Below are 105,265 nucleotides of genomic sequence, written 5' to 3' on the forward strand. Positions count from 1 at the left end.
CAGAGTGTTAATGCACATAAGGCTCAGACTCCCAACATCCCAACAATGGACTGTTCTATCTGTTGCGGTCAGGGAAGCGCTTCCGCTCCCTGAAGGCCAACACAGAGAGACTGAGGAGGAGCTTCTACCCGCAGGCGATAAAGTCTCTCAACAACACACAAACATAGAACTAATACAACCTGTTAACGTCAATGGACACTATGGACACTCTCATGCACATCTACACTCACATCTGAACTCACATGGTCATGTTTACATCTGGACCCTTGCACAAAGTCACTTTAATAAGGCATCTTAAGACACTTTTTTTCATGCATACTTGCACACCATACTTCCTCCACCTAATTTCAATTTGAAAGAAAATTTCTATTGTACAGTATATTTCTATTTTTATTTCTATTTTATGCACAGTACACTTCTATTTCTATTTTTACTTCTATTTTATGTACAGTATACTTCTATTTATATTTTTATTTCTATTTCTGTTCTAGTTAAGTTTTAATTTTTCTATCGTATTTCTTCTATTCATATTTATTTCTTACGACAAGCTTAATTCTCTTTTAGGTCACTGGCGGTCGTGTAAGCATTTCACTACATATCGTACTGTGTATGACTGTGTATGTGACAAATAAAATTTGAATTTGAATTTGACTCTGAGACATTCTGTCCCGGAACCACATTTGTTTTATGTAGGACAGACAACCAAAATCCGCGGTGGTCCAGGAAAATCCTGCACAGATGGCAACCCTTTTTGGCACTGTGGTGAACGTTGATGCAAAATGGCAAACACGCTGCAAAAGTCAAACACAACAACCACACAGTTGTCAGCGTTAACTCACAATGGCTTAAAATTATTCACACACAATATCACATAACATATAATACTAATATCATAGTCATTATTTCATTTCATATACAGTCTGCTGGGGTGCACGTATCTGCAAAGTAAAGGACTGAGAAATACCATTTTCTAGTCTTTTTCTGTCCACACATTGTCTACTTTATCAAACTATGAATGTACAGAGAATCTTTAAATTGGAGTCCATAGAAAGGCCTGATGAATACATATTCATGCATGAAGATGAAGGTGAAAATAAGAAGGAGAGATTGCAACGTAATTGGTCAATGTGCCTTTATGGAAGTTCCTGACCAGCTAAGAGTAGCTGGTTAGCTTATTTAAATTTAAAAGAATCCAACTAACCAGCTACAATAACAAAATACCTCCACATTGTTCTTTTTCCTCTTCTTTTCAGCGTTTTAGTCCCTGAATTCCAGACCCTTTAAACTGTTTAATTTTCTCGTCAATCTTGACAATTCATTGATTGAAAAATGATGCATTATCCTGATGTTTGATGGGCTCTGTGAGTGGCAGTCTCTTAAACTGATGCTGTTATTTCAAAAGGGTAAATAACTGTGATGTCAGAGAATGCAGCCACACGCGCTCTTTTGCACCCCCTAATCAAATGGTGCCCAGGGGATAAGCTATAAGGTGGGCTGGCCATGGGGCCATACAGCATTGAACATCGACTCATTTCTGGATGGTCTACACAATGTTTTGATTGAACATGAGTAGGAGACCCATGAGTAGGCAGAGCATTCTGTGTATGTTGTCATTTAGGACAATGTAAACTTTCTTTGTCCACTTGTGTTCCCTTGTCCACCACACCCTGTTATTCCCTTAATCCACTTCCCCTTTCACTCTGTTACACCCCAACCCTAGACTGGGGCTTGTAACATTCAGGACAATGTAGGCTTCCACCATAAGGCACGTATATGTAAGTGGTCTACAGCAATGATAACGAGCTTTTTATACATGTTTGCCTTCCACCATACTCTCCCTTCCTAAACCCCAGAGAAGATTTTTTTTCCCAGCATGCCGTGGAAAGTCTATGGCTGAAACCTCTGTACTCGGGAAGATTTACTACAGTCAATGGATTCGGTGATGCTGTAGGTGTGAAATCTAGTCAAGGCTGGATTTGGCACAACACAGGATTCTGATCCTAGGAAGGGAGAACATTGGCCATGACACAGATGAAATCCTGTAGCCAGACCCTGCCTAGAGTCGTGCTGCTCAGGCAGAATGAATGACATCGCAGTTAATGACTTTACAGTTGCACTGCTCTGTCAGTACAGTAATGTGCTTTTCCTTTAGATTACTAGATATTTTGCCATAACTACTGCAGACAGACATACATGCACATTACAGCAGGCTAATGTATTGCATATGTAACCCCTTCTGTGTCAGTATTGATTTGGAACGTTCACTGAAGCATGAATAATTAATTACATCGGAGCGCTGTTTACATAGAACTTACCGCTGGCTTAATCTCCAAAACTGTGGGAGAGCCAAGCCGTTCTACCTGTGATACCTCTAGAGGTCAGTATTTAACCACTATTCCTTTAGTAAATGCGAAAAGCTGGCTTACACAGGAGTGCAAGTGGAAATAACAAAACGTCCACTGTTACACATACAGTATGTAAACTGTCTTACTATGTTTTGAGTAGACATCGCTTAAATATGATGTAGTTTTTTTCTTTTGGCTGCTGGCTTCCAATTCTTTAAATACATATATTTGCTATATACTGTATGTAAAAATGCAAAATACTTTTTAAAATGAAAATGCACACCAGTAGTTTTCATTTTAGGTGTACTGTTTATTGTTCAGCTCAGTAACATTCACGTTTTTAGTGGCTTTATTACGTTCACATTGTTCCCCTGAGTTCATTTCAGGGTCCTCATGCAATCAAAATATCCATAAACAACAAACATATCTGAAACAATGAGACATGAAGATAAACACAAAGGCTGACACCTCTCGCTGTGGTTCCATGCATGTGGCCTTAAATTTGTGATGCATTGTCAAAGGCAGGGCAGTACAGCTACCAGGCAAATAATATTGTTCATTCTCCATTATTTATTTATGCTTTTTACATTGTTTTGCGCAGGTTGTAGGCAATACATGTTTAAGCTATTGAACATCATTTAGAACAATTTTTTATTATATCCTATAGACAGTATTTCCGACACATTTGCACAAGGTCTGCTGTCAAACACAGGATGTGGCGTGTGGTCTGTGATAAGCTGTTATATAACATTTGCAGGGCAACTGAACTCACTGTCTGTAGAACATGCATCACAAGTCTGCAAGTAAAAAAACCAGAATCCATCCGGTGAGTCTAGCATTTCACCAAGTTGTGAGCAATACTGGTGATCTTTCACCAAACTTAAATTTAATTTTCATACATGGTGTTCATGTCAGGCACGGGAATTTTCAGCTCATTTAAACAACCAATCTGTGTTTCCCTGCATCTCCTTGCAGTAGAATTGCCTCTAGGCCTCCTCACACATCCATTTTCCTTTCCAGAGTAGGTACAGAGCATTATACAAGATTTGTTAGGCATCTTTAAATGATTAAACAATTTTACTGGTTCCTTCTGAGAAACCCAATTCATGGGAAGGAAAATGGTGTGCATCCAGTCTCACTTAAACTTGGACTGAGCATAACTCATTCTCTCCACAGATTTAATGGAGTTTAGCAGGTGAATTTAAATTTCTTGAAAGCTAACATGTCAGCTCTCTACTTTCATCACTTTTGTAGTTCTTCTTATACTTCTTAGGTCTTACACTGGACATCCAGAGGTCATCTGACCTAGTGAGCATAAAACAACTTAAATGGAGAGAAGAAATCTGAAACTGACTCCTCTCTCTAATATGAAAAGGCTGTCTGTCTCTTCCTGTCTCTAATATAAACTGCTTTAACCAGCTTTTTTGCATGTTACTCAACTGTTAATCACAGGTCTAAGTTTGCCAAGGTGTGGTTAATATTCTGAATGTGCACAGGAGTCAATACACATGTGAGTTCTGCCTCTTTCCCACTCCTCAAACGCAAACTCAAATACTCTCAGGAGTATCCATGAGTATCACAAATGAGAAAAATTTAAGTTCTTCCTACACCGGTGCCAGTCAACCCATTAGGTGACGCAGGCTACCCTGGGGTGGGATTTGTAAATATTGCTTTAGTTTCTTCTGGTTAACTCAATTTTGTCATTTATATAAATAAATGATGTCATGAATATTTATTTTTTTCAATTAATGAGTAAATTAAATCCGTGTATAAGTTGCTTATACAATCATTTGTGAATATCCTGTAGTTTGTTTGCTAAATTATATGTATGTGTTTATAAAAAATAAGACTAAATCTTGGGACTTTCATGTAAAGTTTCAGCATTATGATTGATTTATTGTTTATTCTGGAGCAGACAGAAAGCAGAAAGAATAAGATGTCAAGGTCAGCACCCGTCTGCCCCAACCTTTTGTGTCTCTTCCCTTTTTGGCCAGCAGGTGTCGCTGGCCATCATGTCCTCCCAATGTCCTTGAAGCTCTTAGTGTGTTTCCCCAGTTCCTCATGTTGCCGCACAGCTCAATGAGCTGAGTGTGTGGCGCAGAGGCTTTACCTTGCAGTCTTGGGTTTGAAGCCAGACTTACCTGTCTTGATTGTTTATTGTTTTTTTCTGTTTTCCCTAGTGCTTATTTTCTATATTAGTTTCTTTCTCCTAGGTTTTGCCTGCTTGTGTTGTTTTATTCTTTTCTGGTTCTGTGTAATTATCATTGTGTTCTGTTTCTAGTTTGCTGTGTGCTATGTTTGCTTCCCTGCCTGTTCTCCATGTTACCATTTTCCCTTTGTAGAAAATTTTTTTCTGTTAGTTATATCATTCCCCTGTTTAGTTTTGACCCCCGTGGTCTGTTTTGTTTGTAGTGTTCCCAGTGTTTTCATTTTCTGTAATAAACAACCTGTTGTTTTGTGGATCCGCAAGTGGATTGTCACCTTCCTTTCCTGCCTCTACCATACCCCGAGTCTGTAAAACAAGGTTTCAAATATCAGTCAGAGTGTATTCACTTTATTAACGCTTTTGTACAAAGTCACAAGTTAGACAATTTGCACATTACAAAGATATGTCTGTCAAGGAGTTGACTTGGCATAAGTGCAGCTAGGCTGAGCTTCCAATGAATGCCCAATACAAATGCAAGTAATATGGTAGTAATATGTAATTAATATTGGAGAAAGATCTATACATATATCTTCCAAACAAAACAAGAACCTAATAAGACTATTAAAAATCAGCAAGCAAAGTAGAACAATAAGAGCATTTAGGGAACACAGATTGGTGTAGGCTAGTCGAGCTGTTCCTGGAACAGACGGGCGTTGATGGGTCAGAGTACCAAAGACCAAAACAATGTTTAATACATTATCTCTTCTCGTTATGTCAATTTTATTTATAGATCAAATTTAAAAGAACAGCAGTTGACCAACTGGAGTGTATGTGTGTATGCAAAACAGTATTTACATATTTACAGCTATTTATAGAAATGTTAATACCAATACTAAGTAACTATTACAAACTTACTTGATTTGTAGGTGGTACATTTCAATGATGAAACACAACATTAATATTACTGGACTATGGACCCAAATCTATTGAGCCTTTCCCTTGTTCCCTATTTCTCTTTGTCATCACAGACAGTGATGCCACAAGCAACAGGTCCTTGAAATGTAAATCCCACGTAAAATTCAACATTCTCGTTACCATCAGGTACTGAATCAGAGTTCAGGGCAAGCATCTTGATCTCCTTCCCTTTACAGCCTTTGATATAGACATTTCCATGTTCCGTCCAGCCTTGAACACGTTTCAGCATGTGCACAATCTCTGGCGTTTTCCAGATAAATCCATCAAACCACTTAATTCTTTTTTGTGAAGCTGTGAATGTTTTCAAGGCCTGTATCATACTTTTGTGGACAATCTTACTCAGGCCACTTCCTTTGCCAAGGTAGAAATGCGTGAAAACTCTCAGCTCTTTGTGAGGCACATTTTTCTGTTTAATTTTGAAGCTTCGTTTCAAAACATCCACAGCAGACATAAGGATTTCATATTTGTTATCTCTCTCCTGATTGGTGTCGTCATCCTCTGGCCAGAAAAGCAATGTGAGTAAGAACAGGGCATTGGGGTGACATCTGGCTCTGTCCTGAGGGAACTGATGGCTGCATGCTTGAAGCTCCTTGAGTTTAGAAGAAGTGGATGCACTTGAAACACACCCTAAGGCTATCTGAGATGCTATGTAGTTGGCCAGTTCCATTTGCTCAAGTTTCTTCAGCCCACCGTATACGGTAATGATGGATTCTAGTTGTGCGTGTTTCTTTTCAGACAAAAGAGAAAAGATGCTGGTAATATTATCACCTCCAAGAGAACAAATTTTCATGCGTGTTGATAATTGATTTTTATCTTTAGTGGGCAACTCTACATCTCTGAAAAATTTCCCATACCAGGTAGTTTTTGTCGCAAGCCATTTTATTGGATTCTTTATTCTCAGGTCAGAGTTGTATTTTTCATCACCATCTGAACTACTGTCAGTCTGAAAGTAGCTCAGATCTTCTGAAATCCTTGTGAGGGCATCATGCATGTCCTTGTGAATGAATTTCAGTTTACTGTGAAAACAGTTCCATGGCTCTTTCACTCCTTCCGGAATGTGATCTGACACTAAATACTGCATGCATTCATAGTGGCCCTTTTCTCCATATGGAAACACTTTCAAAATGAGATTCAAAAGATCACATTCTACTTCAATTTCTGAGAAGTAGCCTGAATCATTCAAGGAGTCCTGCTCCAAATTGGCTGCTTCCTCGCAAAATTTGAAGCATTCAATTGCCTTTAACGCTGTTGCAATTGCATCTGCTGTGGATTCTGGGCTCAAGTCACCTTTAAGATTTTTGCATTTGTTATTGAACCATCTTTTGAACACTTGGCCCTTTGTATCCAAGATATAGGAGTTGTACGGCATTTTTTGCTGGGATACATTTGCCCATTTTTCGGCTGCCTGAAACTTCTCATATGTGTAACACAACCGTGCAAGCTGCTGAGCAAAGAAGGGATCTTCATTAAACCGTGTGTAGGCCGCGTTCAGGATCTCAAAGGCCTTTTCCAGGTTTTCCTTCTTCAAAATGTGTTCAATGAGAGGAGAAAATGAAGTGTCAGATTTGTCTCCTTTACTGATCTTGTTGCGCCTCATGCAGAGATCACGCAGGAATCTGTGGTAATAATCTTTTCCAAAATTATTCTGAAAAAGCACATCTTCTTTCAGTAGTTTCATGGCTACGTCACTCTGCTGCTGGTCTTTGACCAAAAGTTGGCGAAGAACTTCTTCAGCAATCAAGGGATGAAGGATGCGTATGCTTTGAATATGAGTCTTCTCATCTCTCAGATGGATGAAGAGAACTTTGGCCTGCTCGTTTAATGATGATTCAAACAAGTGCCTTCGGAATCTCTCTGTGTGTTTTTGCTCTGTATTTGTCTGCATATTTGTCTGCATGGTTAGTAGTAGTAGAGCTTCACAGTGAGACTGAGAAAGATAGGAGTTTTGCACATAAGTATTGAGTAATGCCACATAATGAATGAGGCAAGTGACAACATCTGCATGGTTAATGTCATCAAGTAAATCTTTCACAAATTTGATGATGTATTGTTTGTTAAATTCCTCACTCATCAACACAAAGGTTATGATGTAATCGACTGAATAATGCTTTTCAACTTCAGTCTTTTTTCGTGCAAACTCTTTTTTCTCTTCTGCTGATAGTTTATGAGTCACGGAAAAATTCTGTGATGGCGACTCTTTGCACATTTTTTCTGGTTCACGTGATTGTCTGCAACTTAGTAAAATAAAACACAGTCTCCCTTGTTTGATCTTCCGAGTTCTTATGGCCAATTCAAGCTCTCTCCTTAGATCTTCGAGGTATTCTGTGTCAAAATCTTCAACCAGCAAAAGAACGGGAAGACATTTCTGTGTGTCGACTTCCTCATACTCTCGCAGCCTCACAGCGTGCTCAGCCACTTTTGAAGCAGAGAATGAGTGTCTTGCCACTGCACATCTGAAGTTTTTCCTGTTATTCCACAGCACTTGCCGTGCAACAGTGCTTCCACCACTACCTGGTTGGTGGTATATTCTAAGATCATAAACAGCTGGTTGTTTCATATTCCACTTGGGAAGGTCACTGATACGTTTGGAAATTTCTTTATATGTATCTCTCTGAATGAATTCCCCAACATGTTTCTGCTCTGACAACCAAAAATTCATCCAACTCACTTTACCCCCGCGATAAAAATTCTCTTCAATGTCTTTGATTTCATCCTCAGAATCAGTTTTGGTATCATCACACTGGTCAATGCTCAGAATTTCTATAGAAGACATTCTTTCTTCTTCAACCTTTTCAAGTTGGCAAACACCTTTACTGAAGACAGAAAGGTGCTTGGCGACCCTTGTTCTGGAGGGTTGAAGCTGCTGAATTGTAGCATCGACATGGCTCATTTTCATCCCTGAAATACTCTTAGACTGCACAGTCTCAGCAGTGCAAGACGACTGAGCAAAACCTTCCCATTTGCTGTAATTTTCCTCAGACTCTGAAATGCAAATGATATCATCATGTCCTTGCATTTCAGCAAAGAACTCATGGAAAGTGTGAACGATCGGTAGCTCCACTGGGGAGGTAAGAAAGAAAATCACAGAGAAAGTGCCATTTGGTAGGATTTGTTTACAGATCAGACACACTGCCTCCTTTAGAAATGACTTTCTAGTTTTAATCCATGTCATTTCATCACAGGGAGTCTCATTTCCACGGAAATCATTTCGTCCATTGCAAAAAATCCAGCTGACCTGTTCAAACAAACGCAATTCACCTTCAAAGTCTTTAATGCTCATTTGATCTGGCATTTTGTAGTTTTGTAAGAAATGTAAATTTGCTGCATGGTGCCCAAGGTATTTTTTGCATAATCCAGATGCTTTAGAGTTGGGGTCAAAGTCAAACACACATAAAATTTTCAGATCCAGTAAAAAGTCAATGCATTTCAAATGTTCTTCCTGAAATCTGTTTGTAACAACAATGTGCCACTTTTCCTTTTCGATTTTCCCTTTTCCATCAGTGATCAACATCGCCAGTTTTCTTCCAAGGTCAACACTCGCATCTGGAACAATGTGGTCCTTTTCAGCTTCTTTTCTAAGCTCATCTCGGTGTCTTAGACTAGAGTAAAACTCTTCCTGATTGCTGATTGGTTCTGTTTTGGAACCATTTCTACGGTACATCGTTTTCTTTTCATATTCCACCTTATTTGAATCCTCCCTGAAATTCGGCAGATGGACAGAAAACAGTTTGTTGCACACAATACTTATTTTTGGTACAATGTCAATTTCTACCACATAATATTTTTCTGTGCTGTCAATGTCTGAAACTTCAATAAACTCCGGTGGGCGAATACACTCTGCTGCGAGCTCACTGTCAGATTTAAAGCACTTATTCATGTAGTCTAATGCATCAACATACACATCTTTGTCTTTAATAGGAATACCTATTATCTCACCATGAACATAACCAGAGTCGCTCACACTGTCCATCACACCGAAGTGTATTGTGCCATTTGTTCGCATGTTCATACATCCACAGGCGAATTTGAACGTTTCTTTGGCAAGTTTGGCTTGTAACCTCTGATTGTCCAAGTCAGCAGCAATTTCAAATGACTTGTATTCATGACAAGGAGAAATCATATCAACAACACCCGATTCAGGCTTTAACACGTTGTGCTTTGCATATGGGAAGTTAATCCCCTCTTTGCCAAAAGGCCGAGGTTTGCAGTCTCTTTTCGCAGACAACCCTCTCTGAGAAGCTTTTTTTTTTTTGGTTTTTGACATTACTTTGCTTCCATTCCCACTTACAACACACTGCTCTTGCTGGTTTGATTGATTTTCACTTTTCCCTGCAGTGGCGTCTTGAGGCTTAGCAGCTGGAGAAGAATTGGTGAGCTCATCTCTTTTGGTCATCAGAAGATGGATAGGTCCAGATTTCATTCCAATCTTGTTTTTCAGATATTTTTCAGTTGCTTGTAAGAGGACCACCCCATTGACTTCTTCCTCTTGGAATTTCTGAACATACTTCTCATCAATTTTTATGGACCTCAACCAGGTGCTCACATCGGATTCTGTCCAGCTTTCAATTGGTCGTTTTTCACTTTCCTCAGCTTTACCAAGAAAAAAATATATAAAACATTATATTATATTATATAATTACATCTCCATCGATCTTCCAAACCTATGTGTAGGTACAGGGTCATGGTATATACACATACATGTAATTTTGAGGGATCAAACCAATCATAGGTCATATTAAAATTCACACATTTATATTAAAATATCAAAATATGCATGAAATCATCCATCCATCCATTCCCTGAAACCGCTTATCCTATTACATGAGATCAATACAAGCTATAATAAAAAGCAGTAGAATAAATATAATATATTAGGAGGAAATTAGCTAATTCAACATGAATTTCAACATCATCCATCCATCCATCCATTGTCTATACCCGCCTGTCTCATGTAGGGTCAGGGGCCTGGAGCCTTTCCCACAAGCTATCAGCATAAGGCAGGAAATAACCCAGGATGGGGCGGCAACCCATTGCAGAATTTTAACACCAGAATTTTACAATTTAAAATTATGTTAAAAAAAGGCAACTCTCTCTACAAAACTAGGGAAACTTACCCATTATGGACTTTTTTTTGCCTGAAGACCAGGGACACGCAGACTGTCGCAGGGTAGAGTGAGAGATTTCCCTGCAAAATAAGTAGAGATTAACATAATGTCAGTTAACATATTAGATTAAATTAGATTCAACATATCATAACATATCAGTATCGGCTTGATATATGTTAAAGAAAAATCTAAATATCGACATTGGTCCAATTTGTAAATATTGACCGATATTTAAACTTTATTAATATTCAAAGTAAGCAGCACCAGAGCTAAAGACATAACTACTAAAATGATAGAGCTCATTGCATTGGATGATTAACCAATTTCTGCAGTGGAGAATGAATTATGTCTTATTCAGAACCAATGAAACCCAGTCAGCACTGAGTGCTCAGAGGCACGTCAACTGAAGTGGAAACCGCCGACAGGCAGACAATCTGAAAACCTCAGTCCGTGCAGGTCGAGGTGTACCATGTGATCAGTGTTTAATTTCCTTAGCTCTACATGACAACTGTTTTCATTTATCGTTTTCTTATTGACACATCTTTTATTTTACTGATGCACCTTATTCCAGTTTAATTTTGGGGTGTTTTTGGACAATATGGCATTTAGAGGGAAGTACAGGACCAGGTAACTATGCCAAGAACAGACATAGTTCCTCAGACTTTGTTGTTCAGTATAACAGGAACTTGGCCAATCACTGCTATCCACAAGAACCTGCTTTACCACAAGCTCCAGTAATCATCGTCACGTAATCCTACCCTGCCCTCATCTAAAATGACTGGTTCAAGCCAGTTCTGCTTGGTTCCTTTTAGTTTATACAAATCCTACAAAATGAGATCAGACGGAAATATTTGGGTGTTTTACATGATTTGCTGGTGATAGATCAGGTTTTGCATAGAATACTTGTAGCTTGGAATAGATTATACAAGCATTTTTAAATTTGTGTCAATTTGCCTCTGTTTGTATTAATGAACAATAATAAGGAAACCAAATAGCCGAAACAATCCATTTTATTGATCTGATAAAATAAAAATGTGAAAATGTGAAAAGTGAACCGTGGGGAACCGAACCCTCTTGACTCTTTCCACACATACAGTTACAGGAAAGCTACCCGCAAAGCAAACAAATGTGTAGCTTATCTTTGTACAGACTGCCGATAGGATGTAATTTGTCAAAGCAAATGATATCGGTGACACGTGCGAGTAAAAAGTACATGAACGTAAAATGAATGCGTGTAAGTATGAATGTGCATTCAATACCCTAGATAATGGATGTTAATGGAAACTTACAATAACAGTGTTGTTTATGCAGTTTTATATTGGACTGTCCGAGTCCTAAACTCCGTTCCTTACCATCTTGCTAATTTTAGTTCTTTTCAATTGCTCTGACACATCCTGCAATATTGAAATCACTTTCTCAAAACTCTTCACACAGTTGCCATAACATTGGCTTATGTGGGCTAAACCGTGAACCATTTTTCATCGTTTTCGTACAAAATGCATTCAGTGACTAAATGCTTCAAAACTCACGGATTTCTTTCTCACTCAAAATCCATCACCATCAAAACTTTATGTTTTTAGAGACGATTTTACACATGCTTACATACTGTTAATCACATGCTAAAAACTGTTAATCACACATTCAAAACTGTATGGCTACTATTTGCTACTGTACTATATATTGTAAAACTGACATGATATAAAATAAATAAAATGAAAATGAGACCAAACACAGCTGGCATCCATCCCAGGTGATTCCCTAACCAAGTGTATTACTAAGAGGTGCTACCCCAGAAGAGGACATACCCTCACTAGAGAGGACAACAGATGTGATGTAGATGAGAAGTTGTGGCCAGATCCAGAGGAGTGGATGGATTAGCAGTACTGCTACTATAGTTGTGGATCAACTGCAAGCATGTGTTTATGTGTGTCTGTGTGCGTGGATTAAGTTTATATTACATTTTTCAGGTCCCCACAAAGACCTGTTAATGCAATCAAAAAACAAAAAATGCCAAACGTCTCATATTCTGTTTGGTTACTTATAGCTAAAGTTTGGGCTGGATAGGGGTTAAGGTCATTTTAATTTTGTCTGGGTAATGCTGCTTGCGGTTTCATTTAAAAATAATCAGACAAGTGCCCTTGTTCGACGCTTCCCCTTTCTCCTGAAGATGAGACGACCATCCCACACACAAATGAATGGTGTACAAAACATATTGGACCACCTTTTCTCTCAGGAAAACCCCTCAGAAAAACAAAGTAAGCGTCCTTGAACAGAATAAGTATCAGAGGACAAGAATTTTTAGGACAAGATAAGCATCTTGGCTCCTTTCATGAGAAACAAGTTATTAGTGAGAAACAAGTTATATAAGTGATCAGTGGAAAACACGTTTGTGCAGTTCAACCTTGGCACCACAATATTATGGGTGAATCACGGACGATGTGTTTTAATCTCAGGATGATTAATCCATACACGGTCAGAATCAATCCACATCTCAATCACCTCATACGTATGTCTGCTATAGCAGGTGGAGCTGGAGATACTCCGCCGAACCGTGAGTAGTGGAGCCGATCAGTTACAACTTACCAAATCATTACAGTAACAGGAAGCCAATGGTTAATTTCATGTTACGTAGGCGACGTACTCGTCCGCAATTTCGTCCTAATATAACGTGTTACTCTTGCATGTGTGGGGCAACTGAATGCACAAATGAGGGCATAAATCTGCATACCTATGCAAAATCAAAGGTTGTCTTCCAACCCTGACAGCGTTCAGTTCCAGTATGCAAAATATATGGGTGAAATGTATAAGTAAACATACTTTAACTTTTTACTGAAGGGTTCTACCTTCTGTTACCAACACGCAGTACCGATTACACCATGGGATACGAATTATTCCACTGGCAGTACTGTTTTTCGCTTTTATAAACTTATAAAATCTTTCTATTTTAGTAGAACAACCGATCCTTTGTCCCGCATGATGCAGTGAAACGCTACGACGTGTAAACAGCATTAAATCAATTTACTGTTTTTCACCGTTTTTGCCATTATCATCAAAAGGCACTGCAGTATCTATCTATCTATCTATCTATCTATAGTCTTGACGTATAGAATGTTACAGTGTATTAAACAGGTCATTTTTATTATTAGCTTACTAATCTCCACTTTTCCACATAATATTGCTCATTATGTTCCCTAATTGTAACTTTATGTTAGTAAAGCACAAAGTTTTACATAGCTTTTACGTAGTCTAATAGTCTGTGTTATTTTACTTCTCAGAACCAATTAATGTTGAAACGGAAAATGTCGAATTGTGTGCGCCACATGGCAAAACATTTCTTATATAGTTACAAATAAATAAATAAAAATACGAGGAATCTCTGCGGTTTTCATAGTGCACTTACCGTCACATCGAAAGTTTGCATTCGTTTTCTTTTTTTCTCTCGTTTCTTCGTACCAGAATCTCCATAGTACCTTAAGAAAACAAATGGTATGTGAAGTCGGTAAGATATTTAGGATTAAGCATTTCCTTCAAAAACATCATTGCCTAGAAACGCATCCATTAGATGTGAATGCCGCAGCGGATGAACTCAAAGCCGTGTCGGATTACCACACCCCTTAGCTCGGCGGAAACGCTCTTTTAGTTTCGATTCCTGCTCAGTACATTATCATTACAATGCAGAACGTAATGATCAATAAGTCATGCGAATAAGTATCATTTTTTGCAAAGCAAACCCTGTAAGATTTGTCAGCATATTAATGTAAAATCCTACAGTACAATACCACATCACAATAAAGTACGTTAGTTTTCACTGCCTTCTGAGTAATTTTGGTTGAGCGGGAATTTTCCGCGTTCCATTTTAACTCGTAACTCGGAGTTTCTATTCGGAAACTCAAAAGGCAGAGGAATCTACACAACCCCCGCCTCAGAACTCAAGATGACTGCGCCCTTTATTAATATATGTTAAATATATAGTTTTATACCGTTTATTAGCAGTTACGTATTATTTGTGGCTCATTGAATAGGTGGTAAACCCAGTGCTGTACAGCAGAGTTGCCAGCTTTGGTCAGCTGGCTGGCGTGAGATTTTCAATTCCAGACAAGTCTGCACACGCATTTATATGAATGTAAGAGTTTTATTAGGCTACCTGGTAAATAGTCTGTAGGGTTTGTGAACTATGTCAACACCTTTGATATAGCAAATTTTAGGTGTATAATGGAATAGCATAGGTTTACTGTAAGATTGTACGCATATGATCCAGTCTGTTGTCAGCAGAAAGTCCAAAAGCCAGTGTCTGTCACGGTCGGGGTTTTTTTCTGTTGGACTACTGTAGGCTCTACGCGATCACCAAGTTTAACCCCTGTCCCCTGCCACATATTGAAGAAATCTTCGACACCGTAGACAGCTAGAGGGGGTTCAGATTGCTGGACCTCTGTAGCAGCTGCTTGCAGGTGGAACTGACTCCCAAGGCCTGGGAGAAGATGGGCTTCACCCTGGGGTGTGGCCTGTAGCAGTTCTGGGTTGTCCACTTTGGTCTCTGCTATGCCCGCCTGACCTTCGAGAAGTCGATGCAGCAGGTTCTCGAGGGCATCCCGGAAAGCTGCTGCGTGTACTTAGGCGATCTACTGGTCCACGCCCACACCTTCGAAGATACAGCAGCCAACCTGCGCCTGTTGTTCAGGCCCATCCAGTGGGTGAATCTCTAGCTGAACCTGGTGAAGTGCAGCGTCCTGCAAAGGGCGGTCAAGTTCCTGGGTCATGTGGTCAGTCAGAAAAGCACTGAGACAGACCCAGAGAAGATGAATTTATTATTATTATAATTGTATATTTACAATTTTTGTATTTTTTCCCAGTTTCGCCTCTGCCATGGTGAGAATTTGCACACAATTTTTTCCACATACCTGATGTCTATGAAGTGTCGAGTGATATGATGTGACGGTATTATTGGAAGTAAAAAAAAAACTTTACTAAGCAGTAGTGATGTTTAAAGGTGCCAACAAAGGGGGGCATTTGCAAGGGGCACATGGAGAAATTTGGCTAATTTCCTGTCCACTAGTTGCGGTACGGAAAAGCTTGACAGGTTCAGGCCACATACTGTCTTTCAGGTCAATATAGCACTTTGGGACAGCGCCAGTCCCCTCCCCCAACTCCCCCTCCATCTCAGCTTTCATTTAATAACATGAGGAAGGATAAGTATAATGCACCTTTGTTCCATGTAATGAAATGTAGGCTGTTGGACTGGACTGACATGCAAATAATCAGGCTTTGATACATGAGAGATTGTTTGCACAGACCACTTATTGGACAGCTTCATAGTCTGTAAAAACCTCTAAGTTACCCAAAACAATTAAGTCACCTCTAAAGCAAACAATTCCAGCAATGAATTAGTCAAGGCCACCAAAATATCTTAAGAATATCAAGTATGTTTCATTTATTGTGCCAAAGCAATCAAGAAAAACTGTAACTGTTTTGGGTGAGATATGGCCTTTTGCAGCTAAACTATAGTGTTGTGCTATATGCATGCTGTTTTGAAAAATGCTCTTGGTCGGGAGCATGTTAAGTATGTTTTATTAAATATGCTGAAGTGATCCAGAAAAAACTGTATTCATGCCAAAGACACCAGTTTCAGCATCGCATTACAGTGACAACAAGACCATGAGACACATTCGTCTGACATGTATTTTTACATATAAAGTTGTTCCTCCAGATTTGTAAATTTAACATTAGCAGTTTCGGTTATTTGCGAGTTGGCCACGAACAATTAAATGGGAATATTTTTGGACTATGCGTAAGCCAAAAATATATAATCAATACTGAAACTAATTTGGATCACAAAAAAATCACATATTAGTATCAGTGTTATTTGAAATTTGTTAGTGTACGTGCATATGAGATCTTTAACATCAAAAATTATTTTTGGTTAACAAAAACAAAAGACCCTGCACATCTTAGCTTGGGTTTGCCACGCAACTGTGCTTACGGCACCCTGGTATGCGTAGGACCAGCTACCCAGCCCGGTAAGTGGGACCTGATTGTTGTTGTCTGTTGGGTCGTGTTCGTTGCTTCTCGACTTGGTGCTGCAGGGATTGCTGTATCTGCTGCCAGGCCCCACAGCTTTTTTGGTACCAATCCTCTACTCGAGGCACAGGTCCCTCCGGGGAGTCCCGTGGGAAGAGAGGAGGTTGATATCCTAGGACAGTGTTTCCCAACCTTTTTTGAATTGTGTACCCCCTGAGAGATTTTCTCATACCACAAGTACCCCCTTTGTCAAATGTGTTGATGATTCAATAGTTTATGTCTTTTTTTGCTCTTTTCATTGATAAAAGCTGGGTTTGTTATTCATTAAGCAACACATCCCAGATAGATTTTCTTTCTATACCAGGGCACAGCTAATGGAATGGCTGATAATATTTACCCATCATCAGGGAAATTAAATATAAAAATTTTTTCCACGTACCCCCTGTAATGTGCTCGCGTACCACTAGGGGTACGCGTACCCCCGGTTGGGAATCACTGTCCTAGGACACACTAGAAGGGGGATATGTTAGTTGTGGGACTCACCCGGGTGTTGATTGAGTACTTTGCCCACACTAGATGGGATGCCCAGGTGGTTGGGTCTCCTACACAGCATCCGGAGAGCTTTAGACACCTCCTGGTTTGTTTGTTGGTTCAAGCCAGTAGTCTGATGGTGGTAGGCTGAGGACAAGCTGAGGTTAATAGGTAGTTTTTGGCAGATCCCTCTAAACACTCGCGAATTGAATTGCGAACCTCGATCGGAAACAATGTCCTCGGGGATGCCATAGTAAAGAAAAAGAGTTAAGATAAGAATCTCAGCCGGGTCGCTCACGGAGGGAAGTTTGGGAAGCGCCACCAGGCGACACATTTTGGAAAATCTATCAACTACCGTCAACACAATGGTTTTACCTTGGGATCGGGGCAGGTCCGTGATGAAGTCCATGGCTATGTGTGACCAGGGTCGAGACGGGACTGGTAACGGTTGAAGGAGACCCGCGGGTGCTTGGTGGGAAGCCTTAACTTAAACGCAATCTGGACAGGAATCCACGTAGTTCTGGGTCTCCCTCTTCCAGCCTGGCCACCAGTAACGGCAGGAGATCAGGCGTTGGGTGGCACTTACCCCCGGATGTCCATTGCTGCGTTGAGCATGGACCCACTTCATTAGGGCGCCACGATGACTACGGGGCACAAAGCACATTCCGGAGGGACACCCAGGGGGTGGATGCTTCCCCTCGTTTTCCTGCCGAATGATCTCCTCCAGGGTCCAGGTGATGGTAGAAGTATATACTGGTGACAAACGAGGTCTTCCACTTATCCTCCTCTCTAATTCTAATCAAGTTATATACATTCCTGAGGTCTAACTTGGTGAAAATCCGCACCTCTAGGAGTTGCTCAAGTGAAGATGGAATTAAAGGTAGCGGTTCCCTTCTTTTAACCGAAATAGCGTTTAGGGCCCGGTAGTCGATACAGTCGATCTTTCTTCTTCACAAAGAAGAACCCTGAGGCTATGGGAGAGGTGGCGGGCCATATTATCCCTTGCCTAAGGCTCTCCCAAATGTAGTCTTCAAGGGACTCCTCCTCCTGGAGTGAGACGGGGTATAATCTCCCCTTCGGAAGAGTTGCGCTGTCCAGGAGTTCTATCGTACAGTCGCAGTTCCTATGGGGTGGAAGAGTGAAAACTCGTGCTTTGCTGAATACGTCCCTGAAGTCTTGGTACTCCTCCGGGATCAAGCTCAAGTCCTCCGGCTCGGGGCTTTCCACTCTGGAAGCTTGACAAGGCAGGGTCATACACGATGACTAGCATTCGCGGGACCACGAAATCAGCTCACCAGTTCTCCAGTCCAGCAGTGGGTTGTGCAGCTGTAACCACGGGAAGCCTAGGATCAGGGGTCCTTTGCATGAGGAAGAACGTACACCTCAATCCTCTCCATGTGGAGTGCCCCTACATGAAGGGAGAAGCGGTATGTACGGTACTGGATTGTCCCCTCCTTTATCCTCTCTCCTGTCACTCCCAGGACCGAAATCAGGCGGGCGAGTCTTTGGAAGGGTATCCCCAGGTGACGTGCCACGGTTGGGTCGCTTCTGGCAGCACCGCTATCCACTAGGGCTAGAACTGTCTCTCCTTTCCCTTGTGGACCTATGACAACTGGAACCGTTAACTGATGTAGGGTTGACATTACTCGTGGTAGAAAACCTACCAGTGGTACTTCCTCCCCCCTGCGCGGTCTGACGGGGCAGCCGAGAAGCACGTGTCCTACCTCCCCGCAGTACAAGCACAGGCCCCCCTGGATTCTCCTCCTCCATTCGGCAGCGGTGAGAGGGGACCTTCCTAACTGCATGGGTTCCAGAGAGTCGGGTGGTGGGCCCGGAGGGGTTCTGCACGCCTCTGCCTGGTACTGGCATCGCCTACGGTCTCGGACCGTGTTGTCCAGCCGGATGGCCAATCTGACAAACTCTTCAAATGGCAGAGCCTCTCCTTGGGAGGCGAGCTCGTCCTGAAGTTCCTGATTCAAACCCCTGCAGAAGATGGTCATTAGGGCGTCGCCGGGCCACTGGAGTCCAGCGGCGATGGAACGGAACTCCAACGAGTATTCCACCGAGCAACTCCCCTGACGACAGTCCAGGAGTCGATCCCCTGGTCTGCGCCCGACCACAGGATGATCAAAGGCCTCCAATAGTGCCTGGTGGAAGTCCCAAGTGGAGTCGATGAGCGGGCTCTGATTAGCCCACCGCGCCGTCGCCAAATCTTGTGCTTGGCCGGTCAGGAGGGAGATCACAAAATGCACCTCGGCAGCTTGGGTGCGGAACATCTCTGGGTGCTCCTCCACGTATATTCCGCACTGCACAAGGAAGCCCCGGCATGTGTCGGGATTACCATCGTAACGTTCTGGCAGTGCAATAGGGGCTGAAGCGGATGGCTGAGGTGGAGAAGCGGGCAGAGGAATCTGAGCCGCTTGAGCAGCCAGGAGTTGTTCAATGGCTGTTAAACGGCTCTCCAGTGCAGCGCTGCACGCTGGATCCAGCATGTATCGGCAAAGTATTCTGTGATGCTGGCCGACAAAGGAGAGCAAGGATCCAGGTATGCGAGCAACAGCGCGGTTTAATGAGGGCACTGGAGCGAAAGCACAAACAGGGAGTAGCAATGAGAATAGTCCGTAGTCGAAAGCGTAGGTCTGAAGCCAGGAGATCCGTCCAGCAGGCAGACACGGGACACGAGCACACAGGGGAGCGGGAACAGGACTTGCCGGTCTCAGCGGGGAAAGCCGGTCAGGTTCGGGAGCGGTTCTGGGAAAAGGACGGGTAAGAGGCAAGGTGAACACACAGGGTAGACAGACCTGGTACGGGAAAGAGGGCAGACGAAGCACATAAGAACGCTCGGTAATTCACAATAACATTGGCTCAATAATGTCTCTTGGTCTGTCTGTGCCTTTTGACTGTTTGTCAATTAGCTGCGTTGCGGTGCACCTGGTGGACTCCGCCTGCATGGGTGTGACACATATACAGATATCATTCATAGAATGGCATTCCGACGCCGTTCGAAAATTCTGTCATATGGAGCAATAGTATTGGAGTATTTATAGTTTTTTTCAAAGACGCTAAAGATCTAGCGGTGTCTTCATGCTGTACCCTGTTTGTGTGAGCGCTTGTCCGAAACACGCCCCAGTGAAAATGCATCCCTTTGAAATACTGCCCAAAACAATTAACTTTAAACGTAAGCGTACAGATAAGAAAAATTTATTAATTCAAGAATGGTTGTGCTTTTCGTGTTTTTAGTTATATTGGGAGGTGCCTTTTCCATGTTAAAATCATGCTAGGATTAGAGTTTTCCCCATAGAAATGAATGTGGAGTCCCTACAAATATATAATTACAAACCTGTGTGTGTGTATGTGCAAAACAATATTTATATATTTACAGCTATTCAGTGAAGTGTCATACGGACATTACGTAATTATTACAAATTTAATTGGCTTGTGGCTTGTACATTTCACTGATGAAACACGGCATTAATACAATTGCACTACACAATTGGCTCTAACCTGGTCCCTATGTCTCATTGGCATCACAGACAATGATGCCACAAGCAACAGGCCCTTGAAATGTAAATCCCACATAAAATTCAACATTCTCGTTACCATCAGGTACTGAATCAGAGTTCAGGGCACGTATCTTGATCTCCTTCCCTTTACAGCCTTTGATATAGACATTTCCATGTTCCGTCCAGCCTTGAACACGTTTCAGCATGTGCACAATCTCTGGCGTTTTCCAGATATATCCATCAAACCACTTAATTCTTCTTTGTGACACTGTGTATGTTTTGAAGGCCTGTATCATACTTTTGTGGACAATCTTACTCAGGCCACTTCCTTTGCCAAGGTAGAAATGCGTGAAAACTCTCAGCTCTTTGTGAGGCACATTTTTCTGTTTAATTTTGAAGCTTCGTTTCAAAACATCCAAAGCAGACATAAGGATTTCATATTTGTTATCTCTCTCCTGATTGGTGTCGCCATCCTCTGGCCAGAAAAGCAATGTGAGTAAGAACAGGGCATTGGGGTGACATCTGTCTCTGTCCCGAGGGAACTGATGGCTGCATGCTTGAAGCTCCTTGAGTTTAGAAGAAGTGGATGCACTTGAAGCACACCCTAAGGCTATCTGAGATGCTATGTAGTTGGCCAGTTCCATTTGATCAAGTTTCTTCAGCCCACCGTATACAGTAACGATGGATTCTAGTTGGTCATGTTTCTTTTCAGACAAAAGAGAAAAGATGCTGGTAATATTATCACCTCCAAGAGAGCAAAGTTTCATGCGTGTTGATAATTGATTTTGTTCTTTGGAGGGCAACTCTACATCTTTGAAAAAATTCCCATACCAGGCAGTTTTTCTTGCAAGCCATTTTACTGGATTCCTTATTTTCAGTTCAGTGCTGTATTGTTCATCATCATCCGAATTGACGTCCATCTGGAAGTAGCTCAGATCTTCTGAAATCCTTGTGAGGGCATCATGCATATTCTTGTGAATGAATTTCAGTTTACTGTGAAAACACTCCCACGGCTTTTTCACCCTTTCTGGAATGTGACCTGTCACTAAGTACTGCATGCACTCAGAGCGGCCCTTTTCTCCACGTGGAAACACTTTCAAGACTAGATCCAAAAGATCACGCTCTACTTGAACTTCTGAGAAGTAGCCAGAATTATTCATAGAGTCCTGTTCCAAATTGGCTGCTCCCTCGCAAGTTCTGAAGCATTCAATTGCTTCTAGCGCTGTTGCAATTGTGTCCACAGTGCTTTCAGGACTGATGTTACCTTCAAGATTTCTATATTTGTCATTGAACCATCTTTTAAATACTTGGCCCTTTGTATCCAAGATATAGGAGTTGTGTGGCATCTTTTTCTGGGCTATATCTGCCCAGTCCTTAGCTTCTGGAAACTCCTCATATGTGTAACACAACTGTGCAAGCTGCTGAGCAAAGAAGGGATCTTCATTAAACCGCGTGTAGGCCGCTTTCAGGATCTCGAAAGCCTTTTCCGGATTTTCCTTCTCCAAAATGTGTTCAATGAGGGGAGAAAATGAAGTGTCAGATTTGTCTCCTTTAATGATCTTATTGCGTCTCATGCAGAGGTCACGCAGGAATCTGTGGTAATGCTCTTTTCCAAAACTGTTCTGAAAAAGCACATCATCTTTCAGTAGTTTCATGGCTACGTCACTCTGCTGCTGGTCTTTGACCAAAAGTTGGCGAAGAACTTCTTCAGCAATCAAGGGATGAAGGATGCGTATGCTTTGAATATGAGTCTTCTCATCTCTCAGATGGATGAAGAGAACTTTGGCCTGCTTGTTTAATGATGATTCAAACAAGTGCCTTCTGCATCTATCTGTATGGTTTTTTCTGGTCTGCTTGTTGGCAGTGGGTTCAATATTTGTCTGCATGCTTAGTAGTAGCAGAGCTTCACAATGGGACTGAGAGAGATAGGAGTTTTGCACATAAGTATTGAGTAATGCCACATAATGAATGAGGTGAGTGACAACATCTCCATGCTTAATGCCAACAAGTAAATCTTTCACAAATTTGATGATGTAGTCTTTGTTAAATTCCTCACTCATCAAAACAAAGGTTATGATGTAATTGGCTGAATATTGCTTTTCAACTTCAGTCTTTTTTCGTGCAAACTCTCTCTTCTCTTCTGCTGACAGTTTATGAGTCACAGAAAAATTCTGTAATGGCGACTCCTTGCTCATTTTTTCTGGTTCATGCGATTGTCTGCAGCTTAGTAAAATAAAACACAGTGTCCCTGGCTTGATCTTATGAGTTCTCACAGCCGAGTCAAGCTCTCTCCTTAGATCTTCGAGGTATTCTGTGTCAAAATCTTCAACCAGCAAAAGAACTGGAAGACATTTCTGTGCGTCGACTTCCTCATACTCTCGCAATTTCACAGCGTGCTCAGCCACTTTTGAAGCAGAGAATGAGTGTCTTGCCACTGCACATCTGAAGTTTTTCCTGTTATTCCAGAGCACTTGCCGTGCAACAGTGCTTCCACCACTACCTGGTTGGTGGTATATTCTAAGATCCTGAATGGCTGTCTGTTCGATACTACACTTGGGAAGGTCACTGATACGTTTGGAAATTTCTTTATATGTATCTCTCTGGATGAATTCCCCAACATGTTTCTTTTCTGACAGCCAAAAATTGATCCAACTCACTTTACCCCCGCGATAAAAATTCTCTTCAATGACTTTGATTTCATCCTCAGAATCAGTTATGGTATCATCACACTGGTCAATGCTCAGAATTTCTATAGAAGACATTCTTTCTTCTTCAATCTTTTCAAGTTGGCAAACACCTTTACTGAAGACAGAAAGGTGCTTGGCGACCCTTGTTCTGGAGGGCTGAAGCTGCTGAATTGTAGCATCGACATGGCTCATTTTCATCCCTGAAATACTCTTAGACTGCACAGTCTCAGCAGTGCAAGACCACTGAGCATAACCTTCCCATTTGCTGTAATTGTCTTCAGACTCTGAAATGCAAATGATATCATCATGACCTTGCATTTCAGCAAAGAACTCATGGAAAGTGTGAACGATCGGTAGCTCAACTGGAGAGGTAAGAAAGAAAATCACAGAGAAAGTACCATTTGGTAAGATTTGTTTACAGATCAGACACACTGCCTCCTTTAGAAATGTCTTTCTATTTGTAATCCATGCAATTTCATCACAGGGAGTCTCATTTCCACGGAAATCATTTCGTCCATTGCAAAAAATCCAGCTGACCTGTTCAAACAAACGCAATTCACCTTCAAAGTCTTTAATGCTCATTTCATCTGGTATTTTGTAGTTTTGTAAGAAATGTAAATTTGCTGCATGGTGCTCAATGTATTTTTTGCATAATCCAGATGCTTTGGAGTCGGGGTCAAAGTCAAACACACAGAAAATTTTCAGATCCAGTAAAAAGTCAATGCATTTCAAATGTTCTTCCTGAAATCTGTTTGTAACAACAATGTGCCACTTTTCCTTTTCGATTTTCCCTTTTCCATCAGTGATCAACATCGCCAGTTTTCTTCCAAGGTCAACACTCACATCTGGAACAATGTGGTCCTTTTCAGCTTCTTTTCTAAGCTCATCTCGGTGTCTTAGACTAGAGTAAAACTCTTCCTGATTGCTGATTGGTTCTGTTTTGGAACCATTTCTACGGTACATCGTTTTCTTTTCATATTCCACCTTATTTGAATCCCTGAAATTCGGCAGATGGACAGAGAACAGTTTGCTGGACACGATAATGATTTTTGGTTCAATATCAATTTCTACCACATAATATTTTTCTGTGCTGTCAATGTCTGAAACTTCAATAAACTCCGGTGGGCGAATACACTGTGCTGCGCGCTCACTGTCAGATTTAAAGCACTTATTCATGTAGTCTAATGCATCAACATACACATCTTTGTCTTTAATAGGAATACCTATTATCTCACCATGAACATAACCAGAGTCGCTCACACTGTCCATCACACCGAAGTGTATTGTGCCATTTGTTCGCATGTTCATACATCCACAGGCGAATTTGAAAGTTTCTTTGGCAAGTTTGGCTTCAACCTCTGATTGTCCAAGTCAGCAGCAATTTCAAATGACTTGTATTCATGACAAGGAGAAATCATATCAACAACGCCCGATTCAGGCTTTAACACATTGTGCTTTGCATATGTGAAGTTAACCCCCTCTTTGCAAAAAGGCCGAGGTTTGCAGTCTCTTTTCGCAGACAACCCTCTCTGAGAAGCTTTTTTTATTTTGGTTTTTGATTTTACTTTGCTTCCATTCCCACTTAAAACACACTGCTCTTGCTGGTTTGATTGATTTTCACTTTTCCCTGCAGTGGCATCTTGAGGCTTAGTAGCTGGAGAAGAATTGGTGAGCTCATCCCTTTTGGTCATCAGAAGATGGATAGGTCCAGATTTCATTCCAATCTTGTTTGTCAGATATTTTTCAGTTGCTTGTAAGAGGACCACCCCATTGACTTCTTCCTCTTGAAATTTCTGAATATACTTCTCATCAATTTTTATGGACCTCAACCAGGTGCTCACATCGGATTCTGTCCAGCTTTCAATTGGTCGTTTTTCACTTTCCTCAGCTTCACCAAGAAAAAAAATATATAAAACATTATATTATACTACCAGAAAATAGGTATATAATTACATCTCCATCAATCTTCCAAACCTATGTGTAGGTACAGGGTCATGGTGTATACACATACATATGTAATTTTGAGGGATCAAACCAATCAATTGTCATATTAAAATTCACTTATTTATATTAAAATATCAAAATATCCATGAAATCATCCATCCATCCATTCTCTGTAACCACTTACCCTATTACATGAGATCAATAGAAGGTAAAATAAAACAGCAGTAGAATAAATCTGCTAAATTAGGAGGAAATTAGCTAATTCAACATGAATTTCAACATCATCCATCCATCCATTTTCTATACCCGCCTGTCTCATGTAGGGTCAGGGGTCTGGAGCCACAAGCTATCAGCATAAGGCAGGAAATAACCCAGGATGGGGCGGCAACCCATTGCAGAATTTTAACACCATAATTTTATAATTTAAAATTATGTTAAAAAAAGGCAACTCTCTCTACAAAACTAGGGAAACTTGCCCATTATGGACTTTTTTTTGCCTGAAGACCAGGGACACGCAGACTGACGCAGGGTAGAGTGTGATACTTAATGCAGAGATTTACCTGCAAAATAAGTAGAGATTAACAAAATGTCAGTTAACATATCAGTATCGCCCGATATCTATTGAAAAAATTAAGATACTGTTATTGGTCCAATATGTTAATATTGACTGAAATTTAAACTTTATTAATATTCAAAGTAAGCAGCACCAGAGCTAAAGACATAACTACTATAATGATGGAGCTCAAGACAACAAGATGACATGGAAACATGAGTTACCTATAGCGTACAAAATAATGTGTAACCAGGTAAAATACTACTTATGAGATATACCTATGCTTATGCTAATGTGTCACTATTATTGCGCAGTCGTTGTTGCCCTTTGGATCCTGTTTAGTCCTTCAACACTGTCCGCTGCGGTACCCACTGGAGCGGTGAGTGAGTCCCACAGCTACGTGCCTCAGAGGTGCCCAAACCCAGTCAGCACTGAGTTCTCAGAGGCACGTCAGCTGAAGTGGAAACCGCCGACAGGCAGACAATCTGAAAACCTCAGTGCGTGCAGGTCGAGGTGTACCATGTGGTCAGTGTGTAACTTCCTTAGCTCTACATGACAACTGTTTTCATTTATCGTTTTCTTATTGACACATCTTTTATTTTACTGATGCACCTTATTCCAGTTTAATTTTGGGGTGTTTTAGACAATATGGCATTTATGAGGGAATTACAGGACCAGGCAACTATGCCGAGAACAGACATAGTTCCTCACTTTGTTGTTCAGTATAACAGGAACTTTGCCAATCACTGTTGTCCACAAGAGCCTGCTTTACCACAAGCTCCAGTAATTATCGTCACGTAATCCTACCCTGCCCTCATCTAAATTGACTGGTTCAAGCCAGTTCTGCTTTGTTTCTTTTAGTTTATACAAATCCTACAAAATGAGATCAGACAGAAATATTTGGCTGTTTTACATGTTTTGCTGGTGATAGATCAGGTCTTGCATAGAAGACTTAGAATAGATTATACAGGCATTTTCAAATTTGTGTCAATTTGCCTCTGTTTGTATTAATGTACAATAATAAGGAAAACAAATAGCTGAAACAATCCATTTTATTGATCTGATAAAATAAAAATATGAGTGAACCGTGGTGAATCGAACCCTCTTGGCTCTTTCCTCGTATAGAGTTACAGGAAAGCTACCCGTAAAAGAAACAAATTTGTAGCTTATCTTTGTACTGACTGTCAATAGGATGTAATTTATCAAAGCACAAGTTGTTAATACAAACACTACTGCTATAAATAAGTAATGTTAAAGTTACCGTCGATTCACACAATTTTGCATTTTATGGCACCAAAATAGTATGCGATTTCCATCTCTCTTTCCCACAAATATATTATGACTTCACCAACTTATCTGGATGACCAATAATTTCAAACATCTTGGTCTTTGCCTCATTTTTTATTTTGTCCCTGTAACAAACACTCTTTACTGATATCGGTGAAACTTGCCAATGTGCCCGAGCCTCCAGGTTCACCTTGCTTTATATTAATAAGAAAATAATAACACGACCTCCACCTCAGTCGCTGAACACTTTTCTTTTTATTAATACTTCCCCCCTCCTCTCTCTTTTTTTTTAAGCCAAGGGCAAAGTACTATTCCGCTCTACGGTAGCTCTAAAGGGACATATATATATACCCCACACACTACAACCATCACAACTCACAAGAACCACCAACACAAAACAAAACAAAGTTTAGTACACCAGTGAAACGTAAAATTAATGTGTTCAGGGTAAAATAAACACGTATTCAATAGATTAGATAATGGATATGTTAATGGGAACTCCAACTATTACAATAGGGCAACCAATATAACGCACTACAGACTGAAACATTTGCACTTGAAGAGTAAAAGTATCCGCCTATGTATATCTCAGTACTGAAAGACCTTTTAACACGTACATTTATTCCGTGTTGACACGACATAAAAAGTCATGTCTATATGGGTTTTTCAACCGCGTAGTTTTATTAACGTTAAAGTTACCGTCGATTCACACAATTTTGCATTTTATGGCGCCTGTCATGCCCTGCTCGTCCGCTCCTCGTGTGTGCCACGCCCCCTGATTACCCACGTGTATTTCCCTGATTGTCTCCAGCTTTGTCTAGTTACTTTGATTAGTCCTGTGTATTTAAGTCCTGGTCTCCCCGGTTTCCCTTGTCCGTCATTGATGTTTGTGAGTGTCAATGCCTGTGTCCCGTCCTGCTCCGGTTTCCCCAAATAAACCCCCGTTTTCCCCGTATCCCGCTTGCCTGCCTGCTCCTTACCCGCACGATCGCCGCTCGCTGCCGTACCGATCGTGACAGCGCCAAAATAGTATGTGATTTCCGTCTCTCTTTCCCACAAATATATTATGACTTCACCAACTCATCTGGATGACCAATAATTTCAAACATCTTGGTCTTTGCCCCATTTTTTATTTTGTCCCTGTAACAAACACTCTTTACTGATATCGGTGAAACATGCCAGGGTGACTGAACCTGCAGGTTCACCTTGCTTTATATTGATATGAAAATAATAACACGATCTCCACCTCAGTCGCTGAACACTTTTCTTTTTATTAATACTTCCCCCCTCCTCTCTCTTTTTTTTAAGCCAAGGGCAAAGTATTATTCCGCTCTACGGTAGGTCTAAAGGGACATATATATATATACCCCACACACTACAACCATCACAACTCACAAGAACCACCAACACAAAATAAAACACAGTTTAGTACACCAGTGAAACGTAAAATTAATGTGTTCAGGGTAAAATAAACACGTATTCAATAGATTAGATAATGGATATGTTAATGGGAACTCCAACTATTACAATAGGGCAACCAATATAACGCACTACAGACTGAAACATTTGCACTTGAAGAGTAAAAGTATCCGCCTATGTATATCTCAGTACTGAAAGACCTTTTAACACGTACATTTATTCCGTGTTGACACGACATAAAAAGTCATGTCTATATAGGTTTTTCAACCGCGTAGTTTTATGCCGCCTGGCGACGCGGCCCGTAGACATAAGTAAGGAGAAATTCATTGGAGAATAAGACATAAATGCATTTATCAAGATTTACGCGCCCTCCCATAGAGAATGTCGCTTCGACGCTCCCGCTGCTCAATGTGTGAAGGCACGGTAACGCAGGAGTCAAAAAGATAAAAGCTTTAAAGATTGAAATAGACAAAAACATTTAATCAAGCTTACCTGAAAAATTCACGCATCTAGCTGAAACTGGTGTGGAACAGAACCTCCTCGACTCCTGTAAGAATAAATCAAATACTTCACAATTATGATTAAAAAAAAAATCAGAAACAAAACGAGGTATTGCTAAAATATATTGCACTATGCTTTCAATCATGTTAACATGCCCAGGCGAGTTTGGCAGCCAGTTGAAATTGGAATTGATTTTTTTTTTTCCTTACTTAGGAATTCCTTTTCTTTCTATCGAACTTTCCCCTGCTTCTCTAGTATTCTGCCTTAATGACGTTGTAATGTACTACAACACACCCGTGTACAACGCCTTCGGTAAACTGTGATAGAAGTGATAAAAATGAATTGAATAGATATATTTACATGCTATTGTAGTTATTAGTCTACTTTTTTTGTAACAGACTGTATGGGGCAATTGAAGACACAAATAAGGGCATAAATTTGCACAACTATACAAAATCAAAGGTTGTCTGACAGCGTTCAATTCCAGTATGCAAAACATGAGTGAAATGTAGAAGTAATGTCTATCGTCTTAACGTATTCAATGTTACAGTGCATTAAACAGGCCATTTTTATTATTGGCTTACTAATCTCCACTTTTCCACATAATATTACTCATTGTGTTGCCTAATTGTAACTTTATGTTAGTAAAACATTTTTATAGTGCACTTACCGTCACATTGAAAGTTTGCATTCATTTTCTTTTTTCACTCGTTTCTTCATCAGAATCTACATAGTACCTTAAGAAAATAAATGATACAGGTATGTGAAGTCGGTAAGATATTTAGGCTTAACCATTTCCTTCAAAAACATCATTCCCTAAAAACGTATACATTAGATGTGAAGCCGTGTCGGATTACCACACCCCTTAGCTCGGCGGAGACGCTATGTTAGGTTTCGATTACTGCTCAGTACATTGTCATGACAACGTGAAACACAATGATCAATAAGTCATGCGAATAAGTATCATTCTTTTTGCAAATCAAACCCTGTAAGATGTCGCTGTAGATTTGTCAGCATATTAATGTAAAATCCTACAGTACAATACCACATCACAATAAAGTGCCTTAGTTTTCACTGCCTTCTGAGTAATTTTGATTAAGCGGGAATTTGCCGCGTTCCATTTTAACTCGTAACTCGGAGTTTCTATTCCGAAACTCAAAAGGTAGAGGAATCTACACAACCCCTGCCTCAGAACTCAAGATGGCCGCGCCCTTTATTAATAGATGTTAAATATATAGTTTTATACCGTTTATTAGCAGTTACGTATTATTTGTGGCTCATTGAATAGGTGGTAAACCCAGTGCTGTACAACAGAGTTGCCAGCTTTGGTCAGCTGGCTGGCGTGAGATTTTCAATTCCAGACAAGTCTGCACACGCATTTATATGAATGTATAAGTTTTATTAGGCTACCTGGTAAATAGTCTGTAGGGTTTGTGAACTATGTCAACACCTTTGATATAGCAAATTGTAGGTTTATAATGGAATAACATAGGTTTACTGTAAGACTGTACGAATATGATCCAGTCTTTTGTCAGCAGAAAGTCCAAAAGCCAGTGTCTGTCACGGTCTGGGGTTTTTTCTGTTGGACTACTGTAGGCTCTACGCGATCACCAAGTTTAACCCCTGTGTTAGAGCCAAAGTACAGAAAAAATATCCTTTTAATATTTTTTGTTGATATTTCAAAATCGAATGTTATTTTTGGGCTTACATACCAATAGCCATTGTTAGGGTTAAAAGTACGGAAATGTACGTAGCGTTATTGTCGCTGCGTTTCTATTGGTCAATGTGTGAATCCAGGGCTGTGCATGTGAGAACGGTAAAAAAAGGAAAAGGGGGAAAAGTGGACATATGCGCAGCTTGGCAGTATATAGTTTTTGGACCGTGAATCCTAATCCATTATTATTTCGTTCATTGTTGATTATTAATTAGTAAAACTGAAGCTTATTCACAACTGGATGTAATCCCGTTGATGACAACCTTTTTGAAAATAAAAGAGTTCGACGGTTACAAGGATTTCGAGTGAGTAAGTTCGGTTGTTAACGAAGTGGACGTGGATACGAGTCAAAAAGTTGTCTGGTCTGCTCATATGAGGAAGTGGGTGAATTTATTCGATTAAAACCCTGAAAATTTTCCACTACACCCTGTCCCCTGCCACATATTGAAGAAATCTTGGACACCGTAGACAGCTAGAGGGGGTTCAGATTGCTGGACCTCCGTAGCAGCTGCTTGCAGGTGGAACTGACTCCCAAGGCCTGGGAGAAGACGGGCTTCACCCTGGGGTGCGGCCTGTAGCAGTTCTGGGTTGTCCCCTTTGGTCTCTGCTATGCCCGCCTGACCTTCGAGAAGTCGATGCAGCGGGTTCTTGAGGGCATCCCGGAAAGCTGCTGCGTGTACTTGGGCGATCTACTGGTCCACGCCCACACCTTTGATGATACAGCAGTCAACCTGCACCTGTTGTTCAGGCCCATCCAGTGGGTGAATCTCCAGCTGAACCTGGTGAAGTGCAGCGTCCTGCAAAGGGCAGTCAAGTTCCTGGGTCATGTGGTCAGTAAGAAAAGCACTGAGACAGACCCAGAGAAGATGAATTTATTATTATTATTATTATTGTATATTTACAATTTTTGTATTTTTTCCCAATTTCGCCTCTGCCATGGTGAGAATTTGCACACAATTTTTTCCACATACCTGATGTCTATGAAGTGTCGAGTGATATGATGTGACAGTATTATTGGAAGTAAAAAAAAAACTTTACTAAGCAGTAGTGGTGTTTAGAGGTGCCAACAAAGGGGGACATTTGCAAGGGGCACATGGAGAAATCTGGCTAATTTCCTGCCCACTAGTTGCGGTACAGAAAAGCTTGACAGGTTCAGGCCACATACTGTCTTTCAGGTCAATATAGCACTTTGGGACAGCCCCAGTCCCCTCCCCCAACTCCCCCTCCATCTCAGCTTTCATTTAATAATATGAGGAAGGAAAAGTATAATGCACTTTTGTTCCATGTAATGAAATGTAGCCTGTTGGACTGGACTGACATGCAAATAATCACGAGATTATGAGAGATTGTTTGCACAGACCACTTATTGGACAGCTTCATACTCTGTAAAAACCTCTAAGTTACCCAAAACAATTAAGTCACCTCTAAAGCAAACAATTCCAGCAATGAATTAGTGAAGGCCACCAAAATGTCTTAAGAATATCAAGTATGTTTCATTTATTGTGCCAAAGCAATCAAGAAAAACTGTAACTGTTTTGGGTGAGATATGGCCTTTTGCAGCTAACATATAGTGTTGTGCTATATGCATGCTGTTTTGAAAAATGCTCTTGGTTTGGAGCATGTTAAGTATGTTTTATTAAATAGGCCGAAGTGATCGAGAAAAAACTGTATTCATGCCAAAGACACCAGTTTCAGCATCGCATTACAGTGACAACAAGACCATGAGACACATTCGTCTGACATGTATTTTTACATATTAAGTTGTTCCTCCAGATTTGTAAATTTAAAATTAGCAGTTTCGGTTATTTGCGAGTTGGCCACGAACAATGAAATGGGAATATTTTTGGACTATGCGTAAGTCAAAAATATATAATCAATACTGAAACTAATTTGGATCACAAAAAATCACATATTAGTATCAGTGTTATTTGAAATTTGTTAGTGTACGTGCATATGAGGTCTTTAATATCAAAAATTATTTTTGGTAACAAAAACAAAAGAGCCTACACATCTTGGCTTGGGTTTGCCATGCGACTGTGTCTTGGCAACACGCCTCACTCACACGTGTGTTAGCTGTCTCTGTGACAGTGGAATCTCACGTTTCTCACAGTAACTTCTAAAGTTGTCAGTGTCATTCATTTTGCATTTTTAATAATGGGCCAAAGTATTATTTGCAAATTTTCCACATTCGTTGGAATCTTCCACCCATAACCGTCACCAATGTGAAGGGGTGACTGTATATCCATCCATACATTTTCTCTGCCCACTTATCCTATATATAAACATAAAACATAAAATCCCTACTGCAGCTCAGTGGGGAGCACGATGACCTCACACCTTCATGCTTTTGACTATGGTTGTGTGGGTGATATTTGCACACCTTCCCGGTATTTACATGTTCCTTTCCATGTCCAGAAACGTAGCTGAATTAGAGACTACATTTTCCATAGTGCTGGGGAGTTGCAGTGTCCTGCTGCACTGCTTCTGACAGGATCACAGTAAGCTTGCAGTCCAGCAAAGATGGCACAAAGGAAAATTGATTGGTAATATATTTGCCTGTACAAAATATAACCAAAAACTCTTTGCAGAATTGCCTCTATGTGAATACATGGTGATTTCTGACTCTAGTGAGTGTATATAGTATATAACAATCTATTATATTAATTTTAAATGCACTGAAGATGTATAATGATGAGCTACCAGCTGGTGTAGTCAACTACGGAGACCTTTTCTAGCAATTGTCAGGGCATCAGCTTTCCAAGACGCAGCTACTGGTCCTCAGCGCACAACATGGCAGCAGTGTGCGATACTACGGTTTGTTAGTATCTGATGCGCACCAGATACTGTCATTTTTTTTTTTATCACCTATGTCTCTTTAGTGGCTCCGTAATAAATGGACCTTTCAGCAGATAAGAAAAATATGCATGTTTATCGATAACAAAGTTTTGCTTCAATGGGCCGTGAATCACGATTAGACATGTGTCCACTACAGTGGACTTCATGCATGTATGAAGTCCACTTTGTCTAACATTGACATCCACGTGGTGTCAAGGTTCATAAAAATGATCCTGAAGTCGCGACAATTCATCAGAATGACTTGATTTTAAAAACATGATTTCGTTAGCGTTTAAGTAGACAAAATAAGTCCATGTGACCATGTACTGGTAACGGTATTTTAGTGTTTTTAGAATTATAAAAGCATTGTGAATGGTATCAGCTCAGCGACCTCCATAGATTCTCATTGGTTTTAATATAATATAAACTTATATTCATTTTTTGAAGGGGACGGGGTCTGATGAAGTGAATGTGTTATTGTGTTAATTAATATTACTACTATTATGATTAGTATGTAGTTTTCACTCCCTTTTGGGAGGTTAGCGTCCTGTGCCACACTCCAGTCCAGTCGGTGGCGGTAATGCTCCATTAAAGCTGCTAACCAACTGCCATAAAAATCGAAGAAGAACTGGAAAGACGCGTTCATGGTGATCTACAGCCATGTGCAAAGATGCTAGAACGTCACCGCTTCCTATTTAAAAGGTCGCGGGAAATTAGCGCTCGTGTGAAGCTGGAAGATTCATATACGTCGCGGTTAACATGATTGCTACGCACAGGTTTAAGCGTGGTGTTGATATTGCTGCGATTTCGGGTTGTAGGAACATAAATTATTTAAATACGAGATTTGCCTTACTTTTTAATTTTATTTATTTAGGTGTTTTATCTCCGGGTGACTGGCTAAATATTTTGCCATAACATATTGTGATGCTGGCCGACAAAGGAGAGCAAGGATCCAGGTATGCGAGCAACAGCGCGGTTTAATGAGGGCACTGGAGCGAAAGCACAAACGGAGTAGCAATGAGAAGTTGGTAGTCGAAAGCGTAGGTCTGAAGCTAGGAGATCCGTCCAACAGGCATACATGGGACACGAGCGGGGAGCGGGAACAGGACTTGCTGGTCTCAGCGGGGAAAGCTGGTCAGGTTCGGGAGCGGTTCTGGGAAAAGGACGGGTAAGAGGCAAGGTGAACACACAGGGTAGACAGACCTGGTACGGGAAAGAGGGCAGACGAAGCACATGGTGGACTCCGCCTGCATGGGCGTGACACATATACAGATATTATCATTCATAGAATGGCATTCCAATGCCATTCGAAAATTCGGTCATATGGAGCAATAGTATTGGAGTATTTATAGTTTTTTTCAAAGACGCTAAATATCTAGCGCTGCCTTCATGCTGTACCCTGTTTGTGTGAGCGCTTGTCCGCAACACGCCCCAGTGAAAATGCATCCCTTTGAAACACTGCCCAAAACAATTAACTTTAAACGTAAGCGTACAGATAAGAAACATTTATTAGTTCAAGAACGGTTGTGCTTTTCGTGTTTTTCGTTATATTGGGAGGTGCCTTGTCCATTTCCATGTTAAAAATTTTAAAATAATACACAAAAATGACAAATTGCTTTTATATGCCTGAGACCTTTTTTAAGAAAAGGTGTTATAAAGTTGTATGACCGCTTTTATTGAATAAATAAATGATAAATACGTATTATTCTCAGGTAATGAGTACTTACATCAAATCCACGTATTTGACTCTTTTCTTATATAGTGCTTATACAATCATTTGTGAGTGTTCTGGGGTCTCTGGTAAATTACATTTATGTGTGGATAATAACTTTAATAATACGGCTGAATCTTGGAACTTTCATATGAAGTTTCAGCATTGTGATAGTTTTATTTTTAATTTGGAGCACACAGACAGCAGAAAGAACAAGGTTTAAAATATCAGTCAGAGTGCATTGACATTTACTTATTTATGAAAGCTTTTGTACAAAGTCACATACAAATAGCACATTACAAACATACTTCTGTCAAGGAGTTGGTTGGGCATAAGTGTGGCTTTTCTGATCTTCCAATGGATGCCCATTTACAAATGTAATTAAAATTGAAGTATACACACGTATACAAATATATTTTAAAAAAAAGAACCTATTAACCTGTTAAAATCAAAGTGCATCACTAAGAGCATTCAGAGAACATAGATTGGTTTAGGCTACTAGAGGTGTTCCGGGAAGAAATGGGTCTTGATAGGTCACAGTACCACCAAAGCTAGTGCAATACAATATCTACAGTAATTCAAGTCATGTCAGATCAATTTCATTTATAGAGCATATTTAACCCCTGACCAGCTCTAATCTTAACTTTAAATAAACAAACAAAATACGAGACTTGTGGCATTTTTACTTTTTGATTACATTGACAGATCTTTGTAGGAAACTGAAATATGGTCCCCACAATGTAATATAAACTTAATCTACACACACACACTCCAGTTTGTCAACTGCTGTTGTTTTAAGGTCATCATGCTAGGATTAGAGTTTTCCCCATAGAAATGAATGTGGAGTCCCCACAAATATATAACTACAAACCTGTGTGTGTGTATGTGCAAAACAATATTTAAATATTTACAGCTATTCAGTGAAGTGTCATACGGACATTACGTAATTATTACAAATTTAATTGGCTTGTACATTTCACTGATGAAACACGGCATTAATACAATTGCACTACACAATTGGCTCTAACCTGGTCCCTATGTCTCACCGGCATCACAGACAGTGATGCCACAAGCAACAGGTCCTTGAAATGTAAATCCCACATAAAATTCAACATTCTCGTTACCATCAGGTACTGAATCAGAGTTCAGGGCACGTATCTTGATCTCCTTCCCTTTACAGCCTTTGATATAGACATTTCCATGTTCCGTCCAGCCTTGAACACGTTTCAGCATGTGCACAATCTCTGGCGTTTTCCAGATATATCCATCAAACCACTTAATTCTTTTTTGTGACACTGTGAATGTTTTGAAGGCCTGTATCATACTTTTGTGGACAATCTTACTCAGGCCACTTCCTTTGCCAAGGTAGAAATGCGTGAAAACTCTCAGCTCTTTGTGAGGCACATTTTTCTGTTTAATTTTGAAGCTTCGTTTCAAAACATCCAAAGCAGACATAAGGATTTCATATTTGTTATCTCTCTCCTGATTGGTGTCGCCATCCTCTGGCCAGAAAAGCAATGTGAGTAAGAACAGGGCATTGGGGTGACATCTGTCTCTGTCCCGAGGGAACTGATGGCTGCATGCTTGAAGCTCCTTGAGTTTAGAAGTGGATGCACTTGAAACACACCCTAAGGCTATCTGAGATGCTATGTAGTTGGCCAGTTCCATTTGATCAAGTTTCTTCAGCCCACCGTATACAGTAACGATGGATTCTAGTTGGTCCTGTTTCTTTTCAGACAAAAGAGAAAAGATGCTGGTAATATTATCACCTCCAAGAGAGCAAAGTTTCATGCGTGTTGATAATTGATTTTGTTCTTTGGAGGGCAACTCTACATCTTTGAAAAAATTCCCATACCAGGCAGTTTGTCTTGCAAGCCATTTTACTGGATTCCTTATTTTCAGTTCAGTGCTGTATTGTTCATCATCATCCAAACTGACGTCCATCTGGAAATAGCTCAGATCTTCTGAAATCCTTGTGAGGGCATCATGCATATTCTTGTGAATGAATTTCAGTTTACTGTGAAAACACTCCCACGGCTTTTTCACCCTTTCTGGAATGTGACCTGTCACTAAGTACTGCATGCACTCAGAGCGGCCCTTTTCTCCACGTGGAAACACTTTCAAGACTAGATCCAAAAGATCACGCTCTACTTGAACTTCTGAGAAGTAGCCTGAATTATTCATAGAGTCCTGTTCCAAATTGGCTGCTCCCTCGCAAGTTCTGAAGCATTCAATTGCTTCTAGCGCTGTTGCAATTGTGTCCACAGTGCTTTCAGGACTGATGTTACCTTCAAGATTTTTATATTTGTCATTGAACCATCTTTTAAATACTTGGCCCTTTGTATCCAAGATATAGGAGTTGTGTGGCATCTTTTTCTCGGCTGTATCTGCCCAGACCTTAGCTTCTGGAAACTTCTCATATGTGTAACACAACCGTGCAAGCTGCTGAGCAAAGAAGGGATCTTCATTAAACCGCGTGTAGGCCGCTTTCAGGATCTCGAAAGCCTTTTCCGGATTTTCCTTCTCCAAAATGTGTTCAATGAGGGGAGAAAATGAAGTGTCAGATTTGTCTCCTTTAATGATCTTATTGCGTCTCATGCAGAGGTCACGCAGGAATCTGTGGTAATGCTCTTTTCCAAAACTGTTCTGAAAAAGCACATCATCTTTCAGTAGTTTCATGGCTATGTCACTCTGCTGCTGGTCTTTGCCCAAAAGTTGGCGAAGGACTTCTTTAGCAATCAAGGGATGAAGGATGCGTATGCTTTGAATATGAGTCTTCTCATCTCTCAGATGGATGAAGAGAACTTTGGCCTGCTTGTTTAATGATGATTCAAACAAGTGCCTTCTGCATCTATCTGTATGTTTTTTTCTGGTCTGCTTGTTGGCAGTGGGTTCAATATTTGTCTGCATGCTTAGTAGTAGCAGAGCTTCACAATGGGACTGAGAGAGATAGGAGTTTTGCACATAAGTATTGAGTAATGCCACATAATGAATAAGGTGAGTGACAACATCTCCATGCTTAATGCCAACAAGTAAATCTTTCACAAATTTGATGATGTAGTCTTTGTTAAATTCCTCACTCATCAAAACAAAGGTTATGATGTAATTGGCTGAATATTGCTTTTCAACTTCAGTCTTTTTTCGTGCAAACTCTCTCTTCTCTTCTGCTGACAGTTTATGAGTCACGGAAAAATTCTGTAATGGCGACTCCTTGCTCATTTTTTCTGGTTCATGTGATTGTCTGCAGCTTAGTAAAAGAAAACACAGTGTCCCTGGCTTGATCTTCTGAGTTCTCACAGCCGATTCAAGCTCTCTCCTTAGATCTTCAAGGTATTCTGTGTCGAAATCTTCAACCAGCAAAAGAACTGGAAGACATTTCTGTGCGTCGACTTCCTCATACTCTCGCAATTTCACAGCATGCTCAGCCACTTTTGAAGCAGAGAATGAGTGTCTTGCCACTGCACATCTGAAGTTTTTCCTGTTATTCCACAGCACTTGCCGTGCAACAGTGCTTCCACCACTACCTGGTTGGTGGTATATTCTAAGATCATAAACAGCTGGTTGTTCCATATTCCACTTGGGAAGGTCACTGATACGTTTGGAAATTTCTTTATATGTATCTCTCTGGATGAATTCCCCAACATGTTTCTTTTCTGACAGCCAAAAATTGATCCAACTCACTTTGCCCCCGCGATAAAAATTCTCCTCAATGACTTTGATTTCATCCTCAGAATCAGTTATGGTATCATCACACTGGTCAATGCTCAGAATTTCTATAGAAGACATTCTTTCTTCTTCAATCTTTTCAAGTTGGCAAACACCTTTACTGAAGACAGAAAGGTGCTTGGCGACCCTTGTTTTGGAGGGCTGAAGCTGCTGAATTGTAGCATTGACATGGCTCATTTTCATCCCTGAAATACTCTTAGACTGCACAGTCTCAGCAGTGCAAGACCACTGAGCATAACCTTCCCATTTGCTGTAATTGTCTTCAGACTCTGAAATGCAAATGATATCATCATGACCTTGCATTTCAGCAATGAACTCATGGAAAGTGTGAACGATCGGTAGCTCAACTGGAGAGGTAAGAAAGAAAATCACAGAGAAAGTGCCATTTGGTAAGATTTGTTTACAGATCAGACACACTGCCTCCTTTAGAAATGTCTTTCTATTTGTAATCCATGCAATTTCATCACAGGGAGTCTCATTTCCACGGAAATCATTTCGTCCATTGCAAAAAATCCAGCTGACCTGTTCAAACAAACGCAATTCACCTTCAAAGTCTTTAATGCTCATTTCATCTGGTATTTTGTAGTTTTGTAAGAAATGTAAATTTGCTGCATGGTGCTCAATGTATTTTTTGCATAATCCAGATGCTTTGGAGTCGGGGTCAAAGTCAAACACACAGAAAATTTTCAGATCCAGTAAAAAGTCAATGCATTTCAAATGTTCTTCCTGAAATCTGTTTGCAACAACAATGTGCCACTTTTCCTTTTCGATTTTCCCTTTTCCATCAGTGATCAACATCGCCAGTTTTCTTCCAAGGTCAACACTCACATCTGGAACAATGTGGTCCTTTTCAGCTTCTTTTCTAAGCTCATCTCGGTGTCTTAGACTGGAGTAAAACTCTTCCTGATTGCTGATTGGTTCAGTTTTGGAACCATTTCTACGGTACATCGTTTTCTTTTCATATTCCACCTTATTTGAATCCTCCCTGAAATTCGGCAGATGGACAGAGAACAGTTTGCTGGACACGATAATGATTTTTGGTTCAATATCAATTTCTACCACATAATATTTTTCTGTGCTGTCAATGTCTGAAACTTCAATAAACTCCGGTGGGCGAATACACTGTGCTGCGAGCTCACTGTCAGATTTAAAGCACTTATTCATGTAGTCTAATGCATCAACATACACATCTTTGTCTTTAATAGGAATACCTATTATCTCACCATGAACATAACCAGAGTCGCTCACACTGTCCATCACACCGAAGTGTATTGTGCCATTTGTTCGCATGTTCATACATCCACAGGCGAATTTGAAAGTTTCTTTGGCAAGTTTGGCTTGTAACCTCTGATTGTCCAAGTCAGCAGCAATTTCAAATGACTTGTATTCATGACAAGGAGAAATCATATCAACAACGCCCGATTCAGGCTTTAACACATTGTGCTTTGCATATGTGAAGTTAACCCCCTCTTTGCCAAAAGGCCGAGGTTTGCAGTCTCTTTTCGCAGACAACCCTCTCTGAGAAGCTTTTTTTATTTTGGTTTTTGATTTTACTTTGCTTCCATTCCCACTTAAAACACACTGCTCTTGCTGGTTTGATTGATTTTCACTTTTCCCTGCAGTGGCATCTTGAGGCTTAGTAGCTGGAGAAGAATTGGTGAGCTCATCCCTTTTGGTCATCAGAAGATGGATAGGTCCAGATTTCATTCCAATCTTGTTTTTCAGATATTTTTCAGTTGCTTGTAAGAGGACCACCCCATTGACTTCTTTCTCTTGAAATTTCTGAATATACTTCTCATCAATTTTTATGGACCTCAACCAGGTGCTCACATCGGATTCTGTCCAGCTTTCAATTGGTCGTTTTTCACTTTCCTCAGCTTCACCAAGAAAAAAATATATAAAACATTATATTATACCACCAGAAAATAGGTATATAATTACATCTCCATCAATCTTCCAAACCTATGTGTAGGTACAGGGTCATGGTGTATACACATACATATGTAATTTTGAGGGATCAAACCAATCAATTGTCATATTAAAATTCACTTATTTATATTAAAATATCAAAATATCCATGAAATCATCCATCCATCCATTCTCTGTAACCGCTTACCCTATTACATGAGATCAATAGAAGGTAAAATAAAACAGCAGTAGAATAAATCTGCTAAATTAGGAGGAAATTAGCTAATTCAACATGAATTTCAACATCATCCATCCATCCATTTTCTATACCCGCCTGTCTCATGTAGGGTCAGGGGTCTGGAGCCACAAGCTATCAGCATAAGGCAGGAAATAACCCAGGATGGGGCGGCAACCCATTACAGAATTTTAACACCATAATTTTACAATTTAAAATTATGTTAAAAAAAGGCAACTCTCTCTACAAAACTAGGGAAACTTACCCATTATGGACTTTTTTTTGCCTGAAGACCAGGGACACGCAGACTGACGCAGGGTAGAGTGTGATACTTAATGCAGAGATTTACCTGCAAAATAAGTAGAGATTAACAAAATGTCAGTTAACATATCAGTATCGCCCGATATCTATTGAAAAAATTAAGATACCGTTATTGGTCCAATATGTTAATATTGACTGAAATTTAAACTTTATTAATATTCAAAGTAAGCAGCACCAGAGCTAAAGACAAAACTACTATAATGATGGAGCTCAAGACAACAAGATGACATGGAAACATGAGTTACCTATAGCGTACAAAATAATGTGTAACCAGGTAAAATACTACTTATGAGATATACCTATGCTTATGCTAATGTGTCACTATTATTGCACAGTCGTTGTTGCCCTTTGGATCCTGTTTAGTCCTTCAACACTGTCCGCTGCGGTACCCACTGGAGCGGTGAGTGAGTCCCACAGCTACGTGCCTCAGAGGTGCCCAAACCCAGTCAGCACTGAGTTCTCAGAGGCATGTCAGCTGAAGTGGAAACCGCCGAAAGGCAGACAATCTGAAAACCTCAGTGCGCGCAGGTCGAGGTGTACCATGTGGTCAGTGTGTAACTTCCTTAGCTCTACATGACAACTGTTTTCATTTATCGTTTTCTTATTGACACATCTTTTATTTTACTGATGCACCTTATTCCAGTTTAATTTTGGGGTGTTTTAGACAATATGACATTTATGAGGGAATTACAGGACCAGGCAACTATGCCGAGAACAGACATAGTTCCTCAGACTTTGTTGTTCAGTATAACAGGAACTTGGCCAATCACTGCTGTCCACAAGAGCCTGCTTTACCACAAGCTCCAGTAATTATCGTCACGTAATCCTACCCTGCCCTCATCTAAAATGACTGGTTCAAGCCAGTTCTGCTTTGTTTCTTTTAGTTCATGCAAATCCTACAAAATGAGATCAGACAGAAATATTTGGCTGTTTTACATGTTTTGCTGGTGATAGATCAGGTCTTGCATAGAAGACTTAGAATGGATTATACAGGCATTTTCAAATTTGTGTCAATTTGCCTCTGTTTGTATTAATGTACAATAATAAGGAAAACAAATAGCTGAAACAATCCATTTTACTGATCTGATAAAATAAAAATATGAGTGAACCGTGGTGAATCGAACCCTCTTGGCTCTTTCCTCGTATAGAGTTACAGGAAAGCTACCCGTAAAAGAAACAAATTTGTAGCTTATCTTTGTACTGACTGTCAATAGGATGTAATTTATCAAAGCACAAGTAGTTAATACAAACACTACTGCTATAAATAAGTAATGTTAAAGTTACCGTTGATTCACACAATTTTGCATTTTATGGCGCCAAAATAGTATGCGATTTCCGTCTCTCTTTCCCACAAATATATTATGACTTCACCAACTCATCTGGATGACCAATAATTTCAAACATCTTGGTCTTTGCCTCATTTTTTATTTTGTCCCTGTAACAAACACTCTTTACTGATATCGGTGAAACATGCCAGGGTGACTGAACCTGCAGGTTCACCTTGCTTTATATTGATATGAAAATAATAACACGATCTCCACCTCAGTCGCTGAACACTTTTCTTTTTATTAATACTTCCCCCCTCCTCTCTCTTTTTTTAAGCCAAGGGCAAAGTACTATTCCGCTCTACGGTAGCTCTAAAGGGACATATATATATATACCCCACACACTACAACCATCACAACTCACAAGAACCACCAACACAAAACAAAACAAAGTTTAGTACACCAGTGAAACATAAAATTAATGTGTTCAGGGTAAAATAAACACGTATTCAATAGATTAGATAATGGATATGTTAATGGGAACTCCAACTATTACAATAGGGCAACCAATATAACGCACTACAGACTGAAATATTTGCACTTGAAGAGTAAAAGTATCCGCCTATGTATATCTCAGTACTGAAAGAACTTTTAACACGTACATTTATTCCGTGTTGACACGACATAAAAAGTCATGTCTATATGGGTTTTTCAACCGCGTAGTTTTATGCCGCCTGGGGACGCGGCCCGTAGACATAAGTAAGGAGAAATTTATTGGAGAACAAGACATAAATGCATTTATCAAGATTTACGCGCCCTCCCATAGAGAATGTCGCTTCGACGCTCCCGCTGCTCAATGTGTGAAGGCACGGTAATGCAGGAGTCAAAAAGATAAAAGGTTTAAAGATTGAAATAGACAAAAACATTTAATCAAGCTTACCTGATAAAATTCACGCATCTAGCTGAAACTGGTGTGGAACAGAACCTCCTCGACTCCTGTAAGAATAAATCAAATACTTCACAATTACAGTCGAACCTCGTTACTACGTACAAGACGGGATATCAAAAACATGTACGTTATAAGTATAGAACGTTGTGACCACTTAGTGCAAGATGGATGAAAGAACTCACGAAATATCCATGTAAATGATAAAACTTTAATAGAACAGACCCTTAAATTGACTACAAAACAAACGAACACATTATTACTTGTTAAATAATTCGACAAAGCTCATTTGGATCCTTGAAATTTTCCTTAAATTACTCACAATTACTTAGTGCCGGCCGGCGATTACAGGACCAGGCAACTATGCCAAGAACAGACATAGTTCCTCAGACTTTGTTGTTCAGTATAACAGGAACTTGGCCAATCACTGCTGTCCACAAGAGCCTGCTTTACCACAAGCTCCAGTAATTATCGTCACGTAATCCTACCCTGCCCTCATCTAAAATGACTGGTTCAAGCCAGTTCTGCTTTGTTTCTTTTAGTTCATACAAATCCTACAAAACGAGATCAGACAGAAATATTTGGCTGTTTTACATGTTTTGCTGGTGATAGATCAGGTCTTGCATAGAAGACTTAGAATAGATTATACAGGCATTTTCAAATTTGTGTCAATTTGCCTCTGTTTGTATTAATGTACAATAATAAGGAAAACAAATAGCTGAAACAATCCATTTTATTGATCTGATAAAATAAAAATATGAGTGAACCGTGGTGAATCGAACCCTCTTGGCTCTTTCCTCGTATAGAGTTACAGGAAAGCTACCCGTAAAAGAAACAAATTTGTAGCTTATCTTTGTACTGACTGTCAATAGGATGTAATTTATCAAAGCACAAGTAGTTAATACAAACACTACTGCTATAAATAAGTAATGTTAAAGTTACCGTTGATTCACACAATTTTGCACCAAAATTTTATGGCGCCAAAATAGTATGCGATTTCCATCTCTCTTTCCCACAAATATATTATGACTTCACCAACTCATCTGGATGACCAATAATTTCAAACATCTTGGTCTTTGCCTCATTTTTTATTTTGTCCCTGTAACAAACACTCTTTACTGATATCGGTGAAACATGCCAGGGTGACTGAACCTGCAGGTTCACCTAGCTTTATATTAATAAGAAAATAATAACACGATCTCCACCTCAGTCGCTGAACACTTTTCTTTTTATTAATACTTCCCCCCTCCTCCCTCTTTTTTTAAGCCAAGGGCAAAGTACTATTCCGCTCTACGGTAGCTCTAAAGGGACATATATATATATATATACCCCACACACTACAACCATCACAACTCACAAGAACCACCAACACAAAACAAAACAAAGTTTAGTACACCAGTGAAACGTAAAATTAATGTGTTCAGGGTAAAATAAACACGTATTCAATAGATTAGATAATGGATATGTTAATGGGAACTCCAACTATTATAATAGGGCAACCAATATAACGCACTACAAACTGAAACATTTGCACTTGAAGAGTAAAAGTATCCGCCTCTGTATATCTCAGTACTGAAAGACCTTTTAACACGTACATTTATTCCGTGTTGACACGACATAAAAAGTCATGTCTATATAGGTTTTTCAACCGCGTAGTTTTATGCCGCCTGGCGACGCGACCCGTAGACATAAGTAAGGAGAAATTCATTGGAGAAGTAGACATAAATGCATTTATCAAGATTTACGCGCCCTCCTATAGAGAATGTCACTTCGACGCTCCCGCTGCTCAATGTGTGAAGGCACGGTAATGCAGGAGTCAAAAAGATAAAAGCTTTAAAGATTGAAATAGACAAAAACATTTAATCAAGCTTACCTGATAAAATTCACACATCTAGCTGAAACTGGTGTGGAACAGAACCTCCTCGACTCCTGTAAGAATAAATCAAATACTTCACAATTACAGTCGAACCTCGTTACTACGTACAAGACGGGATATCAAAAACATGTACGTTATAAGTATAGAACGTTGTGACCACTTAGTGCAAGATGGATGAAAGAACTCACGAAATATCCATGTAAATGATAAAACTTTAATAGAACAGACCCTTAAATTGACTACAAAACAAACGAACACATTATTACTTGTTAAATAATTCGACAAAGCTCATTTGGATCCTTGAAATTTTCCTTAAATTACTCACGATTACTTAGTGCCGGCCGGCGATTACAGGACCAGGCAACTATGCCAAGAACAGACATAGTTCCTCAGACTTTGTTGTTCAGTATAACAGGAACTTGGCCAATCACTGCTGTCCACAAGAGCCTGCTTTACCACAAGCTCCAGTAATTATCGTCACGTAATCCTACCCTGCCCTCATCTAAAATGACTGGTTCAAGCCAGTTCTGCTTTGCTTCTTTTAGTTCATACAAATCCTACAAAACGAGATCAGACAGAAATATTTGGCTGTTTTACATGTTTTGCTGGTGATAGATCAGGTCTTGCATAGAAGACTTAGAATAGATTATACAGGCATTTTCAAATTTGTGTCAATTTGCCTCTGTTTGTATTAATGTACAATAATAAGGAAAACAAATAGCTGAAACAATCCATTTTATTGATCTGATAAAATAAAAATATGAGTGAACCGTGGTGAATCGAACCCTCTTGGCTCTTTCCTCGTATAGAGTTACAGGAAAGCTACCCGTAAAAGAAACAAATTTGTAGCTTATCTTTGTACTGACTGTCAATAGGATGTAATTTATCAAAGCACAAGTAGTTAATACAAACACTACTGCTATAAATAAGTAATGTTAAAGTTACCGTTGATTCACACAATTTTGCACCAAAATTTTATGGCGCCAAAATAGTATGCGATTTCCATCTCTCTTTCCCACAAATATATTATGACTTCACCAACTCATCTGGATGACCAATAATTTCAAACATCTTGGTCTTTGCCTCATTTTTTATTTTGTCCCTGTAACAAACACTCTTTACTGATATCGGTGAAACATGCCAGGGTGACTGAACCTGCAGGTTCACCTTGCTTTATATTGATATGAAAATAATAACACGATCTCCACCTCAGTCGCTGAACACTTTTCTTTTTATTAATACTTCCCCCCTCCTCTCTCTTTTTTTTAAGCCAAGGGCAAAGTATTATTCCGCTCTACGGTAGGTCTAAAGGGACATATATATATATATATACCCCACACACTACAACCATCACAACTCACAAGAACCACCAACACAAAACAAAACAAAGTTTAGTACACCAGTGAAACGTAAAATTAATGTGTTCAGGGTAAAATAAACACGTATTTAATAGATTAGATAATGGATATGTTAATGGGAACTCCAACTATTATAATAGGGCAACCAATATAACGCACTACAGACTGAAACATTTGCACTTGAAGAGTAAAAGTATCCGCCTATGTATATCTCAGTACTGAAAGACCTTTTAACACGTACATTTATTCCGTGTTGACACGACATAAAAAGTCATGTCTATATAGGTTTTTCAACCGCGTAGTTTTATGCCACCTGGCGACGCGGCCCGTAGACATAAGTAAGGAGAAATTTATTGGAGAATAAGACATAAATGCATTTATCAAGATTTACGCATCCTCCCATAGAGAATGTCGCTTCGACGCTCCCGCTGCTCAATGTGTGAAGGCACGGTAATGCAGGAGTCAAAAAGATAAAAGCTTTAAAGATTGAAATAGACAAAAACATTTAATCAAGCTTACCTGATAAAATTCACGCATCTAGCTGAAACTGGTGTGGAACAGAACCTCCTCGACTCCTGTAAGAATAAATCAAATACTTCACAATTACAGTCGAACCTTGTTACTACGTACAAGACGGGATATCAAAAACATGTACGTTATAAGTATAGAACGTTGTAACCACTTAGTGCAAGATGGATGAAAGAACTCACGAAATATCCATGTAAATGATAAAACTTTAATAGAACTGACCCTTAAATTGACTACAAAACAAACGAACACATTATTACTTGTTAAATAATTCAACAAAGCTCATTTGGATCCTTGAAATTTTCCTTAAATTACTCACGATTACTTAGTGCCGGCCGGCGATTACAGGACCAGGCAACTATGCCAAGAACAGACATAGTTCCTCAGACTTTGTTGTTCAGTATAACAGGAACTTGGCCAATCACTGCTGTCCACAAGAGCCTGCTTTACCACAAGCTCCAGTAATTATCGTCACGTAATCCTACCCTGCCCTCATCTAAAATGACTGGTTCAAGCCAGTTCTGCTTTGTTTCTCTTAGTTCATACAAATCCTACAAAACGAGATCAGACAGAAATATTTGGCTGTTTTACATGTTTTGCTGGTGATAGATCAGGTCTTGCATAGAAGACTTAGAATAGATTATACAGGCATTTTCAAATTTGTGTCAATTTGCCTCTGTTTGTATTAATGTACAATAATAAGGAAAACAAATAGCTGAAACAATCCATTTTATTGATCTGATAAAATAAAAATATGAGTGAACCGTGGTGAATCGAACCCTCTTGGCTCTTTCCTCGTATAGAGTTACAGGAAAGCTACCCGTAAAAGAAACAAATTTGTAGCTTATCTTTGTACTGACTGTCAATAGGATGTAATTTATCAAAGCACAAGTAGTTAATACAAACACTACTGCTATAAATAAGTAATGTTAAAGTTACCGTTGATTCACACAATTTTGCACCAAAATTTTATGGCGCCAAAATAGTATGCGATTTCCATCTCTCTTTCCCACAAATATATTATGACTTCACCAACTCATCTGGATGACCAATAATTTCAAACATCTTGGTCTTTGCCTCATTTTTTATTTTGTCCCTGTAACAAACACTCTTTGCTGATATCGGTGAAACATGCCAGGGTGACTGAACCTGCAGGTTCACCTAGCTTTATATTAATAAGAAAATAATAACACGATCTCCACCTCAGTCGCTGAACACTTTTCTTTTTATTAATACTTCCCCCCTCCTCCCTCTTTTTTTAAGCCAAGGGCAAAGTACTATTCCGCTCTACGGTAGCTCTAAAGGGACATATATATATATATATACCCCACACACTACAACCATCACAACTCACAAGAACCACCAACACAAAACAAAACAAAGTTTAGTACACCAGTGAAACGTAAAATTAATGTGTTCAGGGTAAAATAAACACGTATTCAATAGATTAGATAATGGATATGTTAATGGGAACTCCAACTATTATAATAGGGCAACCAATATAACGCACTACAGACTGAAACATTTGCACTTGAAGAGTAAAAGTATCCGCCTATGTATATCTCAGTACTGAAAGACCTTTTAACACGTACATTTATTCCGTGTTGACACGACATAAAAAGTCATGTCTATATAGGTTTTTCAACCGCGTAGTTTTATGCCGCCTGGCGACGCGGCCCGTAGACATAAGTAAGGAGAAATTCATTGGAGAAGTAGACATAAATGCATTTATCAAGATTTACGCGCCCTCCTATAGAGAATGTCGCTTCGACGCTCCCGCTGCTCAATGTGTGAAGGCACGGTAATGCAAGAGTCAAAAAGATAAAAGCTTTAAAGATTGAAATAGACAAAAACATTTAATCAAGCTTACCTGATAAAATTCACACATCTAGCTGAAACTGGTGTGGAACAGAACCTCCTCGACTCCTGTAAGAATAAATCAAATACTTCACAATTACAGTCGAACCTCGTTACTACGTACAAGACGGGATATCAAAAACATGTACGTTATAAGTATAGAACGTTGTGACCACTTAGTGCAAGATGGATGAAAGAACTCACGAAATATCCATGTAAATGATAAAACTTTAATAGAACAGACCCTTAAATTGACTACAAAACAAACGAACACATTATTACTTGTTAAATAATTCGACAAAGCTCATTTGGATCCTTGAAATTTTCCTTAAATTACTCACGATTACTTAGTGCCGGCCGGCGATTACAGGACCAGGCAACTATGCCAAGAACAGACATAGTTCCTCAGACTTTGTTGTTCAGTATAACAGGAACTTGGCCAATCACTGCTGTCCACAAGAGCCTGCTTTACCACAAGCTCCAGTAATTATCGTCACGTAATCCTACCCTGCCCTCATCTAAAATGACTGGTTCAAGCCAGTTCTGCTTTGTTTCTTTTAGTTCATACAAATCCTACAAAACGAGATCAGACAGAAATATTTGGCTGTTTTACATGTTTTGCTGGTGATAGATCAGGTCTTGCATAGAAGACTTAGAATAGATTATACAGGCATTTTCAAATTTGTGTCAATTTGCCTCTGTTTGTATTAATGTACAATAATAAGGAAAACAAATAGCTGAAACAATCCATTTTATTGATCTGATAAAATAAAAATATGAGTGAACCGTGGTGAATCGAACCCTCTTGGCTCTTTCCTCGTATAGAGTTACAGGAAAGCTACCCGTAAAAGAAACAAATTTGTAGCTTATCTTTGTACTGACTGTCAATAGGATGTAATTTATCAAAGCACAAGTAGTTAATACAAACACTACTGCTATAAATAAGTAATGTTAAAGTTACCGTTGATTCACACAATTTTGCACCAAAATTTTATGGCGCCAAAATAGTATGCGATTTCCATCTCTCTTTCCCACAAATATATTATGACTTCACCAACTCATCTGGATGACCAATAATTTCAAACATCTTGGTCTTTGCCTCATTTTTTATTTTGTCCCTGTAACAAACACTCTTTACTGATATCGGTGAAACATGCCAGGGTGACTGAACCTGCAGGTTCACCTTGCTTTATATTGATATGAAAATAATAACACGACCTCCACCTCAGTCGCTGAACACTTTTCTTTTTATTAATACTTCCCCCCTCCTCTCTCTTTTTTTTAAGCCAAGGGCAAAGTATTATTCCGCTCTACGGTAGCTCTAAAGGGACATATATATATATACCCCACACACTACAACCATCACAACTCACAAGAACCACCAACACAAAACAAAACAAAGTTTAGTACACCAGTGAAACGTAAAATTAATGTGTTCAGGGTAAAATAAACACGTATTCAATAGATTAGATAATGGATATGTTAATGGGAACTCCAACTATTACAATAGGGCAACCAATATAACGCACTACAGACTGAAACATTTGCACTTGAAGAGTAAAAGTATCCGCCTATGTATATCTCAGTACTGAAAGACCTTTTAACACGTACATTTATTCCGTGTTGACACGACATAAAAAGTCATGTCTATATAGGTTTTTCAACCGCGTAGTTTTATGCCACCTGGCGACGCGGCCCGTAGACATAAGTAAGGAGAAATTTATTGGAGAATAAGACATAAATGCATTTATCAAGATTTACGCATCCTCCCATAGAGAATGTCGCTTCGACGCTCCCGCTGCTCAATGTGTGAAGGCACGGTAATGCAGGAGTCAAAAAGATAAAAGCTTTAAAGATTGAAATAGACAAAAACATTTAATCAAGCTTACCTGATAAAATTCACGCATCTAGCTGAAACTGGTGTGGAACAGAACCTCCTCGACTCCTGTAAGAATAAATCAAATACTTCACAATTACAGTCGAACCTCGTTACTACGTACAAGACGGGATATCAAAAACATGTACGTTATAAGTATAGAACGTTGTAACCACTTAGTGCAAGATGGATGAAAGAACTCACGAAATATCCATGTAAATGATAAAACTTTAATAGAACTGACCCTTAAATTGACTACAAAACAAACAAACACATTATTACTTGTTAAATAATTCGACAAAGCTCATTTGGATCCTTGAAATTTTCCTTAAATTACTCACGATTACTTAGTGCCGGCCGGCGATTACAGGACCAGGCAACTATGCCAAGAACAGACATAGTTCCTCAGACTTTGTTGTTCAGTATAACAGGAACTTGGCCAATCACTGCTGTCCACAAGAGCCTGCTTTACCACAAGCTCCAGTAATTATCGTCACGTAATCCTACCCTGCCCTCATCTAAAATGACTGGTTCAAGCCAGTTCTGCTTTGTTTCTTTTAGTTCATACAAATCCTACAAAACGAGATCAGACAGAAATATTTGGCTGTTTTACATGTTTTGCTGGTGATAGATCAGGTCTTGCATAGAAGACTTAGAATAGATTATACAGGCATTTTCAAATTTGTGTCAATTTGCCTCTGTTTGTATTAATGTACAATAATAAGGAAAACAAATATCTGAAACAATCCATTTTATTGATCTGATAAAATAAAAATATGAGTGAACCGTGGTGAATCGAACCCTCTTGGCTCTTTCCTCGTATAGAGTTACAGGAAAGCTACCCGTAAAAGAAACAAATTTGTAGCTTGTCTTTGTACTGACTGTCAATAGGATGTAATTTATCAAAGCACAAGTAGTTAATACAAACACTACTGCTATAAATAAGTAATGTTAAAGTTACCGTTGATTCACACAATTTTGCACCAAAATTTTATGGCGCCAAAATAGTATGCGATTTCCATCTCTCTTTCCCACAAATATATTATGACTTCGCCAACTCATCTGGATGACCAATAATTTCAAACATCTTGGTCTTTGCCTCATTTTTTATTTTGTCCCTGTAACAAACACTCTTTGCTGATATCGGTGAAACATGCCAGTGTGCCCGAGCCTCCAGGTTCACCTTGCTTTATATTAATAAGAAAATAATAACATGACCTCCACCTCAGTCACTGAACACTTTTCTTTTTATTAATACTTCCCCCCTCCTCTCTCTTTTTTTAAGCCAAGGGCAAAGTATTATTCCGCTCTACGGTAGCTCTAAAGGGACATATATATATATACCCCACACACTACAACCATCACAACTCACAAGAACCACCAACACAAAACAAAACAAAGTTTAGTACACCAGTGAAACGTAAAATTAATGTGTTCAGTGAAAAATAAACACGTATTCAATAGATTAGAAAATGGATATGTTAATGGGAACTCCAACTATTACAATAGGGCAACCAATATAACGCACTACAGACTGAAACATTTGCACTTGAAGAGTAAAAGTATCCGCCTATGTATATCTCAGTACTGAAAGACCTTTTAACACGTACATTTATTCCGTGTTGACACGACATAAAAAGTCATGTCTATATGGGTTTTTCAACGGCGTAGTTTTATGCCGCCTGGCGACGCGGCCCGTAGACATAAGTAAGGAGAAATTCGTTGGAGAACAAGACATAAATGCATTTATCAAGATTTACGCGCCCTCCCATAGAGAATGTCGCTTCGACGCTCCCGCTGCTCAATGTGTGAAGGCACGGTAATGCAGGAGTCAAAAAGATAAAAGGTTTAAAGATTGAAATAGACAAAAACATTTAATCAAGCTTACCTGAAAAATTCATGCATCTAGCTGAAACTGGTGTGGAACAGAACCTCCTCGACTCCTGTAAGAATAAATGAAATACTTCACAATTATGATAAAAAAAAAATCTGAAACAAAACGAGGTATTGCTAAAATATATTGCACTATGCTTTCAATCATGTTAACATGCCCAGGCGAGTTTGGCAGCCAGTTGAAATTGGAATTGATTTTTTTTTTTTCCTTACTTAGGAATTCCTTTTCTTTCTATCGAACTTTCCCCTGCTTCTCTAGTATTCTGCCTTAATGACGTTGTAATGTACTACAACACACCCGTGTACAACGCCTTCGGTAAACTGTGATAGACGTGATAAAAATGAATTGAATAGATATATTTACATGCTATTGTAGTTATTAGTCTACTTTTTTTGTAACAGACTGTATGGGGCAATTGAAGACACAAATAAGGGCATAAATTTGCACAACTATACAAAATCAAAGGTTGTCTGACAGCGTTCAATTCCAGTATGCAAAACATGAGTGAAATGTAGAAGTAATGTCTATCGTCTTAACGTATTCAATGTTACAGTGCATTAAACAGGCCATTTTTATTATTGGCTTACTAATCTCCACTTTTCCACATAATATTACTCATTGTGTTGCCTAATTGTAACTTTATGTTAGTAAAACATTTTTATAGTGCACTTACCGTCACATTGAAAGTTTGCATTCATTTTCTTTTTTCACTCGTTTCTTCATCAGAATCTACATAGTACCTTAAGAAAATAAATGATACAGGTATGTGAAGTCGGTAAGATATGTAGGCTTAACCATTTCCTTCAAAAACATCATTCCCTAAAAACGTATACATTAGATGTGAAGCCGTGTCGGATTACCACACCCCTTAGCTCGGCGGAGACGCTATGTTAGGTTTCGATTACTGCTCAGTACATTGTCATGACAACGTGAAACACAATGATCAATAAGTCATGCGAATAAGTATCATTCTTTTTGCAAATCAAACCCTGTAAGATGTCGCTGTAGATTTGTCAGCATATTAATGTAAAATCCTACAGTACAATACCACATCACAATAAAGTGCCTTAGTTTTCACTGCCTTCTGAGTAATTTTGATTAAGCGGGAATTTGCCGCGTTCCATTTTAACTCGTAACTCGGAGTTTCTATTCCGAAACTCAAAAGGTAGAGGAATCTACACAACCCCCGCCTCAGAACTCAAGATGGCCGCGCCCTTTATTAATAGATGTTAAATATATAGTTTTATACCGTTTATTAGCAGTTACGTATTATTTGTGGCTCATTGAATAGGTGGTAAACCCAGTGCTGTACAACAGAGTTGCCAGCTTTGGTCAGCTGGCTGGCGTGAGATTTTCAATTCCAGACAAGTCTGCACACGCATTTATATGAATGTAAAAGTTTTATTAGGCTACCTGGTAAATAGTCTGTAGGGTTTGTGAACTATGTCAACACCTTTGATATAGCAAATTTTAGGTTTATAATGGAATAACATAGGTTTACTGTAAGACTGTACGAATATGATCCAGTCTGTTGTCAGCAGAAAGTCCAAAAGCCAGTGTCTGTCACGGTCTGGGGTTTTTTCTGTTGGACTACTGTAGGCTCTACGCAGTCACCAAGTTTAACTCCTGTGTTAGAGCCAAAGTACAGAAAAAATATCCTTTTAATATTTTTTGTTGATATTTCAAAATCGAATGTTATTTTTGGGCTTACATACCAATAGCCATTGTTAGGGTTAAAAGTACGGAAATGTACGTAGCGTTATTGTCGCTGCGTTTCTATTGGTCAATGTGTGAATCCAGGGCTGTGCATGTGAGAACGGTAAAAAAAGGAAAAGGGGGAAAAGTGGACATATGCGCAGCTTGGCAGTATATAGTTTTTGGACCGTGAATCCTAATCCATTATTATTTCGTTCATTGTTGATTATTAATTAGTAAAACTGAAGCTTATTCACAACTGGATGTAATCCCGTTGATGACAACCTTTTTGAAAATAAAAGAGTTCGACGGTTACAAGGATTTCGAGTGAGTAAGTTCGGTTGTTAACGAAGTGGACGTGGATACGAGTCAAAAAGTTGTCTGGTCTGCTCATATGAGGAAGTGGGTGAATTTATTCGATTAAAACCCTGAAAATTTTCCACTACACCCTGTCCCCTGCCACATATTGAAGAAATCTTGGACACCGTAGACAGCTAGAGGGGGTTCAGATTGCTGGACCTCCGTAGCAGCTGCTTGCAGGTGGAACTGACTCCCAAGGCCTGGGAGAAGACGGGCTTCACTCTGGGGTGCGGCCTGTAGCAGTTCTGGGTTGTCCCCTTTGGTCTCTGCTATGCCCGCCTGACCTTCGAGAAGTCGATGCAGCGGGTTCTTGAGGGCATCCCGGAAAGCTGCTGCGTGTACTTGGGCGATCTACTGGTCCACGCCCACACCTTTGATGATACAGCAGTCAACCTGCACCTGTTGTTCAGGCCCATCCAGTGGGTGAATCTCCAGCTGAACCTGGTGAAGTGCAGCGTCCTGCAAAGGGCAGTCAAGTTCCTGGGTCATGTGGTCAGTAAGAAAAGCACTGAGACAGACCCAGAGAAGATGAATTTATTATTATTATTATTATTGTATATTTACAATTTTTGTATTTTTTCCCAATTTCGCCTCTGCCATGGTGAGAATTTGCACACAATTTTTTCCACATACCTGATGTCTATGAAGTGTCGAGTGATATGATGTGACAGTATTATTGGAAGTAAAAAAAAAACTTTACTAAGCAGTAGTGGTGTTTAGAGGTGCCAACAAAGGGGGACATTTGCAAGGGGCACATGGAGAAATCTGGCTAATTTCCTGCCCACTAGTTGCGGTACAGAAAAGCTTGACAGGTTCAGGCCACATACTGTCTTTCAGGTCAATATAGCACTTTGGGACAGCCCCAGTCCCCTCCCCCAACTCCCCCTCCATCTCAGCTTTCATTTAATAATATGAGGAAGGAAAAGTATAATGCACTTTTGTTCCATGTAATGAAATGTAGCCTGTTGGACTGGACTGACATGCAAATAATCACGAGATTATGAGAGATTGTTTGCACAGACCACTTATTGGACAGCTTCATACTCTGTAAAAACCTCTAAGTTACCCAAAACAATTAAGTCACCTCTAAAGCAAACAATTCCAGCAATGAATTAGTGAAGGCCACCAAAATGTCTTAAGAATATCAAGTATGTTTCATTTATTGTGCCAAAGCAATCAAGAAAAACTGTAACTGTTTTGGGTGAGATATGGCCTTTTGCAGCTAACATATAGTGTTGTGCTATATGCATGCTGTTTTGAAAAATGCTCTTGGTTTGGAGCATGTTAAGTATGTTTTATTAAATAGGCCGAAGTGATCGAGAAAAAACTGTATTCATGCCAAAGACACCAGTTTCAGCATCGCATTACAGTGACAACAAGACCATGAGACACATTCGTCTGACATGTATTTTTACATATTAAGTTGTTCCTCCAGATTTGTAAATTTAAAATTAGCAGTTTCGGTTATTTGCGAGTTGGCCACGAACAATGAAATGGGAATATTTTTGGACTATGCGTAAGTCAAAAATATATAATCAATACTGAAACTAATTTGGATCACAAAAAATCACATATTAGTATCAGTGTTATTTGAAATTTGTTAGTGTACGTGCATATGAGGTCTTTAATATCAAAAATTATTTTTGGTAACAAAAACAAAAGAGCCTACACATCTTGGCTTGGGTTTGCCATGCGACTGTGTCTTGGCAACACGCCTCACTCACACGTGTGTTAGCTGTCTCTGTGACAGTGGAATCTCACGTTTCTCACAGTAACTTCTAAAGTTGTCAGTGTCATTCATTTTGCATTTTTAATAATGGGCCAAAGTATTATTTGCAAATTTTCCACATTCGTTGGAATCTTCCACTCATAACCGTCACCAATGTGAAGGGGTGACTGTATATCCATCCATACATTTTCTCTGCCCACTTATCCTATATATAAACATAAAACATAAAATCCCTACTGCAGCTCAGTGGGGAGCACGATGACCTCACACCTTCATGCTTTTGACTATGGTTGTGTGGGTGATATTTGCACACCTTCCCGGTATTTACATGTTCCTTTCCATGTCCAGAAACGTAGCTGAATTAGAGACTACATTTTCCATAGTGCTGGGGAGTTGCAGTGTCCTGCTGCACTGCTTCTGACAGGATCACAGTAAGCTTGCAGTCCAGCAAAGATGGCACAAAGGAAAATTGATTGGTAATATATTTGCCTGTACAAAATATAACCAAAAACTCTTTGCAGAATTGCCTCTATGTGAATACATGGTGATTTCTGACTCTAGTGAGTGTATATAGTATATAACAATCTATTATATTAATTTTAAATGCACTGAAGATGTATAATGATGAGCTACCAGCTGGTGTAGTCAACTACGGAGACCTTTTCTAGCAATTGTCAGGGCATCAGCTTTCCAAGACGCAGCTACTGGTCCTCAGCGCACAACATGGCAGCAGTGTGCGATACTACGGTTTGTTAGTATCTGATGCGCACCAGATACTGTCATTTTTTTTTATCACCTATGTCTCTTTAGTGGCTCCGTAATAAATGGACCTTTCAGTAGATAAGAAAAATATGCATGTTTATCGATAACAAAGTTTTGCTTCAATGGGCCGTGAATCACGATTAGACATGTGTCCACTACAGTGGACTTCATGCATGTATGAAGTCCACTTTGTCTAACATTGACATCCACGTGGTGTCAAGGTTCATAAAAATGATCCTGAAGTCGCGACAATTCATCAGAATGACTTGATTTTAAAAACATGATTTCGTTAGCGTTTAAGTAGACAAAATAAGTCCATGTGACCATGTACTGGTAACGGTATTTTAGTGTTTTTAGAATTATAAAAGCATTGTGAATGGTATCAGCTCAGCGACCTCCATAGATTCTCATTGGTTTTAATATAATATAAACTTATATTCATTTTTTGAAGGGGACGGGGTCTGATGAAGTGAATGTGTTATTGTGTTAATTAATATTACTACTATTATGATTAGTATGTAGTTTTCACTCCCTTTTGGGAGGTTAGCGTCCTGTGCCACACTCCAGTCCAGTCGGTGGCGGTAATGCTCCATTAAAGCTGCTAACCAACTGCCATAAAAATCGAAGAAGAACTGGAAAGACGCGTTCATGGTGATCTACAGCCATGTGCAAAGATGCTAGAACGTCACCGCTTCCTATTTAAAAGGTCGCGGGAAATTAGCGCTCGTGTGAAGCTGGAAGATTCATATACGTCGCGGTTAACATGATTGCTACGCACAGGTTTAAGCGTGGTGTTGATATTGCTGCGATTTCGGGTTGTAGGAACATAAATTATTTAAATACGAGATTTGCCTTACTTTTTAATTTTATTTATTTAGGTGTTTTATCTCCGGGTGACTGGCTAAATATTTTGCCATAACATATTGTGATGCTGGCCGACAAAGGAGAGCAAGGATCCAGGTATGCGAGCAACAGCGCGGTTTAATGAGGGCACTGGAGCGAAAGCACAAACGGAGTAGCAATGAGAAGTTGGTAGTCGAAAGCGTAGGTCTGAAGCTAGGAGATCCGTCCAACAGGCATACATGGGACACGAGCGGGGAGCGGGAACAGGACTTGCTGGTCTCAGCGGGGAAAGCTGGTCAGGTTCGGGAGCGGTTCTGGGAAAAGGACGGGTAAGAGGCAAGGTGAACACACAGGGTAGACAGACCTGGTACGGGAAAGAGGGCAGACGAAGCACATGGTGGACTCCGCCTGCATGGGCGTGACACATATACAGATATTATCATTCATAGAATGGCATTCCAATGCCATTCGAAAATTCGGTCATATGGAGCAATAGTATTGGAGTATTTATAGTTTTTTTCAAAGACGCTAAATATCTAGCGCTGCCTTCATGCTGTACCCTGTTTGTGTGAGCGCTTGTCCGCAACACGCCCCAGTGAAAATGCATCCCTTTGAAACACTGCCTAAAACAATTAACTTTAAACGTAAGCGTACAGATAAGAAACATTTATTAGTTCAAGAACGGTTGTGCTTTTCGTGTTTTTCGTTATATTGGGAGGTGCCTTGTCCATTTCCATGTTAAAAATTTTAAAATAATACACAAAAATGACAAATTACTTTTATATGCCTGAGACCTTTTTTAAGAAAAGGTGTTATAAAGTTGTATGACCGCTTTTATTGAATAAATAAATGATAAATACGTATTATTCTCAGGTAATGAGTACTTACATCAAATCCACGTATTTGACTCTTTTCTTATATAGTGCTTATACAATCATTTGTGAGTGTTCTGGGGTCTCTGGTAAATTACATTTATGTGTGGATAATAACTTTAATAATACGGCTGAATCTTGGAACTTTCATATGAAGTTTCAGCATTGTGATAGTTTTATTTTTAATTTGGAGCACACAGACAGCAGAAAGAACAAGGTTTAAAATATCAGTCAGAGTGCATTGACATTTACTTATTTATGAAAGCTTTTGTACAAAGTCACATACAAATAGCACATTACAAACATACTTCTGTCAAGGAGTTGGTTGGGCATAAGTGTGGCTTTTCTGATCTTCCAATGGATGCCCATTTACAAATGTAATTAAAATTGAAGTATACACACGTATACAAATATATTTTAAAAAAAAGAACCTATTAACCTGTTAAAATCAAAGTGCATCACTAAGAGCATTCAGAGAACATAGATTGGTTTAGGCTACTAGAGGTGTTCCGGGAAGAAATGGGTCTTGATAGGTCACAGTACCACCAAAGCTAGTGCAATACAATATCTACAGTAATTCAAGTCATGTCAGATCAATTTCATTTATAGAGCATATTTAACCCCTGACCAGCTCTAATCTTAACTTTAAATAAACAAACAAAATACGAGACTTGTGGCATTTTTACTTTTTGATTACATTGACAGATCTTTGTAGGAAACTGAAATATGGTCCCCACAATGTAATATAAACTTAATCTACACACACACACTCCAGTTTGTCAACTGCTGTTGTTTTAAGGTCATCATGCTAGGATTAGAGTTTTCCCCATAGAAATGAATGTGGAGTCCCCACAAATATATAACTACAAACCTGTGTGTGTGTATGTGCAAAACAATATTTAAATATTTACAGCTATTCAGTGAAGTGTCATACGGACATTACGTAATTATTACAAATTTAATTGGCTTGTACATTTCACTGATGAAACACGGCATTAATACAATTGCACTACACAATTGGCTCTAACCTGGTCCCTATGTCTCACTGGCATCACAGACAGTGATGCCACAAGCAACAGGTCCTTGAAATGTAAATCCCACATAAAATTCAACATTCTCGTTACCATCAGGTACTGAATCAGAGTTCAGGGCACGTATCTTGATCTCCTTCCCTTTACAGCCTTTGATATAGACATTTCCATGTTCCGTCCAGCCTTGAACACGTTTCAGCATGTGCACAATCTCTGGCGTTTTCCAGATATATCCATCAAACCACTTAATTCTTTTTTGTGACACTGTGAATGTTTTGAAGGCCTGTATCATACTTTTGTGGACAATCTTACTCAGGCCACTTCCTTTGCCAAGGTAGAAATGCGTGAAAACTCTCAGCTCTTTGTGAGGCACATTTTTCTGTTTAATTTTGAAGCTTCGTTTCAAAACATCCAAAGCAGACATAAGGATTTCATATTTGTTATCTCTCTCCTGATTGGTGTCGCCATCCTCTGGCCAGAAAAGCAATGTGAGTAAGAACAGGGCATTGGGGTGACATCTGTCTCTGTCCCGAGGGAACTGATGGCTGCATGCTTGAAGCTCCTTGAGTTTAGAAGAAGTGGATGCACTTGAAACACACCCTAAGGCTATCTGAGATGCTATGTAGTTGGCCAGTTCCATTTGATCAAGTTTCTTCAGCCCACCGTATACAGTAACGATGGATTCTAGTTGGTCCTGTTTCTTTTCAGACAAAAGAGAAAAGATGCTGGTAATATTATCACCTCCAAGAGAGCAAAGTTTCATGCGTGTTGATAATTGATTTTGTTCTTTGGAGGGCAACTCTACATCTTTGAAAAAATTCCCATACCAGGCAGTTTGTCTTGCAAGCCATTTTACTGGATTCCTTGTTTTCAGTTCAGTGCTGTATTGTTCATCATCATCCAAACTGACGTCCATCTGGAAATAGCTCAGATCTTCTGAAATCCTTGTGAGGGCATCATGCATATTCTTGTGAATGAATTTCAGTTTACTGTGAAAACACTCCCACGGCTTTTTCACCCTTTCTGGAATGTGACCTGTCACTAAGTACTGCATGCACTCAGAGCGGCCCTTTTCTCCACGTGGAAACACTTTCAAGACTAGATCCAAAAGATCACGCTCTACTTGAACTTCTGAGAAGTAGCCTGAATTATTCATAGAGTCCTGTTCCAAATTGGCTGCTCCCTCGCAAGTTCTGAAGCATTCAATTGCTTCTAGCGCTGTTGCAATTGTGTCCACAGTGCTTTCAGGACTGATGTTACCTTCAAGATTTTTATATTTGTCATTGAACCATCTTTTAAATACTTGGCCCTTTGTATCCAAGATATAGGAGTTGTGTGGCATCTTTTTCTCGGCTGTATCTGCCCAGACCTTAGCTTCTGGAAACTTCTCATATGTGTAACACAACCGTGCAAGCTGCTGAGCAAAGAAGGGATCTTCATTAAACCGCGTGTAGGCCGCTTTCAGGATCTCGAAAGCCTTTTCCGGATTTTCCTTCTCCAAAATGTGTTCAATGAGGGGAGAAAATGAAGTGTCAGATTTGTCTCCTTTAATGATCTTATTGCGTCTCATGCAGAGGTCACGCAGGAATCTGTGGTAATGCTCTTTTCCAAAACTGTTCTGAAAAAGCACATCATCTTTCAGTAGTTTCATGGCTATGTCACTCTGCTGCTGGTCTTTGCCCAAAAGTTGGCGAAGGACTTCTTTAGCAATCAAGGGATGAAGGATGCGTATGCTTTGAATATGAGTCTTCTCATCTCTCAGATGGATGAAGAGAACTTTGGCCTGCTTGTTTAATGATGATTCAAACAAGTGCCTTCTGCATCTATCTGTATGTTTTTTTCTGGTCTGCTTGTTGGCAGTGGGTTCAATATTTGTCTGCATGCTTAGTAGTAGCAGAGCTTCACAATGGGACTGAGAGAGATAGGAGTTTTGCACATAAGTATTGAGTAATGCCACATAATGAATAAGGTGAGTGACAACATCTCCATGCTTAATGCCAACAAGTAAATCTTTCACAAATTTGATGATGTAGTCTTTGTTAAATTCCTCACTCATCAAAACAAAGGTTATGATGTAATTGGCTGAATATTGCTTTTCAACTTCAGTCTTTTTTCGTGCAAACTCTCTCTTCTCTTCTGCTGACAGTTTATGAGTCACGGAAAAATTCTGTAATGGCGACTCCTTGCTCATTTTTTCTGGTTCATGTGATTGTCTGCAGCTTAGTAAAAGAAAACACAGTGTCCCTGGCTTGATCTTCTGAGTTCTCACAGCCGATTCAAGCTCTCTCCTTAGATCTTCAAGGTATTCTGTGTCGAAATCTTCAACCAGCAAAAGAACTGGAAGACATTTCTGTGCGTCGACTTCCTCATACTCTCGCAATTTCACCGCATGCTCAGCCACTTTTGAAGCAGAGAATGAGTGTCTTGCCACTGCACATCTGAAGTTTTTCCTGTTATTCCACAGCACTTGCCGTGCAACAGTGCTTCCACCACTACCTGGTTGGTGGTATATTCTAAGATCATAAACAGCTGGTTGTTCCATATTCCACTTGGGAAGGTCACTGATACGTTTGGAAATTTCTTTATATGTATCTCTCTGGATGAATTCCCCAACATGTTTCTTTTCTGACAGCCAAAAATTGATCCAACTCACTTTGCCCCCGCGATAAAAATTCTCCTCAATGACTTTGATTTCATCCTCAGAATCAGTTATGGTATCATCACACTGGTCAATGCTCAGAATTTCTATAGAAGACATTCTTTCTTCTTCAATCTTTTCAAGTTGGCAAACACCTTTACTGAAGACAGAAAGGTGCTTGGCGACCCTTGTTCTGGAGGGCTGAAGCTGCTGAATTGTAGCATCGACATGGCTCATTTTCATCCCTGAAATACTCTTAGACTGCACAGTCTCAGCAGTGCAAGACCACTGAGCATAACCTTCCCATTTGCTGTAATTGTCTTCAGACTCTGAAATGCAAATGATATCATCATGACCTTGCATTTCAGCAATGAACTCATGGAAAGTGTGAACGATCGGTAGCTCAACTGGAGAGGTAAGAAAGAAAATCACAGAGAAAGTGCCATTTGGTAAGATTTGTTTACAAATCAGACACACTGCCTCCTTTAGAAATGTCTTTCTATTTGTAATCCATGCAATTTCATCACAGGGAGTCTCATTTCCACGGAAATCATTTCGTCCATTGCAAAAAATCCAGCTGACCTGTTCAAACAAACGCAATTCACCTTCAAAGTCTTTAATGCTCATTTCATCTGGTATTTTGTAGTTTTGTAAGAAATGTAAATTTGCTGCATGGTGCTCAATGTATTTTTTGCATAATCCAGATGCTTTGGAGTCGGGGTCAAAGTCAAACACACAGAAAATTTTCAGATCCAGTAAAAAGTCAATGCATTTCAAATGTTCTTCCTGAAATCTGTTTGCAACAACAATGTGCCACTTTTCCTTTTCGATTTTCCCTTTTCCATCAGTGATCAACATCGCCAGTTTTCTTCCAAGGTCAACACTCACATCTGGAACAATGTGGTCCTTTTCAGCTTCTTTTCTAAGCTCATCTCGGTGTCTTAGACTGGAGTAAAACTCTTCCTGATTGCTGATTGGTTCAGTTTTGGAACCATTTCTACGGTACATCGTTTTCTTTTCATATTCCACCTTATTTGAATCCTCCCTGAAATTCGGCAGATGGACAGAGAACAGTTTGCTGGACACGATAATGATTTTTGGTTCAATATCAATTTCTACCACATAATATTTTTCTGTGCTGTCAATGTCTGAAACTTCAATAAACTCCGGTGGGCGAATACACTGTGCTGCGAGCTCACTATCAGATTTAAAGCACTTATTCATGTAGTCTAATGCATCAACATACACATCTTTGTCTTTAATAGGAATACCTATTATCTCACCATGAACATAACCAGAGTCGCTCACACTGTCCATCACACCGAAGTGTATTGTGCCATTTGTTCGCATGTTCATACATCCACAGGCGAATTTGAAAGTTTCTTTGGCAAGTTTGGCTTGTAACCTCTGATTGTCCAAGTCAGCAGCAATTTCAAATGACTTGTATTCATGACAAGGAGAAATCATATCAACAACGCCCGATTCAGGCTTTAACACATTGTGCTTTGCATATGTGAAGTTAACCCCCTCTTTGCCAAAAGGCCGAGGTTTGCAGTCTCTTTTCGCAGACAACCCTCTCTGAGAAGCTTTTTTTATTTTGGTTTTTGATTTTACTTTGCTTCCATTCCCACTTAAAACACACTGCTCTTGCTGGTTTGATTGATTTTCACTTTTCCCTGCAGTGGCATCTTGAGGCTTAGTAGCTGGAGAAGAATTGGTGAGCTCATCCCTTTTGGTCATCAGAAGATGGATAGGTCCAGATTTCATTCCAATCTTGTTTTTCAGATATTTTTCAGTTGCTTGTAAGAGGACCACCCCATTGACTTCTTCCTCTTGAAATTTCTGAATATACTTCTCATCAATTTTTATGGACCTCAACCAGGTGCTCACATCGGATTCTGTCCAGCTTTCAATTGGTCGTTTTTCACTTTCCTCAGCTTCACCAAGAAAAAAATATATAAAACATTATATTATACCACCAGAAAATAGGTATATAATTACATCTCCATCAATCTTCCAAACCTATGTGTAGGTACAGGGTCATGGTGTATACACATACATATGTAATTTTGAGGGATCAAACCAATCAATTGTCATATTAAAATTCACTTATTTATATTAAAATATCAAAATATCCATGAAATCATCCATCCATCCATTCTCTGTAACCGCTTACCCTATTACATGAGATCAATAGAAGGTAAAATAAAACAGCAGTAGAATAAATCTGCTAAATTAGGAGGAAATTAGCTAATTCAACATGAATTTCAACATCATCCATCCATCCATTTTCTATACCCGCCTGTCTCATGTAGGGTCAGGGGTCTGGAGCCACAAGCTATCAGCATAAGGCAGGAAATAACCCAGGATGGGGCGGCAACCCATTACAGAATTTTAACACCATAATTTTACAATTTAAAATTATGTTAAAAAAAGGCAACTCTCTACAAAACTAGGGAAACTTACCCATTATGGACTTTTTTTTGCCTGAAGACCAGGGACACGCAGACTGACGCAGGGTAGAGTGTGATACTTAATGCAGAGATTTACCTGCAAAATAAGTAGAGATTAACAAAATGTCAGTTAACATATCAGTATCGCCCGATATCTATTGAAAAAATTAAGATACCGTTATTGGTCCAATATGTTAATATTGACTGAAATTTAAACTTTATTAATATTCAAAGTAAGCAGCACCAGAGCTAAAGACAAAACTACTATAATGATGGAGCTCAAGACAACAAGATGACATGGAAACATGAGTTACCTATAGCGTACAAAATAATGTGTAACCAGGTAAAATACTACTTATGAGATATACCTATGCTTATGCTAATGTGTCACTATTATTGCACAGTCGTTGTTGCCCTTTGGATCCTGTTTAGTCCTTCAACACTGTCCGCTGCGGTACCCACTGGAGCGGTGAGTGAGTCCCACAGCTACGTGCCTCAGAGGTGCCCAAACCCAGTCAGCACTGAGTTCTCAGAGGCACGTCAGCTGAAGTGGAAACCGCCGAAAGGCAGACAATCTGAAAACCTCAGTGCGTGCAGGTCGAGGTGTACCATGTGGTCATTGTGTAACTTCCTTAGCTCTACATGACAACTGTTTTCATTTATCGTTTTCTTATTGACACATCTTTTATTTTACTGATGCACCTTATTCCAGTTTAATTTTGGGGTGTTTTAGACAATATGGCATTTATGAGGGAATTACAGGACCAGGCAACTATGCCAAGAACAGACATAGTTCCTCAGACTTTGTTGTTCAGTATAACAGGAACTTGGCCAATCACTGCTGTCCACAAGAGCCTGCTTTACCACAAGCTCCAGTAATTATCGTCACGTAATCCTACCCTGCCCTCATCTAAAATGACTGGTTCAAGCCAGTTCTGCTTTGTTTCTTTTAGTTCATGCAAATCCTACAAAATGAGATCAGACAGAAATATTTGGCTGTTTTACATGTTTTGCTGGTGATAGATCAGGTCTTGCATAGAAGACTTAGAATGGATTATACAGGCATTTTCAAATTTGTGTCAATTTGCCTCTGTTTGTATTAATGTACAATAATAAGGAAAACAAATAGCTGAAACAATCCATTTTACTGATCTGATAAAATAAAAATATGAGTGAACCGTGGTGAATCGAACCCTCTTGGCTCTTTCCTCGTATAGAGTTACAGGAAAGCTACCCGTAAAAGAAACAAATTTGTAGCTTATCTTTGTACTGACTGTCAATAGGATGTAATTTATCAAAGCACAAGTAGTTAATACAAACACTACTGCTATAAATAAGTAATGTTAAAGTTACCGTTGATTCACACAATTTTGCACCAAAATTTTATGGCGCCAAAATAGTATGCGATTTCCATCTCTCTTTCCCACAAATATATTATGACTTCACCAACTCATCTGGATGACCAATAATTTCAAACATCTTGGTCTTTGCCTCATTTTTTATTTTGTCCCTGTAACAAACACTCTTTACTGATATCGGTGAAACATGCCAGGGTGACTGAACCTGCAGGTTCACCTTGCTTTATATTGATATGAAAATAATAACACGATCTCCACCTCAGTCGCTGAACACTTCTCTTTTTATTAATACTTCCCCCCTCCTCTCTCTTTTTTTTAAGCCAAGGGCAAAGTATTATTCCGCTCTACGGTAGCTCTAAAGGGACATATATATATATATACCCCACACACTACAACCATCACAACTCACAAGAACCACCAACACAAAACAAAACAAAGTTTAGTACACCAGTGAAACGTAAAATTAATGTGTTCAGGGTAAAATAAACACATATTCAATAGATTAGATAATGGATATGTTAATGGGAACTCCAACTATTACAATAGGGCAACCAATATAACGCACTACAGACTGAAACATTTGCACTTGAAGAGTAAAAGTATCCGCCTATGGATATCTCAGTACTGAAAGACCTTTTAACACGTACATTTATTCCGTGTTGACACGACATAAAAAGTCATGTCTATATGGGTTTTTCAACCGCGTAGTTTTATGCCGCCTGGCGACGCGGCCCGTAGACATAAGTAAGGAGAAATTTATTGGAGAACAAGACATAAATGCATTTATCAAGATTTACGCGCCCTCCTATAGAGAATGTCGCTTCGACGCTCCCGCTGCTCAATGTGTGAAGGCACGGTAATGCAGGAGTTAAAAAGATAAAAGCTTTAAAGATTGAAATAGACAAAAACATTTAATCAAGCTTACCTGATAAAATTCACACATCTAGCTGAAACTGGTGTGGAACAGAACCTCCTCGACTCCTGTAAGAATAAATCAAATACTTCACAATTACAGTCGAACCTCGTTACTACGTACAAGACGGGATATCAAAAACATGTACGTTATAAGTATAGAACGTTGTAACCACTTAGTGCAAGATGGATGAAAGAACTCACGAAATATCCATGTAAATGATAAAACTTTAATAGAACAGACCCTTAAATTGACTACAAAACAAACGAACACATTATTACTTGTTAAATAATTCGACAAAGCTCATTTGGATCCTTGAAATTTTCCTTAAATTACTCACGATTACTTAGTGCCGGCCGGCGATTACAGGACCAGGCAACTATGCCAAGAACAGACATAGTTCCTCAGACTTTGTTGTTCAGTATAACAGGAACTTGGCCAATCACTGCTATCCACAAGAGCCTGCTTTACCACAAGCTCCAGTAATTATCGTCACGTAATCCTACCCTGCCCTCATCTAAAATGACTGGTTCAAGCCAGTTCTGCTTTGTTTCTTTTAGTTCATACAAATCCTACAAAACGAGATCAGACAGAAATATTTGGCTGTTTTACATGTTTTGCTGGTGATAGATCAGGTCTTGCATAGAAGACTTAGAATAGATTATACAGGCATTTTCAAATTTGTGTCAATTTGCCTCTGTTTGTATTAATGTACAATAATAAGGAAAACAAATAGCTGAAACAATCCATTTTATTGATCTGATAAAATAAAAATATGAGTGAACCGTGGTGAATCGAACCCTCTTGGCTCTTTCCTCGTATAGAGTTACAGGAAAGCTACCCGTAAAAGAAACAAATTTGTAGCTTATCTTTGTACTGACTGTCAATAGGATGTAATTTATCAAAGCACAAGTAGTTAATACAAACACTACTGCTATAAATAAGTAATGTTAAAGTTACCGTTGATTCACACAATTTTGCACCAAAATTTTATGGCGCCAAAATAGTATGCGATTTCCATCTCTCTTTCCCACAAATATATTATGACTTCACCAACTCATCTGGATGACCAATAATTTCAAACATCTTGGTCTTTGCCTCATTTTTTATTTTGTCCCTGTAACAAACACTCTTTACTGATATCGGTGAAACATGCCAGGGTGACTGAACCTGCAGGTTCACCTTGCTTTATATTGATTTGAAAATAATAACACGGTCTCCACCTCAGTCGCTGAACACTTCTCTTTTTATTAATACTTCCCCCCTCCTCTCTCTTTTTTTTAAGCCAAGGGCAAAGTATTATTCCGCTCTACGGTAGCTCTAAAGGGACATATATATATACCCCACACACTACAACCATCACAACTCACAAGAACCACCAACACAAAACAAAACAAAGTTTAGTACACCAGTGAAACGTAAAATTAATGTGTTCAGGGTAAAATAAACACGTATTCAATAGATTAGATAATGGATATGTTAATGGGAACTCCAACTATTACAATAGGGCAACCAATATAACGCACTACAGACTGAAACATTTGCACTTGAAGAGTAAAAGTATCCGCCTATGGATATCTCAGTACTGAAAGACCTTTTAACACGTACATTTATTCCGTGTTGACACGACATAAAAAGTCATGTCTATATGGGTTTTTCAACCGCGTAGTTTTATGCCGCCTGGCGACGCGGCCCGTAGACATAAGTAAGGAGAAATTTATTGGAGAACAAGACATAAATGCATTTATCAAGATTTACGCGCCCTCCTATAGAGAATGTCGCTTCGACGCTCCTGCTGCTCAATGTGTGAAGGCACGGTAATGCAGGAGTCAAAAAGATAAAAGCTTTAAAGATTGAAATAGACAAAAACATTTAATCAAGCTTACCTGATAAAATTCACACATCTAGCTGAAACTGGTGTGGAACAGAACCTCCTCGACTCCTGTAAGAATAAATTAAATACTTCACAATTACAGTCGAACCTCGTTACTACGTACAAGACGGGATATCAAAAACATGTACGTTATAAGTATAGAACGTTGTAACCACTTAGTGCAAGATGGATGAAAGAACTCACGAAATATCCATGTAAATGATAAAACTTTAATAGAACAGACCCTTAAATTGACTACAAAACAAACGAACACATTATTACTTGTTAAATAATTCGACAAAGCTCATTTGGATCCTTGAAATTTTCCTTAAATTACTCACGATTACTTAGTGCCGGCCGGCGATTACAGGACCAGGCAACTATGCCAAGAACAGACATAGTTCCTCAGACTTTGTTGTTCAGTATAACAGGAACTTGGCCAATCACTGCTGTCCACAAGAGCCTGCTTTACCACAAGCTCCAGTAATTATCGTCACGTAATCCTACCCTGCCCTCATCTAAAATGACTGGTTCAAGCCAGTTCTGCTTTGTTTCTTTTAGTTCATACAGATCCTACAAAACGAGATCAGACAGAAATATTTGGCTGTTTTACATGTTTTGCTGGTGATAGATCAGGTCTTGCATAGAAGACTTAGAATAGATTATACAGGCATTTTCAAATTTGTGTCAATTTGCCTCTGTTTGTATTAATGTACAATAATAAGGAAAACAAATAGCTGAAACAATCCATTTTATTGATCTGATAAAATAAAAATATGAGTGAACCGTGGTGAATCGAACCCTCTTGGCTCTTTCCTCGTATAGAGTTACAGGAAAGCTACCCGTAAAAGAAACAAATTTGTAGCTTATCTTTGTACTGACTGTCAATAGGATGTAATTTATCAAAGCACAAGTAGTTAATACAAACACTACTGCTATAAATAAGTAATGTTAAAGTTACCGTTGATTCACACAATTTTGCACCAAAATTTTATGGCGCCAAAATAGTATGCGATTTCCATTTCTCTTTCCCACAAATATATTATGACTTCACCAACTCATCTGGATGACCAATAATTTCAAACATCTTGGTCTTTGCCTCATTTTTTATTTTGTCCCTGTAACAAACACTCTTTACTGATATCGGTGAAACATGCCAGGGTGACTGAACCTGCAGGTTCACCTTGCTTTATATTGATATGAAAATAATAACACGATCTCCACCTCAGTCGCTGAACACTTCTCTTTTTATTAATACTTCCCCCCTCCTCTCTCTTTTTTTTAAGCCAAGGGCAAAGTATTATTCCGCTCTACGGTAGCTCTAAAGGGACATATATATATATATACCCCACACACTACAACCATCACAACTCACAAGAACCACCAACACAAAACAAAACAAAGTTTAGTACACCAGTGAAACGTAAAATTAATGTGTTCAGGGTAAAATAAACACGTATTCAATAGATTAGATAATGGATATGTTAATGGGAACTCCAACTATTACAATAGGGCAACCAATATAACGCACTACAGACTGAAACATTTGCACTTGAAGAGTAAAAGTATCCGCCTATGGATATCTCAGTACTGAAAGACCTTTTAACACGTACATTTATTCCGTGTTGACACGACATAAAAAGTCATGTCTATATGGGTTTTTCAACCGCGTAGTTTTATGCCGCCTGGCGACGCGGCCCGTAGACATAAGTAAGGAGAAATTTATTGGAGAACAAGACATAAATGCATTTATCAAGATTTACGCGCCCTCCTATAGAGAATGTCGCTTCGACGCTCCCGCTGCTCAATGTGTGAAGGCACGGTAATGCAGGAGTCAAAAAGATAAAAGCTTTAAAGATTGAAATAGACAAAAACATTTAATCAAGCTTACCTGATAAAATTCACACATCTAGCTGAAACTGGTGTGGAACAGAACCTCCTCGACTCCTGTAAGAATAAATTAAATACTTCACAATTACAGTCGAACCTCGTTACTACGTACAAGACGGGATATCAAAAACATGTACGTTATAAGTATAGAACGTTGTAACCACTTAGTGCAAGATGGATGAAAGAACTCACGAAATATCCATGTAAATGATAAAACTTTAATAGAACAGACCCTTAAATTGACTACAAAACAAACGAACACATTATTACTTGTTAAATAATTCGACAAAGCTCATTTGGATCCTTGAAATTTTCCTTAAATTACTCACGATTACTTAGTGCCGGCCGGCGATTACAGGACCAGGCAACTATGCCAAGAACAGACATAGTTCCTCAGACTTTGTTGTTCAGTATAACAGGAACTTGGCCAATCACTGCTGTCCACAAGAGCCTGCTTTACCACAAGCTCCAGTAATTATCGTCACGTAATCCTACCCTGCCCTCATCTAAAATGACTGGTTCAAGCCAGTTCTGCTTTGTTTCTTTTAGTTCATACAGATCCTACAAAACGAGATCAGACAGAAATATTTGGCTGTTTTACATGTTTTGCTGGTGATAGATCAGGTCTTGCATAGAAGACTTAGAATAGATTATACAGGCATTTTCAAATTTGTGTCAATTTGCCTCTGTTTGTATTAATGTACAATAATAAGGAAAACAAATAGCTGAAACAATCCATTTTATTGATCTGATAAAATAAAAATATGAGTGAACCGTGGTGAATCGAACCCTCTTGGCTCTTTCCTCGTATAGAGTTACAGGAAAGCTACCCGTAAAAGAAACAAATTTGTAGCTTATCTTTGTACTGACTGTCAATAGGATGTAATTTATCAAAGCACAAGTAGTTAATACAAACACTACTGCTATAAATAAGTAATGTTAAAGTTACCGTTGATTCACACAATTTTGCACCAAAATTTTATGGCGCCAAAATAGTATGCGATTTCCATTTCTCTTTCCCACAAATATATTATGACTTCACCAACTCATCTGGATGACCAATAATTTCAAACATCTTGGTCTTTGCCTCATTTTTTATTTTGTCCCTGTAACAAACACTCTTTACTGATATCGGTGAAACATGCCAGGGTGACTGAACCTGCAGGTTCACCTTGCTTTATATTGATATGAAAATAATAACACGATCTCCACCTCAGTCGCTGAACACTTCTCTTTTTATTAATACTTCCCCCCTCCTCTCTCTTTTTTTTAAGCCAAGGGCAAAGTATTATTCCGCTCTACGGTAGCTCTAAAGGGACATATATATATATATACCCCACACACTACAACCATCACAACTCACAAGAACCACCAACACAAAACAAAACAAAGTTTAGTACACCAGTGAAACGTAAAATTAATGTGTTCAGGGTAAAATAAACACGTATTCAATAGATTAGATAATGGATATGTTAATGGGAACTCCAACTATTACAATAGGGCAACCAATATAACGCACTACAGACTGAAACATTTGCACTTGAAGAGTAAAAGTATCCGCCTATGGATATCTCAGTACTGAAAGACCTTTTAACACGTACATTTATTCCGTGTTGACACGACATAAAAAGTCATGTCTATATGGGTTTTTCAACCGCGTAGTTTTATGCCGCCTGGCGACGCGGCCCGTAGACATAAGTAAGGAGAAATTTATTGGAGAACAAGACATAAATGCATTTATCAAGATTTACGCGCCCTCCTATAGAGAATGTCGCTTCGACGCTCCTGCTGCTCAATGTGTGAAGGCACGGTAATGCAGGAGTCAAAAAGATAAAAGCTTTAAAGATTGAAATAGACAAAAACATTTAATCAAGCTTACCTGATAAAATTCACACATCTAGCTGAAACTGGTGTGGAACAGAACCTCCTCGACTCCTGTAAGAATAAATTAAATACTTCACAATTACAGTCGAACCTCGTTACTACGTACAAGACGGGATATCAAAAACATGTACGTTATAAGTATAGAACGTTGTAACCACTTAGTGCAAGATGGATGAAAGAACTCACGAAATATCCATGTAAATGATAAAACTTTAATAGAACAGACCCTTAAATTGACTACAAAACAAACGAACACATTATTACTTGTTAAATAATTCGACAAAGCTCATTTGGATCCTTGAAATTTTCCTTAAATTACTCACGATTACTTAGTGCCGGCCGGCGATTACAGGACCAGGCAACTATGCCAAGAACAGACATAGTTCCTCAGACTTTGTTGTTCAGTATAACAGGAACTTGGCCAATCACTGCTGTCCACAAGAGCCTGCTTTACCACAAGCTCCAGTAATTATCGTCACGTAATCCTACCCTGCCCTCATCTAAAATGACTGGTTCAAGCCAGTTCTGCTTTGTTTCTTTTAGTTCATACAGATCCTACAAAACGAGATCAGACAGAAATATTTGGCTGTTTTACATGTTTTGCTGGTGATAGATCAGGTCTTGCATAGAAGACTTAGAATAGATTATACAGGCATTTTCAAATTTGTGTCAATTTGCCTCTGTTTGTATTAATGTACAATAATAAGGAAAACAAATAGCTGAAACAATCCATTTTATTGATCTGATAAAATAAAAATATGAGTGAACCGTGGTGAATCGAACCCTCTTGGCTCTTTCCTCGTATAGAGTTACAGGAAAGCTACCCGTAAAAGAAACAAATTTGTAGCTTATCTTTGTACTGACTGTCAATAGGATGTAATTTATCAAAGCACAAGTAGTTAATACAAACACTACTGCTATAAATAAGTAATGTTAAAGTTACCGTTGATTCACACAATTTTGCACCAAAATTTTATGGCGCCAAAATAGTATGCGATTTCCATTTCTCTTTCCCACAAATATATTATGACTTCACCAACTCACTTCTCTTTTTATTAATACTTCCCCCCTCCTCTCTCTTTTTTTTAAGCCAAGGGCAAAGTATTATTCCGCTCTACGGTAGCTCTAAAGGGACATATATATATACCCCACACACTACAACCATCACAACTCACAAGAACCACCAACACAAAACAAAACAAAGTTTAGTACACCAGTGAAACGTAAAATTAATGTGTTCAGGGTAAAATAAACACGTATTCAATAGATTAGATAATGGATATGTTAATGGGAACTCCAACTATTACAATAGGGCAACCAATATAACGCACTACAGACTGAAACATTTGCACTTGAAGAGTAAAAGTATCCGCCTATGGATATCTCAGTACTGAAAGACCTTTTAACACGTACATTTATTCCGTGTTGACACGACATAAAAAGTCATGTCTATATGGGTTTTTCAACCGCGTAGTTTTATGCCGCCTGGCGACGCGGCCCGTAGACATAAGTAAGGAGAAATTTATTGGAGAACAAGACATAAATGCATTTATCAAGATTTACGCGCCCTCCTATAGAGAATGTCGCTTCGACGCTCCCGCTGCTCAATGTGTGAAGGCACGGTAATGCAGGAGTCAAAAAGATAAAAGCTTTAAAGATTGAAATAGACAAAAACATTTAATCAAGCTTACCTGATAAAATTCACACATCTAGCTGAAACTGGTGTGGAACAGAACCTCCTCGACTCCTGTAAGAATAAATCAAATACTTCACAATTACAGTCGAACCTCGTTACTACGTACAAGACGGGATATCAAAAACATGTACGTTATAAGTATAGAACGTTGTAACCACTTAGTGCAAGATGGATGAAAGAACTCACGAAATATCCATGTAAATGATAAAACTTTAATAGAACAGACCCTTAAATTGACTACAAAACAAACGAACACATTATTACTTGTTAAATAATTCGACAAAGCTCATTTGGATCCTTGAAATTTTCCTTAAATTACTCACGATTACTTAGTGCCGGCCGGCGATTACAGGACCAGGCAACTATGCCAAGAACAGACATAGTTCCTCAGACTTTGTTGTTCAGTATAACAGGAACTTGGCCAATCACTGCTGTCCACAAGAGCCTGCTTTACCACAAGCTCCAGTAATTATCGTCACGTAATCCTACCCTGCCCTCATCTAAAATGACTGGTTCAAGCCAGTTCTGCTTTGTTTCTTTTAGTTCATACAAATCCTACAAAACGAGATCAGACAGAAATATTTGGCTGTTTTACATGTTTTGCTGGTGATAGATCAGGTCTTGCATAGAAGACTTAGAATAGATTATACAGGCATTTTCAAATTTGTGTCAATTTGCCTCTGTTTGTATTAATGTACAATAATAAGGAAAACAAATAGCTGAAACAATCCATTTTATTGATCTGATAAAATAAAAATATGAGTGAACCGTGGTGAATCGAACCCTCTTGGCTCTTTCCTCGTATAGAGTTACAGGAAAGCTACCCGTAAAAGAAACAAATTTGTAGCTTGTCTTTGTACTGACTGTCAATAGGATGTAATTTATCAAAGCACAAGTAGTTAATACAAACACTACTGCTATAAATAAGTAATGTTAAAGTTACCGTTGATTCACACAATTTTGCACCAAAATTTTATGGCGCCAAAATAGTATGCGATTTCCATCTCTCTTTCCCACAAATATATTATGACTTCGCCAACTCATCTGGATGACCAATAATTTCAAACATCTTGGTCTTTGCCTCATTTTTTATTTTGTCCCTGTAACAAACACTCTTTACTGATATCGGTGAAACATGCCAGGGTGACTGAACCTGCAGGTTCACCTTGCTTTATATTGATATGAAAATAATAACACGACCTCCACCTCAGTCGCTGAACACTTTTCTTTTTATTAATACTTCCCCCCTCCTCTCTCTTTTTTTTAAGCCAAGGGCAAAGTATTATTCCGCTCTACGGTAGCTCTAAAGGGACATATATATATATACCCCACACACTACAACCATCACAACTCACAAGAACCACCAACACAAAACAAAACAAAGTTTAGTACACCAGTGAAACGTAAAATTAATGTGTTCAGGGTAAAATAAACACGTATTCAATAGATTAGATAATGGATATGTTAATGGGAACTCCAACTATTACAATAGGGCAACCAATATAACGCACTACAGACTGAAACATTTGCACTTGAAGAGTAAAAGTATCCGCCTATGTATATCTCAGTACTGAAAGACCTTTTAACACGTACATTTATTCCGTGTTGACACGACATAAAAAGTCATGTCTATATAGGTTTTTCAACCGCGTAGTTTTATGCCACCTGGCGACGCGGCCCGTAGACATAAGTAAGGAGAAATTTATTGGAGAATAAGACATAAATGCATTTATCAAGATTTACGCATGCTCCCATAGAGAATGTCGCTTCGACGCTCCCGCTGCTCAATGTGTGAAGGCACGGTAATGCAGGAGTCAAAAAGATAAAAGCTTTAAAGATTGAAATAGACAAAAACATTTAATCAAGCTTACCTGATAAAATTCACGCATCTAGCTGAAACTGGTGTGGAACAGAACCTCCTCGACTCCTTTAAGAATAAATCAAATACTTCACAATTACAGTCGAACTTCGTTACTACGTACAAGACGGGATATCAAAAACATGTACGTTATAAGTATAGAACGTTGTAACCACTTAGTGCAAGATGGATGAAAGAACTCACGAAATATCCATGTAAATGATAAAACTTTAATAGAACTGACCCTTAAATTGACTACAAAACAAACGAACACATTATTACTTGTTAAATAATTCGACAAAGCTCATTTGGATCCTTGAAATTTTCCTTAAATTACTCACGATTACTTAGTGCCGGCCGGCGATTACAGGACCAGGCAACTATGCCAAGAACAGACATAGTTCCTCAGACTTTGTTGTTCAGTATAACAGGAACTTGGCCAATCACTGCTGTCCACAAGAGCCTGCTTTACCACAAGCTCCAGTAATTATCGTCACGTAATCCTACCCTGCCCTCATCTAAAATGACTGGTTCAAGCCAGTTCTGCTTTGTTTCTTTTAGTTCATACAAATCCTACAAAACGAGATCAGACAGAAATATTTGGCTGTTTTACATGTTTTGCTGGTGATAGATCAGGTCTTGCATAGAAGACTTAGAATAGATTATACAGGCATTTTCAAATTTGTGTCAATTTGCCTCTGTTTGTATTAATGTACAATAATAAGGAAAACAAATAGCTGAAACAATCCATTTTATTGATCTGATAAAATAAAAATATGAGTGAACCGTGGTGAATCGAACCCTCTTGGCTCTTTCCTCGTATAGAGTTACAGGAAAGCTACCCGTAAAAGAAACAAATTTGTAGCTTATCTTTGTACTGACTGTCAATAGGATGTAATTTATCAAAGCACAAGTAGTTAATACAAACACTACTGCTATAAATAAGTAATGTTAAAGTTACCGTTGATTCACACAATTTTGCACCAAAATTTTATGGCGCCAAAATAGTATGCGATTTCCATCTCTCTTTCCCACAAATATATTATGACTTCACCAACTCATCTGGATGACCAATAATTTCAAACATCTTGGTCTTTGCCTCATTTTTTATTTTGTCCCTGTAACAAACACTCTTTACTGATATCGGTGAAACATGCCAGGGTGACTGAACCTGCAGGTTCACCTTGCTTTATATTGATATGAAAATAATAACACGATCTCCACCTCAGTCGCTGAACACTTCTCTTTTTATTAATACTTCCCCCCTCCTCTCTCTTTTTTTTAAGCCAAGGGCAAAGTATTATTCCGCTCTACGGTAGCTCTAAAGGGACATATATAAATATATACCCCACACACTACAACCATCACAACTCACAAGAACCACCAACACAAAACAAAACAAAGTTTAGTACACCAGTGAAACGTAAAATTAATGTGTTCAGGGTAAAATAAACACGTATTCAATAGATTAGATAATGGATATGTTAATGGGAACTCCAACTATTACAATAGGGCAACCAATATAACGCACTACAGACTGAAACATTTGCACTTGAAGAGTAAAAGTATCCGCCTATGGATATCTCAGTACTGAAAGACCTTTTAACACGTACATTTATTCCGTGTTGACACGACATAAAAAGTCATGTCTATATGGGTTTTTCAACCGCGTAGTTTTATGCCGCCTGGCGACGCGGCCTGTAGACATAAGTAAGGAGAAATTTATTGGAGAACAAGACATGAATGCATTTATCAAGATTTACGCGCCCTCCTATAGAGAATGTCGCTTCGACGCTCCCGCTGCTCAATGTGTGAAGGCACGGTAATGCAGGAGTCAAAAAGATAAAAGCTTTAAAGATTGAAATAGACAAAAACATTTAATCAAGCTTACCTGATAAAATTCACACATCTAGCTGAAACTGGTGTGGAACAGAACCTCCTCGACTCCTGTAAGAATAAATCAAATACTTCACAATTACAGTCGAACCTCGTTACTACGTACAAGACGGGATATCAAAAACATGTACGTTATAAGTATAGAACGTTGTAACCACTTAGTGCAAGATGGATGAAAGAACTCACGAAATATCCATGTAAATGATAAAACTTTAATAGAACAGACCCTTAAATTGACTACAAAACAAACGAACACATTATTACTTGTTAAATAATTCGACAAAGCTCATTTGGATCCTTGAAATTTTCCTTAAATTACTCACAATTACTTAGTGCCGGCCGGCGATTACAGGACCAGGCAACTATGCCAAGAACAGACATAGTTCCTCAGACTTTGTTGTTCAGTATAACAGGAACTTGGCCAATCACTGCTGTCCACAAGAGCCTGCTTTACCACAAGCTCCAGTAATTATCGTCACGTAATCCTACCCTGCCCTCATCTAAAATGACTGGTTCAAGCCAGTTCTGCTTTGTTTCTTTTAGTTCATACAAATCCTACAAAACGAGATCAGACAGAAATATTTGGCTGTTTTACATGTTTTGCTGGTGATAGATCAGGTCTTGCATAGAAGACTTAGAATAGATTATACAGGCATTTTCAAATTTGTGTCAATTTGCCTCTGTTTGTATTAATGTACAATAATAAGGAAAACAAATAGCTGAAACAATCCATTTTATTGATCTGATAAAATAAAAATATGAGTGAACCGTGGTGAATCGAACCCTCTTGGCTCTTTCCTCGTATAGAGTTACAGGAAAGCTACCCGTAAAAGAAACAAATTTGTAGCTTATCTTTGTACTGACTGTCAATAGGATGTAATTTATCAAAGCACAAGTAGTTAATACAAACACTACTGCTATAAATAAGTAATGTTAAAGTTACCGTTGATTCACACAATTTTGCACCAAAATTTTATGGCGCCAAAATAGTATGCGATTTCCATCTCTCTTTCCCACAAATATATTATGACTTCACCAACTCATCTGGATGACCAATAATTTCAAACATCTTGGTCTTTGCCTCATTTTTTATTTTGTCCCTGTAACAAACACTCTTTACTGATATCGGTGAAACATGCCAGGGTGACTGAACCTGCAGGTTCACCTTGCTTTATATTGATATGAAAATAATAACACGATCTCCACCTCAGTCGCTGAACACTTTTCTTTTTATTAATACTTCCCCCCTCCTCTCTCTTTTTTTTTAAGCCAAGGGCAAAGTATTATTCCGCTCTACGGTAGCTCTAAAGGGACATATATATATACCCCACACACTACAACCATCACAACTCACAAGAACCACCAACACAAAACAAAACAAAGTTTAGTACACCAGTGAAACGTAAAATTAATGTGTTCAGGGTAAAATAAACACGTATTCAATAGATTAGATAATGGATATGTTAATGGGAACTCCAACTATTACAATAGGGCAACCAATATAACGCACTACAGACTGAAACATTTGCACTTGAAGAGTAAAAGTATCCGCCTATGTATATCTCAGTACTGAAAGACCTTTTAACACGTACATTTATTCCGTGTTGACACGACATAAAAAGTCATGTCTATATAGGTTTTTCAACCGCGTAGTTTTATGCCACCTGGCGACGCGGCCCGTAGACATAAGTAAGGAGAAATTTATTGGAGAATAAGACATAAATGCATTTATCAAGATTTACGCATCCTCCCATAGAGAATGTCGCTTCGACGCTCCCGCTGCTCAATGTGTGAAGGCACGGTAATGCAGGAGTCAAAAAGATAAAAGCTTTAAAGATTGAAATAGACAAAAACATTTAATCAAGCTTACCTGAAAAATTCACGCATCTAGCTGAAACTGGTGTGGAACAGAACCTCCTCGACTCCTGTAAGAATAAATCAAATACTTCACAATTATGATAAAAAAAAAATCAGAAACAAAACGAGGTATTGCTAAAATATATTGCACTATGCTTTCAATCATGTTAACATGCCCAGGCGAGTTTGGCAGCCAGTTGAAATTGGAATTGATTTTTTTTTTTTTCCTTACTTAGGAATTCCTTTTCTTTCTATCGAACTTTCCCCTGCTTCTCTAGTATTCTGCCTTAATGACGTTGTAATGTACTACAACACACCCGTGTACAACGCCTTCGGTAAACTGTGATAGACGTGATAAAAATGAATTGAATAGATATATTTACATGCTATTGTAGTTATTAGTCTACTTTTTTTGTAACAGACTGTATGGGGCAATTGAAGACACAAATAAGGGCATAAATTTGCACAACTATACAAAATCAAAGGTTGTCTGACAGCGTTCAATTCCAGTATGCAAAACATGAGTGAAATGTAGAAGTAATGTCTATCGTCTTAACGTATTCAATGTTACAGTGCATTAAACAGGCCATTTTTATTATTGGCTTACTAATCTCCACTTTTCCACATAATATTACTCATTGTGTTGCCTAATTGTAACTTTATGTTAGTAAAACATTTTTATAGTGCACTTACCGTCACATTGAAAGTTTGCATTCATTTTCTTTTTTCACTCGTTTCTTCATCAGAATCTACATAGTACCTTAAGAAAATAAATGATACAGGTATGTGAAGTCGGTAAGATATTTAGGCTTAACCATTTCCTTCAAAAACATCATTCCCTAAAAACGTATACATTAGATGTGAAGCCGTGTCGGATTACCACACCCCTTAGCTCGGCGGAGACGCTATGTTAGGTTTCGATTACTGCTCAGTACATTGTCATGACAACGTGAAACACAATGATCAATAAGTCATGCGAATAAGTATCATTCTTTTTGCAAATCAAACCCTGTAAGATGTCGCTGTAGATTTGTCAGCATATTAATGTAAAATCCTACAGTACAATACCACATCACAATAAAGTGCCTTAGTTTTCACTGCCTTCTGAGTAATTTTGATTAAGCGGGAATTTGCCGCGTTCCATTTTAACTCGTAACTCGGAGTTTCTATTCCGAAACTCAAAAGGTAGAGGAATCTACACAACCCCCGCCTCAGAACTCAAGATGGCCGCGCCCTTTATTAATAGATGTTAAATATATAGTTTTATACCGTTTATTAGCAGTTACGTATTATTTGTGGCTCATTGAATAGGTGGTAAACCCAGTGCTGTACAACAGAGTTGCCAGCTTTGGTCAGCTGGCTGGCGTGAGATTTTCAATTCCAGACAAGTCTGCACACGCATTTATATGAATGTAAAAGTTTTATTAGGCTACCTGGTAAATAGTCTGTAGGGTTTGTGAACTATGTCAACACCTTTGATATAGCAAATTTTAGGTTTATAATGGAATAACATAGGTTTACTGTAAGACTGTACGAATATGATCCAGTCTGTTGTCAGCAGAAAGTCCAAAAGCCAGTGTCTGTCACGGTCTGGGGTTTTTTCTGTTGGACTACTGTAGGCTCTACGCAATCACCAAGTTTAACTCCTGTGTTAGAGCCAAAGTACAGAAAAAATATCCTTTTAATATTTTTTGTTGATATTTCAAAATCGAATGTTATTTTTGGGCTTACATACCAATAGCCATTGTTAGGGTTAAAAGTACGGAAATGTACGTAGCGTTATTGTCGCTGCGTTTCTATTGGTCAATGTGTGAATCCAGGGCTGTGCATGTGAGAACGGTAAAAAAAGGAAAAAGAGGAAAAGTGGACATATGCGCAGCTTGGCAGTATATAGTTTTTGGACCGTGAATCCTAATCCATTATTATTTCGTTCATTGTTGATTATTAATTAGTAAAACTGAAGCTTATTCACAACTGGATGTAATCCCGTTGATGACAACCTTTTTGAAAATAAAAGAGTTCGACGGTTACAAGGATTTCGAGTGAGTAAGTTCGGTTGTTAACGAAGTGGACGTGGATACGAGTCAAAAAGTTGTCTGGTCTGCTCATATGAGGAAGTGGGTGAATTTATTCGATTAAAACCCTGAAAATTTTCCACTACACCCTGTCCCCTGCCACATATTGAAGAAATCTTGGACACCGTAGACAGCTAGAGGGGGTTCAGATTGCTGGACCTCCGTAGCAGCTGCTTGCAGGTGGAACTGACTCCCAAGGCCTGGGAGAAGACGGGCTTCACCCTGGGGTGCGGCCTGTAGCAGTTCTGGGTTGTCCCCTTTGGTCTCTGCTATGCCCGCCTGACCTTCGAGAAGTCGATGCAGCGGGTTCTTGAGGGCATCCCGGAAAGCTGCTGCGTGTACTTGGGCGATCTACTGGTCCACGCCCACACCTTTGATGATACAGCAGTCAACCTGCACCTGTTGTTCAGGCCCATCCAGTGGGTGAATCTCCAGCTGAACCTGGTGAAGTGCAGCGTCCTGCAAAGGGCAGTCAAGTTCCTGGGTCATGTGGTCAGTAAGAAAAGCACTGAGACAGACCCAGAGAAGATGAATTTATTATTATTATTATTATTGTATATTTACAATTTTTGTATTTTTTCCCAATTTCGCCTCTGCCATGGTGAGAATTTGCACACAATTTTTTCCACATACCTGATGTCTATGAAGTGTCGAGTGATATGATGTGACAGTATTATTGGAAGTAAAAAAAAAACTTTACTAAGCAGTAGTGGTGTTTAGAGGTGCCAACAAAGGGGGACATTTGCAAGGGGCACATGGAGAAATCTGGCTAATTTCCTGCCCACTAGTTGCGGTACAGAAAAGCTTGACAGGTTCAGGCCACATACTGTCTTTCAGGTCAATATAGCACTTTGGGACAGCCCCAGTCCCCTCCCCCAACTCCCCCTCCATCTCAGCTTTCATTTAATAATATGAGGAAGGAAAAGTATAATGCACTTTTGTTCCATGTAATGAAATGTAGCCTGTTGGACTGGACTGACATGCAAATAATCACGAGATTATGAGAGATTGTTTGCACAGACCACTTATTGGACAGCTTCATACTCTGTAAAAACCTCTAAGTTACCCAAAACAATTAAGTCACCTCTAAAGCAAACAATTCCAGCAATGAATTAGTGAAGGCCACCAAAATGTCTTAAGAATATCAAGTATGTTTCATTTATTGTGCCAAAGCAATCAAGAAAAACTGTAACTGTTTTGGGTGAGATATGGCCTTTTGCAGCTAACATATAGTGTTGTGCTATATGCATGCTGTTTTGAAAAATGCTCTTGGTTTGGAGCATGTTAAGTATGTTTTATTAAATAGGCCGAAGTGATCGAGAAAAAACTGTATTCATGCCAAAGACACCAGTTTCAGCATCGCATTACAGTGACAACAAGACCATGAGACACATTCGTCTGACATGTATTTTTACATATTAAGTTGTTCCTCCAGATTTGTAAATTTAAAATTAGCAGTTTCGGTTATTTGCGAGTTGGCCACGAACAATGAAATGGGAATATTTTTGGACTATGCGTAAGTCAAAAATATATAATCAATACTGAAACTAATTTGGATCACAAAAAATCACATATTAGTATCAGTGTTATTTGAAATTTGTTAGTGTACGTGCATATGAGGTCTTTAATATCAAAAATTATTTTTGGTAACAAAAACAAAAGAGCCTACACATCTTGGCTTGGGTTTGCCATGCGACTGTGTCTTGGCAACACGCCTCACTCACACGTGTGTTAGCTGTCTCTGTGACAGTGGAATCTCACGTTTCTCACAGTAACTTCTAAAGTTGTCAGTGTCATTCATTTTGCATTTTTAATAATGGGCCAAAGTATTATTTGCAAATTTTCCACATTCGTTGGAATCTTCCACCCATAACCGTCACCAATGTGAAGGGGTGACTGTATATCCATCCATACATTTTCTCTGCCCACTTATCCTATATATAAACATAAAACATAAAATCCCTACTGCAGCTCAGTGGGGAGCACGATGACCTCACACCTTCATGCTTTTGACTATGGTTGTGTGGGTGATATTTGCACACCTTCCCGGTATTTACATGTTCCTTTCCATGTCCAGAAACGTAGCTGAATTAGAGACTACATTTTCCATAGTGCTGGGGAGTTGCAGTGTCCTGCTGCACTGCTTCTGACAGGATCACAGTAAGCTTGCAGTCCAGCAAAGATGGCACAAAGGAAAATTGATTGGTAATATATTTGCCTGTACAAAATATAACCAAAAACTCTTTGCAGAATTGCCTCTATGTGAATACATGGTGATTTCTGACTCTAGTGAGTGTATATAGTATATAACAATCTATTATATTAATTTTAAATGCACTGAAGATGTATAATGATGAGCTACCAGCTGGTGTAGTCAACTACGGAGACCTTTTCTAGCAATTGTCAGGGCATCAGCTTTCCAAGACGCAGCTACTGGTCCTCAGCGCACAACATGGCAGCAGTGTGCGATACTACGGTTTGTTAGTATCTGATGCGCACCAGATACTGTCATTTTTTTTTTATCACCTATGTCTCTTTAGTGGCTCCGTAATAAATGGACCTTTCAGCAGATAAGAAAAATATGCATGTTTATCGATAACAAAGTTTTGCTTCAATGGGCCGTGAATCACGATTAGACATGTGTCCACTACAGTGGACTTCATGCATGTATGAAGTCCACTTTGTCTAACATTGACATCCACGTGGTGTCAAGGTTCATAAAAATGATCCTGAAGTCGCGACAATTCATCAGAATGACTTGATTTTAAAAACATGATTTCGTTAGCGTTTAAGTAGACAAAATAAGTCCATGTGACCATGTACTGGTAACGGTATTTTAGTGTTTTTAGAATTATAAAAGCATTGTGAATGGTATCAGCTCAGCGACCTCCATAGATTCTCATTGGTTTTAATATAATATAAACTTATATTCATTTTTTGAAGGGGACGGGGTCTGATGAAGTGAATGTGTTATTGTGTTAATTAATATTACTACTATTATGATTAGTATGTAGTTTTCACTCCCTTTTGGGAGGTTAGCGTCCTGTGCCACACTCCAGTCCAGTCGGTGGCGGTAATGCTCCATTAAAGCTGCTAACCAACTGCCATAAAAATCGAAGAAGAACTGGAAAGACGCGTTCATGGTGATCTACAGCCATGTGCAAAGATGCTAGAACGTCACCGCTTCCTATTTAAAAGGTCGCGGGAAATTAGCGCTCGTGTGAAGCTGGAAGATTCATATACGTCGCGGTTAACATGATTGCTACGCACAGGTTTAAGCGTGGTGTTGATATTGCTGCGATTTCGGGTTGTAGGAACATAAATTATTTAAATACGAGATTTGCCTTACTTTTTAATTTTATTTATTTAGGTGTTTTATCTCCGGGTGACTGGCTAAATATTTTGCCATAACATATTGTGATGCTGGCCGACAAAGGAGAGCAAGGATCCAGGTATGCGAGCAACAGCGCGGTTTAATGAGGGCACTGGAGCGAAAGCACAAACGGAGTAGCAATGAGAAGTTGGTAGTCGAAAGCGTAGGTCTGAAGCTAGGAGATCCGTCCAACAGGCATACATGGGACACGAGCGGGGAGCGGGAACAGGACTTGCTGGTCTCAGCGGGGAAAGCTGGTCAGGTTCGGGAGCGGTTCTGGGAAAAGGACGGGTAAGAGGCAAGGTGAACACACAGGGTAGACAGACCTGGTACGGGAAAGAGGGCAGACGAAGCACATGGTGGACTCCGCCTGCATGGGCGTGACACATATACAGATATTATCATTCATAGAATGGCATTCCAATGCCATTCGAAAATTCGGTCATATGGAGCAATAGTATTGGAGTATTTATAGTTTTTTTCAAAGACGCTAAATATCTAGCGCTGCCTTCATGCTGTACCCTGTTTGTGTGAGCGCTTGTCCGCAACACGCCCCAGTGAAAATGCATCCCTTTGAAACACTGCCTAAAACAATTAACTTTAAACGTAAGCGTACAGATAAGAAACATTTATTAGTTCAAGAACGGTTGTGCTTTTCGTGTTTTTCGTTATATTGGGAGGTGCCTTGTCCATTTCCATGTTAAAAATTTTAAAATAATACACAAAAATGACAAATTACTTTTATATGCCTGAGACCTTTTTTAAGAAAAGGTGTTATAAAGTTGTATGACCGCTTTTATTGAATAAATAAATGATAAATACGTATTATTCTCAGGTAATGAGTACTTGCATCAAATCCACGTATTTGACTCTTTTCTTATATAGTGCTTATACAATCATTTGTGAGTGTTCTGGGGTCTCTGGTAAATTACATTTATGTGTGGATAATAACTTTAATAATACGGCTGAATCTTGGAACTTTCATATGAAGTTTCAGCATTGTGATAGTTTTATTTTTAATTTGGAGCACACAGACAGCAGAAAGAACAAGGTTTAAAATATCAGTCAGAGTGCATTGACATTTACTTATTTATGAAAGCTTTTGTACAAAGTCACATACAAATAGCACATTACAAACATACTTCTGTCAAGGAGTTGGTTGGGCATAAGTGTGGCTTTTCTGATCTTCCAATGGATGCCCATTTACAAATGTAATTAAAATTGAAGTATACACACGTATACAAATATATTTTAAAAAAAAGAACCTATTAACCTGTTAAAATCAAAGTGCATCACTAAGAGCATTCAGAGAACATAGATTGGTTTAGGCTACTAGAGGTGTTCCGGGAAGAAATGGGTCTTGATAGGTCACAGTACCACCAAAGCTAGTGCAATACAATATCTACAGTAATTCAAGTCATGTCAGATCAATTTCATTTATAGAGCATATTTAACCCCTGACCAGCTCTAATCTTAACTTTAAATAAACAAACAAAATACGAGACTTGTGGCATTTTTACTTTTTGATTACATTGACAGATCTTTGTAGGAAACTGAAATATGGTCCCCACAATGTAATATAAACTTAATCTACACACACACACTCCAGTTTGTCAACTGCTGTTGTTTTAAGGTCATCATGCTAGGATTAGAGTTTTCCCCATAGAAATGAATGTGGAGTCCCCACAAATATATAACTACAAACCTGTGTGTGTGTATGTGCAAAACAATATTTAAATATTTACAGCTATTCAGTGAAGTGTCATACGGACATTACGTAATTATTACAAATTTAATTGGCTTGTACATTTCACTGATGAAACACGGCATTAATACAATTGCACTACACAATTGGCTCTAACCTGGTCCCTATGTCTCACTGGCATCACAGACAGTGATGCCACAAGCAACAGGTCCTTGAAATGTAAATCCCACATAAAATTCAACATTCTCGTTACCATCAGGTACTGAATCAGAGTTCAGGGCACGTATCTTGATCTCCTTCCCTTTACAGCCTTTGATATAGACATTTCCATGTTCCGTCCAGCCTTGAACACGTTTCAGCATGTGCACAATCTCTGGCGTTTTCCAGATATATCCATCAAACCACTTAATTCTTTTTTGTGACACTGTGAATGTTTTGAAGGCCTGTATCATACTTTTGTGGACAATCTTACTCAGGCCACTTCCTTTGCCAAGGTAGAAATGCGTGAAAACTCTCAGCTCTTTGTGAGGCACATTTTTCTGTTTAATTTTGAAGCTTCGTTTCAAAACATCCAAAGCAGACATAAGGATTTCATATTTGTTATCTCTCTCCTGATTGGTGTCGCCATCCTCTGGCCAGAAAAGCAATGTGAGTAAGAACAGGGCATTGGGGTGACATCTGTCTCTGTCCCGAGGGAACTGATGGCTGCATGCTTGAAGCTCCTTGAGTTTAGAAGAAGTGGATGCACTTGAAACACACCCTAAGGCTATCTGAGATGCTATGTAGTTGGCCAGTTCCATTTGATCAAGTTTCTTCAGCCCACCGTATACAGTAACGATGGATTCTAGTTGGTCCTGTTTCTTTTCAGACAAAAGAGAAAAGATGCTGGTAATATTATCACCTCCAAGAGAGCAAAGTTTCATGCGTGTTGATAATTGATTTTGTTCTTTGGAGGGCAACTCTACATCTTTGAAAAAATTCCCATACCAGGCAGTTTGTCTTGCAAGCCATTTTACTGGATTCCTTGTTTTCAGTTCAGTGCTGTATTGTTCATCATCATCCAAACTGACGTCCATCTGGAAATAGCTCAGATCTTCTGAAATCCTTGTGAGGGCATCATGCATATTCTTGTGAATGAATTTCAGTTTACTGTGAAAACACTCCCACGGCTTTTTCACCCTTTCTGGAATGTGACCTGTCACTAAGTACTGCATGCACTCAGAGCGGCCCTTTTCTCCACGTGGAAACACTTTCAAGACTAGATCCAAAAGATCACGCTCTACTTGAACTTCTGAGAAGTAGCCTGAATTATTCATAGAGTCCTGTTCCAAATTAGCTGCTCCCTCGCAAGTTCTGAAGCATTCAATTGCTTCTAGCGCTGTTGCAATTGTGTCCACAGTGCTTTCAGGACTGATGTTACCGTCAAGATTTTTATATTTGTCATTGAACCATCTTTTAAATACTTGGCCCTTTGTATCCAAGATATAGGAGTTGTGTGGCATCTTTTTCTCGGCTATATCTGCCCAGACCTTAGCTTCTGGAAACTTCTCATATGTGTAACACAACCGTGCAAGCTGCTGAGCAAAGAAGGGATCTTCATTAAACCGCGTGTAGGCTGCTTTCAGGATCTCGAAAGCCTTTTCCGGATTTTCCTTCTCCAAAATGTGTTCAATGAGGGGAGAAAATGAAGTGTCAGATTTGTCTCCTTTAATGATCTTATTGCGTCTCATGCAGAGGTCACGCAGGAATCTGTGGTAATGCTCTTTTCCAAAACTGTTCTGAAAAAGCACATCATCTTTCAGTAGTTTCATGGCTATGTCACTCTGCTGCTGGTCTTTGCCCAAAAGTTGGCGAAGGACTTCTTTAGCAATCAAGGGATGAAGGATGCGTATGCTTTGAATATGAGTCTTCTCATCTCTCAGATGGATGAAGAGAACTTTGGCCTGCTTGTTTAATGATGATTCAAACAAGTGCCTTCTGCATCTATCTGTATGTTTTTTTCTGGTCTGCTTGTTGGCAGTGGGTTCAATATTTGTCTGCATGCTTAGTAGTAGCAGAGCTTCACAATGGGACTGAGAGAGATAGGAGTTTTGCACATAAGTATTGAGTAATGCCACATAATGAATAAGGTGAGTGACAACATCTCCATGCTTAATGCCAACAAGTAAATCTTTCACAAATTTGATGATGTAGTCTTTGTTAAATTCCTCACTCATCAAAACAAAGGTTATGATGTAATTGGCTGAATATTGCTTTTCAACTTCAGTCTTTTTTCGTGCAAACTCTCTCTTCTCTTCTGCTGACAGTTTATGAGTCACGGAAAAATTCTGTAATGGCGACTCCTTGCTCATTTTTTCTGGTTCATGTGATTGTCTGCAGCTTAGTAAAAGAAAACACAGTGTCCCTGGCTTGATCTTCTGAGTTCTCACAGCCGATTCAAGCTCTCTCCTTAGATCTTCAAGGTATTCTGTGTCGAAATCTTCAACCAGCAAAAGAACTGGAAGACATTTCTGTGCGTCGACTTCCTCATACTCTCGCAGCCTCACAGCGTGCTCAGCCACTTTTGAAGCAGAGAATGAGTGTCTTGCCACTGCACATCTGAAGTTTTTCCTGTTATTCCAGAGCACTTGCCGTGCAACAGTGCTTCCACCACTACCTGGTTGGTGGTATATTCTAAGATCCTGAATGGCTGTCTGTTCGATACTACACTTGGGAAGGTCACTGATACGTTTGGAAATTTCTTTATATGTATCTCTCTGGATGAATTCCCCAACATGTTTCTTTTCTGACAGCCAAAAATTGATCCAACTCACTTTGCCCCCGCGATAAAAATTCTCTTCAATGACTTTGATTTCATCCTCAGAATCAGTTATGGTATCATCACACTGGTCAATGCTCAGAATTTCTATAGAAGACATTCTTTCTTCTTCAATCTTTTCAAGTTGGCAAACACCTTTACTGAAGACAGAAAGGTGCTTGGCGACCCTTGTTTTGGAGGGCTGAAGCTGCTGAATTGTAGCATTGACATGGCTCATTTTCATCCCTGAAATACTCTTAGACTGCACAGTCTCAGCAGTGCAAGACCACTGAGCATAACCTTCCCATTTGCTGTAATTGTCTTCAGACTCTGAAATGCAAATGATATCATCATGACCTTGCATTTCAGCAATGAACTCATGGAAAGTGTGAACGATCGGTAGCTCAACTGGAGAGGTAAGAAAGAAAATCACAGAGAAAGTGCCATTTGGTAAGATTTGTTTACAAATCAGACACACTGCCTCCTTTAGAAATGTCTTTCTATTTGTAATCCATGCAATTTCATCACAGGGAGTCTCATTTCCACGGAAATCATTTCGTCCATTGCAAAAAATCCAGCTGACCTGTTCAAACAAACGCAATTCACCTTCAAAGTCTTTAATGCTCATTTCATCTGGTATTTTGTAGTTTTGTAAGAAATGTAAATTTGCTGCATGGTGCTCAATGTATTTTTTGCATAATCCAGATGCTTTGGAGTCGGGGTCAAAGTCAAACACACAGAAAATTTTCAGATCCAGTAAAAAGTCAATGCATTTCAAATGTTCTTCCTGAAATCTGTTTGCAACAACAATGTGCCACTTTTCCTTTTCGATTTTCCCTTTTCCATCAGTGATCAACATCGCCAGTTTTCTTCCAAGGTCAACACTCACATCTGGAACAATGTGGTCCTTTTCAGCTTCTTTTCTAAGCTCATCTCGGTGTCTTAGACTGGAGTAAAACTCTTCCTGATTGCTGATTGGTTCAGTTTTGGAACCATTTCTACGGTACATCGTTTTCTTTTCATATTCCACCTTATTTGAATCCTCCCTGAAATTCGGCAGATGGACAGAGAACAGTTTGCTGGACACGATAATGATTTTTGGTTCAATATCAATTTCTACCACATAATATTTTTCTGTGCTGTCAATGTCTGAAACTTCAATAAACTCCGGTGGGCGAATACACTGTGCTGCGAGCTCACTGTCAGATTTAAAGCACTTATTCATGTAGTCTAATGCATCAACATACACATCTTTGTCTTTAATAGGAATACCTATTATCTCACCATGAACATAACCAGAGTCGCTCACACTGTCCATCACACCGAAGTGTATTGTGCCATTTGTTCGCATGTTCATACATCCACAGGCGAATTTGAAAGTTTCTTTGGCAAGTTTGGCTTGTAACCTCTGATTGTCCAAGTCAGCAGCAATTTCAAATGACTTGTATTCATGACAAGGAGAAATCATATCAACAACGCCCGATTCAGGCTTTAACACATTGTGCTTTGCATATGTGAAGTTAACCCCCTCTTTGCCAAAAGGCCGAGGTTTGCAGTCTCTTTTCGCAGACAACCCTCTCTGAGAAGCTTTTTTTATTTTGGTTTTTGATTTTACTTTGCTTCCATTCCCACTTAAAACACACTGCTCTTGCTGGTTTGATTGATTTTCACTTTTCCCTGCAGTGGCATCTTGAGGCTTAGTAGCTGGAGAAGAATTGGTGAGCTCATCCCTTTTGGTCATCAGAAGATGGATAGGTCCAGATTTCATTCCAATCTTGTTTTTCAGATATTTTTCAGTTGCTTGTAAGAGGACCACCCCATTGACTTCTTCCTCTTGAAATTTCTGAATATACTTCTCATCAATTTTTATGGACCTCAACCAGGTGCTCACATCGGATTCTGTCCAGCTTTCAATTGGTCGTTTTTCACTTTCCTCAGCTTCACCAAGAAAAAAATATATAAAACATTATATTATACCACCAGAAAATAGGTATATAATTACATCTCCATCAATCTTCCAAACCTATGTGTAGGTACAGGGTCATGGTGTATACACATACATATGTAATTTTGAGGGATCAAACCAATCAATTGTCATATTAAAATTCACTTATTTATATTAAAATATCAAAATATCCATGAAATCATCCATCCATCCATTCTCTGTAACCGCTTACCCTATTACATGAGATCAATAGAAGGTAAAATAAAACAGCAGTAGAATAAATCTGCTAAATTAGGAGGAAATTAGCTAATTCAACATGAATTTCAACATCATCCATCCATCCATTTTCTATACCCGCCTGTCTCATGTAGGGTCAGGGGTCTGGAGCCACAAGCTATCAGCATAAGGCAGGAAATAACCCAGGATGGGGCGGCAACCCATTACAGAATTTTAACACCATAATTTTACAATTTAAAATTATGTTAAAAAAAGGCAACTCTCTCTACAAAACTAGGGAAACTTACCCATTATGGACTTTTTTTTGCCTGAAGACCAGGGACACGCAGACTGACGCAGGGTAGAGTGTGATACTTAATGCAGAGATTTACCTGCAAAATAAGTAGAGATTAACAAAATGTCAGTTAACATATCAGTATCGCCCGATATCTATTGAAAAAATTAAGATACCGTTATTGGTCCAATATGTTAATATTGACTGAAATTTAAACTTTATTAATATTCAAAGTAAGCAGCACCAGAGCTAAAGACAAAACTACTATAATGATGGAGCTCAAGACAACAAGATGACATGGAAACACGAGTTACCTATAGCGTACAAAATAATGTGTAACCAGGTAAAATACTACTTATGAGATATACCTATGCTTATGCTAATGTGTCACTATTATTGCACAGTCGTTGTTGCCCTTTGGATCCTGTTTAGTCCTTCAACACTGTCCGCTGCGGTACCCACTGGAGCGGTGAGTGAGTCCCACAGCTACGTGCCTCAGAGGTGCCCAAACCCAGTCAGCACTGAGTTCTCAGAGGCACGTCAGCTGAAGTGGAAACCGCCGACAGGCAGACAATCTGAAAACCTCAGTGCGTGCAGGTCGAGGTGTACCATGTGGTCAGTGTGTAACTTCCTTAGCTCTACATGACAACTGTTTTCATTTATCGTTTTCTTATTGACACATCTTTTATTTTACTGATGCACCTTATTCCAGTTTAATTTTGGGGTGTTTTAGACAATATGGCATTTATGAGGGAATTACAGGACCAGGCAACTATGCCGAGAACAGACATAGTTCCTTAGGCTTTGTTGTTCAGTATAACAGGAACTTGGCCAATCACTGCTGTCCACAGGAGCCTGCTTTACCACAAGCTCCAGTAATTATCGTCACGTAATCCTACCCTGCCCTCATCTAAAATGACTGGTTCAAGCCAGTTCTGCTTTGTTTCTTTTAGTTCATACAAATCCTACAAAACGAGATCAGACAGAAATATTTGGCTGTTTTACATGTTTTGCTGGTGATAGATCAGGTCTTGCATAGAAGACTTAGAATAGATTATACAGGCATTTTCAAATTTGTGTCAATTTGCCTCTGTTTGTATTAATGTACAATAATAAGGAAAACAAATAGCTGAAACAATCCATTTTATTGATCTGATAAAATAAAAATATGAGTGAACCGTGGTGAATCGAACCCTCTTGGCTCTTTCCTCGTATAGAGTTACAGGAAAGCTACCCATAAAAGAAACAAATTTGTAGCTTATCTTTGTACTGACTGTCAATAGGATGTAATTTATCAAAGCACAAGCAGTTAATACAAACACTACTGCTATAAATAAGTAATGTTAAAGTTACCGTTGATTCACACAATTTTGCACCAAAATTTTATGGCGCCAAAATAGTATGCGATTTCCATCTCTCTTTCCCACAAATATATTATGACTTCACCAACTCATCTGGATGACCAATAATTTCAAACATCTTGGTCTTTGCCTCATTTTTTATTTTGTCCCTGTAACAAACACTCTTTACTGATATCGGTGAAACATGCCAGGGTGACTGAACCTGCAGGTTCACCTTGCTTTATATTGATATGAAAATAATAACACGATCTCCACCTCAGTCGCTGAACACTTTTCTTTTTATTAATACTTCCCCCCTCCTCTCTCTTTTTTTTAAGCCAAGGGCAAAGTATTATTCCGCTCTACGGTAGCTCTAAAGGGACATATGTATATATACCCCACACACTACAACCATCACAACTCACAAGAACCACCAACACAAAACAAAACAAAGTTTAGTACACCAGTGAAACGTAAAATTAATGTGTTCAGGGTAAAATAAACACGTATTCAATAGATTAGATAATGGATATGTTAATGGGAACTCCAACTATTACAATAGGGCAACCAATATAACGCACTACAGACTGAAACATTTGCACTTGTAGAGTAAAAGTATCCGCCTATGGATATCTCAGTACTGAAAGACCTTTTAACACGTACATTTATTCCGTGTTGACACGACATAAAAAGTCATGTCTATATGGGTTTTTCAACCGCGTAGTTTTATGCCGCCTGGCGACGCGGCCCGTAGACATAAGTAAGAAGAAATTTATTGGAGAACAAGACATAAATGCATTTATCAAGATTTACGCGCCCTCCCATAGAGAATGTCGCTTCGACGCTCCCGCTGCTCAATGTGTGAAGGCACGGTAACGCAGGAGTCAAAAAGATAAAAGCTTTAAAGATTGAAATAGACAAAAACATTTAATCAAGCTTACCTGATAAAATTCACGCATCTAGCTGAAACTGGTGTGGAACAGAACCTCCTCGACTCCTGTAAGAATAAATCAAATACTTCACAATTACAGTCGAACCTCGTTACTACGTACAAGACGGGATATCAAAAACATGTACGTTATAAGTATAGAACGTTGTAACCACTTAGTGCAAGATGGATGAAAGAACTCACGAAATATCCATGTAAATGATAAAACTTTAATAGAACAGACCCTTAAATTGACTACAAAACAAACGAACACATTATTACTTGTTAAATAATTCGACAAAGCTCATTTGGATCCTTGAAATTTTCCTTAAATTACTCACGATTACTTAGTGCCGGCCGGCGATTACAGGACCAGGCAACTATGCCAAGAACAGACATAGTTCCTCAGACTTTGTTGTTCAGTATAACAGGAACTTGGCCAATCACTGCTGTCCACAAGAGCCTGCTTTACCACAAGCTCCAGTAATTATCGTCACGTAATCCTACCCTGCCCTCATCTAAAATGACTGGTTCAAGCCAGTTCTGCTTTGTTTCTTTTAGTTCATACAAATCCTACAAAACGAGATCAGACAGAAATATTTGGCTGTTTTACATGTTTTGCTGGTGATAGATCAGGTCTTGCATAGAAGACTTAGAATAGATTATACAGGCATTTTCAAATTTGTGTCAATTTGCCTCTGTTTGTATTAATGTACAATAATAAGGAAAACAAATAGCTGAAACAATCCATTTTATTGATCTGATAAAATAAAAATATGAGTGAACCGTGGTGAATCGAACCCTCTTGGCTCTTTCCTCGTATAGAGTTACAGGAAAGCTACCCGTAAAAGAAACAAATTTGTAGCTTATCTTTGTACTGACTGTCAATAGGATGTAATTTATCAAAGCACAAGTAGTTAATACAAACACTACTGCTATAAATAAGTAATGTTAAAGTTACCGTTGATTCACACAATTTTGCACCAAAATTTTATGGCGCCAAAATAGTATGCGATTTCCATCTCTCTTTCCCACAAATATATTATGACTTCACCAACTCATCTGGATGACCAATAATTTCAAACATCTTGGTCTTTGCCTCATTTTTTATTTTGTCCCTGTAACAAACACTCTTTACTGATATCGGTGAAACATGCCAGGGTGACTGAACCTGCAGGTTCACCTTGCTTTATATTGATATGAAAATAATAACACGATCTCCACCTCAGTCGCTGAACACTTTTCTTTTTATTAATACTTCCCCCCTCCTCTCTCTTTTTTTTAAGCCAAGGGCAAAGTACTATTCCGCTCTACGGTAGCTCTAAAGGGACATATATATATATACCCCACACACTACAACCATCACAACTCACAAGAACCACCAACACAAAACAAAACAAAGTTTAGTACACCAGTGAAACGTAAAATTAATGTGTTCAGGGTAAAATAAACACGTATTCAATAGATTAGATAATAGATATGTTAATGGGAACTCCAACTATTACAATAGGGCAACCAATATAACGCACTACAGACTGAAACATTTGCACTTGAAGAGTAAAAGTATCCGCCTATGTATATCTCAGTACTGAAAGACCTTTTAACACGTACATTTATTCCGTGTTGACACGACATAAAAAGTCATGTCTATATGGGTTTTTCAACCGCGTAGTTTTATGCCGCCTGGCGACGCGGCCCGTAGACATAAGTAAGGAGAAATTTATTGGAGAACAAGATATAAATGCATTTATCAAGATTTACGCGCCCTCCCATAGAGAATGTCGCTTCGACGCTCCCGCTGCTCAATGTGTGAAGGCACGGTAATGCAGGAGTCAAAAAGATAAAAGGTTTAAAGATTGAAATAGACAAAAACATTTAATCAAGCTTACCTGATAAAATTCACGCATCTAGCTGAAACTGGTGTGGAACAGAACCTCCTCGACTCCTGTAAGAATAAATCAAATACTTCACAATTACAGTCGAACCTCGTTACTACGTACAAGACGGGATATCAAAAACATGTACGTTATAAGTATAGAACGTTGTAACCACTTAGTGCAAGATGGATGAAAGAACTCACGAAATATCCATGTAAATGATAAAACTTTAATAGAACAGACCCTTAAATTGACTACAAAACAAACGAACACATTATTACTTGTTAAATAATTCGACAAAGCTCATTTGGATCCTTGAAATTTTCCTTAAATTACTCACGATTACTTAGTGCCGGCCGGCGATTACAGGACCAGGCAACTATGCCAAGAACAGACATAGTTCCTCAGACTTTGTTGTTCAGTATAACAGGAACTTGGCCAATCACTGCTGTCCACAAGAGCCTGCTTTACCACAAGCTCCAGTAATTATCGTCACGTAATCCTACCCTGCCCTCATCTAAAATGACTGGTTCAAGCCAGTTCTGCTTTGTTTCTTTTAGTTCATACAAATCCTACAAAACGAGATCAGACAGAAATATTTGGCTGTTTTACATGTTTTGCTGGTGATAGATCAGGTCTTGCATAGAAGACTTAGAATAGATTATACAGGCATTTTCAAATTTGTGTCAATTTGCCTGTGTTTGTATTAATGTACAATAATAAGGAAAACAAATAGCTGAAACAATCCATTTTATTGATCTGATAAAATAAAAATATGAGTGAACCGTGGTGAATCGAACCCTCTTGGCTCTTTCCTCGTATAGAGTTACAGGAAAGCTACCCGTAAAAGAAACAAATTTGTAGCTTATCTTTGTACTGACTGTCAATAGGATGTAATTTATCAAAGCACAAGTAGTTAATACAAACACTACTGCTATAAATAAGTAATGTTAAAGTTACCGTTGATTCACACAATTTTGCACCAAAATTTTATGGCGCCAAAATAGTATGCGATTTCCATCTCTCTTTCCCACAAATATATTATGACTTCACCAACTCATCTGGATGACCAATAATTTCAAACATCTTGGTCTTTGCCTCATTTTTTATTTTGTCCCTGTAACAAACACTCTTTACTGATATCGGTGAAACATGCCAGGGTGACTGAACCTGCAGGTTCACCTTGCTTTATATTGATATGAAAATAATAACACGATCTCCACCTCAGTCACTGAACACTTTTCTTTTTATTAATACTTCCCCCCTCCTCTCTCTTTTTTTAAGCCAAGGGCAAAGTACTATTCCGCTCTACGGTAGCTCTAAAGGGACATATATATATATACCCCACACACTACAACCATCACAACTCACAAGAATCACCAACACAAAACAAAACAAAGTTTAGTACACCAGTGAAACGTAAAATTAATGTGTTCAGGGTAAAATAAACACGTATTCAATAGATTAGATAATGGATATGTTAATGGGAACTCCAACTATTACAATAGGGCAACCAATATAACGCACTACAGACTGAAACATTTGCACTTGAAGAGTAAAAGTATCCGCCTATGTATATCTCAGTACTGAAAGACCTTTTAACACGTACATTTATTCCGTGTTGACACGACATAAAAAGTCATGTCTATATGGGTTTTTCAACCGCGTAGTTTTATGCCGCCTGGCGACGCGGCCCGTAGACATAAGTAAGGAGAAATTCGTTGGAGAACAAGACATAAATGCATTTATCAAGATTTACGCGCCCTCCCATAGAGAATGTCGCTTCGACGCTCCCGCTGCTCAATGTGTGAAGGCACGGTAATGCAGGAGTCAAAAAGATAAAAGGTTTAAAGATTGAAATAGACAAAAACATTTAATCAAGCTTACCTGAAAAATTCATGCATCTAGCTGAAACTGGTGTGGAACAGAACCTCCTCGACTCCTGTAAGAATAAATGAAATACTTCACAATTATGATAAAAAAAAAATCTGAAACAAAACGAGGTATTGCTAAAATATATTGCACTATGCTTTCAATCATGTTAACATGCCCAGGCGAGTTTGGCAGCCAGTTGAAATTGGAATTGATTTTTTTTTTTTCCTTACTTAGGAATTCCTTTTCTTTCTATCGAACTTTCCCCTGCTTCTCTAGTATTCTGCCTTAATGACGTTGTAATGTACTACAACACACCCGTGTACAACGCCTTCGGTAAACTGTGATAGACGTGATAAAAATGAATTGAATAGATATATTTACATGCTATTGTAGTTATTAGTCTACTTTTTTTGTAACAGACTGTATGGGGCAATTGAAGACACAAATAAGGGCATAAATTTGCACAACTATACAAAATCAAAGGTTGTCTGACAGCGTTCAATTCCAGTATGCAAAACATGAGTGAAATGTAGAAGTAATGTCTATCGTCTTAACGTATTCAATGTTACAGTGCATTAAACAGGCCATTTTTATTATTGGCTTACTAATCTCCACTTTTCCACATAATATTACTCATTGTGTTGCCTAATTGTAACTTTATGTTAGTAAAACATTTTTATAGTGCACTTACCGTCACATTGAAAGTTTGCATTCATTTTCTTTTTTCACTCGTTTCTTCATCAGAATCTACATAGTACCTTAAGAAAATAAATGATACAGGTATGTGAAGTCGGTAAGATATGTAGGCTTAACCATTTCCTTCAAAAACATCATTCCCTAAAAACGTATACATTAGATGTGAAGCCGTGTCGGATTACCACACCCCTTAGCTCGGCGGAGACGCTATGTTAGGTTTCGATTACTGCTCAGTAGATTGTCATGACAACGTGAAACACAATGATCAATAAGTCATGCGAATAAGTATCATTCTTTTTGCAAATCAAACCCTGTAAGATGTCGCTGTAGATTTGTCAGCATATTAATGTAAAATCCTACAGTACAATACCACATCACAATAAAGTGCCTTAGTTTTCACTGCCTTCTGAGTAATTTTGATTAAGCGGGAATTTGCCGCGTTCCATTTTAACTCGTAACTCGGAGTTTCTATTCCGAAACTCAAAAGGTAGAGGAATCTACACAACCCCCGCCTCAGAACTCAAGATGGCCGCGCCCTTTATTAATAGATGTTAAATATATAGTTTTATACCGTTTATTAGCAGTTACGTATTATTTGTGGCTCATTGAATAGGTGGTAAACCCAGTGCTGTACAACAGAGTTGCCAGCTTTGGTCAGCTGGCTGGCGTGAGATTTTCAATTCCAGACAAGTCTGCACACGCATTTATATGAATGTAAAAGTTTTATTAGGCTACCTGGTAAATAGTCTGTAGGGTTTGTGAACTATGTCAACACCTTTGATATAGCAAATTTTAGGTTTATAATGGAATAACATAGGTTTACTGTAAGACTGTACGAATATGATCCAGTCTGTTGTCAGCAGAAAGTCCAAAAGCCAGTGTCTGTCACGGTCTGGGGTTTTTTCTGTTGGACTACTGTAGGCTCTACGCAGTCACCAAGTTTAACTCCTGTGTTAGAGCCAAAGTACAGAAAAAATATCCTTTTAATATATTTTGTTGATATTTCAAAATCGAATGTTATTTTTGGGCTTACATACCAATAGCCATTGTTAGGGTTAAAAGTACGGAAATGTACGTAGCGTTATTGTCGCTGCGTTTCTATTGGTCAATGTGTGAATCCAGGGCTGTGCATGTGAGAACGGTAAAAAAAGGAAAAGGGGGAAAAGTGGACATATGCGCAGCTTGGCAGTATATAGTTTTTGGACCGTGAATCCTAATCCATTATTATTTCGTTCATTGTTGATTATTAATTAGTAAAACTGAAGCTTATTCACAACTGGATGTAATCCCGTTGATGACAACCTTTTTGAAAATAAAAGAGTTCGACGGTTACAAGGATTTCGAGTGAGTAAGTTCGGTTGTTAACGAAGTGGACGTGGATACGAGTCAAAAAGTTGTCTGGTCTGCTCATATGAGGAAGTGGGTGAATTTATTCGATTAAAACCCTGAAAATTTTCCACTACACCCTGTCCCCTGCCACATATTGAAGAAATCTTGGACACCGTAGACAGCTAGAGGGGGTTCAGATTGCTGGACCTCCGTAGCAGCTGCTTGCAGGTGGAACTGACTCCCAAGGCCTGGGAGAAGACGGGCTTCACCCTGGGGTGCGGCCTGTAGCAGTTCTGGGTTGTCCCCTTTGGTCTCTGCTATGCCCGCCTGACCTTCGAGAAGTCGATGCAGCGGGTTCTTGAGGGCATCCCGGAAAGCTGCTGCGTGTACTTGGGCGATCTACTGGTCCACGCCCACACCTTTGATGATACAGCAGTCAACCTGCACCTGTTGTTCAGGCCCATCCAGTGGGTGAATCTCCAGCTGAACCTGGTGAAGTGCAGCGTCCTGCAAAGGGCAGTCAAGTTCCTGGGTCATGTGGTCAGTAAGAAAAGCACTGAGACAGACCCAGAGAAGATGAATTTATTATTATTATTATTATTGTATATTTACAATTTTTGTATTTTTTCCCAATTTCGCCTCTGCCATGGTGAGAATTTGCACACAATTTTTTCCACATACCTGATGTCTATGAAGTGTCGAGTGATATGATGTGACAGTATTATTGGAAGTAAAAAAAAAACTTTACTAAGCAGTAGTGGTGTTTAGAGGTGCCAACAAAGGGGGACATTTGCAAGGGGCACATGGAGAAATCTGGCTAATTTCCTGCCCACTAGTTGCGGTACAGAAAAGCTTGACAGGTTCAGGCCACATACTGTCTTTCAGGTCAATATAGCACTTTGGGACAGCCCCAGTCCCCTCCCCCAACTCCCCCTCCATCTCAGCTTTCATTTAATAATATGAGGAAGGAAAAGTATAATGCACTTTTGTTCCATGTAATGAAATGTAGCCTGTTGGACTGGACTGACATGCAAATAATCACGAGATTATGAGAGATTGTTTGCACAGACCACTTATTGGACAGCTTCATACTCTGTAAAAACCTCTAAGTTACCCAAAACAATTAAGTCACCTCTAAAGCAAACAATTCCAGCAATGAATTAGTGAAGGCCACCAAAATGTCTTAAGAATATCAAGTATGTTTCATTTATTGTGCCAAAGCAATCAAGAAAAACTGTAACTGTTTTGGGTGAGATATGGCCTTTTGCAGCTAACATATAGTGTTGTGCTATATGCATGCTGTTTTGAAAAATGCTCTTGGTTTGGAGCATGTTAAGTATGTTTTATTAAATAGGCCGAAGTGATCGAGAAAAAACTGTATTCATGCCAAAGACACCAGTTTCAGCATCGCATTACAGTGACAACAAGACCATGAGACACATTCGTCTGACATGTATTTTTACATATTAAGTTGTTCCTCCAGATTTGTAAATTTAAAATTAGCAGTTTCGGTTATTTGCGAGTTGGCCACGAACAATGAAATGGGAATATTTTTGGACTATGCGTAAGTCAAAAATATATAATCAATACTGAAACTAATTTGGATCACAAAAAATCACATATTAGTATCAGTGTTATTTGAAATTTGTTAGTGTACGTGCATATGAGGTCTTTAATATCAAAAATTATTTTTGGTAACAAAAACAAAAGAGCCTACACATCTTGGCTTGGGTTTGCCATGCGACTGTGTCTTGGCAACACGCCTCACTCACACGTGTGTTAGCTGTCTCTGTGACAGTGGAATCTCACGTTTCTCACAGTAACTTCTAAAGTTGTCAGTGTCATTCATTTTGCATTTTTAATAATGGGCCAAAGTATTATTTGCAAATTTTCCACATTCGTTGGAATCTTCCACTCATAACCGTCACCAATGTGAAGGGGTGACTGTATATCCATCCATACATTTTCTCTGCCCACTTATCCTATATATAAACATAAAACATAAAATCCCTACTGCAGCTCAGTGGGGAGCACGATGACCTCACACCTTCATGCTTTTGACTATGGTTGTGTGGGTGATATTTGCACACCTTCCCGGTATTTACATGTTCCTTTCCATGTCCAGAAACGTAGCTGAATTAGAGACTACATTTTCCATAGTGCTGGGGAGTTGCAGTGTCCTGCTGCACTGCTTCTGACAGGATCACAGTAAGCTTGCAGTCCAGCAAAGATGGCACAAAGGAAAATTGATTGGTAATATATTTGCCTGTACAAAATATAACCAAAAACTCTTTGCAGAATTGCCTCTATGTGAATACATGGTGATTTCTGACTCTAGTGAGTGTATATAGTATATAACAATCTATTATATTAATTTTAAATGCACTGAAGATGTATAATGATGAGCTACCAGCTGGTGTAGTCAACTACGGAGACCTTTTCTAGCAATTGTCAGGGCATCAGCTTTCCAAGACGCAGCTACTGGTCCTCAGCGCACAACATGGCAGCAGTGTGCGATACTACGGTTTGTTAGTATCTGATGCGCACCAGATACTGTCATTTTTTTTTTATCACCTATGTCTCTTTAGTGGCTCCGTAATAAATGGACCTTTCAGCAGATAAGAAAAATATGCATGTTTATCGATAACAAAGTTTTGCTTCAATGGGCCGTGAATCACGATTAGACATGTGTCCACTACAGTGGACTTCATGCATGTATGAAGTCCACTTTGTCTAACATTGACATCCACGTGGTGTCAAGGTTCATAAAAATGATCCTGAAGTCGCGACAATTCATCAGAATGACTTGATTTTAAAAACATGATTTCGTTAGCGTTTAAGTAGACAAAATAAGTCCATGTGACCATGTACTGGTAACGGTATTTTAGTGTTTTTAGAATTATAAAAGCATTGTGAATGGTATCAGCTCAGCGACCTCCATAGATTCTCATTGGTTTTAATATAATATAAACTTATATTCATTTTTTGAAGGGGACGGGTCTGATGAAGTGAATGTGTTATTGTGTTAATTAATATTACTACTATTATGATTAGTATGTAGTTTTCACTCCCTTTTGGGAGGTTAGCGTCCTGTGCCACACTCCAGTCCAGTCGGTGGCGGTAATGCTCCATTAAAGCTGCTAACCAACTGCCATAAAAATCGAAGAAGAACTGGAAAGACGCGTTCATGGTGATCTAAAGCCATGTGCAAAGATGCTAGAACGTCACCGCTTCCTATTTAAAAGGTCGCGGGAAATTAGCGCTCGTGTGAAGCTGGAAGATTCATATACGTCGCGGTTAACATGATTGCTACGCACAGGTTTAAGCGTGGTGTTGATATTGCTGCGATTTCGGGTTGTAGGAACATAAATTATTTAAATACGAGATTTGCCTTACTTTTTAATTTTATTTATTTAGGTGTTTTATCTCCGGGTGACTGGCTAAATATTTTGCCATAACATATTGTGATGCTGGCCGACAAAGGAGAGCAAGGATCCAGGTATGCGAGCAACAGCGCGGTTTAATGAGGGCACTGGAGCGAAAGCACAAACGGAGTAGCAATGAGAAGTTGGTAGTCGAAAGCGTAGGTCTGAAGCTAGGAGATCCGTCCAACAGGCATACATGGGACACGAGCGGGGAGCGGGAACAGGACTTGCTGGTCTCAGCGGGGAAAGCTGGTCAGGTTCGGGAGCGGTTCTGGGAAAAGGACGGGTAAGAGGCAAGGTGAACACACAGGGTAGACAGACCTGGTACGGGAAAGAGGGCAGACGAAGCACATGGTGGACTCCGCCTGCATGGGCGTGACACATATACAGATATTATCATTCATAGAATGGCATTCCAATGCCATTCGAAAATTCGGTCATATGGAGCAATAGTATTGGAGTATTTATAGTTTTTTTCAAAGACGCTAAATATCTAGCGCTGCCTTCATGCTGTACCCTGTTTGTGTGAGCGCTTGTCCGCAACACGCCCCAGTGAAAATGCATCCCTTTGAAACACTGCCCAAAACAATTAACTTTAAACGTAAGCGTACAGATAAGAAACATTTATTAGTTCAAGAACGGTTGTGCTTTTCGTGTTTTTCGTTATATTGGGAGGTGCCTTGTCCATTTCCATGTTAAAAATTTAAAAATAATACACAA

The 105,265-nt window shown here is 39.1% G+C and overlaps 5 protein-coding genes and 1 long non-coding RNA gene across 8 annotated transcripts; all 6 read right to left on the minus strand.

Annotated features, from left to right (window-relative positions):
• Positions 1-4,883: 4,883 nt before the first annotated feature.
• On the minus strand, positions 4,884-15,241 carry LOC125742702 (sterile alpha motif domain-containing protein 9-like). Its single transcript, XM_049014951.1, has 3 exons — positions 13,972-15,241; positions 10,581-10,651; positions 4,884-10,056 (listed from the first exon to the last, which is right to left on the minus strand). Exons 2-3 carry the CDS (start codon positions 10,582-10,584, stop codon positions 5,498-5,500), a joined length of 4,563 nt encoding a protein of 1,520 aa, XP_048870908.1. The 5' UTR covers positions 10,585-10,651; positions 13,972-15,241; the 3' UTR covers positions 4,884-5,497.
• A 5,152-nt stretch (positions 15,242-20,393) lies between these two features.
• Positions 20,394-37,950, minus strand: LOC125742334 (sterile alpha motif domain-containing protein 9-like). The gene is made up of 2 exons (XM_049014243.1): positions 36,300-37,950; positions 20,394-20,621 (listed from the first exon to the last, which is right to left on the minus strand). The coding sequence occupies exon 1, from the start codon at positions 37,948-37,950 to the stop codon at positions 36,307-36,309; it is 1,644 nt and encodes a 547-aa protein (XP_048870200.1). The 3' UTR covers positions 20,394-20,621; positions 36,300-36,306.
• Positions 20,621-31,552, minus strand: LOC125742333 (sterile alpha motif domain-containing protein 9-like). The gene is made up of 3 exons (XM_049014242.1): positions 31,435-31,552; positions 31,255-31,347; positions 20,621-23,669 (listed from the first exon to the last, which is right to left on the minus strand). The coding sequence occupies exons 1-3, from the start codon at positions 31,550-31,552 to the stop codon at positions 20,629-20,631; spliced, it is 3,252 nt and encodes a 1,083-aa protein (XP_048870199.1). The 3' UTR covers positions 20,621-20,628.
• Positions 37,951-48,913: 10,963 nt separating the features above from the next.
• On the minus strand, positions 48,914-81,888 carry LOC125742703 (uncharacterized). Of its 3 annotated transcripts, XR_007398176.1 has the most exons (4): positions 81,363-81,888; positions 80,683-80,737; positions 78,808-78,863; positions 74,547-75,109 (listed from the first exon to the last, which is right to left on the minus strand). It is a non-coding gene; the product is annotated as an uncharacterized LOC125742703 (long non-coding RNA). The 3 variants fall into 3 exon arrangements; XR_007398177.1 differs by lacking the exons at positions 74,547-75,109; positions 78,808-78,863 and adding an exon at positions 48,914-49,360 and having other exon boundaries at positions 81,363-81,883; XR_007398175.1 differs by lacking the exon at positions 74,547-75,109 and having other exon boundaries at positions 78,705-78,863; positions 81,363-81,883.
• LOC125742699 (sterile alpha motif domain-containing protein 9-like) lies at positions 59,468-69,657 on the minus strand. The gene is made up of 4 exons (XM_049014947.1): positions 69,602-69,657; positions 67,728-67,783; positions 65,458-65,541; positions 59,468-64,928 (listed from the first exon to the last, which is right to left on the minus strand). Exons 3-4 carry the CDS (start codon positions 65,459-65,461, stop codon positions 60,358-60,360), a joined length of 4,575 nt encoding a protein of 1,524 aa, XP_048870904.1. The 5' UTR covers positions 65,462-65,541; positions 67,728-67,783; positions 69,602-69,657; the 3' UTR covers positions 59,468-60,357.
• Positions 81,889-87,096: 5,208 nt separating the features above from the next.
• On the minus strand, positions 87,097-93,172 carry LOC125742700 (sterile alpha motif domain-containing protein 9-like). Its single transcript, XM_049014948.1, has 2 exons — positions 93,089-93,172; positions 87,097-92,557 (listed from the first exon to the last, which is right to left on the minus strand). The coding sequence occupies exons 1-2, from the start codon at positions 93,090-93,092 to the stop codon at positions 87,987-87,989; spliced, it is 4,575 nt and encodes a 1,524-aa protein (XP_048870905.1). The 5' UTR covers positions 93,093-93,172; the 3' UTR covers positions 87,097-87,986.
• Positions 93,173-105,265: the final 12,093 nt, after the last annotated feature.

This window comes from Brienomyrus brachyistius, chromosome 5 (assembly GCF_023856365.1).
Source record: "Brienomyrus brachyistius isolate T26 chromosome 5, BBRACH_0.4, whole genome shotgun sequence".
Classification (NCBI taxonomy): domain Eukaryota; kingdom Metazoa; phylum Chordata; class Actinopteri; order Osteoglossiformes; family Mormyridae; genus Brienomyrus; species Brienomyrus brachyistius.

Coding starts and splice junctions, on each gene's coding strand:
- LOC125742333 (XM_049014242.1), bottom strand. CDS start 31,552: ATGACCCAGGAACTTGACTGCCCTTTGCAGGACGCTGCACTTCACCAG. Junction 31,348..31,434: donor TGACTGCTGTATCATCAAAG/GTGTGGGCGTGG, acceptor GACTTCTCGAAG/GTCAGGCGGGCATAGCAGAG. Junction 23,670..31,254: donor TCTTCTCCCAGGCCTTGGGA/GTCAGTTCCACC, acceptor TTACCTCTCCAG/TTGAGCTACCGATCGTTCAC.
- LOC125742334 (XM_049014243.1), bottom strand. CDS start 37,950: ATGAAACTACTGAAAGATGATGTGCTTTTTCAGAACAGTTTTGGAAAA.